The sequence below is a fragment of the Schistocerca americana genome, unplaced genomic scaffold (assembly GCF_021461395.2).
Source record: "Schistocerca americana isolate TAMUIC-IGC-003095 unplaced genomic scaffold, iqSchAmer2.1 HiC_scaffold_23, whole genome shotgun sequence".
NCBI classification, from domain to species: Eukaryota; Metazoa; Arthropoda; class Insecta; order Orthoptera; family Acrididae; genus Schistocerca; species Schistocerca americana.
Window position 1 is genome coordinate 3,107,304 of NW_025725939.1, and position 144,179 is coordinate 3,251,482.

The following is a 144,179-nucleotide window of genomic DNA, read 5'->3' on the forward strand; positions in this document are numbered from 1 at the left end:
TTTCGGTAATTTTCACATCTGTCAACACCTCTGTTCTTTGGGATTGGAATTATTATATGATTCTTGACGTCTGATGGAATTTCGCCTGTCTCATGTGTTGTGTTGGCAGAAGAGCCAACACCGTGTTACTAGAGGAGGCCGAAATGCACGCGTTTCAGCTTACGCAGGCTGGCGTAAGGAGGGAAGGACTATACTGACGTGAGGTCTGGAACATGACAAGGAATTAGAATTCAGAAAGCGGGCGGAATTAGTTTGATACTTAACTTTAATCCATTAATGATGAACGTCGCTCTTGACGGTACGTGATTCACGATATCAATATCAATAGTAACTGAATATGGCGCCTTGCTGGGTCGTAGCAAATGACGTAACTGAAGGCTATGCTAAACTGTCGTCTCTGCAATTGAGAGCGTGTGTAGGCAGTGAACCATAGCTAGCAAAGTCGGCTGTACAACTGGCTCGAGTGCTAGGGAGTCTCTCTAGACTAGACCTGCCGTGTGGCGGCGCTCGGTCTGCAATCACTGATAGAGGCGACACGCGGGTCCGACGTATACTAACGGACCGCGGCCGATTTGAAGGCTACCACCTAGCAAGTGTGGTGTCTGGCGGTGACACCACATCATACATCTTGCTCACCAGATGGTAGAGTTTTGTCAGGACTGGCTCTCCCAAGGCTGTCAGTAGTTATAATGGAATGTTGTCTACACCCAGGGCCGTGTTTCGACATAGGTCTTTCAGTGCTCTGTCAAACTCTTCACGCAGTATCATATCTCCCATTTCATCTTCATCTACATGCTCTTACATTTCCATAATATTGTCCTCAAGAACATAGCCCCTGTATCGACCCTCTATATACTCTTTCCACCTTTCTGCTTTCCCTTCTTTGCTTAGAACTGGGTTTCCATCGGAGCTCTTGATATTCATGCAAGTTTTTCTCTTTTCTCCAAAGGTCTTTTTAATTTTCCTGTAGGTAATATCTATCTTACCCCTCGTGAGATAAGCTACTACATCCTTACATTTGTGCTCTATCCATCCCTGCTTAGCCATTTTGCGTTTCTTGTCAATCTCATTCTTGAGACGTTTGTATTCCTTTTTGCCTGTTTCACTTAGTTCATTTTTGTTTATTCTTCTTTCATCAATTAAATTCAGTGTCTCTTCTCTTACCCAAGGATTTCTACTAGCCCTCGTCTTTTTACCTACTTAATCGTCTGCTTCCTTCACTACCTCATCCCTCAGTGCTACCCATTCATCTTCTACTGTATTTTTTTCCCCCATTCCTGTCAATTGTTCTCTTATGCTCTCCCTGAAGCTCTGTACAACCTCTGGTTTAGTCAGTTTATCTAGGTCCCATATCCATAAATTCCCACGTTTTTGCAGATTATTCAGTTTTAATCTAAAGTTCATAACCAATAGATTGTGGTCAGAGTTCACATCTGCCCTGGAAATGTCTTAATTTAAAATCTGGTTCCCAAATCTCTGTCTTACCATTATAAAATTTGAAACCTTCTAGTATCTTCAGGGTTCTTCCATGTATTCAACCTTCTTTCATGACTCTTGAACCAAGTCTTAGCTAAGACTAAGTTATGCTCTGTGCAAAATTCTACCAGGCGGCTTCCTCTTGGATTTCTTAGCCCCAATCCATATTCACCTACTACGTTTCCTTCTCTTCCTTTTCCTACTACCGAATTCCAGTCACCCATGACTATTAAATTTTCGTCTCCCTTCACTACCTGAATAATTTATCTCATCATACATTTAATCAATTTCTTCAACATCTGCAGAGCTAGTTGGCATTTTACTTGTACTAGTGTAGTAGGCGTGGATTCGTGTCTATCTTGACCACAATAATGCGTTCACTATGCTGTTTGTAGTAGCTTACCCGCATTCCTATTTTTTTTATTCATTATTAAACCTGCTCCTGCATTACCCCTATTTGATTTTGTATTTATAACCCTGTATTCACCTGACCAAAAGTCTTCCTCCTGCCACCGAACTTCACTAATTCCCACTCTATCTAACTTTAACCTATCCATTTCCCTTTTTGAATTTTCTAGTGTACCTGCTCGATTAAGGGATGTGACATTCCACGCTCCGATCCGTAGAACGCCAGTTTTCTTTCTCCTGATAACGACGTCCTCTTGAGTAGTCCTCGCCCGGATATCCGAATGGGGGACTATTTTACCTCCGGAATATTTTACCGAAGAGGACGCCATCATCACTTAATCAAACGGTAAAGCTGCATGCCCTCGGGAAAAATTACGGCTGTAGTTTCCCCTTGCTTTCAGCCGTTCGCAATACCAGCACAGCAAGGCCGATTTGGTTAGTGTTACAAGGCCAGGTCAGTCAATCATCCAGACTGTTTGTTGCTCCTGCAACTACTGAAAAGGCTGCTGTCCCTCTTCAGGAACCACACGTTTGTCTGGCCTCTCAACATATACCCCTCCGTTGTGGTTGCACCTACGGTACGGCTATCTGTATCACTGAGGCACGCAAGCCTCCCCAGCAACGGCAAGGTCCATGGTTCATGGGGGGGGGGATAAGCACCACAATAAATTAAAAAAATTAGATCTAACTTAAGTAGCAAAAATAGCAGAAAACGATGGTTACGATCCCACTTCAGTCCATAAGGTTTATGTTGACAACTTTTACGTACATGTAAATAAAATAAAAGACGAAATTACGCTAACACGAAATCGTGATAACAAAAAATCTCTGTTCGCTGTCATAACACAGTGGCAAAAAGTTTCTGATGAAAGCTGAGTTGCTAAACTCGTATATGGGAGAAATGTTATATGAATTTCCAATGTACCAGAAGATTTACGTTTTCTTGGCTTATCTTGACGACTGCTGACACTACTCCTTCAAGTGGCAGCCATCGCTTCGATCTCTAAGGTATTTAGTGCGCCGTCTGTAGCTTTCCGCATTATGATCAAATATTTGGTCTTAACTTTCTTTCATTACTGTTTGATTTACTTTTATTTATTTAGCTACTTCACCCAGAATGTTTAAATGTTTCATGTTCTGTCTCTAATGTAACATAGACTCCTTAAAGACACTCAAAACAATAAACTTTGCAATGTGTTCGATACGTGATTTTTATGAAGAAATAATAATGCTTGTAGTATTTAACAGACGTATTACAGCAAGGTCTGTCTTCTTAATTTTTTTAAATGGACATACGACGAAACAACCAAAATTTACCTACACAACATACTCAACAATTTATGAGTGATTCGAGAATTTTAGATTAATTCTCTGTGTAATGCAAGCAGCTGGCCTACTATAATTGTGGAACTTTTTCTTCACAGGTAACGAAGGTATATCGGAGTGCTAGACGATGTTTAAATGGCGAACAGAAGAGACATCTTACGATCTGCAACACCATACCACACCATCTGCAGGTTTTTCGGGCTGACACCATTCACAGTGGAGACAGAGAGGTGTGAACTACGCAGGACCACTGCTGGTACGCTTTACGCATCTGTTGTTCTCGTCATGAGCCTGGGAATAACAGGGCTTACGGTAAATTCGTTGCAAGCTGTGAACGCGAGAAAAAAGGATTCCATCACTTTTGTGTGGTTGGTAACCTACATGATGACACACTGCGCCTGCACGGTGACGGCGAACGCCGAAGACCTGTTTAGAAACCCCCACAAGTACGAGAGGATCTTCACTCTGTTGTCGTATTGGGACAGTGGCATCCTGGAATTGCTCCATTCCTCCAGGGCGGCGGTGAGGATCTCCTGCAAAGTGGTGTACACAGGGTTTCTCGCTCTACATGTAGCTGCTCTGACGTTGGAATATCTGTGGTACGGAATGAAATGAACATATATGTTATCATTGTTCTGCAGTGGTATAATACCTACAGCTGTTTCCAGGTACGTTGGGTTCGTTCTTCTTGTGCGGAGTGACTTGCGCCAGCTCAACCAGTGTCTGAGATCTACAGCCCAAGTGAGATGCCAGCGGCGACCACTTGCAGACCGCTACCGCAAGCTGAGGAGAGTCTACTCCGCACTGTGCCACCTGTCCCAGGCGGTTCTTTCAGCGCTCCAGGTACTGCTAGCTTTATCCGTGATGACAGTGCTGTGTGGTATATCCTGGAACGCAGTTGCCGAAGTCTTAACACAGCAGCAGAAACATCCAGGGTGATGCAGATTTTGCTTATATCGTGGCAGTCGTCACAGGTGTTAATGGTGGCAGTGGCTTCGCACGCGCTGTCCAGGGAGGCGGCGCAAACAGCTCCTGTCGTGTGCCGGCTGCTCATGGGTTCGACTCTCCGTAGCGCAGAAACGGTGGAGCTGCGCCACTTTAACCACCTGGTCCGCAGCCAGACTCCCACTCCTGAACTTTACGGCTTCGTTCCCTTGGATATGCGGATGTTGGTGGCGTCCTTGTCTTTCATCATAACTTGTACCGTGGTTCTGTCAACTTTCTGGGAAGTGTTCTGAAGAATAGAGAAGAGTACAGTAGTTCTGGTGAACATGGACTGTTACGCACTAAAATTCTATAGCGGTTTTGGTATGATTATGAGCTTGTACAGTACACTGCTATTACATTAATTTTCACCTGAACCGCAAATATCTATTAAAAGTCTGTAGTATTGTAAATGGTATTACCTTCTTCTTGAAAATTTTTTCTTCCTTAGTAGTGCACGACGAAGCCAAGGGGTACAGTGATAGACGGATTCAAACCTGTTGTGCAGTTTATCCAGTTATAATGTGGCTAGCTTCACTTAAAACCAGCATGTAACCTCCAATCTGTGGAAAACATGGTAAACAAATTAAAAGTGCTGCACTTTCTTCAATACGTAAAATTTTCACGCAGTTGGTAATTATCAATGACAAAGACTAAAATGATTTACTTAGAAATGGTATAAATTGCACGAATTTATAAATCTTGAAGCACATAATAAATTATTGCATTTAAGAGAAAGTTAAAAGTTTAGCCAGCCATTGTGGCCGATCGGTTCTAGGCGCTTCTGTCCGGAACGGCACTGCTGCTATGGTCGCAGGTTCGAATCCTGCCTCGGGCATGGATATGTGTGACGTCCTTAGGTTAGTTAGGTTTAAGTAGTTTTAAGTCTAGGGGACTGATGACCTCAGATGTTAAGTCCCATAGTGCTCAGAGCCATTTGAACCATTTAATAAAAGTTCAGGAACAACAACTGGCATGTTTTAGTGGTTACAGAGTGCCTCAAGAGATTCTAGGGAAGCTGTGTTCCTCAGGACAAGACCGAAGGTTGACAAAGATGTTCAAATTCGACACAGAGCTACAGCAACAAACAACAGTATGCGGCAACAGAAGAAGGTCACGAACACTACCTTACGTAGGCGAATGTAAACGGTGTTACGTGATTGTCTTCAGTCGGACATCAAATAAGGGTTATTGCAGGTAGAAAAACCTACCGCTACCAAAGTTATACTAGTGTGAATCTCGGACGTAAAGTTGAGTGATGCCAGCTTTGTTGCATAGAGAAAAGGGACTATCGCAGTCTTAAACATCACGACACTCTGAAATAATCATCATAAAACATAATCAAGCATTTGTGAACTGGGATCCATACCGAAACCTTAATAACAATTATTATTTCCCTTGACGCGATCCACTATTTATCACCCCACCCGAAAGAATCATTTCACTTTTGTAACATGTGGACGTACAAGTTTTCTCGTAGATGGCCAACCTTTTTAAACAACTCTCACACCACGTCCAGTGATGGTAGTAGATCTACACTCACACAGACACAAGGCGGAGCAAGAGTCGGAAACAGCACACAAAATGAAAGACGAAATATGCACGGCCTCGACGTGAGTGACACTGAGCCTGCTGCACTCACCACATTCGCAGTCAGTATAAGCCGCTAAGCGTTAAGGTGGTAACCTCACTACTCATCACATTCACTCTCATCGTCACAGCGTACTCGCTTGGCTGAAATATCGACCAAACGAGGCATCTTTCACACCATACACTCATCTCACACAGACCAAGAGACAATCATTGCAAATAAAAACTGACTTTTAAAAATACTATGACGGAACCATCTCTTCATGTGGGCAACTGCGGAACCATAGAATTATAACAGAAACTTTGGAAAATATAAATATCCACAACATATCAGATAGTGCCTACACGTATCTTCCATAAGGCCTGGTTTCTATTAAAGAAGGTCACCCATTCAAGTAAAAATCAAACTGAATAACAAGTAAGGGTTAAACGAAACCGGCATAAATCCCCCCACATAAAATTCACAGCACATACTGGACCTCACTACATAGAAAATATCCACTGATAATCACGCGTCACGCTTTGAGATTCGCAACATACGCAAGTTCTTACCTGTATCTTCTCGTTATGTCATACATTATTGAGATAAATCCATTATATTACATCAAAATATTCATGAAAATCATATGATGAAACTAGACATTCAGCAAATCAGACCTGATACTGAAAGAAGAAGCTACACAATGGATGTAGAAAATTACCTCATTAAGGAATCAACCACATATAAAATGAACATTAATATTAATAGAATATTCTGCCAGTTTTTGGAGGAAATTATACATATTAATAACTTCAATACAAAGTATTAGTGTTCCACAATAATATTTACTAGTTTTTTATGAACTGGCTTTCAGCCTCTCAGGCCATCGTTAGATAACGTGATGCTAAACAGCTAATCCACACAACTTCAGCAAGAATCTATAAGTGTACATAGAATGCTGTACAAAGATGTGTGACTTTTATGGCTATATCGATACGAAACAAGTATGATGTAGCACCTAAAGGCCGGCCGGAGTGGCCGAGCGTTTCTAGGCGCTACAGTCTGGAACCGCGCGACCACTGCGGTCGCAGGTTCGAATCCTGCTTCGGGCATGGATGTGTGTCATGTCCTTAGGTTAGTTACGTTTAAGTAGGTCTAAGTTCTAGGGGACTGATGACCTAAGATGTAAGTCCCATAGTGCTCAGAGCCATTTCAACTATTTTTGAAGCACCTAAAGAGGCTCTGAATAAATAAATCTTATATTACCGTATATTCAAATATTAAAAGTATGTAAGCGTATAAAACAGAAATGTTCTACAAATGAGTAATGGCATGGACTCATACGTCATATGGACAAACTGGTGGATGTGATGAACAGACTAAATAAAGGGAGGGGAAGAAAAAGGCTATGGAATGTGGGTGTACAACAGTTACAGAAAGCTTATTAGCCAATGATGAGGGGCATAATAGCTGGCTACAATTTTAATAAGGATGAGTAATGGAACTGTGTTTGGTCATTAAGGACAAGGTCAGGTTTCTTTGAGTGTGGTTTATTAACGACCAGAGTTCCAAGTAATGTTAGTTTTCTCCCCTTAGTTCTTTTATGGAGAATATCACACTTCATGTCATATGGATGACATTCAGTCAGAGCATGTTTAGCGAAGGTGAACTCTTTCTTTCTCAGTCTCCAACTCCCTTCATGCTCAGTTAGTCTAGGAGTTATAGCCCTAACTGATTGATCTACATATAATTTGCCACACAGAGTGCAGGAAATTCTATAAACTCCACTCTGTTCTAAAAGGTGATAAATTTCTCCCATTTGTACGTAATAATTGAGACAGCACAACTTTCAAGGGCAATCTCTAATACTCTCAATCGTCCCATACTAGACATAGTAGTAACATACAGTAAGTGGTTCTCTGACAGCCTATCATGCGACACATATTTCCCAGTGGTAGTGAACGGGCTAAAAGACGAACCATTTCCTCTCGCTGACTACGCACATACTAGCTGCACGGTAGATATCACTTTCATCGCAGACGTTTCCAAATAAAGAGCCAATAAGCTACGTGGATGTCCTTTCGTCCTGCGGGGACATGGCAAAGATATAGCAGACTGACTCAACAAGTCCATGAAAACAAACAATTGACGGTGGAGCTAGAACGTAAGAGATGTATTCCAGTTTAGGACGTGCTAACAAGGGCAATACAGATGGTCCCCTAGGACATGCAGTCTATGGAAAAAAGACCCTCTTAGATCTGTTCCTTCATGCAACGAGCTGACATCACTGGCACAGAGATAGTCTGTAACAACTTAGACTGTATGCTGCCAAAATTGACGTGCATTGAAGGAAACAAATGACACAGCCTATCGCAAATAAGAGGAAGAGAAAGAGGAACAGAAATTTAACTTTATTCCCTGTGCTGGGGCTACCTAAGCCAAAACTGGGAGAAACTCCGAAAAAAAATTTGGTCATTTTTCGACCACTACGAAAAACGAAAACTATGTTTATCTCAGTAAAGGACAACATACACTTGCGAATACCAGGTTTATATGACATTCCTTGAGCGTGTCAGCGTCAAAGAAAGGGAAAAACGCAGCACAGCATCTAGCAGCGATGGATGGAATACATTAGATGCGTATGCCTGGGGCATAAAGACAGATCAGCACTGGCTAAACTTAGCCTCAACGAGAAGCATACGTTCCAATTTGAGAAAGAAACACGATCCTCTCGTCAACAGGGACGGGGGCTATTAGCTGAGTTCGGCATGCGACCCTTTACTATCAGACTATCGTCAAGAACTCACCCGGCAGTTGACGCTTCGCGAGTCTGGGCAAGACTGAATGCACCGAGGGTGGAATGGCGGTCAGCGCCCCCACCACACGCCACACCTGGGGAGCGTCGGCCACCTCTCGGCTGTATACAGGGTGTAACGACTGTAAGCGCAGATATCACTACGTTGACTGCGGAGGGTGTATTGAACGACATTACATCAAGTCATTTGCAGGCTCATAATTATAGCTTACAGAAGTCATATGTTTGTATTTTGGTTAGCCTATCCAAGTATGTGTGGAAAGAAAAAGCCGTTAATGCTTATTTTCCCGTGGGAAGCAGGTCAGGTGCTGAAGTGTGGACACGTGGACGCAAAACGATCAGTCTATACCGAAAGGTGTAGTTGACTTAGTGGTGTTGTTAGGACCAGGCAGAAAACATTAAATCATAAAGTTTGTGACGTATATGTGACAAGACTGTAGGATGAAGAGAGTGTACCTATTAAGACACCAACGCACTTATACCCGTTACACCCTGTGTATGGGACACCCACGCAATCTCGACGTTCTCGCACTAGCGAGGCACATCTGAAGGATCAAAATACAAGAAAAAATACAAGTAAGTATTATTATTCTTAGCCAGATCTTCGACATAGGTAATATTATTCTGTAATACAAAGAGCTTTGATAAATATAGAAGAGAATAACATTCGTTTTGTACTTGCCAAAAGAAAGCAACAAAAAATATGACTTTAAAATACGTCTGTTTCAACGAGATATTAAATTACTCACTACAGCAGTGGCGTTTAATGTTGCAGAATTCTAAATTTAGGAATCTGTGTTTCAGAGGTGTGGGTTAGTACTGTAGTATATGAGAATGTATCGTGTTTTCCGGATTCTGTATCGGAGTAATTGCGTGTTACAGTAACAGTCCATAGTAACAAAACTAATTTATTTCCATTACAAGTAATTTGTCTTATTCCCCTTGATTATTTTAGATTCCAAATACTTTTCGTTTTTTATAGAAGAAACGCCCCTCTGCCCCTTAACCCCACCCCGAAAAATCCTTATTAGTTAAATAATCGCTCTCCCATGTATAATGCGCCTTCAACATTACTTTACAAACGACTCAATATTTGAAATATTGTACTAAACATTTAGTGTAAGAATAGTCGAATACTTCTTAACAAATAATCATCAAGTAAATAATAATAAAAAACTGTCGTAACAATCGTCGCTCAAGTTCTGTGATCTAGTAAGAGGTTCTCACTGCATGTATTCAAAGTGATGACTCCTTAACCGTTAGTTCTGTGACCGACTTTGTTTCTCTCATGAGATGTACATGAGTCTACGTTGAGCTCGATAATCGTTAGATAATAAATTCGTAGAGTACGAAGCACTATAAAATATAACATTGATATCAAACGGTTTGAGAAAATAGGAAATATTGAAGTAAACAAAGAAACAAATTACTGAGCAGAAAAAAAGAGTGGCTTTAAGCTTTCTGTATTGATTCGACGGTTCCTGCAGTGGCTATTGAAATGACAGCCACTTTAAGAAAAATTACTTTCATAAAAAACTACTTCCTTCCTGCAATATGTCAACTACAGACTACTTCATTTTCATAGTTTAATCAATGTGTTTCTCGTTCTTTACCAACGTACAATTGAGAGACAGCCCAAATGTTCTGCGTCGTTTCTCACAGACCCGGCATACATATCTGTCACCTCACCCATGTTATATCAGGGAGCAAAAGCGCCGAGGAAGGCGTAGTAAGAACTCTAAGCCGTAACTGCGAAGACAAATGGACTACATGTGTTGGTAACCAGGTTGGTGCTTTCATACAGAATTATATTCAATGACAAATAACTGCCACCCATATTGTTTGTAATTTCGCACGGAAGAAACAAATCTACATCAATGGTCGTTAAAGCAGCAGGAATTTGACTTTGAAGGCAACAAGCAGTAAACGGCAAATTACCTGAAGTGCTCTACATGCTTTTACATGCGGATGGTTTGCATATCAGCGCAAACACACGACATGGATAGAAATAAAGCCACCTGCATATTGAATATAACTGAAGAACAAGTATGGGGTCCCTCATTCACAGACCGTATTTCAACGTTATTTGTTTTGAGATGACTGAGATGTGCCTCGAACGAGAAGTACAAATACCAGTACCTGCCGAATGTCGACAGCATCAGAATCTTAGTGTATCAACACTGCATCTTATTATTCCAGGATAATTCTGTTTGGTTTAATCGGATCTCTCGACCGTCATGAGACTATGGAACTGATGGGACCAGCAGGTTCATACCCGACGTCATGCGGGGTATCCTCGACAGTAAGAGGGCGCTGCAGTTTCAGGGAGCAGATAAAGTGATAGAGTGGGAAAATCCAGGTGCACTTGGTCACTGGAGTGGGAAGGAACTAATTTGTAGTATGTAAGAACTAGGAGATATGTAATATTCCAGTTCTGCTGGAAGAGAATCATTTTGAGCTTTCACTTTTGATGTGATGAGTGTGTTACATTAAAGTTTAAAATATGGGTAGGTCTCTGGCACTATTTTATTCGTTGGGAGATAGTGATTATTAAAACTGAACCATTAAAAAACGGGTTTTGTGTTGGATTACGAAAAGTACGAGGCACGAGGGCTGTTGGTACTGGAGTTGACTCAAATAAACTGAACAACAGAGAATTCCTTTATTTATACATTGCTGGGATAGTAACAAAAGCAAACGTCCATCAGTAGCACTACTAGCATTAGAGAAGACAAAATATACTTCGAGGCAGATTTACGTAAATGCGGCGAGGGACGCCCTGCCTTCGATTCCGAATGCACAAAGTGTGTGGTCTTGATTCCCAATCTCTATTTGGTCGGTCTCGTAAGGGTTTGAATGTAACGAATGGGTGGGAAGCAGCAAGAGGCAGCGGCTGTGTAGAACGAAAACACAATTCCTCAGCGGTATGGGCATTTCGAGATGACACGAATGTAAGGAATACTTGGTCGTCAGTGACCGTGTGGCCTAATGGATAAGGCGTCGGACTTCGGATCCGAAGATTGCAGGTTCGAATTCTGTCACGGTCGTGTTTTTGCAATTCTGCAAAAGAAACACACCGTTTTAGTGTAGCTATTGAGCAGTCACACAACTTACATAGCAGACGTCAGCCAGTGACCTATTTTATCTTAACTGATAATATACCAGTTGCAATCAGAAAATATATTTGGTTATTGTTTAAGTTTGAATGGAAGAGTGCATTACATACAAAGATAATGACTAACTTTGCTAAATGACAGACTATATAATTTCACTCCGAAATAGTGTTATCTATTTTAACACGTTATCTAAAGATAGAAATATGTTTCAACATGAAACATTTAGAATGACATTGGTGATATTTACAATGAATTGTTTTGATTCAACCTGTTCGTTCAAAATAATGTCTTGATGCTTTATCATATACAAGAAACTTTCTATTTCTTGTAAAATATTTAACACATGTCCTTTTTCATTGGTGTGTGGAACTTGTTGTTTTAACGGTGAGCCAATCAAGATAATATCATGGCAGTGAGATTCAGATGTGGTATGAACATTGTTTTGAAAATTCCTTCTGTCTACTCTAATGTATATTTTATTTTGGCTTCCATATGTCAATTTATAAACACAAGGTCGAGTGAATTTACAGCACTGATCTAGAGAATGAGATATTTGTGATTTCATTATGTTGCGTATAATGATGTTTATTTTTCTCATACTGTTTTTTTTTAGGTGTAAGTGTAATTTGATCTGTTAGTTTTCCTCAACGTAGCAAATATTTTTGTTGTTTGACAAAATATAGGTACTATGAATGTCAAATTAGTAAAAGAAGCAAATGGTATATGGCAGGAATCATGTTCAGGACAAACTGTATGAAGAGAACGCTCAGGTCATCCCATCTCCACCATGCAGAGTCAACGTTCTTCATCCCAAACAAAAAACGTCAGAAAATGATCAGATCTGACGCAACGACACCGGTCGAATCTCAACAGTCACCAACCGACCCCAACAACCTCAGGAGCCTCAGGAATCTCAGTGCGTCCAACAACCAGCTACTCATTGCTAAACAAATGATTCTCCTCATGAAACGGAATCTCTTGAGATACATAACGACGAAAGTTTTTAAAAGGCACGCTCCAGGCGTAACTCGAAATGAAACGCCAGCATGTCCACAGAATCCGGTGAGAACCCAGTAATGATTGATCTGAATGTTCTAACTAGAATTGTTATCATTGAAAATCTGGACCCCAAGGAAATCGTTAAGTCTTTTCATACCTGGACTGAAAGAATTCAACCTTGTACAATTTGTGATTTACATGAAATAAAGAAGAAACCGTGTCGAACTCACCACTCAGCAAACCGACTTTGAAACCAAACTTAGAAATATAAAAATAATTATAAATAATTGACAAGACTTTGAAAGACAAAGTTAACAACATACTACAACATTTTGCAGGAGACAAAAGCATTATATCACATGAACAAGCTGGTTTCAGAAACACAATCCCGCTGGTCCACGATTAAGGCTAATTAGGAATGCAGCGGAAGCCTGCAATTTCACAGGTGCAACTGCTACCCTCTTTCTGGACATAGGACGCGCTTTTGATAAGGTACAGACATCTTCACAAAGTGCTAAAGCACCACTTCCCATCTGCAGTAGTACAATTATTAGTTAAACTCATTTGAAACTGAAAAGTACAACTACGAGACGAGGATCAAAAATCATCCTATTCCACACCCAGACCCGGAGTACCTCAGGCTGCCGTCATATCCACTTTGTTATGTACGATATACACAGCAGATATTCCAAGACCCCGGTGGTGGAATGAAGACATGGTTCTATATGCAGATGACAACACTTACTGGTGTCATGCGCCCAACTCGAATGCAATCAATGAACAAGTCAACAGCTACATCAGCAAATTTGAAACGTAGCCCAGTAAATGGAGAATCTGATTGATCTAATCCACCAAAAAGTAAACCTTTCCTTTTCAGACATGGCAATCTTACTAATCGCCGACTACAGGATAACCCAAAACTCTACATTCGACTTTGTGGACAAGAAATTGTTCCACAACTAAACGTCAAATACCTTGTCTACATCTGTCTAGATGAAATCTTAAGTAGCCAGAAAGACAGGACTGAAAAGATTAAACAAGCTGAAAGCCGATATAATTTTGACGTCTCACGAAATATCAAACAAATGGACTGGAGCTACCAGTTTCTCTTCTTACATTCTAATGAAACGAAAAAATAACCTCTGTCTGCTAACCAGAGGATGCTTCAATTAGCTGAAGATCTACGATATACCTTCCAAACCAACTCCCTTCACGAAACACTTAAAACCAAGAACACACTGCTGTAGATCGACGGTATAGCTTCAAAACAAACTTCCTTACGAAACACTTAAAACCAAGAACATACTACACAGAATAAAAGAAGAAATCACCAGATTCGGGATCAACAGACTACGTAACAACAGACTCACAAAATCACTCTTGTAGCCCTATCATACAACGTTTAATTTTCCGAAATTCAAAAGTTCATTTTCCCCTATATTTTTCTCGAAGCAGTATCCAATTCACTCCAACCGAATCCTCTGGAAAACGAAGAACTCAATGAAACTGTCCACAAACCAAGAGCATCTACAAGTATTTGGGATAATGTAGCAGCCTGATATACAGGAGAACAACTTACTGAGCAAAATTACTTCAAACAACTCCTATATCAGAAGATAATATTCTCTGCACCGGCAAGATTTTAAAGTTTCGCGTCTTCCACAGAATTAGACAGAAACGTTTCTACACCAACGAATTACAAAATCACACTATAGCACTATCAAGACCACTGAGACAATATGTGCGTACGTAAGACGAACAACGAGCAACAAATTCCTACCGGGGTTTTTTATCGACAGAGGGGTTTTTCTCTCAGGCGTAAGGCATATGCAGGAACATGGCACGAAAGAAACTTAATTAACAACATCTTACTCTCAGCTATCCATCTAGATCCAGTTAAAAGTTCTACAAAATTAAATAAGGATCCAGTTGTCGTAAATAATTGGCGTCACAACAACACAGAATACAAATACCGGTTGGAAAGGCCTGTAACCCAACATCTCCTTTAAGATGGAATGAAAGATTTTTCAAGAATGCTTTGTAGATGCTTGTCACTTAGGAAGTCCCGTCCAGATTGTCTGACTAATATTTTAGTTGGTTGGTTATATGCATATGTTTCAGTGCGTTCGAGTCGTACTATGCAAACACAAATTCTGGCTGCTCCCATTCAAAGTGCCGACTCTCGGTCAGTCAGTTAACGACAAATAGCCAGTACAGAACAAGGGGTACTGTCGTGATCTTCTGTATGTCCACAATGCCGTGAATCAGTTTCTGCTTCCTTACGCAGTTCTGTTCCTCTGGCCGGCCGGGGGGCCGAGCGGTTCTAGGCGCTACAGTCTGGATCCGCGCGACCGCTACCGTCGCAGGTTCGAATCCTGCCTCGGGCATGGGTGTGTGTGATGTCCTTAGGTTAGTTAGGTTTAAGTAGCTCTAAGTTCTAGGGGACTGATGACCCCAGAAGTTAAGTCCCATAGTGCTCAGAGCCATTTTTTTTCTGTTCCTCTTGTGAACTTTTCCTGAACCAAACCACTCGCATTTTATTTAATAATCCATTATTAATATCGCGAAACTCAAGCGGACTGGAACATTACATCTACTAAAATTATTTGCAGAAATACGGCCTATGTTGCGAACTACACGCACAACTAAATTGTGAAGGTAAGAAAATGTATATGACAAAATGTAATTTTTTGTTGTAACCCTGAATTCCCGTTCATGACATTAATGGCTAATGCTTTTTATTCGGAACTGGGAAGATAAGTCCGTGTTGATTCTATTTTACCTTGGAGTGGGTATTAAAGTGGCTCTCGCTTGGAAACAAATGAATACCTACTACCAACACGTCTGTTCCAGGCCAATCCAGTCTCCATGCACTCATTTTCTCTTCCTTGTTCTTTCCGAATGCAGACATAGCTGTAGTCATCCAAGTATTTTTTCACAGTCGAAAGATACGTAACTCTCTGTTCCCTGTGTTTATGCAGAACAAGGGATACTGTCGTGATCTTCTGTATGTCCACAATGCCGTGAATCAGTTTCTGCTTCCTTACGCAGTTCTGTTCCTCTGGCCGGCCGGGGGGGGGGGGGGGGGGGGGGGAGGTTAGTGTCTTTCAGACAAAGTAATGTTTGATAATAATGGCACCCGTGTGCCTTGAAATTTAATACATTAGGAAATGTTTGTAAATTGCTGCCTATTAAAAGTGAAACAACACGAACATGAAGATGGCACGCAAGAAACAAGCAAATGGCGTGAATACTACTTGTACCACATTCTGTATAAAAGAAAAGGTTAGACAGAGGGGTTTCTTATTCATAAATGGTATGTGAATGTTGATTACTGTAATTTGCATAAGAACGTGGACTGTCTGCCAACACATTCTGGCATTCGACTGCAGCAGTATCATGACATATCGGGTCTGCAGTTCCACAATGTTGCTGCACGTGTTGTTTGGCATGCCACGATTTCCACGTAAATATGAAATTGATGAGATCATAGTGACTTTGCCGAACACCACGATAGGCCTCAAGGATCGCACGCGACTAGAGTGCGAGAGGACTGGCTCGACCCTACAGCATCGTACAGTAACATCACATTTCTTGAGTCGGGAAATGGGCTTGCTTCCAGCAAGGCAAGAATGTATACGCGATGTGCAACGACGAGTTGAGCACCACGGAATGTCAGCAACAGAGGGAGGTATACCAGCAGAGGAACGGCAACAATGGACACTAGAGTGACACCACAGCATCTTTTGAGACGAGTCTCTGTTCTACGTATTCTGTTCCGAGAGACGTATCCGTGTGCGCAAGCCTCTGAAGTCAGCGCGAGACTGTCATATGGGCACAGCACATGGCGTATAGGTGTGGGATGTCACTGGGTACGCTACACGATCAGTTCTGGTTCGCATAGTCGATAAGATGAACAACAGTTACTGCATTTCTTATCAGGTCGGTGGCCCCGTGACGTTACATCTAAACAAGAAACTATAAAGCTGCAGGCTGCCAATCCTATAATGATGTACCTTGATACTGTTGATATCCAACTCTTGCCCAACTCAGCTTATGGTGGGATGTGTCACCTAGAGAAACTATCTGGTAATAAGTTATAGAGTTACTGGAATTCCTTAATCACTAATTAACCACATCCACGACAAAGTTTACGCACAATGGAATGATGTGCCCATATCAATGATCCAGTTCCGTTTCGGCTACGTAGACTGCAGGTTCAGAGCCACTGTTGCCATCAGAGGTGGAAGCTCTGTGTTATGAATGTCACTCTTTTGTTGTGTCACGGTTTCTTTGTACTTAGTGTGGCCGGATTGATGTCAGTAGCCAACATTACTTGACAGAAGAAGGTACATGGTAGCAGGACAGAGGAGGGCGTCTGGGCGTTCTTTGGCAAGAAGCTCTGAATGGACCGGTCTGACACAGCAAAAATTACCATTCATTCCTTGCCATATACAAAGTTACCATACTTCTAGGAGTACCGTCTCCATCAGGGCCGAACACTGGTGACACAGTAGAAGTGAAGGAGTCAGAATGTAGCAAGGCCGACCAGAGTTACCACACGTTCTGGACCAACACCTGGCTATTATTTTTCCTATGTAACAAGATATGCTGCCTCAGCAAACCGTTCGTGGGTGAAACTCACATTAATGCTGCCCGTTTTAGACAGGCAGCATTAGCCACTGCCAGCAGAGTTCGAGAAATGCTCCATGCCACTCGCTGACCTGATGTAATTCATCTAGCTGCCACTACTAGAGGTGACCTGCATTGGCTGCTACTGGCAGGACCTAGGCCCGATGCTGCAGAGTGTCGACCTGGTACCTTTAGTCAGGGGACCGCTCACTGGCTGACAGTGGGTTAGGGTTCGCACCTCGGCTTGACCAGTCGAGGAGTCATTGCATCCCTACTGCATGCACACTCGGCTGCTGTCTTTTGCTGGCTCACTAGTTCTGCACACGACTGTCGCTCCCGCTCACACTGCCTACCTCAGCACACTCACAGCATCGTGCCTATATCTCCTCGCCTCCACAGCAGCCTGACGCTGGCCCAGGGGCCTGACTTGACACTTCTCCACCTGCCAAAGCGCTGACGCCATTGACACCTCTCCTTGGCCTATCACCGCTTCAAACTGGCTGGTCTGTGAAGGCTGCTAGCTGAGTTTAACACTTTACTAATATCCAGGACCGACGTCTGACACTCGCTGCTCAGGGCCGCAAATCAACTGCTATAACTAATGGGATGGATAAATTAATCTTTCTTTCACACTTCGCTGAACTACTAACTGGCATCTCTTTGGTTAAAATTCTTCTACGCAGCTACATAACACTCACAATCACCATAATCAGCAGCGGGACACCTGAATACAAGCGCAGTCCTGACACCACTCTGCACCTTGTACATCTTCAATGAAAAAATTAAATAAAGTATTCCTCTGCCAAGCGTTACATAGTGCTGCACTAAAAATACAACTAAATTATTGACTATGCTTTTTTTGCTCTGTTTTAATGTCCAGCAGTGTACTCTTTGTATTTGAAATATAGTAGGTTTGAGGAAACAAAGAGAGGTGGGTACAGTGGTATAAGGAACAGGACAGCCAATATGAATCAGCACAACGCTAGATTCTATCGAGAGCACTTCAATGTTTATCACAAAAGGAGAATGAGTTTGTCGAAATGTTTCTAGATATGATATGGTGGATCAGTGTTAATACCTATCAGTGGATAGGTAATGTTGAGGCAAATAGAATCATTCTACAGCAAGAAGAACACCGAGCATGAGACGCTTTCTTATGGTGACCATCAAACCATCAACTGATGTGCCATGGAAGGTGACTGAAGAATTTCCGAAGAACCTGACTGATCCTATTTGTGGGATCCTGCCCAATCGTGTAATGTAGGGTGCCTAGGAATCTCCTTTCTCGGATAGCTAAACAACATTTCAGACAAATCCTATTAATAGAGTTTATTTCAATATGTTAAATTGACAACACTTGCGTTTCCACAAAGATGAGCAACAAGCAAATGGCGACATGCAAACAATTAATGTCTCTCGATATATAGAATTTCCATGCAAGCAGATCATCCAAGCTCATAAGTTACTGCTATAGAGTTTATACCACAGCTCTAGTGCGGCTCTTCTAGTGCGATCGAAGCTAGCTGGAGGAGCACTTACATTGTCTTCGTACAGATGCCGCTCCTACAGTGGTGTCGTTCTAGTCAGCGTACTATTGGCTGAGGTCGTCTCACAGCCTTCTCTACTGTGAGTTTCCATGCCTACGTGCCGACGCTTGATGTTACGCCGGAAAATTCCCCCCTCCCCCCCCCTCAAGGAGACGGACCGTCGTCGGGCAGAGAGCGTGGCAACGGCGGGGGAGGCCGGGGGGTGGAAGTTGCGCTGGACCGGAGGCTGTGGCTGCAGGTGGCGTCGAACTTCCGGTTCGCCTCGCACCGCTCCGTCCGGCCTGCGCCCTGGAAACGTCCCCCGGAAAGCAACCAGAAGGGTACGCATCCACCTCCACCGGCCAATAAACTGATGTGGAAGGTGTCGACTGCTGCTGTGTGGGCGGATTCAGCTCCAGTGGTAGGACTAGAGAAGGCGGAGGCTCCGTCTCCATGGGACCGTCCCGCGGTGTCGTGATGACACTCTCTGGCGGCCGATGTGGCCGCGCTGTCCTCGGGATCCATGAATCTGGGTCAAGAGGCACAGAAAGATCACCGTGCACATGGCAGTGTCGAAGTTGATTTTGATGGCGGTGCTACATGCCGTCTGAACCTAAAATAAGGTACATGCATGCGCCAAGCTGACGGACGATCTCGCCTCGCGCCCATCATCTGCTGCCGCTAAACACCCTGAAAAAGACAGTAACATGCGACGCGAAGCGATACTTGCGGCCTTCCTTCGTCGCCGGATGCTGAGGAGGGTGGAGCAGGTGGAGCAGTGTCCGATGGCGCCGGCTGTGAAGCAATTCCGCCGGCAATGAAGGCTTTCACGACCGGATGGTACTGTTGTTGATAATTCTTCCGGGTTATATGGCCGTGGTCCATGGACTTCTTCTATTCCTAACGTTTCGTCTAATACTACGTTGGACATTTTCAGAGGTATGGCTGGTCCTGCTGAGTCCTGCCGGAGTCCAGCAGGACCAGCCATACCTCTGAAGATGTCCAACGTAGTATTGGACGAAACGTTAGGAATAGAAGAATTCCATGGACCACGCCCATATAACCCGGAAGAATTATCAACAAAAATTCCGCCGGCGATGGTGCATTCGTGGGTGCGAACGATAGGAGGCGAGAAACAGCTCCAATGCTTCATCCCTGGTGTGTGCGGAGCGAAGTTTGGCCATTTACTGTTTGAACGTTGCATTTCGCCGCTTAACTGTGCATGGAACGGTGCGATAGTTACATGCTGTATGCCATTGCGTGCACAGGAAGTTTCAGACTCGTTTGACGTGAACTGAGGTCCGTCGTCTGACACTATTACTTCAGGTAAACCTTCGAGGCAAAATTAGAGGACAGCACCTACGTGACGTTGTCGAGTTCATTGGCACAGCAAAAGTCAATGTGCTATACGAGTCAACCACAATCAACCAACGAGCGTTCCAAAAAGGTCCTGCAAAGTCTATGTGCACCCATTGCCATGGTGATGTTTGTGGCGGAGCGGACTGGTTTTCCGCACATGCGTCACTCTGTGACGTCATCTGTTCTGTTTGGGCGTCCATACCCTGCCACGTAGAGTGTCGACGCGCTGAATGTTTCGTCCGAACAATCCCCATTGGTGAAGTAAGTGGAACACTCCTTTCTGCAAAGCTTTAGGGATCAACACACTTGGGTGTCCACTGTCATTTTGAACAAGAATCACCCATTTCAGTATAGCGAGGCTACGCCGACATGCAATGTATCGGCGCACGACAGAGTTCTTTATGCTACACATGAAACGACGCCAATATGTGCGAATGAATTTTAGCAAAATGTACAAATCTGAATCAGGTTCCACAGCCTGTGTCATTTTCCTATAGTTCAGCCGAAAAGATTGAAACCTGAGCATCGATGTGGCAACGAGATGCAGCAGAAGCGTCAAAATCTGTATCAGGGCCAATCTGAAGACGTGAATGGGCGTCCGCACTACCATGTTGAGCAGTCGGACGGTACACAACCTTGTACTGGTACTGAGACAACATCAAAGCCCGTCTGTGCAAGTTTTGGGTAGTTTGGAAAGGAACCGGTTTCGTGGGATGAAACAAGGACTGAAATAGCTTGTGATCCGTTATTAAGTAGAATTTTGTGCCATACAAATAGTGGTGGAATTTGGTGACACCATACACAAGGGCCAAATCATCCTTTTCAATTTCTGAATAGTTACACTGATCTCTGGACAACACATTTGATGCGAAAGGAATAGGCCTCTCTTTATCACCAATTCTGTGGAAGCGTTAACTTGCAATACATATGGATTGTCAGGATCAAAATGAACTAAGTATCGATCCCTGAACAATGCATCTTTAAGTTTTTGAAAAGCTACTTGGTACTCAACTATCCAAACAAAGGGGAGATTCTTCCGATGCAAACGAAGAAATGGAGCTGTAATTTGTGCAGCATTAGGTATGAACCAAATGTAATAGTTCATTTTCCCTAAACCTGACTGCAATTCTGTAACATTGCGAGGAACAGGCAAATCTCGTATAGCTAACAAATGCGACTAAAGAGCATATACAACTTGACGGTTTATGGCATGACAAAGATATTTCAATTCGGGTTTAAGAAAATCACACTTGTCCAGTCTACACTTCAGTCTTGCATCCGATAACATACGAAACAAAGCAGTCAAATTTGCAAATGTTCTTTAGGTGTACGACCTGCTATGACAATATCGTCAAAATAGTTTGAACAGTTTGGACCTTGTGCAGTCAGCTGTTCAAAATACCGTTGGAAAATGGTGGGTGAGGAAGCACTGCCAAGAGGCAAACGCAAATATTTACACAAGCCCAACTGAGTATTCACTACACACACTTTTTGAGACTCTTCATTGAGCAGTATTTGAAGACACGTGTCACGCAAATTCTCTTCTCGGATTAACGATGAGGGCTCTTCAGCCACTCGGTCTAGAGGTGGCTTTTATGCACTTTCCCTAAGCCTCCAGTGTAAATACTGGGCTGTAGCCTCCACCCCGTGCCAGATACCTGCTGCACAAACATTCAGAAGGAAGCTTTAGCACTCAGACATGAGCTGTACACCAGGCGCCGACAGATGAGGTACACAGACTCTGTGCCACGGGGAGTGGTCGGCTCAGGAACGGTATCTGGTCGCCAACAGTCACCAACATTGCTTCGGCACATATAACAATTTCGATCCCGCAGGGGAACTACGAGACACGTAATATTTCAGTTCTGTGGGAAGAGAATGAGTTGGAGCCTTCACTTCTGAGGGGACGACTGTGCTGTATGAGAGTTAATACGATGGCTTGCTCTCTGGAATTAGTTTATACCCTGTGAGATGCAGATTATTAAAAGTAAACTGCAAAAAGACTCTTAAGTATTGGGAAACGAAAGATAGAAGGAATATGCAGATACAACGAGCGCAGCAGACCAGAGCTGTCTAGGATTGGTGATAGACTGAGGCTGACTGTCGTAAATTTCCCTGTAGATAATATTCTTATTTACTTATTTCCATATTAGAACCGGGATACATACTCATCTCCAGTGGTATCAGCACAACAGAAGACTTTTTCCTCAGGTGCATAGTGTCCCATATCTGTTATTTTTCCATCTAACCCACAAGTTACGTAATTTTTTCTTTGCACATGCCAAAAACTTTTGTCAATAATTTACATATTATTACCTTAGCGTATGTCACTGGTACTCAGCACATACAGGGTGATTCATTATTATGTGAATACTATTTGAGAAAAAGGACTTGCTCCGAGATTTCGTTATACAGAGTCTCAACCTGATCAACACAGCTAATGCACTCAATGTTCAGAAATACAGTTTATTGATAATTGTCTGCTACTAATCCAATAGCTACAAATCTTCTGGTAAACGAGCAGGTGACCATCTACCTGAAAATCGTTCTGCAAGCCTGCGGCACACTTTTTTCGCCGGCAACACAACTTACAGTAAGCTTGCAATCATTCTTCTCTGTTCAAGTGTGAGTCTATCAGACATCGGTTCCAACAAACTGGAGTAAAAAAGGAAAAAAAAAATTAAAATTCTTCACATAATTTTGACTCACCCTGTAGATATGGTAGATGACTGTCAAATGTGATGTACTTTAAATCCAAAGGCGATTAACTTGACTGATCACAGGCTATACCTAATCATTTGTACATTACATTATCTTTGTTGACAGAATATCCTACAAAGGAATGTATTTCAACAGTAAACATTTGTAAGAGAATTCGTGAAATTTTCGATGCATTTTTTTTGTTTTTTAGCTCCGTCTCTGTGTTAAAAGCAATGCAGAATGTTTCGTCACATATGTAAAACTTCATTTATCATCTAAAATATTTACTTGCCTACGGTTTTCAGCAGTCGCTGGGACCGCCAGGCATCGTGTTACGTCACTAACCGAGTTTTTGTAGTTTTAGGTGTGAACTAAGTTTAGACAGTTTCATGTCAATGACGTTCGCAAATTCCATGGATATTGTTTTGAAATATTCCTGTTAGTCGTATGATTGTTATTTCATGGCAACCGCATTTTAACTTATACATTCCTGAATGTGTGAATTTACAGGGTTGTTCCACAAAATGACAAGTTTGTCTTCTGTTGCGTGTTCTGATAATTATTCTCAGCTTGGACTTTTGACATGAACGTTTCATATTACCTGACACTTTCCTCAATATGTAAACCAACGATACCATTTATGAGAAAATAAACACTAACAAAGCAATAGTAACTGACAAGGAAATACAGTAGCAGTCATGTTGAAGAAAGTATGTAGAAAAAGAATCTTAGAGTTTCATTTGCATAAAAAATTACATATCTCTTAATAGTTTTCAACAGTTACTTGACAGAAGAGAAGAATACATATTGCTCCATAATGAACCTATCCGCATATACATTGCAGTCACTACCAAAAAGTCATATACGTAGCAGCCCTATTAATCTAGTAATAAACTGTAAAAGAGATTTGCAATCTGACTAAAACAACAAGGTAATGTATATACTTACTCAAGACTGTATAAGCAGAAATCAGTATACAGTGAATAGTTTGAGCGAAATGATATCACAAATTATAGACATCGATATTCTACACCAATTAAAACATTTTGTTGAATGTAATCAACATGATCACCAACGTAGCAGTTGATGACACCATTGAAAATGTCAAATATAATGCACTCATCGTCAGATGAACGCAATATTTGTAGACGAATTTCATTATTTCACTAAAATTATAGCTCTCCCATAAATATTCCACGTCCAATAACCAACTACATGTGCTAGAATACGGTTTAGTAATAGGAAACTACCTTGTTGGTACACTAGCTAGTATTTTACTACACCATACTGAGAACTAATTTCCTCATACCATCTCACATGGATTAATAATATTTATTTCTTGTACAGGTATGTAGATAACACCCTAACATTGCAAGACCGATCAGACAAATAAATAGATATATTCTACTGAAACGAACAAATTATACAAAAATATAAGCAATATGGAAAGGATAGATTGCTGCTCACTACATGAGGAGGCATTGGGTCACAGAGAGGTTCGATCAGACTGTTACAAAACTGAGCCTTAAAGCAAAATTCCTCTTCAGAAATAAGTAACACACACGCATTCATACGAGCACAACTCACACAGACATTACCACTGTCCCTAGGCGCCTGAGTACGACATAGCATGAGTCAGGTCCTACTGTCAGTGGCCATGTCTGTGTGGACTATGCTTGACTGAATATGTGTGTGTTTTCTACTTCTGAAGATGGACTTCGTCTTGAAACTCAGGATTTAGTCTGTCTTTTCATTGTGCCTGTCTGCAGCTCAATTCCTCGTCTGTGTGATGAGCAGCAATCTGTTCTTCCCATATTGTCATTCCATTATCTGATTTCACTCAAAAATGTATGTACAATCGAGCATGAGCACCGAAATAAAATAAACTTTTTAGAGCTAACTTAAATACCAAAAACAGAAGAAAACTATGGCTACTATTCCACTTTACACGACAAAACTTTTATTAAAAAGCTACACCGAAATGGAAGGAAAATAAAATAAAAGGCAGCATCACACTAACGAGGAAACATGATAACAAAGAAAATCAGTTTACTGTCATACCATATTGGCAAAAAAACTTCCGATAAAGTTTGGAATACTAAACTCATGTATAGGGGGCAAGGAACACGAATTTCTGTTCAGCCAGATGATGTAGGCTTGCTTCGCTTACCCTGATGACTGTCGACATTACTCCTTCAAGTGGCAACCGCCACTTCCCTCGTCAGCTGATTTAGTGCGCCGTCTGTAATGGTTCCGATTACGATCCAATATATTCTCTTAACTCTCCATCTTTACTGTCTTATTTACTTTCATTTATTTTGTTACTTTACCCAAAATTTTGAAATCTTTCAGACTGTCTGAGATGTAAGCAAGACTTCTTAAAGATATTCGTAACAGTAAACTTTGCTATGAGCTTGATAGGTGGTTTTTGCGTAACAATAACTATACTTGTAGTATTTAATAAATATATTACGGCAGGGTCAGTCTTACTGACTTTGTTGAATATAGGTCTACACAAGAACTTATACGTGAGTGATTCGAGTTCTCAGTATTCACTATTTGCGGTCTGCAAGATGCAGCAACTGAACTGGATGGTCAAGTTTTGTTTTGCTATAATGATCGTACCTTTGTATCGATTTCAGATGCCGGAAAATCGTGACTATGAAGGAGTTTTTTAATCATGACTATGTTTACTCCATTGATCTCCTATTGATTTGTGGAACCTTGACTCATTTACGTTCGAAGTGCTATCTCAGATTGAGTGTGCTTTGTTGATCAGTCGTATGTCGTTAATTTTAATTAAATCTCTCTGTAATGCAAGCAGGTTGCTTACCATAACTAGAGAACTTTTCTCTTTCATCACAGGTAACTTAGGCATCCTGGAGTGGTAGCCGATGCTGAAATGGCGAATAGAGGAGACCTCTCAAGCTCTGCGGCGCGATATCACGCCGTCTGCAGGGTTTTCAGGCTGACGCCGTTCACTGTCGACATTGAGAAGTGTGAGCTACGGAGAACACGTTCTGGTACTCTATACGCAGCTTTTGTTCTCGTCATGAACCTAGTAATAACTGCGCATGTGGAGGACTGGTTGCAAGCTACGAACGCAAGAAAAAAGGACTCCATTACCTTCACGTGGTTGTTAGGCTATGTGACGACATACGACTCCACCACGGCCATATCGATCGCCGCAGACCTGTTTCGAAACACCTACAAGTACCAAAAGATGCTCACTCTGTTGTTTTATCGGGACAGTGGCATCCTGTGGTCGCGCCAATTCTCCACTGCGGCAGTGAGGATCTCCTGCAAAGTGGTGTATGCAGGCTCTCTCGCGCAACGTGTGGCCGCTGTGACGTTGAAATGTCTGACGAACGAAGTGAAATGGACATACATGTTACCACTGCTCTCATGTTGTATTGCACTTACCGCTGTTGCCAGGTATGCGGGCCTCGTTCTCCTTGTGAGGAGTGAGTTACGCCAGCTGAACCAGTGTCTGAGAGCTACAGCCCGAGTCAGATGACAGCGGCGACCACTTGCGGACCGCTACCGGAAGCTGAGGAGCGTCTACTCCGCACTGTGCCACCTGTCCCAGGAGGTCGTTTCGGTCCAGCAGATATTCTCAGTTTTATTCATGGTGACAGCGCTGTGCAGTATATCTTGGAATACAGTTGCCGCTGTTTTATTACAGCACCAGAAACAGCTCGTGGAGAGACTTATTTAGCATATACTGTGGCAGTCGTCACTGGTGTTAATGGTGACAGTGGCCTCGCACGCGCTTTCCAGGGAGGCGGCGCAGACAGCTCCTGTCCTGTACCGGCTACTCCTGGGTTCGTCTCTCCGCACCTCAGAAACGGTAGAGCTGCGCCACTTCTGACGACTGGCTCGCAGCCAGAGTCCAACTCATTAACTTTGCGGCGTCGTTCCCTTGGACACGCGGATGCTATTGGCCTCGTCGTCTTTCGTTAAAACTTGCACCGTAATTTTGTTGATTTTCTGGGAATTTCTCTGAAAAAAAAATGAACAGTGAATTAAATATTATGACAGCAGTATTGGTGATTATGGGTTGTCCTGCACTAACATTCTACAAGTGTTGCTATGATTGCGAACTTGTAGAATACATGGCTATTACATTAATTTTTACCAGAGTCTCAGGTAGTTATTAAAAGTCTTAGTGATGTAAAGAATGGGACTTCATTTCTTCAAAATTTTACCTTGCATAGTATTGTACAATACAGCCAAGGCGTACAAAGGTGGACGTATTCCAGTCTCTTGTGCGGTGTATCCAGTTACAGTTCGGTCAGCTTCTCTCAAAACCAACATGTAACCCCCCATCGCTGGAAACCGAAGGGCACAAATCAAAGCTACTCTTCTTTCTTCACTAAGTTAAACTTTCACGCAAATGGTAACTGTTAATAGCAAGACTGAAATGATTTACTTAAACGAAGATACAAATTGTAGGAAATTTATAATTCTTAAGGCACACAATAAGTTATTGCATTTAAGTGACAGAGTAAAGATTAGAAACCGAAACTCGAATGTTTTTAGAGAGACGACAGAGAAGCTGTGTTCGTCAGAAGAAGACGGAAGGTTGACGAAGAGGTTCAAATGTTACATGGACGTACAGGAACCAACAGCATGCGTCAACAGAAGTAGGCCACGGCCCCTAGCTGACGTAGTAAGCGATGTTTCGTCACTGTCTTCAGTTGGACGTCAAACATGAGTGACTGCAGTTCAAAGAAGCTATTCACAAAAATTATACTAGAGTTAATCTCGGACATGAAAATGACTGCTAGTTGCTTTGCTGCGTAGAGGAAAGGGACCAACACAGTCTTAAACACCAAGTCAGTTGGAGAAACCATCATTAAACACAGCGAAACATCAATGAAACGGTATCCATATCGAGACCTCCATGCTTCCCATGACACAGTCCACCATGTCTCACTCAACCCAAATGAATCAATTCACGTTGTGTCATGTAGAGATACACACTTTCTCGTAGATGGCCAACCTATTCAAACAACTGTCATACTATATCCTGTACTTGTAATCGATCTACACACATCAAATACGTTTTGCATCACCTCGGGTCCGAGAGTTCGCGAACCTGTACAGAAAATTGGAATAGAAATCAAAATAAACATCATTTCCGCCTTTTTTATTGATCATGAGAACCACACATTGCATGTTGTACAACCAGACAGCGTCACTTTCAGAGGTGGTGGCCCAGACTGCTGTACACGCCGGTACCTCGAATATCCAGTAGCACGTCCTCTTGCATTGATGCTTGCCTGTATTTGTCGTGGGATACTATCCACAAGTTCATCAAGGCACTGTTGGTCCACATTGTCCCACTGCTCAACGGCGATTCTGAGTAGAGCTCTCAGAAAGGTTGGTGGGTCACCTCGTCCATAAACAGCCCTTTTCAATCTATTCCAGGCATTTTCCATAGGGTTAATGTCTGGAGAACATGCTGGCCACTCTAGTCGAGGGAAGCCATTCACAAGATGTGCACGATCTGGGCGCGAATTTTCGTCTATGAAGAAGAATGGCTCGCCAATATGCTGCCGATATGGCTGCTCTATCCGTCGGAGGATGGCATTCGCGTATCGTACAGCCTCTCGGCGCCTTCCATTACTGCCAGCGGCGTACATCGGCCCCACATAATGCCACCCCAAAACAGCAGGGAATAGTCTGCCCCCAGTAGTTGAGTGGTCAGCGCGACAGAATGTCAATTCTAAGGGTGCGGGTTCAATTCCCGGCTGGGTCGGAGATTTTCTCCACACAGGAACTGGGTGTTGTGTTGTCTTAATCATTATCATTTCATCCCCATCGACGCACAAATCGCCGAAGTGGCGTTACATCGATATACTTGCACCCGGCGAACGGTCTATCCGACGGGAGACCCTAGTTACATGACATTTAATTTTAGCAGGGAGTCCCCACCTAGCTGCACTCGTTGGACAATGTGTCTAAGGCGTTCAGCCTGACTAGGTTGCCTCCAAACACGTCTCCGAGGATTGTAGGGTTGAAAGCATATGCGACACTCATTGGTGAAGAGAACGTGATGCCAATCCTGAGCGGTCCATTCGGCGTGTTGTTGGGCCCATCTGCACCGCGCTGCATGATGTCGTGGTTGCGAAGATGAACCTCGCCATGGACGTCGGAAGTGAAGTTGCGCATCATGCAGCACAGTTTGAGTCGTAACACGACATCCTGTGGCTGCACGAAAACCAATATTCAACTTGGTGGCGTTGCTGTCAGGGTTCTTCCGAGCCATAATCCGTAGGTAGCGGTCATCCACTGCAGTAGTAGCCCTTGGGCGGCCTGAGCGAGGCATGTCATCGACAGATACTGTCTCTCTGAATCTCCTCCATATCCGAACAACATCACTTTGGTTCACTGCGAGACGCCTGGACACTTCCCTTGTTGAGAGTCTTTCCTGGCGCAAAGTAAAAATGCGGACGTGGTCGGACTGCAATATTTACTGTGTAGGCATGATTGAACTACAGACCACACGATCCATGTACCTCTTTCCTGGTGGAATGACTGGAACTGATCGGCTGTCAGACCCTCTCCGTCTAATAGGCGCTGCTCATGCATGGTTGTTTACACCTTTGGCCGAGTTTAATGGCAGTCAAAGGGACTGTGTCTGTGATAAAATATCCACAGTCAACTTCTATCTTCAAGAGTCCTGGGAACGAGGGTGATGCAAAACTCTTTTTTGCGTGTAGAATCATTAACGACAGCTCCCCGGCAGCAACCTAGAACACATGATAATTAAATAAAACTTGTTGATCAGAATCGTCGCCACTTATTGCGGCTGTGCCCTCCCGTGATGTTTCGTGATTCCTGGCTGCGTGAGGGGAGGGTGGAATGATAGGTGGGTGGACGGTTTCCTCTCACTACAACAAAAAATGCACACGTGGTGCTTAATTTGAATGATGTCCAATCTGAAGTTCTTTGGTTAACAGCAATCAAAATACTATGTCTAACGATTATCATAGCTAGCGAAGGTGCGAGACGACGACTATTGATGTGTAAGACTAGAGCACAGTGTGGCATATTGAGGCGCAATGCCAGCTGAGTCTCGATGCGACATAGCAAGGCAGTATACCTAGATGAGAGAATGGGAGAGCTGTTTTTTTTCTGAATTGGGTTTCGATCTCCCCCCCCCCCCCCCCCCTCCATGGAGTGGGCTGGTAGCAGCTTAGTACGTCGCTCTTCAGCCTACAAAATATTTAAAAATGTGATAAGAATATAATAAACAATAAAAGCAGGCGATAGAAACGGTGACCTTTTAAATTTTGAAATGGCGGAAATTCAACACTAAACACTCACGTAAACACTACACTAAAAAATTATCACGGAGATGAGACACCACAACCTATGGCCGATGGAGGGATGGGGGTGGGGGGTGGACCCGGACAGATGAGGGGAGAAAAGGGGGGCTGACGAGGGAGACAGGCCGGTCGTCGACGGCTGCCTATATGCACGCGGCCCAGGGGGCGCCATCGGCGCGTTCCCTGGGGCCGTGTCCTGATCTCCTCTCCTCATCGGGACGCCTAGTTCAGAGCCTGCTGTCCAGTGTTTCCCAGTGCCGACCGGTGTGCTGGCGAAGGCGTACTCCAGCAAATTGTGGGCCTCTGAATACGGAATTCCCTGAAGATTACCGAAGTTGAATATCCCATGCGTGAATCACCAGTTACTATCCCACGTTCAAAGGGAAGCATTTTCACATGAATCATCTGAGTACAAACGACAGATCCGTCAATGCACTGCCCTTTTACACCTTGTGCACGCCACACTAACACCGTCTCTGTACGTACATATCGCTAACCCGTGACCTTTATCACCTCAGTATTAATGAAGCTGAGTTGAGAATATTTTTAAATGACTCTGATACGATTTTCTTTCTTGAACATAGGTGCTATTTTCGTACTCAAGTAACTGAGCCGCCCGTAACCACATGTTTATGTGAAACATAGTTTTGGGCAGATATCCCTGAAAACTAGTTCTGTGAAGAGCAGTACTTAGTTGTACGCGCTGGTGAACGTTCGAAAAGTCTGTTACTAAGCAGATAAATTTAATAATACCTCCAGGCTTAGGGGATGAATTTATCTGATATCAAAACTTGTACAATGTTCGATAGCGATTTTTTGTAACTAAGAATAACGAAAATGGAAAACTGACGATCATTAACTGTAACGCTGATTTTCCTAAGAGTTCTAGTGATTATATGGCTGTAGGCCAACATATATCATTCGAGATATACCTGTGTAAGGAATTTTTGGTGCAGCTAACAACTTACGTGCTATAACTACAATTATAGGATATTTTCTAAAGAAAACTGAATTATTTGTTAATTAATTTATTTACATACTTATTTTACGAGGCAATAGTAAGGAATTCAGCCCTTTCTAACATCTAAACCGTCTTAGGGGAGTTAACGCTGAACTTGGCCTAGTTCATGAATTGCACCTCATAACACTAATGTTATCAATACTGCTACTACCAATACTAAAGAAAGTGAATGTGTACTGTTACAGTAATGCCGGTGCTATCAAAATTGTGTTAAATAATTATCACGTAATGTTTCATTCCTTTCGAATCGAAACAATGATAAACAAACAGTAGTACAAGTCAACTAGTTATGATGCAGTAATATCGGAGGATCAAGATGACTGCTCCGGGGAAGAGAAAGAAATAGTATTGAAAAGTTAGCAGATGAGTTTAAGGGAATAATTAAAGAAATGGGTAGTTTGGAGGGAATCTGGGACAGTCTTGACTATGAGCCAGAAATACTGATTCCCCGGTGGACGGAAGAAAGACAGCGGGGATATACCGAGAAGGAAGCTATGCCGACGGTAACATGTTAAGCTTCAATCTGCTGTTGAATGGAAGGTGGTTTTGGGTAAGATACGGGTTAATGGGTGGTTTGTGAATTTGACTACACTATAAAAAAAGGGCAGACGAAAGGACTCGCAAACTTACATACCAATATCTCTAACATCGGCTTTCTGCAGAATCTGTGAACGTATTCCCGGTTTGAATACAATAAATTTTCTTGATGCCTACACGCTTATGTCCACGGGTCAGCATGGTTTTCGAAAGCATCGCTCATGCGAAACTCAGCTTGCTCTTTTCTCACGTGCAATACTGCGAATTACGGATAAGGGAAACAGGCAGATTCCATATGGAATAGATCCCCAGATATGCGAGTGGCTCGAAGACTAATAGAACCCAGTATGTTGTCCTCAACGGCGAATTTTCATAAGAGACAAGAGCATCGTCAGGAGTGCCCCAGGGAAGTGAGACAGAACCATTGTTAATTATTATATTCGTAAATGATCTGTGAAGAGGGTGAGCAGCAATCTGCAGTTGTTTGGTGATATTGCTGTGTTGTACTGGAAGGTGTCGAAGTTGACTGACTGTAAGAAGATACAAGATCACTCAGACGAAATTTCTAGTTGGTGTGATGAATGACATCTAGAGCTGCATGTAAGTTAATACGGATGAGTAGGAAAAAGAAACCTGTAATTTTCGGATACAGCATTATTAGTGACCTGCTTGAGACATTGACGTTTAAATATCTATATATATAGCTTCGGTTCATTGGGAGAATTTTGGGAAATTGTGATTCATCCTTAAAGGCGACCGCATGTAGGACACTAGTACGAGCTACTCTTGAATTCTGCTTATTTGGTTTGGATACGTAGGTCGGATTAAAAACGAGGACATCGAAGCAATTCAGAGACACGCTGCTAGATTTGTCACTGCTAGGTCCGAACAATACGCAAGTATTACGGAGATGCTTCCTGGAGGGAAAGCGACTTTCTTCTCATGGAGGAACTTTAAAGCGTGTTATATAAAGTATGATAAATGACGATCTGTGACATATCTGCCGAAAGAGTAGAATGCTGGTGCACGCAAAGGTATTTCGGAGCACCCCGTTCATCATATGTTGTTCAACATGGAGCTCCGCAGTGGATCACGCCTACATTTTCGCATGTTGATCCAACGACATTGTCAGTTATGATTGCAATGAGCAAAGGGCTATTGAGATTCTACAGCCGATTAATATAAACGCCTCGACCCATACGGTGAATCACATTTTTGCCACACTGAGTCACTGGTTGTCTCCACACGTGCCGTCATCGAAGTGAACCGCGGCTCGAGACGTGCAGCACAGCACGGACACAGGTTGGTGGGAGCAGTATTTTGCTGTGGAAGACATTCCCCTCTGCATCCCTTAACGCTTGATGTCTTTCCCGCCGGCGATGTCATCTTCCTGCAGTATAACTGCTCGTGTCTCGGAACAAGATCCTTACTACAATGGTTTGAGGAGCGAACTCACGTAAACGTCTAGACGACCAAAATTGCCTGATGTAAATCCCATGGTACCCATCTGAGTCGATATCTGGCCCCATCATCCTGTATGTAAAGCAGCGGCTCGTTATTTGTGCGAGTTACATGATCTGTCCGTAGACATAGAATGCCACATACATCCACAAACCTACCAACAAACTGCCGGATCCCTTATACGCAGAATGAGTGATGTATTTCGTTCCAGAGACGAACAGACAGGCTATTGAGCACGTGGTCGTAACTTTCGGTTCATCTGAGCACAGCCGCCTCGTTTTGTCTGCGTGTGGAACAGAAATGGAGATGAGTAGTACTGGTACAGGGTACGAGGGTACTCTCCACTACGCACCGCACGGTGGCTTGCGCTAAATGTATGTAGATGTAGATGTACGTTTCTTTGTCCCACTTAAGGTTACCTGCTGATGTGTTTCACACAAACAAATAAGTATTCCAGTTGTAACCTGTGAGTAGACGTAAGCTGCAACGCAGTCTCGCATTTCTTACTGAGTTCCGTACCAACGAAACAGAAACGATAAATCTTTGTTTGTTCTGAGAACACAGCAGTTGTCAACATTAATAAAGTGAAAACAGGTTTAAATTATTTTTATTCGTTTTACTGATAGCTGCTGTATTTTCAGCACATTCAACCACATTAAAATGATCGAAAGTCGAAATTACAATCGTGGAAATTGTAATAAATAGTACAATTGATAGCGAATCTGCTGAAATTAAGCAAAAGGAGCGATAAATTATTTCGTAATTATTAAAATAATCTTATCCTTAGGACTGCACACAATAACCTGAACAAGTACATGAGAGTTGTCTGAATTGTACCACATTTGATATTTTATTCGCTATAGACTGAAAATTGCGTTATAAAATTATTTAAACATTGTCATCCTCAACTGTAGGATGTTGTTCTCGTTGTCTGATTTAAGGAACTCAAACTCTTGGAAAGCTAAACACACTGCACTTAATTTTATAAACATCTACAGGCAGAAGAAATTGAGAATCTGGTATCTTAATTTGTAATTCCCTTGTAAACTATATCTCTGTACTTAAAGATACGTATTAGTCAAAGTTTAAGGTAATGTTCGAAGTTTTAGTTCTTAAAACACTATTTGTATGCATCGGGATACAACTTCTTCCCTGCGTTCCTTGCCCCTTTACACTTGGCAGGAGCCCACATTTTCTTATTTCATGCGTCTGGTCACTTCTTCCATTTGGTCTTCATCAAAAACTCACTACACCATTTCTGTGTTTTAGGAATGAGTCGCTGTAATGGTCTCCCGCAATCTCCGATACACTTCCATTTCACAGGTCGAACTGTAGTTCTAATTTTCTTCATCTTTGATTTGATGGACAGCTTCAGCATTGTTTTTGTCTGTCGTTGCTCCTTTTGGATCGAAACTATGGGACAAGCAGACTCGTTCTGCGAAGTCTAACGCAAGTTTTATTACGTCCGAGAAGCTTAAATGGACCATAATCTCTTAGAATTTAAGAGTATATCATGCCAATTCGTTTTCAGCTTTGTTGGGAAACATTTTAACATGCCCGTTGGCGTTTTCCTTCACATTTTCAGCGTGTCTCAAACTGTTTAGCTTAGGGACATTTTATATTTGTTCATATACATTTAATCTATGATTGCCACTTAGATATACTGTTACAACTATGTCCAATTCATCTGCGTTTCACTTGTCATAACGCCTTTATGTTACCATATTATAATACAACATTATTGTTCGATTAATAACTTCGCATAAAAACACGTGATAAAATGCACCACATCATATTTAAGAATTATGTTCCACTAATAATGCTAAACAAGTTTTTCAACTCGAGTATAGGAAGAAGTTTCTTAAATTGTAACTGAAACTTATAGCGGGACATTATAGGCAACGTCGCCTTTTCCTTGTCAGTTCCCTACAAATCAACCACAACGAATACAGAGCCACGAACGTCTGCAAATTAAAGTTGTTTCATGTACATCAATGAAAAATAAAACATTATGTGACCATTTGCCTTGCAATGGTAATGCTCTTCGCCACGTGTGCAAAAGAAAAAGGTTACGGTAGAACAAAACTACAACAAAATGAAAGCTGTCTTCAGATGACCTGTTCCTCAATAAGCAACGGATAACATGGCTCCAAGAAGCACGTATTTCACGCTGAGGTCACAAAATGCCAAACACGGTAATACATATACGTCAGAAACAGACTCTGTACTGATATTTTTATCGATATGTGCCTAAACAGGAACCAAAATCGCGAAGAGACGTGGCCTAAATTAAATACCAAATCTATTGCACTAGAGGGACGCACGTAGCATCAGCTGGTACCGCAGCAAGATGTTCGTTAGATCAGTGGGACGGAATAAGTACCACACCAGCGAGAAAGCAAAAGATATACATACGCTTCAGTTGACTTACGAAGTTGCTATAAGAAACAAAATACTGGGATACGTAAAAAAATGAGAGAGTGGTAACGGGTAGGGCCACAGATCAGCAAGACTAAACATAAAAGGCAATGAATTGCAATATGACATCATAGTTTCGTAAAATAATATAGTCCTAAATATATACCAAGCAATTAGATATTAATCGATAAGCGACAAATAGCACTCTCTGCTCGCTAAAAAACTAGAAGATAACAAACAACAATGTTAAAAAAAATCCCAAAATCCGATTAGGCTACAATCTCATTTAATAGCTTTTAGTTGCAACAGGTTCCTCGCCAGTGGTAAACCGCTTGAAATAAATTGGCTTCCTGCTTTGGTTGTTTTTATATCTATTTTATTTTTACTTTCTATACCTCGATGTTTCCTCTTTGTAGGCACTTTCAGTATAATGTTAAACTCGTTAAACACATATGTGTCGGGATACAGTCATATAATTTCATGAGTATTCCGTGACTGGTCGGGTTTGACAGCTGTAGCAATGATAACCGATTAGGTACGAACAGCAGCACACAGGAAAGCTTTTTACCAGCGTTAGATGGCTTTCAACGCTGGGCAGCGTTACAAACGACTTTTTTGACAGAAGATGTCGCTCCACACAGTTCAGTGCTCCCTGGCGCTGGTAAATGCCTCGGCAGCGTGCTGATGTTAGTACAGCGCCAGGTACGCTTACAGATCTCAAGCACAGCCAACCATGTGCTGTTCAATAAATTATGTAACTCTAACCAAAAATTCTTTCCATAAATTTTGCAACATTTCAGGTCTCGTCACATTCGAAAATCGTCCGCGGGTCACCACATTCTCCCGTCTCTCGGATAACATAGGAATCCCACGGCGGAAGAACTGGGCATCTTTTGAGGAGATCCATGAATCGATCTGATTTTGCATTTACTCATATGACCGGAAGCACTGGTCAGCCAGGTCTTGTGTAAATGTCCAAGAAAGGTGGTAGTCAGAAGGAGCAATGTCTGCAGATTACGGCAAGTGGGTTATTACTTCCCATTTCAACGTTTCCAGGCACGTTCTGACGGGTTTTGCGACAGTAGGTCGAGCGCTGTCATGATGCAAAATCACCTTTTCATGCCTTTCTCTGTACTGTGGCCGTTTGCCTTCCAGTGTTCCGCTCAAAAATATCAATTGCTTTCGACAAGTACCTCTTGTGACTGTTTCCACTCGGTGTCAGTCGCTTTGAAATGCTTCCCACTTCCACCACTATGCCGGTCTCCGACGTCAAAATCACGGTTATTGAAGCGCTGTAAGCATTCTCTACAAGTACTTTCACTAAAAGGTCCATCACCATACATCTTACTTACTTGCTTACTAATTGGTGGTACAGCCCATGTAGGGCCTTGGCCTCCTGGACAATCTACGCCCAATCTTCTCTGCTGGGTGCCTCGGCTCTCCATCTTCTGACTCCCACTCTTCTCAAGTCCTCCTCCACGTTATCTAGCCATGTGATTCTTGGGCTGCCCCTTAGATGGCGTCCCCCTGGTTTTCCTTTGAAAACTTCCTTGGCTGTTTCTTGGCTGTCCTGATCTTCACCAGTCTTTGTGTACTTCCCGACTAACTTAGTCTATTATTCTTTATTTGTGTCACAATACCTGCTTTGTTATACACCTCTCTGATCTCCTCATTATTTCCGATTCACCAAAGCTCCCCTATCATCCATTTGTCCGTAGATTTTGCTTAGTATCTTCCTTTCCTATCTCTGCAACAACTCCCCATCGTTTTGCCTTATCGTCCAAGTCTCCGAAACATACATCACCACAGGTGTCACTGCTGTAGGATACACAGTCAGCTTCAGATTCCTACTAAGGCTTCTTGCTTTTAATACCTTAATCCATGCAGTGTAACTCCTGTTACCAGCCGCAATTCATGTATGTATTTCTTCTCCCATAAGATTATTCTCAGTTACCAGGGGCCCAAGATATTTTAAGCTCTCACAGTGCTCATATTCCCCCCCCCCCATTCAAAGTCATGCTTATTTGTCCTTCACCATACCTTTTCCTAGATGTTAACATACACTTGGTCTTTGACTAATTAATTGTCAGCCACATCTCCGCTCCATATCTTTCTAATTTTTTAACTTTTTCTCTCAGGTCCCGTTTCCTCCTGGATAACAAATCATTATACACTCAAACACCAAAACAAGACTGGTATAGGCATACGTATTCAATTACAGAGATATGTAAACAGGCAGAATACGGCGCTGCGGTCGGAAACACCTGTATAAGACAATATGTGTTTGGCGTAGTTGTTAGTTCGGTTGCTGCTGCTACAATGGCAGAGTATCAAGTTTTAAGTGAGTGAGAACGTGTTGCTATACTCGGTGCAAGAGCGATAGGACGCAGCATCTCCGAGGTAGCGATGAAGTGGGGATTATTCTGTACGACAATTTCAAGAGCATACCGTGTGTATCAGGAATCCCGTAAAACATCAAATCTCCGACATCGCTGCGGCAGGGAAAAGGTCCTACAAGAACGGGACCAACGATGACTGAAGAGAATCGTCCAGTGTGACAAAAGTGCAACCCTTTCACAAATTGCTGCAGATTTCATTGCTAGGCCATCAACAAGATTCAGCGTACGAACCATTCAACGAAACATCATCCATTATGGACTTTCGGAGCTAAAGGCCCAATCTGTTCCCTTGATGACTGCACGACACAAAGTTTACCACTCGCCTTCATCACCGAAATTGGACTGTTGATGACTGGAAACACTTTGCCTGATCGCATGAGTCTCGTTTCAAATTGTATCGAGCGAATGGACGTGTACGGGTATGGAGGTGACCTCATGAATCCATGGACTCTGCATGTCAGCAGCGGTCTGCTCAAGCTGTTGGTGGCTCTGTAATGGTGTGGAGAGTGTGCAGCTCTGTATTCGTGCCTGATACGTGTAGATACGACTCTCACAGGTGACATAGTGCGTAAGCATCCTGTCTGAACACCTGCATCGATTCATGTCCATTGTGCCTTCCGACGGTCTTGGGCAATTTCAGCACGACAATGCGTCACCCCAAACGTTCAGAATTGCTACAGAGTGCTTGGCTCTAGGAGCGCTCTTCTGAGTTTAAGCACTTCCGCTGGTCACCAGAATCTCCAGATATGATCATTATTGAGCATATCTGGGATGCCTTGTAACGTGCTGTTCAGAAGAGATCTCCGCCTCCTCGTACTATTACGGATTTATGTGTAGCCCTGCAGGATTCATGGTGTCTGTTCCATCCGGCACTACTTCAGGCATTAGTCAAGTCCATGACACGTCGTGTTGTGGCACTTGTTTGTGCTGAAGGGGGCCCTTCACGATTTTAGGCAGGTGTACCAATTTCTTTAGCTCTTCAGTGTATCTGCATATGGACGATCGTTGTGTCAGTCTATTAAACAGTGGTCCCCCAGGGTTGCCGCTTTGTGTCTTTCGTATTACCCTGTCCAAGGCGACATTGAACAGAATAATGGAGAGCACATTACCATGTCGCAGTCCTCGGTTAACTTCAAATGCCGTTGATAATGCTCCCTCAATCTTTGCTTTAGATACTATTCTTCTCAAGTCGTTTGAACTAGTCTTCCCAGTTTATTGGGTACGCCTGCCTCTTGCATTGCATTCGAGAGTTCATCCCTTTTGATTTTATCATTGTTTGAGATAAATGAACAGCTGGTAGACATCGCGGTTATACACATAAAATCTTTCAAGGATCTGCCTGATAGTAAAAATCTTATCTGTAGTTGATCTATTAGTTCTGAAACCTCACTGGTAGTATCTTAGATTTATACATATCCTGTTAGAGGGCCAACCATGTTTTTTCCTATTACATTATATACTATATCGAGCATTGAAATTCCTCTATAACTCGCACGGTCGGCTTTGTCGTGTTTCTTCTGCATAGAGCAGAGTATTAATCTATTCCATTGTTCAGCAATATTTTCTTTCCACTATAATTTCATACATAACCCTTATTAGATTTTCTCAGCCATATGTTCTCATTTCTGTTGTAGTATTGTCTTCTCCCGGAGATTTATTGTTTTTAAGAGTCTTGATACTACCGTTAACTTCTTCAGTGATGCTCCGTCTGCTGATACCCGGTACTCTTCTCCTTTGTTTACTTCTTGCTGCAGCTCCTCTACGATACTAGCATGAACCTCACCTTCGTTTTCCGTTTCTGTATTCAGTACACTAAAATATTCCACCCATCTGTCTAAAACTGATCTTTTCCTCTAATCAGAATTCCTCCTGTTACAGGTAATTGCTCAGAGTTCGGATCGTTTCTTTATATCTTTCACCCACATATATATTTTCCTTGTTTCCTGAGCAGTCTTTCTCTCTTCCAACTCATCAGTCCACCGTTTTTCAAATTCTCTCTTTTTCCTCCTATGTTCCTTATGTACTTCTCTTTTCCTGGTATTCTTTTACAGTGTTTCTTGTTCTCCTCTCCAGCATTCATTATATTGGGTCATTCCTTTCTTCTGTCTTCTGTCTTCATCCTACAATCTTCATTAAACCAGACCTGGGATCTCGATTTCTTCTTTCTAGCCTGAATAGTTTCAGCAGTCTCACTGACCGTTTCAATCTTTCTTCAGTATCCTCTCCTACGCAATCTTTGGCTTCGTTAAGTCTGTCTGCCAAAATAGTTTTACACTATTGTTCTGTATTTTCATCATTTCTTAACTAGTCTTCATCAAACCGTGGCACAGTCACGCTGCAAAATCACATTTTCATGACTGTCAATGTATTGTGGTCATTTGTCTTCCAGGATTGGGCTCAAATGCATCAATTGCTTTCGAGAACAATCTCCTGTGGTTGTTTCCGTCGGTTCCAATAGCTACGAAAACCTTTTCTCTTCCATCGCCGCTCCGGTATTCGATGTCAGAATCACCGTTTCTGAATTACAGAGACCATTCTCTAATAGGTAACTCACCATAGATCTTACGCAGCATTTGATGGTCCTCTGCCGCAGATTTCTTCATGTTAACGCAGAAAATTATTACTTATAACAGACGACTAGAGCTGCGCACGGAAGTTGACATATTCCGTCGAGATTATCTTTATGATGCCATCACAAACAGACAAATATTCTGATGGCGCTATGCTCACAGATGCAGTTTATTTTGTGACACTTGCTAGCTGCCAGCTGCACCACCATTTTCCGCTGCTACCATCTGTTGTAAGTGGCGAAAGCAAAGTTGTAGACCTAATAAATTAGTTTATGAACGACGAAGAGGACCATAAGCTATAAAGCTAGACTAGCCTAATCTTTGTCATGGCGTTTAATCGGCCTGTTTCACATATATCATTATTCGAGGGAGCATTGGTTATTTCACTTTATACATGATCGATACAATAAACTCCAAAAGACAAAAATTTCCCAGTGTAGGCAGGAGGAGCTAATCCAACAGACTTTCAGTCAAGTTAGTTTTATAACGATACACAATGTTGACGCAAATGTAATTAATGGTAAACTGTTTAGAACCGTCACGATAAAAAGCGGGTCAACCAACCACCAATATTGGCCATGTGTCACAGAAACGAATCTTCATTCTTTACTGTACCCAAACCATTATTTTGTAATTTTTTGCTTTTTTATACTTTTATACGCCCAAGTGAGCTTTTATTTTCTGCTACTTCACTGCTAAGAAAGTACGTATCGGCCTTCCGTAATCCATACGTTTCAGCGTGAAAAGGACGGTACACAGACTATTTAAGGTATATCACATAATACGTATGTTCTTTACCTCCATTAGTAGGCGCCCGGTGTACACCAGGTTGCAAAAGTACGGCGATGTATAGCAGCGAAACTTCTTCTAAATGCGGCAAGAGCAGCTGGGTTGACCAGTTCAAAAGAAAATTGCCTAGCGACGGACCAGTGCTGCGTTCACAGAGCGTAACAATAAGAGTAGCTAGCGTAGAAGTCTGTAGCGGGGGACGCAGACAAATAGTTGTAGGGAGATGTGTATGATCGAGACACTAATTCAAGAATTATTGATTACAGTAAACGGGGTACTAAGTGCGTAGAGAGAGTTGTAGCGTGTAATATTAGTAATTTTCGCCTCACAAACATTAATATACGCTCAATAGTAAACGCCTGATGGCCTAAAGTTATCGAAAAATTGTAAAGTAAAAGAAATGAATCATCGCATAGCAGCGACAGAATCTATTATTCTTTATCTTTGCCCTTCTTGCGCGGTGCCAGTAAATCTCTATGTACATGTATCGATTAATGGTATAAAAAAAGAATTCTGTTGTTTCAAGACAAATGAGGCTTTTCGCGCCTCACCTTTTACTGTTTGTATTCCATGAGAGGCGGACGCGGACTTGCTGCGTTCCACAACTGTATATTATATTTGATGTGAAAATATTGAGTGAATATGCTAATTGTTATTTTTTCCAATCACAAAAGATGTAGTTTCTTGTAACTGATATCGAACAGACAGAATCAAGAGGACATTTTGACTGTTATGTATAAAGTATTTAACCACAATGGTCATCTATTGTAATTTAATATGAAAAGGTACGTAGCATTAAAAAAACGTGTGTTAAAGATAAGTGTGCTTATTTTCGTAAATTAACCTTGATGATTCCATCTCCTGATTTAACTGAATGATAATTATTTTTGTGTTACTTCATCAGAAATTACGATCACGCTGATGGGCCGAACGCAGCATGAGGCAGAAGGAACTTTATCGTTTTCCTATTATTTCTGAACCAACTCTTTTTAATTGTGTAGTGTTGCATTTCTTTTAAAGTCTATAAATCTTCTGGTCCCTTAGTGTTGATCCGGGTATGACTACATCGCGACTATAAAAATGCACAGAAATGATAATGTTTCTTCCGAGCGATCTCAAATATATATATATATATATATCAATATGCTGCTCTTATTCAGGTATTTAATGGTCAACGTATGTTATTATAATAGCGTAATAAATCCCTGATTCTGTTGCCAAGTGGCCCACCAAAATATTCATTTTTTCGACATTAAAAAAAAAAAGTAACAATTCTTTTTATTTATGTGCCCCAAGAGCAACGCTACACTTGGCGCCCGAACAGGGACTTGATCAAAAAATCATTTCATGTATGTGTTTAAAAAATTTTCTTTGCTTCTTCTAATAACTGTTTCATTTTTTCATGTGGACGCAATTCAACCGAGAAAGAGAAGTGGGAAAACCTTTTAATTAATTCAGAAGAACGATTGATGAAATTACCAAAAAACGCGAGTATCCAGCTGTATCATTATCAAGACAGCCATAGTAAGTCAAATTTTTATACGCAGTAGCCAAGCTTTCGTAGTGACGTAGCATCTTTCGAGTTGATCAGAACATAAACCTGTCTTTCCTTGCCTTGAAACAGCTTTATTTCAATTTGTCCATAGTCCATTCTTACGTAGTTAAATTCAGTGAAAGTGTAACATTGTTGTCAGTGCATAAAAAAATTACGATATGGCGGATAACTACGCTCAAAACCGGTAAAACGTGTGATATTTCATTTGTTTGTAATTAGTAGGAACCATCTTGTCTTCTTGGCGTAAATGAACGTCAGTTGTTACCCAGAGTTAAAATTTTATCTTAGGTCCCAGTAAGCCATAGCACTACGTCACAGACAAACGACTGACGGCAGTGACAAACAATATCTGTAGCATTTTGACGTTTGACAAATAATTCATGAACATGGCTGACGGTAAACAGCGGACACAAACAAAACCAGACGACAGCGGTGATGCGAATGGACCTCACTATCCATTACGATCACGCGCGATAGGTACACGAGCGGAGGCAGAAGCAGCCTCGACCGAAGTTTTAGAAGCTGGTCCTAGTGTGCAAACTATTCCCGCTTTTGAAAAAAATGACTTGGCTGCAATGATCGAAGCAATAATGGAACGCAAGTTCGAAAGTCAAAGACAGAGAGAGGCGCAAAGACAGGAACGTGAAAAGCAGGAAAAATTAGAAGAAAAGGCCCGCGAAGAAAAAGAGAAGGCCGAAAGACGGCATAATAAAAATCAGGTCCTTACAAATCTGTGCAACTCAGTAAAAGAAGACATAAATTCAGTAAAAACAGAAATAAATTCGGTAAAAACAGACATAAATTCAGTAAAAACAGATCTGCAAACGGAGATAAATGACCTAAATACACGGTTAAATTCGGTAAAGGCCGAACTAAAGGCAGACATAACAGCTGATTTAAATACCCTGTTGGGTAATGTCCAAAGCCAAATCAGCAGTCAGATCACGATCATGAGGCTAGAAATTGACACACAAGTAGAGTCAAAAATAGAGGATATTTCAAAACGGTTAGATGAAAAAATCGAAGCAGCCAAGGGAGAGATAAATTCAAAAGTGATAGAATATCAAAAACAAGCTGCGACCTTAAAAGAAGATTATACTGCAATCTCTGATGAGGTCAAAGGAGTTAAAACCGCAGTAGACACGATCGAGAATGTTGTTGATGATCTTTCGAAACAGATTGAGACTCTTAATGTAGAGGACCAAATAAAGAATACTGTTAAGGCACATGCTGAAGCATTGTCTGATCACTACCAAGAGTGGATTAAAAACAAAGACGGATTCATAGAAAACAAGGTCAAGAACGAACTCAGGGAAACTGTCAAAAACATGACCTTTGAAATATTGGCAGCCCCTGGAAAAACAGGAGACACGGTGATGTCAGAATTAGGCCAGATAAGACGAACGTTAGCTCAAGATTTACCTGAATGGCGTCAACAGATAGTTGATGAAGTTCGTACACTAAAATGTCAAGTTGAAAATTCCCCACCTCCCGTGTCAGGAAACTGGAATAATTCACCACGAAGTAATGAACAACAGCAGGTACATTACCGTTCACCATTTGATAACGCTCAAACTCATAGTTCTATAGAAGCACAAGTTAACCAGACTACCAGCCCATCCACTTTTGTCAGTTTGATGCAGGAGGAAAGCGTGATCAAACATCGTATTTTTCCGACCTTTCACCCACAGAAAAGAGAAATTCATCCTATAGTGTTCCTCCGAAATTTTTCAGGAATTTTCCCGAGTAGCTGGAGTGACCGCCAGCGAATTCAATTCGTTAGTGGATTTATCGTAGGCGATGCTGCCTTATGGGGAACCGAAATGGTCGACTCTTGTAAAAGTTACAAAGAGTTTGAACAGATGTTTTTAGCTAAATTCTGGAGTTCTGGTGTGCAGCAGCGCCTGAGAAAAGATTTTTACAACGCCGAAGTGTTTAACAGTAAGCGCGGTAGTTTGAGAAGATATTTTGAAAAGTATTTAGCGAAAATCAAGTTCTGGGATTCGCCGATCACCGCCCAAGACGTTATTATGATTCTAAAAACTAAGCTACCGATTGCGATCAGAGAAAAGTTAGTAAACGTGTCTGAGGACGATACGGACACTTTCCTATCTGTGTTAGACTCGTTAGATCTGATTTACGAGGACGCTAGAGTTGATGTTGGCAACGCCCACTTCAGTGCAGGCGGCCAGCACAATACAGAATACGCAGGCAACAATGGTGGCCGAGCGAAAGCGCGTCACAGCGACAGCCAGTACCAACCCCACAACGGTTTCAAAAATAAACGCACTACGTACTCCAACAGCAAATACAAAAATAAGTACAATAACGGCCAGAGATACAATCCAATATATAATTCGTCACCACCTCAGTACGAAAATACACATTATAGCACACAGCCCCAGCAATATGGAAACACGCAACCGATCAACGGTAATTATCAAAACGATCAGTCTTACGATTCAAATCGTCAGTGGAAAAGAAATAAATGGCATAATCAAGGTGGAGACCAATGTACACCTTTCAGTAACGGTTACAATCAACACAAGCCACAGCAAAATACCTTTCAGCCACAAAATATACACTTCACGCAACAAGCGAACGGACCTTCGGGAACTCTGAAGCCTAAACGCCCGCATAATACGCAAATTTATTATGCGCAAGCGAATACGCCAGGACAACAAGATCCGTTTCCAACAGAGTTCGTACCACAAAACCAACACCAGTTCCAGACGGAAGAAACATTAAGAAATATAAATCAGCAGGAAAGTAAGCGTCGAGCGGAAAATTAAAAGCAGCACCTTTGAGCCTCCTAGAGGATGCTGCAGGTTTGAATGGGGGCACCCTGTCCCTTAGTCCACACGAAATTAAAGCAATTAGGTATGACAAAGAGACAAACTTACGGGATGATCTAGTAGCAGACACTGAGACGAAAGACAATGATGACGTATGGGACGAACAAGTTCAAGCTTCCATAAGGGTATCAATTGCCAACATACCAGTAACAGCTATTGTAGATACAGGAGCTAATATAAATGTCTTATCTTTATGTTTATTTAAGCAAATATCCTCTGTATGCAAAGTTTTATCACTTCCAATTCAAGGTTGCACCATATCGGGAGCAATTGGTCCACTAACACAACGTGTAAATCTTCAGACTCAGCTTCAAATCCAGATAGAGTCTATTTCAGTAACGTGCATTTTTCTTATTGTTAAAAACCTATCAGTGCCATGTATCCTGAGTATGGAATTCTTGAGGCAGACGAAAGCTAAAATTGACATCGAGTGTGGAATCTGTACTCTAGTAGCGAGCCAGCAACAAGTAACTGTAAATTTGTTAAGAAGTAAGGTGAAGACAAACTTTGGGGTGCTTCAAACAGCAGTACGGCCATGGACTAAAAGACAACAGTACAGTCAGACAGAAGACATGACAGATCTTGAAAGTGTTAATGACGATGAGTATAAAGACCTAATTCCCGGTCAGAATGAATTATACGGTAAAGCTAGTGAGTCCATTGAATTATCCAAACAGCAGAAGAATGAGCTTTACAATTTGTTAACAGATTACGTTCAAGTATTTTCTAAGAAACCTGGACTAATAAAAGGCTTTGAATATCGAATGGATGTCCTGCCCCATTCAACCTACTGTAGAACAAGCTATTCCATTCCATATGCGAGACGCGAAGCTGTCAAGTGTGAGATCAAGAAAATGTTACGCTGGAATGTGATAGAAGTATCTCATTCACCTTATTCGAGTCCTTTATTGTCTGTGCTAAAATCAGATGGTAACGTAAGGCTAGTCCTAGATGCAACATTAATCAATAAAATTATAGTACCCATAAGAACGAGACCAGAGGCTCTTGAAGAGCATCTGCAGAAGTTTCTTGGAGTTAGTTATTAGTCAGGACTCACTTTAAACCATCACTGTTGTTAAAGAAGAATCGTAAGTGGCAACACATTTGTGAAGGTCCCTTTGTGATAATGAGGAAACCACACATTGGTAGCTATTTGTTATCTGACCCTGCCACGAATAAAATCAAAGGATTGTTCCACCATCAAGATTTAAGAAAATTTTATAACGCCAGGAATTAAGTTAATTTAAGCTGTAAGAAAATTCTAAGGTATTGGAGATCAGGATTAACCAATGAGTAACAAGAACGGAACTGAACTGACTACGGACGTTAGCCGGTGCTAAAAGGAAACCTTATGTATCAAAACAACGCGTCTGGAAAATAAAATACAGAATAAGTTGTAGACAAGTATTTACATGAATAATCTTTATGTAAACAGGAGGACATGTCCTAGAGGCGATTTTCAATTTTAGTTATAAGTTAGTATGTAAGGAAAATGATGTACTCGAGAGGTATTAATTAGCCCCGAGGTACTAAAATGAGGAAAGAGGAAGGAGCGAATAATGCACTTCTCTCGCTAAATAGTAATTTGAGAATGAGCAGGAAGGAGCGAATAATGCACTTCTCTCACTAAATAGTAATATGAAAATGATGATTATATGTGCTTAGTATTAGTAAGTGAAATTTAATCGAGGACAAATTAATGACCTGTTTTAAAAGGAAATACTTAAACGTCCAGACAAAATAGGAAAGTTGTAAGAAAAGATTCGATTCCATGAGGTTATTCCCTATTTTCAAAGGTGACGTAAATAAGGCACCACCTGTTAGCGTCAAACAGTCGGTAGATTTAACTTGTAAATTCCAGCACAGTGCTGTGCCAGCGATAAAATAACATCTCTTTGAAGTGAACAGATACCTAGGATTAAGCATGAACAGATTGATGACGCAGTGCAATTGTTCTAAAAAGGCCTGACGTTAACCTTAAGTAAAAGCGTGATGGAATAAAAAGGAAGTTTGTTGTATAACGCAAAGTAAGATGAGTCCAGACTATAAACAAGCTGAGTCAAAGAAGATATGAGTAACATGGTTTATTATGCCAACTTCACGGTACTATTGAGCATTAGCGATACTGCAAATTCACAAGCTAGCAGCACATATAATAAGGATCTCGCCCAAGCTTCACAGGTAGCGACAGCAGCAAAAAAAAAAAAAAAAAAACAACACTCTAGTGAGAGGCTTATATATATATACAAATGATAATTAATACCCAAATGCGTAATGCATAAACTTGACTTAGTCTAAGAAATGAGCAAAGAGTAGTAAGCAAGCTGCAGCAAGATACATATTAGATATACATGCTTGAAGTGATAGATTTTATTTTAAGTGTGCACTGCAATATTTATTGTTTTCTCTGTGATTATGTGATTATTGAATCCCTTTCCTAAGTGCAAATCCTTTAAGATCCTTGATCCTATCCACTCCTCAGGATCAACTTGTAAAGATGCACGTGTGCTTAGGAAGTGAGGCACTACATATAAAAATGAGTAGGTTCGCGACGCGCATATTGCTTTTGTAATGCGCAAGGTAAATTAAATTTTCGACCTGGTTGAGGAGTAATTTAGATTCTGTCGACGATCCGCGAGTAGACCCGCTTTTCCCACCTTTCTTTTTTCGACTGTTTGTATTTCTACACGAAACTCAGAGGCGGAATTGCTATTTTCAAATCTGTCCTCGAACTTTCTTTAAGTACAAGCACATACGAGAAAAACTTTTGACATAAATGAAGCTCCCCTCACAAGTCACTAAATAAGACGAGCACTAAAAAAAATGTATTGGTCCTACAAAATGAATAAGCAAGCGTGATAAAGATTACTATGAATGAAATTAATTTGTAAAGGAGATTGGAATGGAGTTGGTCAAAGAAAAAGTACTTAAATAAAAAAAAAAGACTAATTAAGAAACAATTGTTTTGATTCAAAGTGGTCAATTAGATTATTTCTCGATTTAAATGAACTCTTGTAAATATTAGTATGTAAATCAACTTGTAAACACCGTGTGATGTTATGACGCGAGAATTTCTGTTAATACACCGTTCACGCAGACGCTCACCACAGTGCAAGTGAAGTTTTAAAGTTCGACGATTGTCAGTGGCAGTATTCTACTGCACCATATGTGTGAACAATTTCGTTGATGTGTGCAGTGTGTAATAATCAGTGTCATTCCACACATGCAGTTGCAGCGGTAGCTACCACTTACCTGTGAATCCGTAACTGGATAGTGGACAGGAAGTGATGTGAGGCAGTTTCGGTGGCAGAAGCTCCCTCCAGCAATCTAAAAAGCACAAAGCCACGATCCGCCGAACAAAAGCGACGCACGGCACCTCAAGCGCGAAATCAACGCTCTGCAAGAAAGCTCCGGTCACGTGCGCGCGCACAGACTGAATTTCAAGATTGCTCGCAACAGTGGAGGCGGACAGCCACCACGTGACGAAATAATGTAAACGTTCAACCGACAACACAGTTGCTGTGCGCTACATTCTGTAGCAAAAACATTCACACCCAGTACTGAAAACATTTTGTATGTATCATAAACCTTCCGAGAGACTCTAAAATAGAGAAGTTAACGTAATTATTATAATGACTGATTGTACACAGAGACAAGTCACAAGGTCACCTCTGAACACTGTTGAAATGTAAACTTTGACGAGAGGTCACGATACGAATGAAAATAAGCACGCGAAAATACGTCAAAGGATCCGATCCTTCCTATATCCCATCCCACATGTATATAAAATTAGTTTTGTAAGCTATTCTAATATAAGACATTTTATCTGTTTCATATGTGAAATAATTCGGAGAGCCACACTCGAGCCCTGAAAGTGAAAGATATGGACTTCCTTTTCGAAGCCATCACCAGTGGCCGCTCTACAATCCAAGTCTATCATAAATAGTGTATGTGCGACGAAAATAAATGTATAATTAAATGCGACGACGGACAAGGCAATCAATCGACAAGACGATGACAATATAATGAATACTGTCAAAACTGAAAGTTGTGTACCAGTTGTGATAGTCAAATTACTTTTGCAACGATGAAAAATGAAGTGTGACTCTATTTCCTTATAAATCTTGTAAATATGTGTACTTATAGCCTTAATTTTAAGAATCATCAAGATAGACTGAATCCATACAAACACTGATAGACATACAGAACAAATTCACAATGATCCACCGTCAGTAATTACAAATTGAAACGTTAATTCTTTTATTATGGAATGAATATAAAATGAAACTTTTAATAACCTGTATGTTACACTCGAAAAATTACAAATATTCCAATGTGCATGAGGATGAAAGTAATACCTTCGGTATTCCTTCCCTCCTCATGGGAGGCAGTGTAATATTAGTAATTTTCGCCTCACAAACATTAATATACGCTCAATAGTAAACGCCTGATGGCCTAAAGTTATCGAAAAATTGTAAAGTAAAAGAAATGAATCATCGCATAGCAGCGACAGAATCTATTATTCTTTATCTTTGCCCTTCTTGCGCGGTGCCAGTAAATCTCTATGTACATGTATCGATTAATGGTATAAAAAAAGAATTCTGTTGTTTCAAGACAAATGAGGCTTTTCGCGCCTCACCTTTTACTGTTTGTATTCCATGAGAGGCGGACGCGGACTTGCTGCGTTCCACAACTGTATATTATATTTGATGTGAAAATATTGAGTGAATATGCTAATTGTTATTTTTTCCAATCACAAAAGATGTAGTTTCTTGTAACTGATATCGAACAGACAGAATCAAGAGGACATTTTGACTGTTATGTATAAAGTATTTAACCACAATGGTCATCTATTGTAATTTAATATGAAAAGGTACGTAGCATTAAAAAAACGTGTGTTAAAGATAAGTGTGCTTATTTTCGTAAATTAACCTTGATGATTCCATCTCCTGATTTAACTGAATGATAATTATTTTTGTGTTACTTCATCAGAAATTACGATCACGCTGATGGGCCGAACGCAGCATGAGGCAGAAGGAACTTTATCGTTTTCCTATTATTTCTGAACCAACTCTTTTTAATTGTGTAGTGTTGCATTTCTTTTAAAGTCTATAAATCTTCTGGTCCCTTAGTGTTGATCCGGGTATGACTACATCGCGACTATAAAAATGCACAGAAATGATAATGTTTCTTCCGAGCGATCTCAAATATATATATATATATATATCAATATGCTGCTCTTATTCAGGTATTTAATGGTCAACGTATGTTATTATAATAGCGTAATAAATCCCTGATTCTGTTGCCAAGTGGCCCACCAAAATATTCATTTTTTCGACATTAAAAAAAAAAGTAACAATTCTTTTTATTTATGTGCCCCAAGAGCAACGCTACAAGCGGCTGTGAGCGCATTCGGGAGAAATCTGTAACTGTTAACAAATACAGTGCGTAGTAGAAAAGCGGGCCGATTTGGATATAGCGAAACAGGTAGAGAAATATACTGTAAGAAATTTTCAATCACAACAATGAAACCCTTGCGTATTGCCATTTCACGCACCGTTCATGTTTGGGAAATGATGTTTTATAGATGGACCCCATTGTTACGTTGACCCTTGCAATCTTCGCTGTAAATCGTTTATTAGACATACAAGCAACTATATAGGAATGATTCAGATAGCAGCGTGAATGCTGTCTTTCATTTCGGCAATTGTGTGCAGAAGTCTATCTTACGCCCTTTGTTTAAGGGACTCACAAAAGAAATAGTCACAGATAGATAAATCGGGAGGCCTTGAAAGCCACAAAATGTACATTGTCCTTGAAATGATGTGGTTCCCAAACCCTCTGTTCACTGATGTCACTGAAATTTGAGCACAATAAGACGTAGTACCTTCTTGTCGAAACCAATACTTATTGGCAGGAAACCGCTCAAGTTCAGGAACGAGGAATACGTCAACGATGGTAGCAAACCGCTGAGATGTGGCTGTGGTCGCGAGTTCATGTTTGTCCTGACAAAAGAAAGGATCGATTACGTCCATTGAGGAGGCAGTGCACCAAACTGTGGCTTTCTGGCCGTGTAAGGGGCCTTGTGGAGCTGTTGAGCATTATCCTCGCGACAGTAACGTCCTCCATCCGTTCCTGTGAGTGACAACTTCTGGGCCTTCCTGGCGGTTTCAACTGAAGTGCACATCCCATAGCTTCATAGTTTTTCACCCACAACATGATTTCATGTGCCGACGGTAAGGCATCACTCCGTCTAACGCCGAATTGACGGCGGTATTCCCGCCTAGCAGCAGCGACACACAGCCACCGTCCTCGTGAGAGGCCTTCACAGCCACAGCACGTCCTGACCAGCTCCACTGCTCCATCTCGGCAAATAGTGGACCTGCCTGAAACGCGTGACTGGTATTAAGTGTCGACAATAATAACATTCCACTTTTAGAGATTAATTAAAATAGTTCATTTTCCTGCCTCATCCTGTAGTTTACTTGACTGTGGGTAAATGGAGAGTTAGGACCAATACTGTAGCTACATGAAAAGTCTACTAAATGAAAATACTGGCATTTTGTATACCTAATTCGATAAAGTGGGACCCAAAGATATAAGTAATTTACATGGATGTATTTGTTTTGTATTACTTCGTTGGAGTCCATTGTAATCGCTACTGAGTGAATGTTAATTTGTGATTTTGTATTATAAACCGTTCTTCGTAAAAAAAGAGAATAATTCGAAATATTTTTGAATGTGTATAACGCAGTGAAACAATGTTCACGCATTACACCTTCAGTTGCAGACAGTGGCACCACGTACAGGAAAAGAAAGTATGAACCTGAAGCGATGCTAGTGGTCCGGAATTAACGTATACTGACCTCGGAGAAGAATAATCTGGCAACAAAATTGTGATCAAGAGTACAGGTCCAAATAATCAACCACAGTAAACACGACAACGCTAACGGTATGCGTCGTGTAGTTATTACTCCACCACTCGTGCACTGATTTTTTGAAAGGACTCGGTATACATTCATTATTCCATCAGAAAATGTGGGAAATAACGAAAGCAAGAAAGTGAGTGCGAGAATTGTGTGCTCAGACCGATCGAGGTGGCGAAGTGGTTATTACACTGGACTCGCATTCGGGAGGACGACAGTTCAAACCCGTGTCCGGCCACCCTGATTTAAGATTTCCGTGATTTCTCTAAACCGCTTCGGGAAAATGGTGGATAATTCCTTTGAAAGATCACAGCGGACTTACTTCCCCATCCTCCGCTAATCCGATGGGACCGATGACCACGCTCTTTGGTCCCCTCATCCAAACCAACCGACCATCCTGTGCCCAGCTTAAACAGGTAGTGCGCAACCTCCTTATACACTACTGGCCATTAAAATTGCTACGCCACGAAGATGACGTGGTACAAACGCGAAATTTAACCGACAGTAAGAATATGCTGTGATATGCAAATGATTAGATTTTCACAGAATTCACACAGGGTTGGCACCGGTGGCGACACCTACAACGTGCTGACATAAGGAAAGTTTCCAACCGATTTCTCATACACAAACAGCAGTTGACCGGCGTTGTGTGGTGAAACGTTGTTGTGATGCCTCGTGTAAGGAGGATAAATGCGTACAATCACGTTTCCGATTTTGATAAAGGTCGGATTGTAGCCTATCACGATTGCCGTTTATCATTTCGCGACATTGCTGCTCGCGTTGGTCGACATCCAATGACTGTTAGCAGAATATGGAATCAGTGGGTTCAGGAGGGTAATACAGAATGCCGTTCAAAAATGGTTGAAATGGCTCTGAGCACTATGGGACTTAACATCTGCGGTCTCGCGGTTCCAGACTGTAGCGCCTAGAGCTGCACGGCCACTCCGGCCGGCATTCTAAATAGTAACTGTGGTGTAGCAATGGTGGGAGAGTACTGTAGAACGTTAGCACGTAGTGTGCTTTGATCTGAAAAATTGCGTGTCAGAGGAGCAATCCATAGTAAGTAAACTACTTTATTTTCATTACAAGTAATTTTACTTTACAAAGGAGTTAGTGCTTGACTTACCGCGCTAAACATTTAATGTAACAATACTCATATCCTTCTTAATGAGTATAACGTGTTAGCATTTTATACTACTTACATATGTCAATAATTGTATTAAACGTTGGTAATTGATATTTATTACCACTGGAAGCCTTTGAATAGACAAACTGCAACTGTGGCCAGGAGACCTTTCGCTGTTCTGTAATTAGGATGGATACAAAAATGAATACATTTTACACTGTATCTTAATACATTACATGTTAAATGAGAATTTTTACATGTAATGCATGTTGTATTTTAGAGCTAAAATAACTGAGTAAAAATAGCCAGCAAATAAATAACAACGAAATAAGTGTCGTAACAATCGTCGCTGTGACCCAGTCAGAGGTTCTCATCGCATGCACTGAAACCTCCCAACCTGTTTCCTTGCCAATTGTGTTTCTCTCGTGACATGAGTATCAGCATGTGTGGTGCTACGTAATCATTACATAATTAATTCTGATAGCATGAAACACGGTAAAATATTACATTGACAGCAAAGGATTAAGAAAATACGAAATACTGAAGTACACAAACAAAGACGTTTTGGAGCAGAGGAAACGACTGGCTTTTACCCTTCTGTATTGATTCGACAGTACTTGCAATGTCCATTAAAATAACAGCCACCTTAAAAAATATTACTTCTCTCCTACACCATGTCGATTTCAGACCAGTTCATATGTTTCTCACTTTCTTGCTCATCACGAGCGTACGGTTGAGAGATAGCCTACACTTTCTTCGGCGTTTCTCGCAGACGCAACATAAATACCTGTCCCCCCCCCCCCCCCCCCCCCCCGTCATTTCAGGGATCGCAACTGTCGAGGAAGGCGCAATAACAATTCTTAGACGTAATTTCCAAGGCAAAGAAACTACTTGCTATTGGGAAAGAGGTTAGTGCTTAAGTCTATAATATTCAATGATGAATAACTGCCACTCGCCTAATTTGTAACTTAACACTGAATAAACAAAAGTACACAACTGCCATTAAAAATTTCAGGATCTTGTCCAGCAAGAGGGCACGCAACAAACGGCAAATTGGCTGAATTGTACTACATGCTTTTAGATGCATATGCTTAGCATATCAGCGCAAATTCAAAATTGTTGATAAACAGATCATGTAGTTTTAGAATATTGTCGCGAGTTAAGGGTTTTCGAACTTTCAATAATTCTTGCAAGTGGGACAATCACAGTGTAGTATACGGTATTTTCATGAATTTGTATGCATTTTGAAGTTGTAATAATTCTCTCAAGTTGGACAGATTTAACATAGAATATTTCCACGAGTTAGCGAGTGTTCGGAGTTGCAAGTATTTGCATGTTGAACGATCTTAGCGTGAGCTGAACATAGAATAATTGCACGAAGTTTATCTACTGTGGAACCTTTTAAGTTTGAACACAGGCGACAGGTCTTAGAAGAATCTTTGGTAGTTTTCTGGGAATACATGCTAGGTAATGTGGTGCACAATTTCAGCCAATAAATTCGAGAAGCTTTAGCCCTATTGTGATAATTCAACCTCAAAGAGGAAGCAATAAACGTACTTGCGTTATACGATACCCAAAGTAAGTTGAGAATTTTATTTGGATTTTGGCTCATATATTTAAATACTGTCTGCAATCTATGAAAATGATACTAAGAAGATTAAAAGACCATTGCAGCAAATGTTTTGGTTGTGGCCTAGATGAGAAACCAAGTCTAAAAAATCAGAAAACAACACAGCTGGACGTTAGAAGTGGGACTTTCTGTACTTGAAACACAATTATGACACGGTGAGTTCTGACTTTTTAACGAGATTAGACCAAATATTATTCGCCACATAATAACGGTATTGTGTCTTACTTGTTTCTGTTACAGCTTTACTGAGGAACAGTTATTATTAACAATGTTAGCAGCCAGTCACATTAAGGAACATCATTATTTTACACGACATTCTATCTTCTTTTTTGAAAATTTTTTCTACTCCACACGTTTTGTACTGACGTAACTTTTTCCCAGTGCCAGTTTCCTGGTGTTATTACACCAGTTCAGTTGATGTTGTGTTGCATATTTATGTGCTGCTAGCTTCAGTCAATGTCAGAATTTGAGGTTTTATGTCCACCTTTTTAGCGGTAATTTTATCGCACTATTTACTACCAAAATTGAATTTTTGTGCTTGTGAATACCAGAATCTGAACTGGAGCAACTGGTTATCAGTAAACAGTAGTTCTAGAGTTTTATTGACAGTGATGGACGTCGAAAGGTCCAAACGCTTGATGACAGAAACATCGAGGTGGAAATATAGTACGAATTTAACTAACTTTTATCGTACAAAGCAAGCAATCATGCAGACAGAGACCGGATTTTATCTCACGAGTATACAAAGATAAGGACGGACTTAATGAGAAACGTTCTTCATTTGATAATAAGAGAATTTTGCGGCAAAAAAAGTACCTATTATCGATGGACCTGGATTTATCAGTTTTCCCGTTTTATGTCCTTGGTGGATAATTCATGGAATTGTACCTGATTCTAAAGTAGCACTGTTATAATGCTTTTCCTAGCCCCAAAATTTGTTAGACGTAGAAATTGATTGAGATCGGAATCGATAAACCTACCGACCTTAAAGGGTTTTACATCAATTTACACTTACGATTCTTTGATTTTTATGTTGCTTAAACATCTTTCGGCGTACGTGCATTACTCAAAAGTAAGAATAGTTTAGTATTGCGTTCAGATTCTTCTCATCCATTTTTCATCCAGTTATTACAGTTATTTGCGTAGTGAAGGAAGTTGCTGATTTTGGGGACTGCTGACCGCTACAGGTAAGGAATCATGATCAGGACAGAATCAGGAATAAAGTTAGAAGAAAAAAATTTCCGATATTTGTGAGGCAAGGAACTAATTTTTGGCGTGTAAGAACTTGGATTCTATGGGAAGAGAATAATTTGGGGCCTTCAGTGGTATCATAACTACTGTGCTACATTTAAATTTAACAAATGGGTAGGTCTCTTGGACTATTGTATGTAAATACAATTAGATGGTGATTGTAGAAACTGAACTGCCAAAAAGATATTTTGCTTTCGGTTACGAAACGTATGGGGCATCCGGGCTGGTGACTGACTGGGGCTCGCTGGAATAAACAGTCGGGTATATCTTTATTTACTCTTTGGTGGGATACTAAGGAGCGCAGCTCTCCATCATTTGCGTTATTGGCATTACAAAAGACAAAATATTTTTCCAAATAGGTTGAAGTTGAGTGATAAGTGTTTCTTGTTAGTTAACACACGACTGTATTCTCCTCCAGGTTACATAAACTGACTTCTTAGTATATATCAAAGACATTTTTAAGTAAGTTGTATAATTATCTTCTTATATGCCAGTGGCAATCAGTGTATAAATTTGGTTATTGTGTAGTTTTCAGTGGCAATGAGTTTTATATCCAAAGATAATGATTACTTTGACTGTAAAACAGATTACAGAATTTCACCTGTAGATAATTTCACCAATGTTAAAACATTATCTGAAGAAAGTAATCTATTTCAAAATTAAACATTTAGATTAACATTGACGAAATCTTCAATGGTTCTTTTTGTAGTTCCATCTGTTCGTTCAAAATAATGTCTCGATGTTTCGTAACACACATGCAAATTCCAGCTTCTTGTAAAATGTTTATCATATATCCTTTTTCCCTGGTGGGTGGAACGGGCAGCCATTATGTAATGTCACCAAACTTGTTGTTCTAACTGTGAGAAAATGAAGATAATTTCATGCCAGTGAAATTCAGATGTGGTTTAAATATTGTTTTGAAAATTCCTTCTGCCTAGTCCAATGTATATTTTCTTTCCCCTGACACATTTCAACATATTAATACCTATTTAACAAAAGAAAAATGCAATCCAACTCCACATAAACTGCAGACCCAACAAAAATTCATAAAGAAAACAGTCCTATCAACCCAATAGTAAAGAACGTGATTAAACTTGCATTCTTACCATGAAAGAGATCAATTACATTTTTACTTAGAACTATGTATTGAGAAATCAGTGTCCAGTACAGCGTTCGAGTCTTGTGATACAACACATTACAGGTATCACATTAAGACAGGCCAACAGTTATTTTCTTAGAGGTAACAAACTTGTACACCAGTGGACGAGTTGACAAATGTAATTAAGTTATTAAACATAATTTGCAAACACATCATACATTAGCACTGGCTCATTATTGTATATGCAATTAATTACATGTACAAGGATAGAGCAAAGGTTATTGAATTCGTATTCAGCAAGGGCAACAGAATAAATAAACTTTCTAAACCTCTAAACTACAAAACGTTGACTTGAGTACACACACCAGACAACCACAGACTGCATAATTAACAAATAATGTCCGTTGACATATTTAAAAACCTGTATGGAGAAAAAAATACTTACTTAACGAAGGAAACAGAATACCTGAACTAAAAACAGAAGAAATAGCAAACTTCATGTGGTTACAATGACATCTTAGTCAAAATATTTACGCTCATACGCTATACATTAATAAAAAGGAACTATAAGAGAGCTTTACATAAACCAGAATACTTCATTTTAGAAATGTCTATGCACTGTCATAACATACTGGAAAAAAATTGATGTCAGATTACAACTGTACTGCATAAAAACCAACCTTACAATATTTTTCGCAATACATAACACAGTACGACCATGAATTTGTCATTTCCTCAGACAGTCTTGTAAATTTAGCCTTTAAGATTTTTAAAAGTTGATGTGTGGACACATGCCACGGATAGACATGAAGTCCCAAGAAAGTGTTCACAGACCGCCGGCCGGTGTGGGCAGAGCGGTTGTTGACGCTTCAGTCCGGAAGCGCGTGACCGTTACGGTCGCAGGTTCGAATCTTGCCTTGGGCATTGATGTGTGTGACGTCCTTAGGTTGGTCAGGCTCAAGTAGTTCTAACTTCAGGGGGACTGATGACCTCTGGTGTCAAGTCCCATAATGCTCAGAGCCATTTGAACCATTTATTTATTTATTTATTTTTGTTTGTTCACAGATCATCTAAAATCTCAAAATCATGAAATTGTCTTTATCTCCCTTACACCTAAAACAACAGAAATGCACAAGCAATAGCACAACGCCTTTCAATATGGCTGCCAACTGAGGAAATATGTCTAGTAAATATTTTAGGAGAAACAGAAAAATTCACTTTATTTCGAATAACCGTATCGACCTAAACTATAGTAACAAACATTAATAAGAGAAGCACTGTTTTAATTCGATACTGATTATAAAGAGATATGTAGTGACTGCTTGTAAAATGAGGCTAAGACAACATGTGCATCAGGGACAATCTTGTAAGTGATGGATCTCAATATATTAATGGCACATACTGTTAAGAGAAAGTATTAAGGTATACAAGGCTTAAGGGAAACACAGAGATATCAGTGCAAAAAATCCATAGGCAGTTAGTATGCTTACAACTCTGAAGAGGCCACATACTACTAGGCCCACTAATATTCGTGTATATCATACAATTTCGTGACTAAGTTACTAGTCTAGTACCACTGTATGCAGTGTATGCAGAAGTTTGTATGTTAATGCAAACGGTTAAGACGGGTATGTACTCTGCATGTTGCTGCTATCACTGCGCCACAATTTGCGGAATTCGTGAATATTTTGCACAGCTGTGGCTAGAATGTAGAAGTAAAGAGGCCTACAGATATTTGGCTAGTGCGAACGGGCAAGGTCCTTATTAAGCAATCAGTTCTGCTAGGCAGGTTGGCGACACCACTCGCAGGTGAGGAAGCATGGCCCGGCAGGCATTATAAGCAACTGATGTGGTGACAAGGTGTAGAGTAATCAGACACAACACAGGGCTGTTGTGTGCCATGAAAAACCTATACCCTGTAGTCACAACAGTGTGTAACTGTATGTGGGTAGGAGGGGAGGGGGGAGGGGGCACTTGGCACTGCATGGGTGCTGTGAGCAGGTGGCCACCAGTCCCCAGTCTCTATGTGACGTCGTCGGCGGGCTGCAAGCTGCCGTCTGCAAGGATGGAGCTGGGTCACGGCCTCGCAGCCTCACGGTCCCTAGGCTATCCCCAACCACCAACAGTCACCCTGAGCAGGCGACTGGACGTGCTGTGCCTCTTCCACAACTAAGGCTGCTGGCTGTTACCCTTTCGCACCCTGCACGGTGGCCATAAGCAGCACTTAAGAGAGTACACCGGAGGGCAGGCATAGTGGTTCGTGTCAGCCGACACGCGCTACCGCCCACACCGCCTCGGCGAGGACAGGAGCCTTTACGTCAAGGGGGCGGAACGTCAGGTGCCGTAACGCGCTGAAAGACTTATGAACGTCAAGTCGCCGTCGTCTGAATCAACATAGGCACTATGTATTCTTCGGCGGAATAAAGGTCAGTGCCAAACTTATCTATGCATGTTTGCACGGGCTGGTCCGATTCACCCTTCCCTACCAAAACATATGTCTCAGTCATCCTGGTACATTCAACCCTCTGAGACCAAGGGATCGTAAGAATTTGTTGTCAGATTGGTCGTTTTGCTTAGCAACGTAACAAGTAATGTCAGAAAGTGTTTCTCGATGTAAAACACTATGGTTTGGGGAGAGCGAGGTTTAGTGAGTGGTAAGTGAGGCAGTGGCACTTCATGTAGGTTCGGTGGTATCAGTTCAGCACAATGTCGTTCAGTGGGTCTAGTTTCTTTTTTTGCGTTGCATTGGGCGGTAGCACTTGGTGTCAGAATTAATGTTGTCAGCTACAGTATGAGATGTTTAGAGTTACTTTTGTGAACCCACAGGAACCCATTTACTTACCTTCGTTTAGGGGTAATGGTGAACATGATAATGTAGTGCCGTTTAGGTGTTTATTCTGTAATTTGTCTGGGCTCGAACTGCCGTGTACCAGTGCTGTAGCACCTGGTTGTTCTGTGTGTGGGTGAATTCATCATCTGGCTAGTATCTCTGCTGAGCGTAGATGGGTGATGATTAGCCGGAAGAATTAATTTGCGTTTCAATTTTTCGTGTAATGTGCTTAAATGGGAGTTCCTGCGTGTTTTATTTTATTTTACTTTTTTTTTTTTTTTTTTTTTTTTGGAACAGTTTAATTAAGGTAGACTAGAGTACTCCAAACGGTAGAAATACATGAAAGCAGCTGGTACTTTAACTCAGCGAGTGCACGTGTTAAGAGAAGAACTGGAGCATGAGAGGCAAAGAAAATACGAAATTAATCGTGAGTTAGAAGCTGGGAAAGCGAGTCAGATTCAGCCGCAATTGCACGAAAAAAGATACAAATGCAGAGTGCTTCCTGTCCAAAACGACCCGGCAGTGGTCACCTTAATTAAATCCTTCTCTGACAAGACCACAGAGGACGTGACAATTTTTATTAAAGAGATCAGGTGTGCTGCCGCAGAGCACGGGAGTTCAGATGAATCTGCGTTTGGCAGGGACGCCAAAGCACACGTTGTACACCACGAGCCCTTGAGCAAAGCACAGCCGTTTCAGAAGTGGCCGTTGGACTGTGCCAGTGGAACGAAAAGCAAACTAGTGGACGGTTTTAACAGGGAGACTAAGGACTTTATCAATGTAGAGCAACGAGTCGGTGGATGCGTTCTCTAATAGAGTCCATAAACTGAGTGCAAAGATATATGCGCGGTGCCACAGTGTGAAAGCTAATACGGTGTCATTGCATGAGGCAGAAATAGTGCAGTTGACGTTTTTTTGCGTGATATACCCGCAGAGATGTCACGGAGGTATTAAGGAGTTATGTATGCTGTCAGGAGGGGCTTATAGGGAAGCAATGTAGACAACCATAGTGTTCCCTGGCGGAGTGGGTCATCAGGCATCTGACTGTAGAGGTGGAAAGTATGGTGAGAACTGGCAAGGGAAGCATCTGTTTAACACGTACGAGAGTGGTTCAGCCATTGGAAGGCAATCAATATAGACCGTAACATGGCACAAGTTGGTTCACAGATGAAATGCTGCTTAATACGTTTGGTGAGTGGCTAGAACAGATTGTTGATAGACACAAGAGCGCTTGTGTCCGTTATCAATCCGCACCTTATTGGGAAGAGGAGATATTGGCGATAAAATTGTGAACTCATTGGGTACAGCAGTACTGAAGTTTGGGAAACCAAGTCCAAGGAACGCATGGAGATATTGCTGTGCATAGGTGAAGGTTATTCAGTGATTCTTGCGCTACACTTTCTTGACAAAGATTGATCTTTGGCAACACACTGTACAATTCAGTGCAACTTTGTTTCAGTTGGGAGAAACAATGGCAACTAAGGCAATGGCGGACGGTTCACTTATCATGGGGCGACGCCAAATGAACTGTGTACGTTTTCAGTATAGATTGAATAGCAGGACAAAATACCAGCAGGTATTGGGGAAATAGTGCGGCTTTCAGACGATACTGATTCGTAGAGAGACACATAATGTGATTGAGCCTCTGTTAAGCATTAAAGGGTTAGATGCATCACATTGTTTAGCCCGCTGGAGTTATGCACTTGTGAGTGACATTCACGGGTAATGGATGGTTCTGGTTAGTGTGGATAGCATTGGTATAAGGGAGGTAATTCTATCAAATTGTGCAGAAACAGCGTAGCTACTCAGTGACTAAAAATGAGATGCTGGTGGTCATATTAGATATTATGTATTTTCGATTCTACCTGTATGGTAGGAAGTTTAAGGTCACGACAGACTACGCCTTATTTAAATGGTTGCTTGGTTTCAAAGATGCGTCTAGCATATTAATTTTGTGGACAATTAAGCTCGGTGAATTCATGTCCAATGTAATTAATAAGCCAGCGAGATCACATGCAGACATAGATGCATTAAGTGGTTGATTAGCGTTGTTGAGGACGTTAGGGAGGGGCATGGAAAGTTGGAAGGGGGCACAGGCAAAAGATAAGGAATGCCACATATCTCAGTCACGGCCACACTTTTTACAACCACGTTGGCCTATTGTCTAGGAAGACGATGTGTAGACCGCCTGTGGTGGTTTCGGCTGCTTTTAAGAAGGACGTTTCGCAGCAAGCTTATGAGCATTTGTTATCAGGTATTGGAGAGCTACGTGCGACGGATAGATGTTAAGAACTGTGTGCCACGCGTGCAAATGGCCGACATTTGGCATCGCGAAGTGCCATTTCAGAGACTACCAGATGCGTCCAGAGCGTTTTCTATGTTGGGGACGCATGTCCTCAGGGCCATTTAATACAACACCTGCAGGGAATAGGTATTTTATCACGATCGTCGATCATTTATCTCGAGTTTTGGCAATCGTATCGATGCCAGACTAACTGGCGAGTACCGTGGCACAGGCGTTATTAAACAGGGGGGTACTGACGTTTGGAGTACCCCATACCATAGTTAAAGATCAGAGTACCATATCTGCCTCAGATTTAAAGAAACGACTATGCCAAGTGCTACGAATTCGGCAGTTACAGACGAGTCTCTTTGTATGCAGACCAACGGGAGAACCGAATGCGTGCACCACGGACGATGACTGGAACATCTACGTTCCCTACGTCCTGTGCGCCTACAATTCGAAGGTCCATACCGAAATGGACTTGTCGCCATTGGAGGTGACGTACAGTAGGAGCGTCCCATCTCGCTTTGACGTTGAAAGACATGGACTTCAATCTCATTTACTATGCACGCCATATATACGAGGTCTATCCACAAAGTACATTACGTTTTCGTTTGTGTCCGTTAGGGGCGGGGCTATCGTCGCCATCTTGGTGTCATGGCATTCCGCCGCTCAGTCGGCATCCTGGCATGCTAGTGGAAGGTTCGTGCTGTACTCCGTTGAGTTACCGTGACAGTTTGAAATTTCAGCGTTATTTGAAAATGCCGCGAAGTGTGAAGTGCGTGTTGTAATAAGGTTTCTGACTGCAAAAAACTGTACACTGATAGAAACCTATCGGCAGCTTTGTGAAGTGTATGGGGACAACATAATCACTGAAGGTGGAGTGCATCAATGGGTCCTAAAATTTAAAAATGGCCGAACTAAAGTTCACAACGAAGAGCGAAGTGGAAGACCCAGCATAGTGACTGCCGAACGTGTCGAAAAAGTCGATGCCGCGGTCCGTGAAAACCGTAATTTCACAATAACGGAACTCTCTATGAGTTTTCCACAAATTTCACGAAGTTTGTTGCACGAAATCATCACCGAAAAGCTTGGTTACCACAAGTTTTGTGCAAGATGGATACCAAAAATCTTGACAGAGATTCACAAAAATCAGCGAATGGCTGCAGCGTTAACGTTTTTGGATGCTTACGCGAAAGATGCCGACTCATTACTCGATCGCATCCTTACTGGTGACGAAACAAGGGTTAAGCATGTGGACTGCGAGACAAAATTGCAGTCAATGCAGTGGGGGCACACAAATTCCCCCCAAAAACCCAAGAAATGCATGCAGACAATGTCGGCAAGGAAGGCGATGGCGACTGTCTTTTGGGACAGAAAAGGTGTGATTTTTGTGGATATACTGGAAAGAGGCACTACAATAAACTCTCAAAGGTATTGCCAAACTCCGCACAACCTCAGAAGAGCAATACAAAACAAGCGCAGGGGAAAGTTGGGCTCAAAGATCTCGCTGATTCACGACAACGCCCGGGCCCACACGGCAAATGCCTCTCGTGAAGTTCTCGAATCTTTTAAGTGGGAGTTGTTCCCTCATCCGCCGTACAGTCCCGACCTGGCACCGAGCGACTTCCACTTATTCCCAGAAATGAAGAAGTGGTTGGCTATGCAGCGTTTTGATGACGACGCACAGCTTTAAGAAGAGGTAACCACGTGGTTGAAGGCGCAGGCGGCCGAATTTTACGACGAAGGAATTTCCAAGCTCGTCCATCGCTACGATAAGTGCCTTAATTTAAATGGCAACTATGTAGAAAAGTAGTATTTAAGTGTGGCTTTCATCTGTATATAATAAAAAAAATTTCCAATACTTTATTTTTAATTCCAAAACGTAATGTACTTTGTGGATAGACCTCGTATTTTACTTATTTTTTTGTAGCGAAAGTACATTCAATCACTCTCTTCTAATACTAGGTGAAAGCCTATATGGCTAGATGAGTTTTATGTTAAAACATTATGCGATCAAAAGTATTCGGATACCCCATAAAAATATACGTTTTTCATATTAGGTTCATTGTGCTGCCACCTACTGCCAAGTGCTCCACATCAGCAACCCCAATAGTCATCAGACATCGTGAGAGAGCAGAATGGGGCGCTCCGCAGAACTCACGGACGTCGGACGCGGTCAGGTGGTTGGGTGTCACTTGTGTCATAAATCTGTACGCGAGATCCCCACACTCCTAAATATCCGTAGGTCCACTGTTTCTGATCTGAAAAGTGGAAACGTGAAGGGATACGTACAGCACAAAAGCGTACCGGCCGACCTCATCCGTTGTCCGACAGAGACTGCCGACAGTTGAAGACGGTCATAATGTGTAATAGGCAGATATCTATGCAGACCATCACTCACGAATTCCAAACTGCATCAGGATTCACTGCAAGTAGTACGACAGTTAGGTGGGAGGTGGGAAAACTTGGATTTCATGGTCGAGCGGCTGCTCATAAGCCACACCTCACGCCGGTAATTTCCAAACACCGGCCCGCTTAGTGTAAGGAGTGTATACATTGGACGATTGAACAATGTAAAAACGTTGTGTGGAGTGACGAATCACGGTATACATTGTGGCGACCTGATGGTAGGGTGTGGGTACAACGAATGTCCGGTGAACGTTATCTGCCAGCGTGTGTAGTGTCAACATTAAAATTCGGAGGCGGTGGCGTTATTATGTGGTCGCTTTTTTCATGGAAGGAGCATGCACACTTTCTTGTTTTGCGTGGCACTATCACAGCACAGGCCTCAATGATGTTTTAAGCACCTTCTTGCTTCACACTGTTGAAGAGCAATTCGGGGATGGCGATTACATCTTTCAACACGATCGAGCACCTGTTCATAACGCAAGGCCTGTAGCGGAGTGGTCACACAACAATAACATCCCTGCAATGGACTGCCTGCACAGAGTCCTGACCTGAATCCTACAGGACACCTCTGGGATGTTTTGTAACGCCGACTTCGGGCCAGGCCTCACCGACAGATATCGATACCTTTCCTCAATGCAACCCTCCGTGAAGAATGGTCTGCCATTCCCCAAGAAAACTTCCAGCACCTAGCTGATCGTATGCCTGCGAGAGTGGAAGCTGTCTTAAAGGCTAAGGGCTAGCCACCACCAAATCGAGTTCCAGAATTACTGATGGAGGGCGCCACAAACTCGTAAGTCATTTTCAGCTATGTGTCCGGATACTTTCGATCACATAGTGTATCACTCTGATTAGTGAGAGAGGACGGGTGCAGGGTATTTTCCTTTATTTGTGCAGTCAGTTCAGCAGCTTCACTGTAGCCACGATGGCGCCACATCTTCCTCTCGATCGTTGTTCTATGGGGAGCACGTGGGACCAGTTTGAATGCTAGGTGATGACCAATGTTGTTCTTCTTCTTAGTCTCTCAAGCTGTCGTATCAACTCTGAAATTTCTCTTCTCACTCACTGGGCCCCCTGACTGGCCAGTGTAGGAGGGCGCCAGTGCTCGCTACCTGACACCCCCAGTGCCCCTCTGGAGACAAGGAGTCGTCGGTAAGTGCTGGTCTGCTGCTGCTCATGGCTGGAGGTCCGAGGGCGAGGTCCTGTATCGGTAACCATGAGTGTTCTTTGTGAACTCCATCTTCATTGGTTACAATATCACGAGCGAGTTAGAAAATTTCTCATTGAAGCACACTCGTAATTATTTTTTCCAATGTTATGTCCCCAAATCTAAGGATTTCTTTATCATTCTGTGTTTTGTACCCAACCTGCGCCGTTAACCATACGAAATTGGTTCTTGTTCGTATTAGGGCTTTTCTTCTCCGTTTGCCGGCCGCGGTGGTCTCGCGGTTCTAGCGCTGCAGTCCGGAACCGCGGGACTGCTACGGTCGCAGGTTCGAATCCTGCCTCGGGCATGGATGTGTGTGATGTCCTTAGGTTAGTTAGGTTTAAGTAGTTCTAAGTTCTAGGGGACTGATGACCTAAGCTGTTAAGTCCCATAGTGCTCAGAGCCATTTGAGCCATCTTCTCCGTTTGTTTGTGATATGGGCGTTGAATTAAGATTCGTTTAATTGTAACCTTTGTGAAACGGGCTTGGTTTACGTGCTAGATTGTGGCCATGTGGCGAGCGGCTGGCCTTTCGTTCTGTTGATTCCGTTTCAAAGGTTCACACTCTGACCCTCTTCGCTCAGGCGAAAGTTATCATAGACACTGATGAGACTTACTTGATTCACGACGGGAGGCCACTTTGGCGACTTCTTATTCTAATACTCAGCACTTGTTCTGTTTAGTTTACAGTAGCAGCGATCGTATGGAGGTAACTTCATTCTGTCGTTAAAAAGTAACGTAACGTGTAGTCACAATAGCCAGATTCCTCGCTTCCTTGCCCGCCATCCCTTACTTTCCTCGTCATGCTGGACCATCTCCCACACTTCAACTTTCCGCCTCCCCCCCTTTCATAGGGTCATGTTCTAAACCCACCAGAGAGAGTAAGAATAACTAGTTTCACTTTTTGTACTTGTAAAAGATCCTTTTTCTCATCTTTTGTTAATGAAGATGGAATACTAGTGTCAATTTACGTTTATTTCATTCACTTGAAATCTACCCCCTCACCTGGGAATAGTTTGCAAGTCCCCTGTAAAATAATCATGATTAGCAAGATAATTAATTAATAAATGCATTATGTCGGCGGTCTGAGTAAGGTCGGAAGGATTTTGCATTTTTTCATGTTACGGCTGGGTTGGTTTATGCAGATCCGATACTGGCATTGCTATTGCGTTACCGCTAATAGCCTAATCTGGATCTTCCCCCTTACAGCAAGAGAGGTCATGAATAAAATTACCCTCGACGTGGTAAAAGTACGATGACTTATTCTGAATACGTGGTAGTGAGTATAAGGGTTATCCAGTTGGGAACATTTTTATAGACGCATAAGGCGAAAATGCTAAATCGAAAAAATCCTTCCGTATTTAGTTAGTTTATTACAAGATTTGTCATTATTTCGCATATCATAGAGATTAGGCACTACTTTTAACGTCTTGTCTCCTAAATTAAGGCTGGATAAGGGAAGTTTGTAGGAATGTACAGAAGGCAAACACGAAGGTGCTAGAGCGACAGGAAAAGGTGAACAGAGGCATAGACAAGCTGTCTTAGTATTGCGCGAGACAATGGATAATAATTACAAATCCCTATATACCAGACAGTAACAAAGAAAATTTTAACTAAGTACGAAGGATCTTACTAGGTTGTAGAAACGATTTCACTGGTCAACGTGAAGATACAGTTTCCACAAAAACGTGTCTTATATAAGTGTGTCGCATAACGCCATTTAAAGGAATGTTGAAGGGCTTTCTGCACTTATCGACAACCAACCAGGAGAAGAAAGCTACAATAGGTAATAAGCAGGGACCTGGAATTGGTGACACATATATGGTGCATGATGTGCCATATAGGTCAAGGTCACGTATGTAAGCTATATGACTGATTTGTTGGGGGTGTTTAGGGTGAGTGTATAGGAGAGTGTCCACCGATCAGCCAGGACATTATGACCAGTGACCTATTGTACTTATAAACCCATCCAGGTGACAGCAGCGTCACCTGTCGAGAATTGGCTGCTAGTCAGACACGCATGGTGCACATAGTATCAGTGAGTTTGCTGTCCATGTGTAGGATAGGGGAATGCGCGTGATCTACCGAGTTTGACTGAGGGCAGATTGTGCTGGCCCGGAGGTTAGGCATAAGCATTTTGGAAACTAAACGACTTGGCAGGTGTTGGAGGAGAGCTGTGATGAATGTCTACAGCAGGTGGTGGGACCAAGGGGAGACCACGTGCAGACGTTGTTGGGTTGGCCGGCCGCCCCTCGTACAGATGTTGGACATCATAGGCTGGGCAGAAAGGTAGAACAAGACAGGTGGCGAACTCTGGCGGAACTGACATAGGTCTTTAATGCTGGGTAGATTGCAAGCATGTCTGAACACGCAGTACATTGAACACTCCCAGCCGCGCGGGATTAGACGCGCGGTCTAGGGCGCTGCAGTCATAAACTGTGCGGCTGGTCCCAGTGGAGGTTTGAGTCCTCCCTCGGGCTTGTGTGCGTGTGTTTGTCCTTAGGATACTTTAGGTTAAGTAGTGTGTAAGCTTAGGGACTGATGACCTCAGCAGGTAAGTCCCATAAGATTTCACACACATTTCAACATTTTTTGAACATCCCTAACAATGGGCCTCTGCAGTTTATGACCCATGCTTGTGCCAACTACGACCGAAATGGCAATGCGACCATTAGCACTGGACGTTGGAGCAGTGGCAGAGATACCTGATGAATAGCGATAACTTCATCATGACGTTGGAAGGGTGAGAATCCTTCGTCTTCCAGTAGAACAGCTCCTTGACACCTGTACTGCAGGAGGAGACAAGCTCGCAGCGGCTCCATTATGCTCTGGGGAACATTCACATCGGCATCCACGGGTCCAGTAGAGCTCGTAAAAGACACCATGATGCCCATAAAGTATCGTACACTGGTTGCAGGCCACGTACACCACTTCATTGCGATCGCGTTTCCTGATGGCAGAGGCATTTTTCAACAATACAATGTGCCAAGTCACAGGGCCAGAAGTCTGATGGAGTGGTTGGAGGAGCACAGTGGCGCGTCCCAGTAGATGTGCTAGACCTAGGGACGAATAGTTACAGCTACTGCAGGCCTCGGTCCTATCCCAAGGACACTCAGCCCTCGTGTACCAAAGCTAAGGCACGTAGTTTAACTCTAGAAGTACAGAACGCGAGCAGGTTTTGCAGGCTACTGAGTCATCCCATCTCCACCATGCAGAATCAACGCTGTACACGCCAAACAAGAAATCTGACAAAAAACAACAGATGTGACACAGGCACACAGGCCAATCTCAAGAGTCACCAACTTACCCTCAACAATCTTAGCAACCTCAACATTCTCAGTCCGACCAACAGCCAGGTACTCACTGTCTAACAAACCATTCAGAAGTTTGATATGAACATTCAATCTGGAATTGTTATCATTAAAAATCTGTCCCCAAAGGAACTACTAAGTCTTTTCACACCTTCTCTAAAACAATTCAACCTAGCATAATTTGTGACTGACACGAATTTTAGAAGGAACCACGTCAGACTCAGCACTTACCAACTGACTTTGAAATCAAACTCAAGAAAACAACTGGCACCAGACTGGTAGAAACTATCAAGTCAGTGAACTCACGCAGTAAACCGCAACCTGACTGGAAACCACGTAGACCCTTCCGAAGTGGCGTCACCACTAGTGTCGATCACGACGTCACCAGTCAGGAAGTCGAAGAGGAACTAAAGATGCGGGGACACCCATTCAAAAAAAGCAGCCCGCATCTACTCACGTCTCACCAAACGACCCAGCAAAAAATTACGTGTCATCTACGAATACAACGAAACCATAGAGAAACTGCTTTCATAGCATCTCAGGATGCACTGCGTACTACATAAGTTTCAACCATCCAATCCACTACCTCCGCAACTCAAACAATTCAAAAAATGCAACAATTTTCAGCACAGATTCGAAAACTGTCGCAACGAATCCAAATGTGGGAAATGCAGTGTATCTCAGCTGATTTCCAGCGCAAATTTGATTCTAATAACCTGACTGCAGCAATTGCAATGATACTCACTTCCCTAACGATTTAAATTGCTCAAAATGGTAGGAGCAATCCATCTCCACTGGCAGAACAGATGAGTTCAAGTGAACTGATGAACCACCGTACCTCGTGCTGAATGCTTACAAGCTGAAAACTTTCTGCGTGCATTCACCACTGCACTACTCAAAATTCTTCCGGAACGTATATCCCTCATTACTGAAACGATAAAAACGATTTCCAGAAAGTTTCTGCGAAAACACATACTTCAAAAAAAGTTTTGCATCATCCCTGTTCCTAGTAGTCCTGACGTTAGACGTTGACTGTGGATATTGTATCACAGACAAAGTCCCTTTGACTGTTCAGAGATGTCACTAAACCAACCCAAAGATGTAAACAAGTACGCATGTTCAGCGCCTATTAGTCCAGTCATTCCGCCAGGAAGGAGGTACACGGCTCATGTTGTCTGTAGTTCAGCCATGCCTAGACGGTCAATACCGCGGTGAGATCGCTTCCGCATTGTTACTTTGTGCCAGGAAGGGCTCTCAACAAGGGAAGTGTCCAGGCGTCTCGGAATGAGACAAACTGATGTTGTTCGGACATTGAGGAGATACAGAGGGACAGGAACTGTCGATGGCATGCCTCGCTCATGCCGCCCAAGGGCTGCAACTGCAGTGGATGACCGTTACCTACGGATTATCGCTCGGAGGAACCCCTGACAGCAACGCCACCATGTTGAATAATGGTTTTCGTGCAGCCACAGGACATCGTGTTACGACTCAAACTGTCTGCAATAGACTGCATGATGGTCAGCTTCACTCCCAACGTCCACGGGGAGGACCGTCTTTGCAATCAGGACACCATGCAGTGTGGTACAAATGGGCCCAACAATATGTCGAATGGATTGCTCAGGATTGGCATCACGTTCCCTTCACTGATGAGTGCAGCAGAAAATTGTCGGAGACGTGTTTGGAGGCACACTCTCCACCGAGTACAGCAAGGTGGAAGTTACCTCCTGCTTTAGGGTGGCATTATGTGATGCCGACGTACGCCGCTGGTGGTCATGGAAGGCCCCGTAACGGCTGTACGATACGTGAATGCCATCCTCCGACCGACAGTGCAACCATATCGCCAGGATATTGACGAGGGATTTGTCTTCATGCACGACAATTCGCAACCCCATCGTGCCCATCTTGTGAATGACTTCCTTCAGGATAGAACATGACTGGAATAGATTGAAAAGGGCTGTTTATGAACGACGTGACTCACCAAACACTCTGGGGGGTCTACGCCGAATCGCGGTTGAGGTGTGAGACAATCTGGACCAACAGTGCCTTGATGAACTTGTGTATAGTATACCACGACGAATACAGGCATGCATCAGTTCAAGAGCTGGTGCTACTCCGTATTAGAGGTACCTGTGTGTACAGCAATCTGGATCACCATCTCTGAAGGTCTCGCTGTATAGTGGTACAACATGCAATGTGTGGCTTTAATGAGCAATAAAAAGGGCGGAAATGATGTTTATATTGACCTCTATTCCAGTTTTCTGTGCAGGTTCCGGAACTCTCGGAATCGAAGTGACGGAAAACGTTTTTTGATGTGTGTATATGAAAATTATGCAGGTGTGGAGCAACTCTGCAACGCGTCAGACTCATCTGGCGAAGTCTAAGATATTGTTACACTCTACAAATTTGGTAACCTTTTCACATTCACTTTCAGAAAAGACAGTGATACTATATGCTTTGTCCACGCCAATGCTTTCTGTGCTAAAGATGAGCTCCTAGAAAAGTTGATTCAGAATAAAACATTACATTTATTGGAATTAATGAAACCAAATGCATAATCAAAGACGTAAGTCTTCTAGATTACGTATATCACGGGTTACACAACCCCGAAACAGGTAGAGGAAGATGTTCACAAGGAAGAGTCACCTTCTTTCACACAAAACAACTGGCTGCTATAAGACTTGATTTACCGGAAAAACTGAACACACAACAAGCTATTGTCGTAAAAAGTAGGAAAACATAGGAAACCAATCTTCTTCGCAACTGTATACGTAACTTCCACTAGGGATCTACCAATATATGATTAAATTTCTATACTTGGCCCAGAAATCATCACAGGAGAGCTTAATGCCAGATCCACTGTTGTTGGCGAAGGAATCAACAACAAAAAAGGCGATGTACCCATTGCACCTCTAAACAACAGTGTAATCCACTTTGATAATAATTCAACTACTTTCGTCAATTACGGTGAAACCTCCATAGTAGATCATATTATTTGCACAAGGCACATGGCTAGTCACTGCAATGACATTGAAATAGGTCATAGAATTACCAGCTACCACCTCCTCATCATAAAAAAAACATCTATTACCGACGTCAAAAATGGAAACCACAACTGGAAAACTTTCATCGACTCTAGAAACCTTAAGACAGAAATTTTTAAGCAAGAAATCGAACACGACAGCAATTAAGACCTTGTCACATATAACCAGATAATCGTTGAAACAGAGCAATCTGCTTTTATTAATAATGCACCAAATTAAACCATCATAGAACGTCAGGAGAGGCTGAGAGGTGGCATGCCACTCTCACACTTTAACAACACTGTCAGTCAGATTAACGTTCATAATTTAGGTCATGATTTCGGTGTTCCCCAGTACTGCATTTTCTATGTGTGGTTTATGACTGTTGTACACGGGGAAATTGTGGGCACAATGTTCTTATGATTGCATGTGTAGCCTGTAGAGAACATGTACCCAAGCGGCCATAGAGGAGGTGACGGAGAACAGGGGAGAGATGAGTTGGGGACCAAAATGCTGAGTGCAGTCACCTGCCTTTGTGAGTGACTCTGGGAAGCAGCGCCACTGAGTCGTACCTGCAGAGAGATTTCTGGCCCAAGCCCTCTCCTCCTACTACTCAGGGTCAGACAGAAGGGCGCCGGTTCATAAAACATTTTTCTTCGGCCAGTTACAGACGAGTCTGTTTGCATGTAGACCTACGTTAGAACCGAATGCGTGCACAAGACAGTTGGAAACATGTTAATTTATTACGTTCATTCCAGGGACGATGACTGGTACATCTGTCTTCCCTACGTCCTGTACGCCTATAATTCGAAGGTCCATACGGCAATGGACTTGTCATTTGAGGTGACGTACAGTAGGAGCGTCCCATCTCCCCTTGACGTTGAAAGACATGTACTTCATTCTCATTCAATGTGCACGCCTTATAAATTTTACTTATTTACTTTTTTTTGTAACGAAAGTACTTCCCATGACTTTTTTAATAGTAGGTGAATGCCTATATGTGTAGATGAGATTTTATGATAATACTCTATGCGATCAAAAGTATCCGGACACCCCATATATATATATATATATATATATATATATATATATATTAGGTGCATTGTGTTGCCACCTACTGCCAGGTTCTCCATATGAGCAACTTCAGTAGTCGTTAGACATCGTGGGAGAGCAGAATGGGGCCCTCCGTCGAACTCACGGACTTCGAACGTGGTCAGGTGATTGGGTGTCACGTGTGTCACACGTCTGTACGTGAGATTTCCTCACTTGTAAACATCCCTAGGTCCACCTGTGACGGCGACCGGGTGGCAGAAAGTGGGTGGAGGATGCCATGTAAAAAAGACTGCTGTAAACTGAGTTATTGAGAAAACGGTGTGAAGGCCTGTGCATTCTCATGTTAGACCTGCGACGATACGGACAGCACAGCTAGTGTACCTGTCTAGAGGAGGAAAGGCTGTAGCCCCCCCCTGAGGCCAGGAGCTCACCATGTTCATTTAGCCAGTGCCAGAAACATATTTCATGGGCACGGCTATTTGGGAAGCTTAACACCATTCTTTCAGAAATTGGAAGAGGTTAGCGTGGTAAGATTCAAATGGTTCAAATGGCTCTGAGCACTATGGGACTTAACATCTGAGGTCATCAGTCCCCTAGTACTTAGAACTACTTAAACCTAACTAACCTAAGGACATCACACACATCCATGCCCGAGGCAGGATTCGAACGTGCGACCGTAGCAGTCGCGTGGTTCTGGACTACAGCGCCTGGAACCGCATGGCCACCACGGCCGGCAGCGTGGAAAGATTAGACCTCCCCGTAAATGAGGGATATGCTTTTTCGCCAAAACATGGCCATGATTACCCTGATAACGACACCTCCGTAGTCTAAAATCGTATTTTTTCGGACAAGAGATATTTGGAGTCGCTGATTGGCTCCTCTCGGCATGTGCAAAATGGAGGATTGCTCAGCAAGGGCGAGAACATCCTAGCTGTGTGTGGATTGATTACCTGGCCAATAGAGCAGTCAAGAGGTGAGATTCCCTGAATGGAGGATAGTTCCATTGGTTTCTGCACTGTGGGGGCGGTTTGGTTTTTCCTAATTCGGCTCCCGTAGCGGGGCTTCGCAGAAATTGGTCTTCCCCGAGTGGAGAACTTTCGGTCTTTGCCTAGAGGGTGAGACCTGTTGTCTGTATCTTGTAGTGGCCTAAGAGCTAGTGGCAGTTTCCAGCTGTACTGGCAGTGGAACTGCATATCACATCCCACATATCGGGCGTCATGAGGGTGAACGTATTCGTCCTGAGTCAGCCATATGACGTTTTATAATTCCAGCACACACCGTTGTGCCTGTGAGTCAGATCGATTTGGCCAGAACAGTGAACGGCTGCACCTCACCCTGAAATCTGTCGGGATTCAGTGATCTGATAGGGAAGTTTCCCGCGTTCTGATATTCAGAACGCCAGACCGCTCAGTTCGCAAATTTTCGTGGACACGTCAGAACACTACAGTTGCCGTGCGCACCGCTCCTCGCCCACAGCGCGCCGTTTCCAACTGCCGCCTGAATCAAAGTCAAAGGGCGAAACACTGCTGCGCCGGCGTGAATTTGTTAAATGGTGTTCACAGCTTGCTGTTATCAGGTGAACCACAGTTTATGGTATACTTGGTCGTAGTTTATTCCATCTGAATAAAGTTGGGCCTCACAGTGGATTCATGTCAACAAAGTCATTTTGCATTGTAAAAGAATTGATTCAAGGGAGACTTTGTATAGCTTCCGTCTCGATGAATGCTTTGCCAAACAAATACTATTCCCTTTTCTGATTTGTGTTTGTGATTTATGTATAAGCTTTATCAGCTAGTTGTACTTACAAAAGGATTAATAAAACTTGTCATTATTTTGCAAACTTAAATACGCCACTGTTCTCATTCATACTTCCTCCACGCTTCACTGTTTTTAGTTCATTGTGGTCGTACATGGGTACACAAGCAATTTAAGGCTAAGTCTTCTTAAATTAATTAATTTGATGATTAGTTTGAATTGTGAAAGTGTCCAGGAGGCTTAGGCTACAAAACTGCTATAAGAAAATGCACTAATTTCATATACAAAATTATGGATGTCACTCACGATTTGAAGGTTATCGAGAAGACAATACATTTCTTTGCGTAAAGGTAATAAGAATTAGCATCACTCATGAGTATATTTATGATTAAAGCAACCGATGACATGCACAGGCTTCCTACACGTATTCTTAACCTAATCAAAGAAAAAAGAAAATTATGTAGTTAAATTGCACCCTCAGTCCGCCGGCGCACACATGGCAAAATGACCACTTTAGGCGGACAAAAATCGATTTTCACACCTACAGATTAGGTCTAAACGTCCTTAAATTCTTCACTTCATGTAACTGGTTCATCGCAATCCCGTAAAATATCCTTAGTTATGTTGATAATAAAGGCGTGTGAGGGTCTGACAGGCAAGTTGCATTCTAAACTCGAAAGTATTATAACGTGAATTTTTTTGATCATTTCGTGCGAAAATCTCAATATTTATCAGGGAGGTGGAAGCCACAGGTGTGTTCATTAAATAGACAACGTTACAATTCATTTTTTCCCCTTATTAATAGTAAATGACGATTTTATAAAAAATATTTTCCTTAGACTTTCAAAACAGTTCCGCTTAGTACCGCTTTCTGTCCTAAATATTTACACTTGTGCATTTGTTGACTATTAGTATTGTAAATTCTAGGAACTCAAACCAACGCATTGTGACACCAGACTCTTTTCTTTACACATAGTCGAAGTGGATCAAGTCACTCTGAATTAAATATGAGGAAAATGGATGTAGATTTAGTGTTAAAAAAGGAGAACTTTTACAAACAATCACAGTCTAAGTGTGTAGAACGATTAACGACTCACATATTGCATAAATTTAGTGAATATACACAGTCAAAAGACAGTGTATGTAAAATTAAGTCAATTTTAAAAGTGTTTGACTCAAAATTGCTACAAAAGTGGAAAAAATCCAATTGGAATATGGAGAGATTTACCAAATCCAATTTAGAATGGTTAAAAAACGACTTGGTCTTGCCACATCTAAGCACTAGAACCACAAACGATGATTTCCACGTGAAAAAACCCAGAGGAAGACATGCAAAATCTTTTGAAGAGAGCTCTCAGCGATCACAATGAAGAATAGTGCAACCAATTACTGCTGAGTCAACCCCAGAGCTTTTGTGTACTGCTGCTCAATGCAGCCTTAATAAGAGTGGAAAAAGAACAGCTGCACAAGTAGTAAACTTAGCCCTCGTCACAAGCCCTCACAGATACAAACGCATGAAACACATTCACGAAAAGCCATCATATTTGGTTGTGAAACCTTACTCACCCGAAGAAGCCTTAGTCCTCATTATTGACTCTGACATGGGAAAAGTAGATTATATTTATTGATAGAAAGGGGCGAAATCTCGAGGCGCGAACGTCTATCCACCTTATGTCATGTCGTTGTTGTTGTGGTCTTCAGTCCTGAGACTGGTTTGATGCAGCTCTCCATGCTACTCTATCCTGTGAAAGCTTCTTCATCTCCCAGTACCCACTGCAACATACATCCTTCTGAATCTGCTTAGTGTATTCATCTCTTGGTCTCCCTTTACGATTTTTACCCTCCACGCTGCCCTACAATGCTAAATTTGTGATCCCTTGATGCCTCAAAACATGTCCTACCAACCGATCCCTTCCTCTACTCAAGTTGTGCCACAAAGTTCTCTTCTCCCCAATCCTATTCAATACCTCCTCATTAGTTACATGATCTACCCACCTTATCTTCAGCATTCTTCTGTAGCACCACATTTCGAAAGCTTCTATTCTCTTCTTGCCCAAACTGGTTATCGTCCATGTTTCACTTCCATACATGGCTACACTCCATACACATACTTTCAGAAACGACTTCCTGACACTTAAATCCATACTCGATGTTAACAAATTTCTCTTCTTCAGAAACGATTTCCTTGCCGTTGCCAGTCAACATATTATATCCTCTCTACTTCGACCATCATCAGTTATTTTACTCCCTAAATAGCAAAACTCCTTTACTACCTTAAGTGTCTCATTTCCTAATCTAATCCCCTCAGCATCACCCAATTTAATTTGACTGCATTCCATTATCCTCGTTTTGCTTTTGTTGATGTTCATCTTATATCCTCCTTTCAAGACACTGTCCATTCCGTTCAACTGCTCTTCCAAGTCCTTTGCTGTCTCTGACAGAATTACAATGTCATCGGCGAACCTCAAAGTTTTTACTTCTTCTTCATGAATTTTAATACCTACTCCGAATTTTTCTTTTGTTTCCTTTACTGCTTGCTCAATATACAGATTGAATAACATCGGGGAGAGGCTACAAGCCTGTCTCACTCCCTTCCCAACCACTGCTTCCCTTTCATGCCCCTCGACTCTTATAACTGCCATCTGGTTTCTGTACAAATTGTAAATAGCCTTTCGCTCCCTGTATTTTACCCCTGCCACCTTCAGAATTTGAAAGAGAGTATTCCAGTTAACGTTGTCAAAAGCTTTCTCTAAGTCTACAAATGCTAGAAACGTAGGTTTGCCTTTTCTTAATCTTTCTTCTAAGATAAGTCGTAAGGTTAGTATTGCCTCACGTGTTCCAACATTTCTACGGAATCCAAATTGATCTTCCCCGAGGTCCACTTCTACCAGTTTTTCCATTCGTCTGTAAAGAATTCGCGTTAGTATTTTGCAGCTGTGACTTATTAAACTGATAGTTCGGTAATTTTCACATCTGTCAACACCAGCTTTCTTTGGGATTGGAATTATTGTATTCTTCTTGAAATCTGTGGGTATTTCGCCTGTCTCATACATCTTGCTCACCAGATGGTAGAGTTTTGTCGTGACTGGTTCTCCCAAGGCCATCAGTAGCTCTAATGGAATGTTGTCTACTCCCTGGGCCTTGTTTCGACTTAGGTCTTTCAGTGCTCTGTCAAGCTCTTCACGCAGTACCTCATCTCCCATTTCATCTTCATCTTCATCCTCTTCCATTTCCATAATACCTCGCCCTTGTATAAACCCTCTATATACTCCTTCCACCTTTCTGCCTTCCCTTCTTTGCTTAGAACTGGGTTGCCATCTAAGCTCTTGATATTCATACATGTCGTTCTCTTCTCTCCAAAGGTCTCTTTAATTTTCCTGTAGGCAGTATCTATCTTACCCCTAGTGAGACAAGCCTCTACATCCTTACATTTGTCCTCTAGCCATCCCTGCTTAGCCATTTTGCACTTCCTGTAGATCTCATTTTTGAGACGTTTGTATTCCTTTTTGCCAGCTTCATTTACTGAATTTTTATATTTTCTCCTTTCATCAATTACATTTAATATTTCTTCTGTACCCAAGGATTTCTATTAGCCCTCGTCTTTTTACCTACTTGATCGTCTGCTGCCTTCACTACTTCATCCCTCAGAGCTACCCATTCTTCTTCTACTGTATTTCTTTCCCCATTCCTGTCAATTGTTCCCTTATGCTCTTCCTGAAACACTCTACAACCTCTGGTTTTTTCAGTTTATCCAGGTCCCATCTCCTTAAATTCCCACCTTTTTGCAGTTTCTTCAGTTTCAATCTGCAGTTCATAACCAATAGAATGTGGTCAGAATCCACATCTGTCCCTCGAAATGTCTTACAATTTAAAACCTGCCTTATGTCATAGCAGAAACAAAATAAGAATGTTACCCGAGTAACATAACAATCACGGAGACGGAAGTGCAAATAGCAGTTCAAGATATTTTGGACCACACAATCAAAAGACTTGCTCTTGTAGAGCAGGATGTACTTTTGTTACACCACGATCACACTTCAAACTCAGCGATTGAAGTTATCTACAAGTGGGACCTTTATGGTAGTGGTGGACATTCCATTTACGAACAATGTGTTGCCAACAACTCACTGTACGGGGATACCAACATAATTCTATGTGCAATAGTTCCACTGCAAATGTCAGAGTTCACAACGAATGGTAAACAGATTTCCTGGGAAAACCCTAGTCGTCCTTCGTCGAGATGTAATGGCATCATTCGCCTGCAGATTGAAAAGGTGGCAAAGGAAGCAGCAAAACTCCGTTACGAAGCAATTGAGGAACAAATATCAAGTTTGCAGCTTACTGAGGAGACCCTTGGGGATAAGTCTTACACATTTAAACATCGTGCTGTATGTACAATGATGGACGGAAAAACGTGTGATGTGCTCAGAGACACATCGTCAGCACAAGCGTGAAATGTGTGCAAGGCAACACCCAAAGAACTCAACAACCTCTTGTAAGAACAATATTCTACGACTATTTCATTTAAGTTTGGGATATCAGCTTTACACTCATACCTTAGATGTTACGAGTACTTGTTACATATATCATATAAATTGGAACTGAAGCAGTGGCAAGCAAGAGATAAAGAAGCCAAAGAAAATATAAAAAGAAGAAAAGAAGAAATAACCACTAAATTCTATTGTGAAATGGGATTAGTGGTAGACCAGCCCTGGCAAGGAGGAGGTAACTCCAATGACGGGAACACTACAAGAAAATTTCTGCAGAGCCCACGAAATCTGCGATTATAACAGGTCTAGAGCCCGAAATTATACAAAGATTTGCAAACATCCTAAGCGTTTTGTGTCGCGGATTTAATGTTAATTACAGTAATTTTAAAAATTATTGCCTCGAAACAGCAAAAATCTGTATAGAAATTTACAAGTGGTACAAAATGAGTGCATCTGTGCACAAGCTGCTAATACATCGTGCAGACATAGTAAAGGAACATCAGAAGATGTCTTGGAATCTAGTCAGAAAGAATATAAAGGTTTAAGACTTTTCCATGCAAGGAAAACGTCAAGAATACGTACCAATGCGGATATTGACAACTGGATGCTGATAGCTTCAGAGCCTATCATTGCGTCCAAGAGGAGGAGGCACATTAATAAAAGAAAACCCTTTCCTAAGGAGGTACTGTTAAAGTTAGAAGAACCTGTTGTGAAAATTCTTGAAGATAATGGTGACGAAGAAACAATGGATGATGATGAGTGATACTAACTGTCTTACTGTCTGTAAACTTTAAGTAAAATATACTAATTTGATTTTTATTCTACTTTTTCATTTTTAGCTACCTATAAATGACCTTTAAGGTTGCTAGGTACTTCCAGAATCTTGTCAAGTCTGAATACACATCAACCCTAAGCCTTTCTAAGTATAAATGCACATATTGTTTAACATATTTGAATTTTGGCCGCCTAAAGTGGTCATTTTGCCTTGTGTGCGGCGTTTGACTTGCGCTGCAGGAGCCGTCGTCACCTCTGGGACGTACCGTAACTGTGGTGATTCGCGAGCAGTAGGGGGTGATGTCACCCCTACATCGCTTAAAGCAGGAGATTGACTGACAGTAGACTGCGAAGATACTATGTCAGCTAACGCTAAAGGAACACGTTTTTGATAAGACTACGTCAGAACAGTAGCACGGCGCGAACAATCAGATCTGAGATGACCGCTTTCGTTACAGAGGAAACGTGTTCCTTCTTGCCCTGCATACATAACATGGATGCAGTAATCACAAACGGTTAAGTGGCAAGGAATATTTTTCTTCAAAGCACATCTCCACAGTCCGGATACCAATATAACACTGGAAACGATGTTATACTGACCAGCGTTCCCATCGGATATGCCGTATTACTACAAACGGATGCAATGCTGTTTTAAGAAATAATTCGTCCACTTCAGGAGGCAGGTTATAAATTCTAACCTGAGTATATTCGAGTGCCAAATTTTCAAGGAGGACTTGGCTGACGGAGCCATCGCGATGTGTAAACGACACTTTAGAACTAACTCTAGAGAGAAGCGTTCTACTTGAAAGCGATCATAAAACTTCACAAGGAATGTATACAAATCAGAATCAAAGTAAGCAGCATCTACCTGATCAGGTGTAACAGGGATAACATCAGCCAACCAATCGTGAATTTGTAGGGAGCCAGGTTGAACAAGGCGCGTACACTTGTCAAAACTGGAACGAACAGTAGCTCGACCAGGAACAAATTTAGGAGACTCGACAGACACCATGGCTCGGGCAGAAAACACCGCCACCAAGAGGAAAACGACAACAAGCTCCGCTACGCAACTACGATGTGACTCCGGCCGATACACAAACAAGACTGAGTAGCTTCGACACAAGCGGCGCTGCGGCACAGGCGGAAGTTAACTACGACCTGCTCGCTCGACGCGCAATGCGACACTGTCTTCTCACCCTAGACCACGAGCTGCGGACATTTTTAATCACTGTTTGCTGCGTCATGAGCGGATCGTCAGTGATTCTCTTTATTTAAATGTGTTGCATAATTACTTCCTCGCGCTATTTTATTTTCTCTCGTTGATGGGTGGCTGTACTGGTTCTTAGCACGTGGTCTGATTTAATGTAGCTCTCAACGGCAGTCTGTGTCTTAAAAATGATTAGTGATAATCAATGGTGCAACCAGTTTGAACTATAGTTCCGTACACACAGTTGATCAGGCACTGAATGAAATTGTCGGTTAAAGTGCGACACCCACCTGCAAAGATTCCGATACACAACTGGTAACACCACTGTTGATATATTTTGTTTAATACGGCACTTTAGAATGACATTAACAATGTCATTAATTTCCTTCATGCGACCTGCAGAAATATAGGCGAAATATCACGATAATTGCGTTTTATACTTAATATCCAGTTACGAGTTGTTCAGTTACACATAGTGCATAGACACCATAAAGAATAACTTTTCAGCAGAAAGATATTTTGTTGCTATTGATTGACATGGCACAGTTAACCTTGGTACAGAAGTTCTGCAGTTTTCATACTCAAATAAAATGCTTTTGGCGAGTATCAATGACACTCACCAGTGATCTATGAACTTCCTATTACAGCATCAGCTTAGGAATATCGCTGTCTTTTCGTGTACTTGTGAAAATTGTCTATACGTGTCGAGAGTTAGCGTGGCGCGCCCGTACGAGTTCAGTGGAGCTGTGTTAAGAGTTTGGGCACAGGTTGTAGGGTCTGGAGGTGAGGGACGCTGACCTCGATGGTCTGTTGTGCAGTTATCTTCGGTGAGATCTAGTGGTGCATTTTGCGCGAAAAGCATTGCAGCAGATATTTTGGCTGGCCTCCATAACTAGTTTCCTGATTCTAGTAGCCCTCTTCGAGAACGTTTGTGTACCATTTAATATGCGTCTGAGACTCAGACATTCTCTGAGTGGTTTTCCACTAGGTGACCACGTGGATGAGAGTATCCATTCGATTTTTTTCGTCACAATTTTTATTTATTCATATGGAAAAGAGAGCAACCTCTCACTTGCAGACGAAATCCTTTGTCATGATGTTCGGTGAAAAGCTTTTACACATGTATACCCCGCAGTCCACCTTGGGGGGCTTGGTGGACACTGTTTTGTGTGCCGCTGTCACATCCCACCTTTCCTGGTCCAGCAACGAATGATTCGAGCTTAGCTCGATTGCCGGTAAGTCTCCGATTGGACGCGAGTCGCTCTAATTTTATGTTCACGGCTCTTTCGCGGGGTACACGTAGGAGAAAGCAATACATTTGTTGACTGTTGCAGGAACGTACGCTCTCTTTAACAGCAAGCCACAGCGCGCTGGAGAATGGTTTTCTTGCATTGTCTGGCACTGGAGTTCGTTGATCAGCTCCTGACGCTTATATTAGGTACAGTTGGGACTCACATGTATTTCCAATCTGTTGCCCTTTTGACATTATCCCTTGTGATTGTGTACAACAACTAACATAAATAAATCGTGGGAGTAGATTTTCTTATTTTTTTCCACTGCTGATTTATGTGAGTGGCTGAATAATTTACTCATTTTCGTGGTAACATGACTTACGTCCAACTATGCGTTTTCGTTGCCGGTTGTCGAGTCCCTCCAGTTCTCACATCTTTATGAGCTGGTTAAATAATTTCGCCAACACGGGTGATATTTCAGGATTTATGGCAACAACTCATAACTATCCACTAACCTTTAAAAGACTGATTTAATGTTTTTGTGCGCTGCTCGTTATATTACATCCTTTCTCAGTAGTAAAGCGATGTGTATATTTCTTGTTATTTTGAGCTTCCTTATGATAACTTTGGAGATTTACAACCACGTGAAGCGTAATTTACTTGTGTGATTATCCTGTGAACTCAGTCGATGCCTGTGGAAACAGTTAACAATGCATCAATGCTCCCACTTTTCTTTCAGCTGGTAGACAAAGTAATAGAGAAATTATTGTTATTATTATTATTATTATTACAGTCAGATGCAGAACATAATTTTCTCATTTCTGAATGCTTATGTTCATCACTTGTGGGTTTGAAGACATATTGAAACGGATATTATTCTCGTACTCAGACATATGTATTTTCAGATATATTTGTTTTGTAAACAACCCCGCCTTTTCTTGCTGCACTGTAAGGCGGTTATAAGAGGGTAAGTCAATTATCATCCGCTAAGTAATTATATAATTTTATTGTCATCAAATAGGAAACGTACAAGAACATCATTTTTCGACATAGTCTCCTTTCTTTACAACGCACTTGGTCCATCGTTGTACAAGCTTCCTGATGCCCTCATAAAAGAAGATTCTCGATTGAGCTGCGAGCCAGAAATGCACCGCTTCTTTCACTGCTTCGTCCGAGGCAAATTGATGGTCCCTTAATACCTGCTGGAGTGCACCAAACAAGTGGTAGTCAGAAGGGGCAGGATCGGCACTATGTGGAGGATGATCCAGTACTTCAAATTTGACTTTCTGGAGCGTTTCAGCAGTGTGGGTAGCAGTATGCGGACGCGCATTGGCGTGCAACAACACAACACCTTTTGACAGCAATTCTCGGCGGTTGCTTCGAATTGCAGGGTTTAGCCTGGCAGTAAACATCTCACTGTAACGTACACTGTTTATTGTTGTGTCCCTTTCCACATAATGTTCCAGTACTGAACCTTGGGCGTGCCAAAAAACCATGAGCATTAGTGTTCCTGCGGACGGTTGGGTCTTGAACTTATTCTTGCACTGCGAATTTGGATCTTTCCATCCCACACTCCGCCGTTTACTCTCCTGCTCGTAATGATGGATCCATGTTTCGCCACCAGTAATGTCCTGACTAAGCACTTGTCCCCTTCTTTACCATAGCGATCCAAATGTTTTTTTGCAGATGTCCAAGCACGTTTGTTTATGCAACTGTGTGAATTGTTTTGAGACCCATCTTGCACAAACTTTGTGAAACCCAAGTCCGTTGTGATTAATTTCGTTGGTAGAATCGTGACTAATCTGCAGACGATGTGCCATTCGTCAATAGTTAATCGTCTGTCCAAGAGAATCATTTCATTTGAACGCTCCATGGTTTCTTAATTTGTTGCGGTAAACGGTCGTCCAGCTCCTTCATTGTACGTAGCACTTGTGTGGCCATTTCGGAATTTTTCAATCCATTCTTAGGCACTCCGTCGTGGCAAAACACTGTTCCTGAACTGTACCGAAGATCTTCGATGAATTTCGGCTCCTGATATGCCTTCCGACCACAAAAAACGGTTTACTGAACGTTGCTCTTCTTTGGTGCAAATAGACAGCAGAGCAGCCATGATTAACAGCACGGGAGCGATAACGAAGCTAACCTAGCACCTTGAAAATTGAAAAGATACAACAAAAAATAAACAAAGCATGCCTCATCAACGTAAAACGACAGTACTACCAAAATAAACAAAAATGTAACTATGTTGTGGATAAAAATTGAGTTACCCTCGTATTTACAAAACAAATGTATGTGTCCTTTTTGTGGAAGGTGACCATTTAAACGAACTTGTTGTTATTATCATGTATAATTACTGGTCTAATACTGTAACACAAGTATGTGTTTTGCACCGATTGTTCCAGAAGTATTTACCTTTTTACACCAAAGCATAATTTAGTAACTTTCCAGAGATGAACCTTCAAGTTCACGTGTTTAGTGACCTGTCTGTTTATCAGACTAAATTAGTAAGATTAACATATTGCTTTCTCTTGGTAACAAGCATGAGTATTAATTCAGCTGGTAAGACAGTCAATATTTGTAGGTGCCTGTCACTGAGCAACTCCTGTCAGGATTGTCTAACTAGTAATTCAGGTAGTAGATTTATTTATATACGTTTAAAAGGACCACCAGTATTAATAGAGCTTTTAAATTCAATTATTATTTTATGTAGACGCTTGCCACTTAACAACTCTTGTCAAGATTGTCTAACTAATAAATCAGTTACTAGGTTCATATGAATACATCTCTGATCGTTCCAGTCCTATTATGCAATAACCAATTCTGGCTGCTCGCTTCCGTACTCTCATAATGCCGTAAGCAGTTTTGTTTCTGTTGTGATCTTTTTCTGAACTCAGCCCCTCGCAGTTTATTAAATAATTGATCATTAGTATCGAATACTCAAGGAGGGTTGAACAATACATTTACTAAAATGATTTGCAGAAATATGGCCAGTGGGTCGTCTTACACAAACAAATACATTGTGAAGTTAAGAGAATCTACATGACACATTTTTGATATAATTCTCAATTCGCTTTCATTACATTGATGGCTAACTTTCTTTATTCGGGACTGGGAAAGGTCTATATTGACTGTAGGTATTAAAGTGGATGTCGCTTGTAAACAAATGACCGCCTACCATCGCCACGTCTGTTTCAGACCAATCCATTCTCCATGCTTTAATTTCCTCTTTCTTATTCTTAACGAATATGCAGTTCAGATATAGTTCTAGTCGTCCAAGTATTGTTTCACAGTCTAACCGTGCGTAACTCTATATTGCCAGTGTTTACGCGTTATTTCAGCGAGTACAGGTGCCTAGGATTGCGGAATAAGCTTGTCGCAACCGAACCCGTACACACAGGGTCTGCGTCTTCTGGGTAAAAAGGTTTGTGTCTTTCAGACAAACTAATGTGTCACAATAACAGCACCCACGTGCCTTTAAATTTAATACATAAAGAATGTTTGTAGATAGCAGGACATTAAAACTAGCACAACATGAACACGAAGGTGACATGCAACAAATGATCAATTGCAACGAAGAGTACTTGTACCACGTGACTGGTTATGCAAGTGATTATTACTGCAGCACAACCCCACAGAGTAGGTAGAACTAACGCCATCTACATTCTGTATACAAGGAAAGGTTACGCAGCAGGTTTATTATTCGTAATTCGGTTTTGGAATTAGACTGCAGCAGAATCGTGACCAATCGGGTCTGCAGTTTATCATTCCACAATCTTGTTTGGCCATTGATTGGCATTCCACGATTGCCACGTAAATATGAAATTGATAGGTTCAGGAGGCCTATACTCAGTACCACACAAGGTCTCAGTGGCCCCACACGACTAGAGTCCAAGTGGACTTGCTCGGGCCTACAGCATCGTACAGTAACGTCACTTATCTTGAATCAGGAAATGGGCTTGTTAGCAGCAAGGCAAGTATGTATACGCGACCACATCTGAAGTATCATGGGATTGCAGCATAGTAAACAGCACAGAGAGCTACGCCAGCAGAGGTATGACAACAATGGACACAAGAATTGTGCCACGGCAGCTTTTCAGGCGTGTCTCTCTCCTACATACTGTGTCACGAGAGCCGTATCCGCGTGTGGAGGGCTCCGAAGTGAACATAATATCGTCATATGCACACAGCCTTTGGCGTATTGGTGGAGGATGTGACTGGGCATACTGCTCAATCATTACTGGTTTGCATAGTGAAAAAGAGCAATAGTTGTGTAACTGCTCAAGCCAGTGGCACCATGATATCGTATCTAAAAAATACACTACAAAGTCGCAGGCTGCTAAACCTGCCATGACCTTCCTTGATGCTCTTGATGTTCAACACTTCTCCAGTTCAGCACGTCCTGCGGATGTATCATCCAGTGAAATTATCTGGTAAGAAGTTATCGGCAGACTGGCATGCCGTTATCACTGACCACTATGGTAATGGAGTCCATGACAGAGTAGAAGCACAATAACATACCCATACCTGTGATGCACTTCCATTACGACTCAAAACCCTGCGAGTCTTGAGCCATTGTTGCCGTCAGAGGTGGAAACTCGGTGTTCTAAAAGTCACACTTGTGTTGTGTGACCATTTCTCAACATTTCTTGTAGCAAAGTTGATGTCAGTACCCATCATTACTTGTCACAAGATGGTTCAGGGTGGCAGGAGAGAGGAGGCCGCCTAGGCGTCCTTTGGCAAGAAGCTCTGGGTGGTCTGGGCTGACACAGCAAAAATCACCACCCACGCCTTACCCCACATATACGGCTCACCGCCTCCATCAGAGTCGGACACTGCTGAGACAGCAGAGGAAAGAAGCCAGGCTTTAGTACTGTCAACTGAGGTTACTACACCTCCTGGTCCAACACCTGACTATTCTGTATCCTAAGTGACAAAATATGCTGTCTCAAATAACATTCGTGGGTAAAACTCTCATTAATGCTGCCCATTTTAGCCAGGCAGTATAAGCCACTGCCAGAAGATTTCGAGAAATGTTCCATGTCACTCACCGTCCTGATATGGTTCATCTAGCTGCCACTTCTAGATGTGGCTCCACTAGCTGTTACTGGCAGGTCCGAGGTCTGATGTTGCAGAGAGTCGAACTGGTGCCTTCAACCAGGGGTCCACTCACTGGTTGAATGCTGCTGACTCAACAACACCCAGCTGGTAGTCCAGTCTACGCACCTTGGCATGACCAGCTGATGAGTCAATGCATCCTTACTATATGCACACTTGGCTGCTGTCTCGTGCAAGCACACTAGTTCTGCAGGCTACAGTTGTGCCGCCCCCACAAGGGCTACCTCAGTGCACTGACAGGATTGTGCCTGCACCTCCTCCCTCCATGGCAGTCTGAAACTAGGCTGGCAGCCAAACTTTGCACTTCTCCACCTGCCCAAGTACTGACTCCATGGCACCTCACCTCGGCCTACCACTGCTGTAAACTGGCTGGTCTGTGAAGGCTGCTTGCTGAGTTCAGCACTCTGGGCTGACGTCTGACACCCGCTGCTAACGATAACAACTGCTATAACTAATAGAGTAAATAAATTAATCTTCTTTCACACTTCCCTGGTGTATTAACTGGCGTCCACTTGGCTCCTACACTTCTGCTGCCTAAACAATTCTCACCATCACCGCAATCAGTAGTGGGGTCCTAAGTACAAGCGCCATCTTGTTACCACTCTGAAACTTGTATGTCTTCAATTAACAAATTTAATGAAGTGTTTCTCTGCCATACTGTATACATACTGCTGCACTATAAACAGAAGTAAATTATTTTCTATGCTTTGGGTTACCTGGTTTTTAATGTTCTGCAGTATATTTTTCATACTTCAAATATGGTCACGATACAATGAGTTTCTAACATCTAATAGGACTCGACCTTACTTCCTTCACCAGCTCACTACATTATTGTAGTTATTATAAATCTCTTAGCCGGCTTTAAAATGGAAACAATTATTATCAGTGGACATTCAACTGGGTTCAAATCTTCCAACCAGGTAAACAACGCTCATAACCACTACAACTGGTAGTGTGATACCTGATTTAAGCGCCATCCTCGTGCACCACTGCAACTGGTGGAGTGTGACCTGCCATTGTGTAAGAAATGTGTGAAAGTGGAACACTGGAGTGTGACTGTTGAAGTAAGGGGTATAATGGTAAGAGATGAAGTGCAAATAATCAACTGATGACGATGGCAACCTCAAAACCACCAAACGGTATTCCTAGTAATATTTGATACTACAAGAGGCAATGTAGAAGTGATGTGTTTCGATTGGCATGTTACACAGGAAGTCCGTATGTTTGTGGCGAGTCTAGAGACAGTTAGAACTTCCGCATTAGAGATTACGTGGTGTGGCGATTTGCAGTCACAAAGATCAGCAATGTTAAGTTTCTAGGTAGAAGTGGAAAGAATCAGAGGATTGAGGGGGGGGGGGGGGGGTTGCATAGGTAAAGGGTATTGTGCAATCTTAGAGTTGCTTTTAAGTATCATGTTAAAGTAGATGTATGGAAATACTTGATGGAAATTGGGGACCGAATAGAGAAAGCTGTTGTCAGTGATGTATTGTTTCAAGGTTCATCTATGATGAACGACAAACGAATTAACTTCCACGCAATGTCATTAAAGCTCAGTTTTTGTGGTCAAATACTGGAAGGTACCAGTAAACTACTTTGGGTCAATGTAGGAACAGAATTACCTGCAAAGTTATAGTTATTGTGTGTGGTAGAAACACTGTGGAAGAACCATGAGTTGAATACATAACAAGATTTATAACTGTAAGAATGTGTATGTGAAATAGAGAGTGAACAAGTAGTGTCGACCAATGTGGATAATTTTGATATCGAAGACTTAAGGCTCTTTAAGGATTATTGATTGCCATTTTGGATGTTCTAGACAAGGATGACCTAGACAGGATACGTTGAGACTCCATCCATGCGCAAGCCACTGATACAACTGCATTACACACATGTCACATATTTTGAAGGAACGGAAGAAGTAGTCATCCAGTAATTATTGGCAGAATTCGAAGAACTTTTTAATCCTGGGGATCTATTACCAGCAATTCTGGTGAAGCATAGGATTCCAGTCGGAAACCAGTCGCCTTTGTACCATGAGCCGTACAGGTTATCCCCTCCCCCCCCCATCCACACATAGAAATGGAAGTGTTATTAATCAGCTGTCACTCAGAGTTGCATAAGTCTGTAGGGTACATCACTAGCAAATGTGGCTAAGATGTCTTCAGATAGAAAATGAAATATCGCTTTTCCTGTGATAACAGGTACCTTCAATGCGCGTATGGTTACTGACGAATATCCAGTACCCACTAATACGGAAACCCTGGAGAACTCGGCATAATATAAATAATGCTCCACATGGATTTAATCAGTTAGTACAGATGGACCAACCAAAAACTGCTTTTACAGTTCCTTGGGATCATTCCCAGTATTGGAGAAAACTGGCGAATCATGTTTCGAAGATTTTTGCATGAAGTTTTGAGCAGATTAAAACCATTGCAGTGTCTAGCGTACCTTGATGATATTGTATTTGCTGAGCATATTAAACAACATGTTGAAGACAGTTATAAAAGGTTAAATTCACCATGCCTCATCCTAAGCATAGAAATGTGCCATTTTATATTGAAACAAATGAATTACTTGGAACATGTAATTATCGAGTATGGAGAACATACCTGAGCTTAGTGCGAGCTGTGTGAAGTTTTCCAAGCACTGCAAATGACTAAGGTGGTAGAGTCCTTTTCAAGATTAGCAAATTAATATAAGTTCGCATTGAGTTTTGCTATTATGCCACGACCACCCCATTAATTTGCTGAATAAGAGTTTCGAGTTCGAATTGACAGCAGGAGGTCAAACCACATTTGAAAAATTAAAAGGGTTGCTACCAATTACTCACGTAACGGTCCCCATAGAGGTCTCTGATACATTTTAACAGTGAATACAATTGTTAAAGTCTTCTTTGCTCAACAAAAGTGTATTGTCAGTCGAGCATACGAGAAGCAGAGGCTAAAACGCTAAGAAGATGAACTGTCATTTCTCAGACTCTTATATTTATTAGTACATAAAAGACCCACAACCGAATGGGCCCTTTTGACCAAGAGCAGTGGAGTCCAGGGATACTATTGGCTGATCTCCCCTGCCATCCTCTCCCCACGACTCATGTCCCGTCCCTTGCCCAGGAGTGACCTTGAATTTGATAAACACAACTGTGTCAGATGTAATCTGACAATGCTGATGTCAGCGGTATTAGGGCTCGTATCCGCCCACTGCTACACTACTGACATACCTGTCTCTGTCATCGAAACTCAGTTGAAGTCGATACTCTGCCGATTTTGAACCAATGTTGGTGTTAGAGGTTACAGCTGTCTCTTTTAGATGTCTCAATTTGCATAACCCTGAATCACCTAGAGCTATATTCACATATTCTTCTAGTACACTGCACACGCACAGTAAGTTTGCTTGAACTACTTGCTATTCTTCCGTCACTGTATTTTTAACGTCCATTGACGTTCTTTTTGCACGTGAAACGCAGTCGTGACACAACGAGTTCGTAACATCTAACGGGATTCAAGTTTCCTTTCTTGGCCACCACATTATCTTGTTTAGCTTGTTTGTTTTTTTCTAGGCGTCTACTGAGAAACAGTTATTATTAAAACTCTCATCGACTATTAACTTAGAGAACATCCATTCGCTGACATGATATTCTATCTTCTATCTTTCTCTACTCTGCGGCTTGTTTGTTGTCATAACTATCTCTGAGTACCACTTTCCCCACTTGTTACTGTACCAATGTATTTGATACTACAAATTATACTAAAGTACTGTTGACTTGATTTAATGTGATTAGTGGAGGTTTTCATGGAGCTTCTTCATGGGAAACGTATCATACGAATAACGTTCAGGTTTTAATTTTGTGGTCGTGGTTGCCATGATCTGAATATAAGCAGCTTACTGTCAGCAGACACAGCGACACAGATACGCTGACGTACACCGACAGGGGTAAACACCATAAGACCGAAATGTCTCGTAACATAAGCAATGAGGTGAGATTGCTAGAACGAATTTAACTGACTTTCATAGCATGCAGCAGGGCACTATTTTCAGAATTTATATGGGTACATATAGGGATGAACATAATGTGAAACGTTCTTCACCTGAGTATAAAAGATTTTTAGGTCAAAAAGGTACTTGCCCTCGGCGAACATACATATTCAGTTAACGAATAAATTCTATTCTTTCAAGGGAACACATGAGATTCTACCAAATACCCGTCTCTGACCTTCACAGACTGTTTTCTAGTCACAACATTCCTTGGGTTTCGGACTCAAGATTTTTCGATAGTCACGTAGCCTGAACATACTTTTTTCTTCCACATACTCCTCAAAGCTTTTTTGCTCAATAATGTTCACGTCTGCGGAGCTTGTGGCCAGCGGAAGTGTTTGAACTCAGAAGAGTGTCCCCGCAACCACTCTACAGCAATTCTAGGCGTGTGGGGTGTCTCATTGCTATGCTGGAATTGCCCAGGTCCGTCGGAATGCAGAGGATATGAACGGTGGCAGATGATTAGACAGGATGCTTACGTACGGGTCACCTGTTAGAGTCGTATCTAGGCGAATCAGGGGTCCCATGTCAGCCCAACTGCACATGCCTCCACCAGACTGCATAGTCCTCTGATAACATGCAGGGTCCATGGATTCATGAGGTTCCCTCATACCTGTAAACAACCACTCACTGGATAAAATATGAAACGAGACTCGTCCGACCAGGCAATGTTTCCAGCCATCAACAATGGAATGTCGGTGTTGGACCCAGGCGAAGCGTGAAGCTTTGTGTCGTGCAGTCATCAAGGTTAGACGCGTGGGCCTTGGGCTCCGAAAGCCAATATCGATGTTGTTTCATTGAATTGTTTGCACGCTGACACTTGCTGATGGTTCAGCATTGAAATTTGCAGCAATTTGCGGAATGATTGCTCTTCTGTCACGTTGAACGATTCTCTTCAGTCGTTGATGGTCACGTTCTTGCAGGATCTTTCTCTGGCAGCAGAGATGTCGGAGATTTGATGTTTTATCGGATTCCTGATATTCACGGTACACGCGTGAAATGGAATCCCCACTTCAGCACTACTTCGGAGATGCTCCGTCCCATCGCTCGTGCGCCGACTATAATACAATGTCCAAACTCACATAAATCTTGATAACCTGCCACTGTAGAAGTAGTAACCGATCTAACAACTGCGTCAGATACTAGTTGTCCTCATTAGGCATTGCCAACCGCAGCGTAGTATTCTGCCTGTTTACATATCTCTGTATCTGAATACTCATGTCTATACCAGTTTCTCTGGCGCTTCATTGTTATGAATGCATGTGTGTTACCGAGAAAAACAGAGTAAGCAGACAGACCTTGCTGCTCCAATACAAAATCTGTTTCTCGATGTCGCGATTTCTCAAGTGCTTGCTTCGAAGAGTTGACTGCGACTGAGACGACACCAGTATGCCAGTGTAGATAATTTTTTATTGGTGCATATGGAGCCTGAAGATGGCGTGATGAACTGCCGAAACTTGTAGCGAAAACAAAATAAAATAGTTTCTAAATCTGCACAGCTGTTCGGCGAAATTCTTTGTTAAACATTTTACTAGCTGCTGTCCCACTTCCACAATGGATCAACACATACCTTTGCGATTGACGTCTGCCTAGTAAGTCATATGTGCTATGACTTCACAAGGAAACTGAAGAACCAGTATCTAACTGCAAACGCACGTCATTTTCACACGCACAAGCAATTTCCTGTCCCCGCGCTGTACACAACCAAGTGCCCTGTCTGCGAGTCACACGCACTGCTAGTCTGTCTCCAAGGTGCCCCAGTGTGCGGCCCAGACAACACACTGTGAGCAGGCGGGCAAGTTCGTGATCGCAACTGCATCTATCGCTATGCAGTGTAGTTATTGTGGTGTCACCGCCAGACACCACACTTGCTAGGTGGTAGCCTTTAAATCGGCCGCGGTCCGTTAGTATACGACGGACCCGCGTGTCGCCACTGTCAGTGATTGCAGACCGAGCGCCGCCACACGGCAGGTCTAGAGAGACGTCCTAGCACTCGCCCCAGTTGTACAGCCGACTTTGCTAGCAATGGTTCACTGACAAATTACGTTCTCATTTGCCGAGACGATAGTTAGCATAGCCTTCAGCAACGTCATTTGCTACGACCTAGCAAGGCGCCATTATCATTTGCTATTTATCTTGTGATGCATGTACCGTCAGACCGATGTTCACCAATTATGGATTAAAGTTAAGTATTCCAGAAGCTTCATACTATTTTTGCTACTATAAAGACCTTGTCATTTTCAATACCTCACGCCATCCTGCGTGGGCTTAAATGCGAGCCTTTCGGCTACCTCATAGTGGCTTGGCTGTCTCGCCAAGTCACAACAGTTTGGCGACGAGGATGGGATTTTGCGTTCGTATCTATACAGACTGATTTACTTGTGTAATGGCTTCGCCACAATCTCCAGATGTACTGTCCGAATTTTATCGCTTGCAGAATCAGCAGACGCAGGCCTTATTGGATGCCCTTGGACAGCTCGTCCAGGGTCAACGTGCAATGCAGCCGCCGCTCCACCGCTACCGCAGCCAAAACACGCAGTTGCACCACCTTTTCGTCCTTTTGATGCCGCACCGGAAAGCTGGACGGAGTGGTCACACCAATTTGGATTCCATCTGGCCGCCTACAGAATTCAAGGTAATGAGCAGCAGCCTTTTCTCCTTTCCGCCGTAGGCGTCCAGACGTACCATGTGATAGTGAAATTATTTCCCCGACGTGACATAGCAACTCTGTCCTACGAAGAAATTTTGTCTGCATTAGATGCATATTTCAAAGAATCAGTCAATGTCGTTGACAAAAGGTATACCATCTTTCATACGAAACGTACGGCTGGTCAAACTAATTGGGAGTGGGTTGCAACCTTGCAAGGCCTTACTAAGGATTGTGCTTTCGAGTGTCGATGTGGACTCCCTTATCCAGATACTATGGTACGTGATGCAATTGCACAGAACGTTTCTGATGTTCATATAAGGGAACAGATTTTGAAACTAGTCAATCCCTCCATTCAACAAGTGCTGGACATGTTGGATCGGCAAGACAAACTTGACTTTGCTCAGGAATCATTTGAAACTTCGCCACCCGTGTTTCACATTAACCGGCCGCCAGGCGCGTTGCACGGGACAGTAAACAGCCCTCGCGCCCGTCCGTGCAGCTGCCACCAAGCTCTCTGCCACGTGTGCTGCGCAAGCAAGCAAATGCAGTGATGAAATCATGCCCGCGGTGTGCTACTAGACATTCGCGTGAGAATTGCCCGTCACGCCAGGCTATTTGCTTTTTTTGTAATAAAAAAGGCAATGTTCAAAGTGCTTCCGATCGGAAGCACAAAACCATTCCCGGCCCTTTGCTTCGCGCCGGAATCGGCATCGAACCAAGGATATTCTGGTCCGTGAACCTTCGCCCATGGAAATTCATGTAGTTCATTCCACTCCGCCCAGTGCCACTCTCTCTAACAGTGACTGTGTTCGTCCCTCAAATAATGTGCGTCGCCAACGCCGGAAATCCCGTCAAGTCGCAAGTGATTCTGTACCCGTGTCAGTTCTCGTTGCACGAGACAGTCGCTCTTGTCGTCAGCAGGACAATAAACTTTTTGTAGACTTGGACATTAATGGGAACGTGATACCATTCCAGCTCAATACCGGCGCTGCAGTTTCTTTGATCAATCAAGACACGTACAAACAGCTGGGCACACCTCCGTTGCGTGCCGCAAATGTTAGGCTCAGTAGTTATTCAGGACAAGCAATCCCTGTGTTAGGACAGTGCAGCCTTCTTGCAACATACAAAGGACAAACAAAGCTTGTGTCATTGTACGTCCTTCGTTCTTCTTCTGCAGTGAACTTGTTTGGTTTCAATTTGTTTCAGTTGTTTAACTTGTCTATAGTAAATCAGGTCCTATCAGTGAACCAGACTGTGCCTTCAGACAGTGTTTCTCGTCTATGTGAAGGGTTTGCAGACATTTTTGCACCGGGCCTTGGTTGCGCTAAGACCTATAAAACACATTTGGAACTGAAAGTAAACGCGCAACCGAAATTTTTCAGAGCGCGCAATGTTCCCCACGCATTGCGTGATGAGGTCGCAAGAACATTACACGATTTGGAGTCATAAGGTGTGATTGAACGTGTGCAGGCTTCTCTCTGGGCATCACCCTTAGTCATTTTGCCAAAACCTTCCGGAAAATTGAGACTTTGTGTGGACTTAAAGGCAACAGTGAATCCACAACTAGTGACTGCAACTTATCCTTTACCCCGCCCCGAAGATCTTTTTGACAAACTGTGCCCAGTTAAATGTTTTTCAAAGTTGGACCTAGCAGATGCGTACTTGCAAATACCGGTAGACGAAGAATCCCAGCGCGTTTTGGTGGTTAACACGCATCTTGGTTTCTACCGATTCAAACGACTGCCTTTCGGGTGTGTATCTGCCCCAGCATTGTTTCAGTAATATCTACAAACTGTTTGTGCGTCGGCCTCTACTGCAGCAAACTACCTGCACGATATTGTGATCTCCGGAAAGACGGAAGAAGAACATTTAGCCAATCTCAGAACATTATATCAGGTCTTGCGACAAAATGGTCTTCGCTTGCGGAAGGATAAATGTGTGTTTTTTGCTCGTGACTTACCCTATCTGGGACACGTACTCAATGCCCAAGGCATACATCCCAGTCCAGAGCACCTCCGTGCCATACAAGACTTTCCTTCGCCGCAGAATTTGAAGCAGCTACAGAGTGTGCTGGGAAAAATAAATTATTATCATCGCTATGTGCGCCACGCCTCTTCCATTTCAGCTCCGCTTCATCGCTTACGCCGTAAAGGTGTTCCGTTCGTCTGGACGACGGAATGCGAACGCGCCTTTCGCCAGTTGAAATCGGCGTTGCTTTCCAATACATGCCTTACGCCATTCGATCCCCAGAAGCCCCTTTTGTTGATGGTGGATGCATCGGATTTCGGGATCGGTGCTGTGCTTGCGCACAAAGATGGATCGCACGATCGTCCTATTGCCTTTGCGTCCAAATTGCTCTCGTCTGCACAAAGAAATTATTCACAGATCGAGAAAGAAGCTTTGGCTCTCGTATTTGGTGTTACAAAGTTTCATGATTTCCTGTATGGTCGTCACTTTACCATCATCACAGACCACAAACCTTTGACATCGCTTTTTCATCCGAACAAGCCTGTACCTCCACGTACAGCGCAGAAATTCATTTGCTGGTCTATTTTCCTCTCGCAGTACCGCTACGATATCTTGTATCGGTCCACTGCTAAGCACGGAAACGCCGATGCGTTGTCCCGTTTGCCTGTTGCTGCGGATAGAGCATTCGATTCCTCCGAACTTGCTTGCATGTTTATTGATTCGGAAACCGATGACGTGGTCGAATCGTTTCCGATTGATTTTCGTCGTGTAGCTGCAGCCACAGCTGCAGACCCTGTCCTTGCTACCGTTCTGCGTTTTGTTGCTACGCAATGGCCCTTGTCAAAGTCACGGATCGGGGATCCGTTGGTTCGCCGATTTTTTGCTCACAAGGAGAGACTTTTTGTACGACGTGGTGTTTTGCTGTTGCGTTCTGATAATGATCAGTCCAGGGTCGTGGTCCCACGTTCGTTACAGTCCTCTGTCTTACGGCTTCTCCACCAAGGACATTGGGGTATAGTGCGAACGAAACAACTTGTTCGTCAGCACTGTACTTGGTTCGGAATCGATGCTGCGATTCGAATATGTGCTCTTCTTGCATGGCGTGTGCCGAACAACAATCCGCACCACCGCGGAAATTCTTTGCATGGCCGAAAGCCACTACCCCTTGGCAACGCTTACACATCGATTTAGCTGGTCCATTCTGGAATTCTCGATGGTTAGTTGTGGTAGATTCATTCAGTAATTTTCCTTTTGTTGTCCGGATGTCTTCCACGACGTCATCTGCCACCATCCAAGCGTTATCCGCTATCTTTTGCATTGAAGGTCATCCACAGACTATTGTTTCCGACAATGGCCCACAATTCATGTCCGCAGAATTTCAGTCATTCTGCAAGGCCAATGGTATTCAACATCTGCCGTCCGCGCCGTTTTCGCCGCAGTCAAACGGTGCCGCTGAACGATTGGTCCGGACTTTCAAGTCACAGATGTTGAAGTTCAAAGAGTCGCATTCTCGGGAGGACGCGTTGTTGCTCTTTTTGTCATCGTATCGCTCTCAGCCCCGAGATGGTCGCTCGCCGGCTGAGTTGCTCCACGGTCGTCCTCATCGCACCTTGAGGTCTTTGCTACATCCGCCGCATCAGGTTCCTGTGCAGCGGCAGACACCTGCTTTTGCTCTGGGCGACGTTGTCTACTATCGCAACTATCGAGGTTCACGGCGTTGGCTCGAAGGGCGCATTCTTCGCTGCCTCGGCCGCGCTATGTATCTGGTTTTGGGGGCCTCTGGTGAGGTGCGTCGGCATCTCAATCAGCTGCGCCTCTGTCGTCGCACGGGTTCTGCCGCTCCCCGTCTGCTTTCAGCGACGGTGCCGTCCGGTCAGCGCCCTGGGGACCCATCTACTGGCTCGCCTCAGCCCCAGGTGTTACCGACGCTGCCTTCAATTTTGCCCCAGGCGACGCGCCGCCGCCTGTTCTCTCGCCGGCGACGCCCGCAGTGGACGCGTTGCTGCAACCGCCGGGCGCCTCCCTGGGTCACGCGCCGCCGATCGCTTCCCGTGACCAGCTGTCCTCCGACATGGAACTCTTGCCCGCTCCGGACCACATGGCGTCTTCGCTCGTCGGGTGCCCCGACCTGATGGAGGTCGACCCTTCGGCCCCTCCTGTCTCTTTACGGGCGCATACACCGCATGTTGGCGTGCACCCTGGACTACGTTTCAGGCGTTTCCTAGCTCCCCTCGGACCGAATGGCAGGGTGCGGGTGGCACAGCCTCGCCTGTTGTTAGGCTCCCCACCTCGTCACATACGTCAACATGGGGTCCTCCCCACGGCGGGCGGAAGCCTTATAACACAACCGTACGCCGATATGCGGGGGAGGAATGTGGTGTCACCGCCAGACACCACACTTGCTAGGTGGTAGCCTTTAAATCGGCCGCGGTCAGTTAGTATACGTCGGACCCGCGTGTCGCCACTGTCAGTGATTGCAGACCGAGCGCCGCCACATGGCAGATCTAGAGAGACGTCCTAGCACTCGCCCGAGTTGTACAGCCGACTTTGCTAGCGATGGTTCACTGACAAATTACGTTCTCATTTGCCGAGACGATAGTTAGCATAGCCTTCAGCTACGTCATTTGCTACGACCTAGCAAGGCGCCATTATCATTTGCTATTTATCTTGTGATGCATGTACCGTCGGACCGATGTTCACCAATTATGGATTAAAGTTAAGTATTCCAGAAGCTACGTACTATTTTTGCTACTATAAAGACCTTGTCATTTTCAATACCTCACGCCATCCTGCGTGAGCTTAAACGCGTGCCTTTCGGCTTCCTCTCATAGTGGCTTGGCTGTCTCGCCGAGTCAAAACAGATATAAAACTGGCCCAATTACTTAATAAACATTTTTAGTTCTTCTGAAGAAGCGAATACATTCTCCCGCCCATAATCTAAAGCATACGTTGGATCCAGACAAATAAAAACATGGACTGTTTATGACTGAACTTCTTTGGGGGACGTCTCTCAAATGGAATGTCCCCCTACGCAACGTAGAGACCTTTAGACAAAAATCGATGCTCTTCTGTTCATTACAAAATATTGCCTATCACTCTAGACTGAAGCATGTTATAGCAAATTGTCGTAGCATAACGAAATTGTAACATACAAAAATTAGTGTCACATGTGTCTATACTTTGCCTTTATGACGGCTTTTATTCAGCTGGGAACACTTTCAATGAAACGCCTTAATGTCTGTGGGGAAATGGGAGCTCAGTCTTCTGTAACAACGAAAACCAGTAATTTTGGCTGCTTAGCTTTGGAGCGAATTCAGCGTTCTAACTCATTCCACATCTGTTGCATTAGGTTCATGTTAGTCTCGAGGCGGCCCAGTCCATTTCAGGAATATTATTGTTCAGAAATCGTTATTTCATAGTAGTTCCTTTTTAATAAGATGCGTTATTGTGTTGATAAAACAATCATTTCCTCCGAACTATTCCTCACCTGCATAATATCTTGATATCCTTACGTATTTAGTGTCTTCTTAAGTGCAATAACGGGACCAAGCCCTAACTACGAAGAACAACCCCACGCCATAAACCATAATCACCTTCGTACTTCTCTGATGACGGCTGGAGTAAACCACTGCAGATCCCTCGTTTCCAGTCGTCCACTGCTCAGTGGTGTCGCCCTTTGTATCGCTTCAAGTGCTGCTTAGCCCTGATAACAGAAATTTGTCGACCATCCCACTCCAATAGTTCTAGTGTCGTCTGCGGCTTGCTACGATCTGAAACGTAAAGTACGTGGGCAACGAATCATTTCATTAATCATCAAAAACTATGTTGTGCAGAAAAAGTAAGGCTTACCTAGTTGCTAAAAGGCAACTGACACGCGCTCAACGTCCAAAAAACACATAATAAAGGTAGCTTACACTATGTCTAACGTGAATTAGATGCTGGGCAATACAGCATACAAAATGGATACTATTATGGCAGTAATGAGGAAAATTCCACTGCCCAAAATGATATACTTCATGCAACAACTATGTGTTGCAAAAATAAGGATTGATGCTGTGTATAATCAATAGTATGAGACAACTGACCTGTTTTACACTCTCACTCGCTCAGAATCGTAACACGTGACTCAGATAGCTCACACTGCTATGATGGCCATCGTGGACAAAAGTACTTTTCTGCAATACACTCTTTGTCATGAGAGAGTCATTGTCTCACCGGGATTTCCTGTGGTTTGCAATTAAAAATTGAAGCTTCACAACAATTTTTTTCAAAAATGCGTATTAACAGACCATGATACACAACAAATTTAGAAGAATCCCTTTCATACTTTTTTCATGGAATCTGCCATCCGATGCATAAGAAATTTCTCGTAGTGAATCCACTCTACATTTTTTTATGAGTAGACCAACATCCACCTCTCGTGATAACATAAATAAATATTAATTAAAAAACTTGTTTTAACCAGGTACGCTTTTATTTAACGTAGAGCATCTTTCTTGCTTCTAGAGAGGAAGCCTGGACGTTTCTCTAGTCGGAGGTAAGTCCTAAAAGAAACCTATCTCAACAGATCCTAGCTTGGCTCTTTCTATAGTTATCAACATGTCTCTCAATTCGATTGAACGAAAGATAAGACTTAAAACTCAGATGTTGAAACTGGTATTGCTTCTAAAATGACAACCTAAAGCTGCTGACACTGTACTGGAAAAAACTTTTACACTTATTTCTGAACCGCTAGAGGGATTGGGAGTACTAATCGGATAGGAGAATAAGACATACTTAGACAAATGAGAAGAATTTTTTGTTCTTATGAAAAATGAGATTATGGTGAGGAAGGTGAAGTAGAGGCGTGAGCAAAAATTGTATTGGATGCATGGGATGGGCTGGCAACATTATTTTTTTTAGCAAACTAGCATCAAATCTAACCTACAGCAAGAGTGTGGATAATTGGCGAGTCACCAGTAGATGCCTATGGGAATGGTTTAATCATTCACAATACAGGCTACTCGAAAGCGAGAGGATTATATAATTTATTGTTTAAAAATTAGATCTATCAAAACGAGCTACTCAGCACTAGAGGCTTTGATGCACAGATTTTATGTTTAATTAATTTTTTAATAAAACATGCATTTTCTATGTCTGGTGGGGTTGCTAATAAAGGAAAACATGAATTAAAATTTTTTATTGTATTGATTTTGGTTTTAGATGGTGGTATATATAATATACCACCATGCCACTTAGGGCCGTACCTAAAGTTTTTGAGATATCTTGGTTTGTGCTTGTAACTCACCTTTAAATTCTACTCTAAGCAGTAATAATTAGTATAATTAATGTAAAATAATTTTATTTCTGGCAATTGGTCATTTACAATACAAAATCAAATTACAAACCTTACAAATAAAATATGTTTCTTATTCCTTTTTGTGAAAATCTTGAAAGCACCTTTTTGTTTTGCTAAGGCACAAAGGCACTTTGCATTCAGCGCACATCCAGAAAGTGCGCACTTGCTTCTTTTTTGTACTGCATTTCGCACAACGTCTGGCGGTAGTACGCTCTGGCTGGTGGGATGAATTGTCGAGACGCTGGCGTGAGGAAACATATGGCTTGTTTTTCTTTACGTGGACTTGACTCTCATGAAGTCTAGATGGCCTCAATGGTGTTTTCTGGGTTACTAAGCTTTGCAGGATACTCATCCTGAAGACTTTGGCAGTCATTTTTTCTCTATCGCCTAGTTCCTTCCAAATTATATAGCTGTTGACGATACTGACATCAAGCAGGTGAAAGAATATTCGGTGCCACCACTTTTTACTTCTCCGGCTTATTTCATATGATTTTTTCAGTTGGTCGAACTTGTCGACATTGTTCATGTGTGCATTGTAATCCATCACTGCTTGAGGACAAGGTAGCTCTATGCGTGAACCATCTCTTTCACGGCGAGTCACTGTAGTAACTTCAGGACTGTGAAAATTTGAAAGGAGATGAACAGCTCTCTTATCTTTCCACTTCAAGTAGAGGATGCCACAGTTGCTGACCCTCCAGTCAAATTCACCTCTGCTTAATTCTTTGTCTGTTTTTAATTTGGGTAAATGTTTCCTTGTTGGTTGAACTGTCCCACAGGCATATATGTTTCTCTGCTGTAAACCAGCCAACAAGTTATAGCTATGGAAATAGTTGTCGAAATAAAGATAATGGCCTTTATTTACGAGTTCAGAGGACAAACTCAGCACTACATGCTCCCCAAGGCCTGTTTGCACTGTGTCACCTACTTTTCCGGTGTAAATATCAAATTTCAAGTTGTAAGAGGTCTTGTCACACAGCATCCACACTTTGTAACCACGCTTTATGGGTTTATCTCTCATGTATTGTTTCATACTGTTGCGGCCTTTGAATTTGATCATTGACTCATCAATTGCTAGGTGTTTGCTGGGTTGGTAACACTTGGAAAAAGATTCAGATAGTATCTTGATCACTGGTCGCAGCTTGTACAGTTTGTCATAACCTGGGTGTCCTTTTTCTGGATGCAATGTGTTATCATTCAGATGAATGTTCCTCAGTAACCATCCAAACCGATTTACTGCCATCAGAGATGCAATATAACGATCATGAAGTTCTGGGGCACTAGACCAGTAGTCTCTGTATGCTGGCATACGCTTTATACCCATCAAAATGTTGATTCCCAGGAAAGTTCGTATTTCATTGTCAGTTGTTGGAGTGAAAGACTTGCCAGATTGCGTCGCATATAAATTTGTTTGGAAAACGATTAGCTGAACTAGCTCTTTTGGAAATATTTTTTCGAATATATCGATAGGTTCTGGATCATCAATGTCCCTAATAAAAGCACTTGGTCCTGATTCACTGTCGAACTGCATTCCTGAGGTAGCATTGAATTGTTGTCCCCAAGTTGGCGCTGTGTCAGCAGCGCGTTTTGGCGGAGTGGACTCACTTTCTTCCTCGCTCTCTGAAACTTCGCCTTCAGACGACACAATAGCCTCCGCAACAATGCTTGCTTCATAATCAGATTCGTCATCTGTGGTGTCAACAGTGGAATCCTCGTCTGATGGAATTTCACACAATAATCGTTCGATTTCTTCATCTCGTAAGCCTCTTCTTGACATTTTCATTTTCAAACAACAGCCTGAATCCAAGTAAAGAATACGTAAGCAAAACAAAATGGAGAAAGAGCTAAAATAAGTCACAACACAATTAAAAACTAAACTTTGTAGCGGAGGATTTCGAATTTTATACTAGGAAACGAAATGCAATAGAATACTGCTACATGCACGGTGGTACAAATAATATACCACCAAAATAAATTGTATATAAATAACGGAAGATTGTGCATATGAATGTATACATGGGTTCATACCGTAGCTGTGACGTCCAAGATATGGAAAAAACACAGGCGCAACAAGAAATTCGTTATAAACCACTATTCACACGCAAAAACCATGCACAACTCAGCACGCAGCTTTCACAGTTGTAATCTATGCAATTCTTGGCGGGAACTGATTCCTTATAGGCAGTGAGTGCCATCTGTCTGATAAGTAGAGAACTAGGTGAGCATATTAGAGTGGTGGTCGTGCAGTTAAACCACTGTGCAAAGAGCCAAGAAAATTTTCAAAAGGTGGTATACTATGTATACCACCGTGCTCCAAAGAGTTAACATCTTTAGCAACGCCCATAAGCTGAGTTGTCCCTTTCGCAAAGCATTACGTTCAAATTGTAGCTATAAATACTCTCAGATCGTGAAGCCTGCATTAAATAAAGTAGGTGTATCAAGAGTGAGATATACATATCGGTAAGAGAGGGGACGAAAATGCGCTTGAAGTTAGCGGTTGAAAGAGTCTCCGACAAATTTGTAGAACATATCAGTTTTGTTCACTGGAATAATTTGAATGACTTGCAATTAGTATCCTTACTAGCTTCTAAAACAGTAGGCATTAATTCATGCGATAATCAAATAATATCTACCGAAGAATAACTTAACAAAACATTGATTATTGCTTAAAGGTTTTAATGTATGAGAAGATTAGTATCGGAAACAGTCCCCCCAAGTACTGAAGAAGAATTAAAAAATAAAAAACGTTGGAGTCAGTGCTACTGAGTGTGTGGAGCGACGCAAATGAGCGAGTTCACTTCAGATGACACCCTGCAACATAACAGGTACGTGTAACCTTATCTCTTGCAAAATGCCGTCATGATTATTACGTGCAGGATTTTTTTACTCTATAAGACAAGTAAATTTTGGTGTGTCTCACACGAAAAATTTTTTAATGGGGAATATCTCTTACGCTTCTGTAGAGGCTTGCGGTTGTGAGAAGCAGCTGAGTGCAATAAGCCTTTCCAATTTTCAGCACTGGTTTTTTTCTTACTCTTCGAAAAAAAGACACATATAACTCAGCTTACTTAGGTTAATCTCTTTCCTCATACTTGCTGTTTATGGGAGACAGGTATTTCCAGTAATGTTACTGTGTGATTATGATCCAGTAGACAAGATAAAGAATATCTGATGATTCAGGGAAGGATGCTATAAAAGTTGGGAAAAGCTCTATAGAAAGCTTGGTGTGGGAGCTGAGCCATCATTGATATCATCACCACCACCAGAACCACCACCACAACAACAACCGTCATCGCAGCTGTCATGAGGGTTTTACACCCTAATCATACCTGTCATCATAGCTCTTGCTGCTGTGGAACCAAAAAATATAATCGTGAAACACGCACACACATATGCAATTTAATAACTCATGCATGTCTTATTTTTATTTAGTATGTATTTTACTATTAACAATATTACTGATCACTGGTGTTTGTTTCCTCATTTAATATTACAGAATATACGGTCCTCCTGATCTAGCATCATCATCATCGTCATTATCATCATCGTCCTCAGCTAGTGATCAAGTAAAACAGAACTTTATGCTACTATAAATAATGATGGAGGCATGGAAACCAGCGATGGACCTCTAGAATGTGTTTGTGAGCATTCGCCTTCCAAAAATCGAGTACTAACTGCCGTAATACTCAGTCATGATCCGAAACAGTTTCTTGTCGGATGTCCCCAGATTTTCACTGTCAGAGTTCAAGAGCCGAATCGATAACTGAAGATGAACGTCACATTACTCTGTAAACTCCTGCTGCCCAAGACAGATGACATTACGGAAATGTAATCTGAACACGAAGAGCACACCTCTATTGGTTTTTGATGACATTAGTGAATGGTACTCATCCAGTGTCTCAGTGTGACTTTTGAAAAAAAGGAGACTTTCAACGTTCGTCATTCAGCCTGGGAACGGAAGAAAGTTATTCTACTGGACGTTAACATCAGTGAAAATAAGGGTTTTACGCAGGAGTACACACTAAACTGCCGAAGGTAATAGCAAATAATCATACATCCAGTCAAATGATAATTCATGATTTAAGATGCCCATTCTAGCAGGATTATAACCTATAAGACAAGATGCACATCGTGTCTCTAAACGTATCCTATATGCAGATAAATTAAACTTGGCCAACTAACTATTCCTTATGGAGTTGAAACATGTTCGAACAATAGACTAAAGAGGTGCTTATAACTGTCTATCGCATCCAGCACTCAAATTATGATAGGATAATTGTAGTAGACAAACGAAAAAACACAGAGATCGGGGTACATATTACAAAACACCGTCGCGCGGAACTTGTTGTCTGTTAATGTTGCTGAATACTGATAACATAGATACATGTCATTTGAGTTACATAAACAACCTGTAGACCTGTGCAAAGACTAGCACTAATTCCTGTCATCATTATATAGTAATATTCTAACGCTGCCTGTGGTGTTTTTATTCCGAGGAAAAGTCATATCCATAAGTAGCTGAGAAAAAATGTATGTGTGACGAATGTACAATTTTAGGTTTTAACTTGAGTTTGCAACCTCCTTTCAAAGAATTTATTGTATTGCTCAGTGATCGATTTAAAGAAAGTGTCATTTGAGAGAATGGTTTCCAACCGTTTGCTTCCGAACCACACGCCTGGGTTCCACTGAAGTGACTTGGCGGAGCTGTTATTTTTATGCAAGTGAATCATGTGAGACGATTTCTGATATGATTATGGCCGCCCGACTACAATTAACAGATTTTGGATACGGAATGGTAGTTGGAGTTTGACGCATGGGAAATTGTTAGGAAATTCATTATTCCGAGACCCACAGTGTCAAAAGTGTGCCGAGAATACCAGATTTGAAGGATTGACCCTCACCATCGGCAGTGCAGTTGCTGACGGCGTCCACTTAACGACCGAGGCAGCTGCGTTTGCGTATTGTTGTCGGTGGTAACAGACAAGCGACAGTGCGTCAAATAACCGTAGAAACCAATGTGGGCTGCACGGCGAAGCTATGTGTTAGAATAGGGCAGTGACATTTGGTGTTAATGGGCTGTGGCAGCAGACATCCGACGCGAGTTCCTTTTCAAACACGACGACGTCATCCACAGCGCTCCTCCTGGGCTCGTGAAAATATCGGTTGGACCCCAGACGACGGTAAAAATGTGGCCTGGTCAGATGAGTCCCGATTTCAGCGGTAAGAGATGTTGATATTGTTCGAGTGTGCGCAGACATCACGAAGCAATGTACAGCAAGTCGTCAACAAGACACTGTGCAAGCCGGTGTTGGCTGCATAATGGCGTCGTAGTCGATACTTACATGAAGTGGACTGTGTGCGTCCTCTGGTCCAATTGAACCGATCATTGCCTGCAAATGGTTAAGTTCGGCTACTCAGAGACCATTTGCTGTTATTCGTAGCCTTCATGTTCCCAAACAACAATGGTACTTTTATGGATGACAGTGCGACATGTTACGGAGAAACAAGTGTTCGTGACTTGTTTCAAGAACAATCTGCACAATTGGAGCGAATGACTGGGCCACCCACATCGCCTCATGTGAATCCCATGGCACATTTTGCGATATAATCTAGAGATCAGTTCGGGAGAAACTTCTGCATCGGCAACACCTTGGCAATAATGGACGACTACAGAGGCTGCTTGCCTATATTCTTTTGCAGGGGACTACCAATGACTAGCTGAATAGATTACACATCGTGCTGCTGCTCTACGCTGGGAAAAAAGGAGGTCCTACGCCATATTAGGAGGTTTCCCATGACTTTCGGCACCTCATTGTGCACTGTAAGTAGCGAGACTGCCATTGCTCCAGAACCAGAGGGGCAGACAAGAGGGCCAAACACTGAGACTGTGAGCTCGGAAACAGTCGTATTTAGGCAGGATATAGCGTCATCGCAGCCAACGATGCAGTCGTTTGTCCTCTGTATCTAAAGGTGTCAGTGGACTTCTCACGGTCGTGCTGACTCAGTTATTGTCAGTTCCCCATGGCTTCGGAATTTCCATCAGTGCCACCACGCCGTGGAGCAGCTGAACTCAGAGGTTGTGGTCCTGTAGTGCAAGACTCGCAGAATGAGCCATTAGGTGGAGTCTGCACTTCTTGATTACAGCTCGGCTCAGTGTGGAAAAGTTTTCCTCTGCAACTTTGCACTCCTTCCTTGCCCCAGATTTTCTTGTAACTCACAGCATGAGCCAGATCTGGTTCCTTGGTACCAACGCCAAGTAATAACATCAAAAAGTTATAGACGCACCGAGGAACTTAATTTGACGTGCACCAATATTCACTCCATTGACTTTTCCCATACAACATTAGGGAATGTGTCTGTCTCTGAGCTCGGCTGTGTCTCAGTCTGGGCTGGGTTGCTCCCTCTGTCTGGCAGTGACAGGTGAAAAGCTGAACTGACACAAAGTAACCGATGAAAAAAAAAGTTTAAGAGCTCTAGTATTTATATTTCTTTGCAATAAAAGAAATTGTGATGTGACATATAGTGACGAGACAGATGTGCACAAACCATGTGAGAAATCAGATTTAATGTGGACATTAAATGACAAGAGCATACAGAGGATAATTTCATGCAAAATTTATTGCAGCTGCTGGGATAACTAACCGGAGCTGATTATTGATCGCATGTGTACTGAAGGAGGGTCATTGGGCTTAATGTTAGAAATACTGAGGTATGTGTGAGCAAGAAGATTAGTGAGGGGGGGGGACATAAATTATTACTATAAATCGCAGCATTTCACACTTTAAATACAGTCATTTATGTATGTATTTAATGCTTATCTTTGACCTTGGAGTCAATTTAGTATGAAGCCAGATTTGTGTATGAGCAGGTAAATAAAGCTTAACTTTGAGATTGTTAGCCCTTTAATGTTATTTCTGTGTATGTAAATAATGCAATATGACACCATTTTTATGATGGGAATAATGAATATCTCTGACTCTCAAGTATGTTATGAAAACCTTTGACTATCAAGTGGAAGTCACGAAATTTTTATTATATAAAAAGGAAGTGTGCTTTGGAAATAATGTAATTTGACACCATTTTTAAAAAATCATGTAAATACTACACTCTGATTATTTCTCAGTAATTTATTAAAATAAGAAACCATTTTGATGCGGTTGTGTGTGAGACAAGAAATTATTACTTTGCAAAAGGGACAATGGACATGTATAAGGTATTTATAGATTTGATGTTTACGTATAAATTATACTTAACTTTGTCCTTGAAATAATTTTTTAATATTATACTTGTATTATGTTTGAATACACGATCATCTTTGAGTTCTCATAGAAGTGATTGAACTAGACAACATTTATGTGCATCATAACCATTCGTAGACAACAGTAATTATACTTCCATGTTTCCATACCGTTTAGCGTTTACCCTTAATCATTTATTGTTTATCGTTTAGGATTTCCCATATCGCGTTTACTGTTAAGCACTCAGCGTTCACCATTTAGCATTTAGCGTTTACCGTTAACCGTTTAGAGTTTACTGTTTACCATTAGGCCTGCGGTACACCTTCACCTAAAATGGGATGCTAGTTCCTGCAAATGGTTTGCGCTTTGGGACTGTTAACTGTGTGGTGATACATACAATACCGGCCGTGTTCAATTAGAGAAACATTACTGCTGGAATCGAGGAAAGCACAAGCTAGTTCTGCAGCAAGGAGACGCTCTCTGTCAACGGCGTGTACCTTACGTCAGCCATTCGGAGGCGAGTTGCCACTGAAGTACCTCAAAACGTCTCAGCTGCGTCACTTCCTCGGCTGCGACTGCTCACAATGCTCAGAGAAATCACCGAACTTATCACAGTCAAAAAACGTACTCCAGGACTAGTCCTGCATTCAGTTGTGGCAGTAGAAACGGCTGTAGTACGTAGCCTTCCCACCTCCTCCCCCGAAAAGCAACCCACTTTTCGTCATTAAATCGCATATTCCCAATCTCCGTAACCATTTTATCTAAACTATCAAACGTGTGTGACCCGGTTTCCGGCGTATTCCTTCCGAAACATTAAGTACTGCCTTTTCTTCAAAATTTCTAAGCAGAGCGCCATCATTACCGTATGGGCACTCTCAATAGAATCCCCTAAAGATCCGCTCATCGCTCGTACCCCTAAAAAATGCCGCTCATTGAATTTCTTTAGTCTATGGGTTCCAAATTATCAAAGACAACTTTCCTCCAGACACCCCTAGTGAGCCAACACACTGCAGAACTTCAGCAAATAGTCCACTTAATTAGCAGACTGATAGTAGCTAAATAACGTGGAACGCAGCACTATATTTAATTGGCATCACATTGGCCTTGCAGTTAACCACAGTATTCTAGCATTTGGTCGTATCTAGACGTATCTAGACGTATCAGGGGTCCCATACCACTCCAAACGCACGTGCCCCACACCATTACAGAGCCTCCACCAGCTTGAGAAGTCCCCTGCTGACATGCAGGGTACATGAATTTATGAGGTTGTCTCCAAGCCCATACAAGTCCATCCTCTCGATACAATTTGAAACGAGACTCTCAGCCATCAATAGTCCAATGTCGGTATTGACGGGCCCAGGCGAGGCCTAAAGCAGTTATCAAGAGTACACGGTTCGATATTCAGCTCCGAAAGCCCATATCGGCGATGTTTCATGGCAGGCTGACACTTGTAGATGCCTCAACATTGAAATCTGCAGCATTTTGCGAAAGGGTAGCACTTCTGTCACGTTTGCGAAAAGGCAGAAGCATAGGTGTGGACATGAGAACGTGGATGGATACATCTGGAACTTACCATCTGCGTTGAGTTTAGCTATTTTTTTGCGTTTATTAAAATTGCTTACAGTCTTATGAGTGGAGTGACGGATTGTAATGAATTGTCGGTAAGGAGTGAGTTCCGTGCGTAATAATGGTTAATGTAAGGATTCATTTTAATTTACTTTGCTTGAGGAAGCTGACCAATGACAGCGGTCCTTCTGAGGTGTGTGGCAGGGTGATAGTAGTCCCTGTGCTCAAGTTGCTGTGAGGGTGGAGGAGGTGCCCGTCGCGGCCGCACTGCATCTCTTCGCTTGGAGCGAAATGGAGGCGCCACGAGATCAGCACCTGGAGGGAGGAGTTCTGTCTGCAGGGGAGAGCTTGTGGTGGTGATCAGCCGTCAATGCACGCTGAGATTAGTTACCAAGACTTGGGAACTGAGAAATGACGTGAGGAGGCTGGAGGAAGTGTTTCATGTCTTCAACGAGGAGCCAAGACCAGGGGTGTGCTCGGAAAAGTTTCAGGGAAATGCGAAAAGCTACAGAAACCTTATGAACGATTACGGGAACACATGCAGCAGCCAGTCAAAGTTATACAGCATTCGAGATGTCGATGAAATAAAGGTTGGCTATTTGCTTGTTGGAGAATTTTGAAGAGTGTTTTCGATATGGAAAACACCACTGACCTCTAAGAGTTCAACGGGAGTGTAGAGGCAGTGAAGAAATTGGCAGCGGGTAGCACGTCATTGGTCGAGTGGCACACCACGCAGATAACACGCTAGGAACGTGACTTCTTCAGCAATGTTACGGAAGGTGCAGAGCGAAGTGATGGAATATCCAAAGATATCAGGGGCGGCCATAACTAGCGATAGGGGAATCATACAAGCGCTGGTGGATGTATTGGCTGTGAGAGTGAAATGGCTGTTGTAATCACTAGTGGACTGCATTTGGGACACGTGGGTGGTGATGATGAGCTTGTAGGAAGCTCTTCAACAGATGTCACATGGGCAGCTGAGTCCATTTGTGTTATCATCAGAGCAATAGTTTTGGAGCTACGAAAGGTGCGAGGGTTACTTCCGCCAGACTTGGGGCTGATTACAGATCTCAGGGACAAGGCGACTGGAACTGAAAGGTGCGTTGTTGATTAATGGGGACGCATATGACATAACAGGGAAAATATTCCATCTACCAGCTATGCTCATGGGGACAACCAAGCTAAATGTAAGAAAGGCGTAGTTGTAGCGGCTAGAGTAACCGCTAGAGGATCTTCCGATGCGAATTTCAGCCTCCTTCAGTAACACACTGATTTCAGAACGTATCCATTCCCGAAACGACTCACAGCTATGTAAGAAGGACGGATTTTAGAAGAGCTGTTGATGTAGCATGTGCAGGAGAATGGGGCAGAGGAACGACCAAACTGCGACCATGCGCATAAGATACCTGGTACTGTTGTGATTATGACGCTACTGTTTGTAGACTTCATCTTCCTATCTGTAAACCCACCCATAAGTGTGATCCACTGGTAGTATACATTCTCGTAGAATGGATCCCTGGGTCTCGAAGGTGAGTGCATGGGAAATATTGTACCGTGTGTGTTCATGAGGAATGTGTTAGGATAGAAGGCCCTGAGCACGCTGTGTGCTAAGGTGAAAGAATTGCCAAGGGCACAAGAAAAGCAGGATAATAAAAGTAGAATGTGATATGCGTTCCAAGAGATCCAGTGGCCTGTTAAGTCAAGAAGTAAATAAATAGTCTAAGAAGAAATATGATGAGTTATGATAACATGTTAAATGCAGTCTCTAAACCGTATCGTATAAGCCACCAGATACTCTTGTGATGGGATTTTTTTCTGTAAAATGTGATATGGTATTCGCTCGATGTCGTAATCTTAGATGTAAATCTCTTCCAAATGCGGGCCCAGAAGCTATGTCTGACTATTGCAGTGGGAAGTGTAGTGCCATTACTATTTTGAGGGCAAATCTGTGGGAGTCTGGTGGCAAAGCTTTGCTGCAAATGATTGCTGCTGGCATGTGCGTGGTTTCGGCGTTTTATTTACAGTGACAGGGCTGTTTATCTGTTTATCCAACTTGAGACGGACCAGGCTTGGCGCTGAAAAATCTGCCAGCACAACCGTAACATAAGGTTCCTGCATATTGGCAAGGAATTTCCTCCACTGTCAGGCTTCAGTGGTGTCCAGAAAGCGAATGAAAACGGCGCATTGTGTATGACAGGCGCACTGCTGGCCTGTAGCACTAGCTGTCGTTTTGAAGCCAGCAGTGCCAGCAGAACACGCAGGCTTCACCCTCTGAGGGGACGATGTGGAGCCGTCAGCAGCAGCCACAAGTTGGGGCCTCTCTCTCTCTCTCTCTCTGTCTCTCTCTCTCTCTCTCTCTCTCTCTCTCTCTATATATATATATATATATATATATATATATATATATATATATATATATACCTTGCTGCCACGGCGGGGTGGGGCTATCCCAGGCTCATTTCGTCTTTGGGATTGGTGCCCGCCCAGGGCTCAACAATGGCAGCCGCTTTCGGCACTGTCTTAAGGGGAGTGGCCGCGGCACCCACCATCATCCACGAGGACATAGCCGCCTGTTGAGGAAATGGCTATTGCTGGGAGTATGCCATCTGTCAGCGAGCGCAGCGGAGGCAGTGTGACTACGTCATAACTCACATAACGGTGCAGTAGGCACAGGCGTCATCAGTCCTGGGTACACGTCTCACAGCCAGCCAGCTGCCTCCACGCCGGCCACGCAACGCCCACCAGGATCTGAGTGAAGTAAATCGTTTTTTTTATTTTTTCATAGCTGTGTTTCTCTGAGTTGCCGTTCGGTTCCCGGCTGGGACGAGGATTTTCTCCGCTCATGGACTAGGTGTTGTGTTGTCTCCATCATCATTTCATCCCCATTCGGCGCGTAGTTCGCTCAATGTGGCGTCGAATATAATAAGACCTGCACCAAGGATGCCGGACCTGCCCCGTAAGGGGCCTCCCGGCCAATGACCCCAGACGCTCATTTCCATTTTTTCTGAGTTGCCACCCACCTGCAACCTCGCCACAACCCTGCACCACACACCTTCTCCCACTGAAGCCACCACATTCCTCCCGGGGTTTACTTCAGTATCTATAAGCATGGGATATTACCTTGCTCGTACACTTGCTAATACTTTACAACACAATGCTCAGAACTATTTCTTTTTATAACCATTACGAATGGGTTAGTGAAATTCGTTATTTCACGGATATGTGGATGACATACTAATTTTACTTGGTGTACATATATATATATATATATATATATATATATATATATATATATATATATATATTGTTTTCTCTTTACATTTTACATTCTGCCCAAATTTCCCTTATTCGTATGCTGTGTTTCTGCTTCTGTTCTTCGGGCCATTTTAGGTCTTGTGTTCTCTTCGGCTTCTCTTTTTTCCTGCTCGCCCAGTGTTCCTTCATCCCTTGACTGTGTTCCTGTCGTCTCTGTTCAGTCCATTGTGTTCGTTTGTTGTGTACTGTCTCTTGTAATTTGTTTTTTTCTGATCAAGTTCCTAAGGAGTGTTTTGTTTTGTATTGTTTCCTGTGTGATGTTGAGTTTCTCCATCCCATTTCCTACTTCATTCATCCATTTGTTGTTTTTCCTTGTGCTAACCCAGTTAAAGATCCGTCTCGTTATCCTATGCGATGCTATTCTGCTGAGGTGTCCGTAAAACTGTAGTCTTCGTTTCACTCTTCTCTCTTCATTAGATACGTCATTTCTTCCTGTAATGTGTATTGTTTCTCCTAGGTCTTGAAGTTTTCTGTTCTGTGTATTGTCTCATATTTTGTGTGTCGTGATGAGTGTTTTTGGGTGCTCATTAACTAACTTTTCTGGTATGATACCTGTAGTCCGGCCTTGGCTTCGATTTCGTGTAGTTCCTCTATGGCTCATATTGTCTCTGTTTCTCGTACCGTTGCGATGGCTAAATCGTCTGCGAACGCCAGGCACTTGACTCTTACTTTTCCTAACAGGACTCCTTTCTGTGTCCTTTCCCATTATTCCACTATTTTGTCCAGTACTATGTTGAACAGCAATGGCGAGAGGCCTGAGTCCTTTTCTGACTTCGAATTGTTCTGAGAGCTCTCAACAGAACTTCACTTTAGATGTCGCGTTTGTTAGTGTTTGCTGAATTGTGGTTAGTGTCTTCTTATCTACTCTGTATTCTTTCAGTATTTTAAAGAGGGTTTCTCTGTCTATTGAGTCGTACGCCTTCTTGAAGTCGACGGAGGTGATGATTATGTTCCGTTTGTGTTGCAGTATCACCTCAAGGTTCCATATCTGTTCAGCGCACGACATGTCTTTACGAAACCCAGCCTGGTATTCGCCAATCAGGAGGTCTGTTTGCTTCTCCAGTCTATTTGGCAGTGCTTTCGAAAGTTCTGTAAATGTCACAAAATATTTGGGAAAATTTTGGGATAAAATAAAAAACGCACGTCATACAATCAACTTGCCAATAAGTGTCAAAGCAAAACAGAATGCTACCACGTATTTCTCACAAACTAGAACAATCCCACAAATTTACCCATTCCATTGTTTCTAAGTTAAAATGCGGTAGCCTAGAGAAAATATGTACAGGACAGAGAGGAAGAAATTTCGAAGCAGTATTCACAGAAGTTCTGAATCACACAGACATCAAACTGTCTTCATTTTGCTCACACCTAAACCTCAGAAAATGACACAATATGATGTCTGTCAGTCCTCACATCCGCCGAAAAAGGTAGTTTGCTAAATTTTTTAGAATAAGTATAGAGTTTCAAAATTATGAGGAATCACCCTGACATATTTAGAACGAAAAGACCGACTTAAAACGTAGAGACATTTATTGAAAATTCCAGCAGCGTTGTTGTAAATGTTGAATAAAAAGAAATAAAGTGGTGTTTTGGAATGGAGAGAGGAAAATTCCTTTCTTTCTTCTTCTCCTTTATTGAGGAATGAAAGAATGGTCACCAGTAATGTTTTTTATTTACCGCGTAACATAAAATATCAATACAGAACTACAATATTTAAATGAATAAATTATAATTAAAAACAATAAAAAATTTATATTTGTGGTATGACAACGAAAAAGACTGAGTGGGAAGATAAATTTGCGGCTGTAATGTGCATGACGAGTTAGCTATCTCGTTGTTGGTCTTTGTGAGAGGCCCATAGGTGTTTTTGTATTACTCAGCTGATGTTCACATTTAAATATAAAGCAACGCTTGTTATCGTGCGAAATTCATCAAATTTAGCGGCAAGTAGCTCAGCAGTATTGCAATGCAGTGTATCAGTTGTCACGCAAAATACAGATCGCTAGAATAGTAAGTCAGACGTATTGTATCATGAAAGGGTATTAGGCCACATAATAGCAGAACAAAAGGTAACCACATTTATCCTGATTTGGCTACTTGGTTCATATGCGCAAACGAGAACATAGAATGTTCTGGATTCGACATAAGAACATCTACGACAGTGACCAAAGGTTGCCTCTCTCTCACACTCCGCAGCATGTGCATCTATCCATGTCCGCCCCCCCCCCTTCTTCCTTCATGTTTGCAGTGTCGTTATTAATTTTAGTTTAACTAAATATGCTGTATGGTTAATGCTATTACTTTTTATGAACTCAGTGTGTGAAAATAAAGTGATGGAAAGGGTTCAATACAAATAACTGAATCAGGTGCGTTATTCAACTTGGGATTAACATACGTAGCTCAACTGAAAATTCTATGACGTTCATTACGGCAGAGTTACGTGGAGAGATAATGATTCTCAAACCTACCCCAATTCTGTAAATGAGTGTTTTCACTTATTTGATGTCGATGTAATACGTCGTTTCAATTTAGGTAAACCACGTCCGTAATTTCAAGCATGCACACACTAGAAAATACAGTGTAATTGTAATAGAAAAGCGGCAAAGTTGATAGTAAATTGCGAGAGGGAGTACTTTAGTCTCTGAACACGTGTGTAGCCGAAATGGGGCAAGAGTTTCCGTTTCTCCCGATGATTTAGGTTTGTTTAGTTTATCTAGAAGACTGTCGAAATTACTCCTGCAACAGGCAACCGCCATTTCGTTCTCCAAGAGATTTAGCGCGCCATCTGTGTTGCTCCCGACCGTGAGTGTGTATGACTTCTCATGTCTTCTTATTTGCTATGCTACTTACCTTCATTTACTCTACTCATAATGTTTAGAGCTCTCAGGCTCTCTCTCTCTCATCTATCAAGGCTTCCACTGTGATACTCATTGTACTGAACGTTGGGAAGTGTTAAGTCAATGTCTTTTACGAAAGAATAATAATAATTCTCGCAGTTGATCACTGTATAATGGTAACGTCAGTGCTACTAATTGCGTGGAATGAGTATAGCTACTTACACACAACATTACATACTCTCATACGCAATAATTTGTGTCTCATTAGACTTACCTCAGTTTTCTGCATTTGCGTTGTGAAGAGATCCAGCGGCATATACGGATAGTCGAGTTTCTGATTTGATTTAAATGGTCATATTTTCATACCGGCGTTCGTTGTTCTATAGTTATGATTACAGCTGCGTTATTAATCATGATCCATTACGCTCATAGTGGTTTGTGGCAACATGTGCTAAGAAAAACACATGCGTCAAGTAAATGCTACCTCATGGCTGTGTTAACACTGTTAATCAGTTACATATCGAGTATTCTATAATTGAAGATCTGTTTTCTTCCATCACAGGTACTGGAGATTCCTGCAGTGCTAGCCGATGCTGAAATGGAGAGTAGGAGAGACCTCTTAAGATCAATAGCACCATACCACGCCTTCTGCAAGGTTTTCGGGCTGACGCCGTTCACAGTGGACACTGAGAGGTGTGAGCTACGGAGGACACGTGCTGGTACACTGTACGCAGCGGTTGTTCTCCTTATGACCCTGGTATCATCAACACTTGTATGGTACTGGGTGCAAACTTTGCACGTCAGAAGAAAGGATTTCTTAAACTTTGTGTGGCTGGTTGCCTATGCTGCGGCCCTCTACGTCACCATGATTACGGCGGTCGCTACAGACCTAATTCGAAACACCCGCAGGTATCAGAAGATCTTCACACTGTTGTCATATCGGGACGGCGGCGTCTTGGATTCTCATCGTTTCTCCAATGGGGCAGCAAAGACCTCCTATGTGGCAGCTTACGCCATGTCACTAGCTCTGCTCGTTGCTCTTGTTACATTGGATTGTTCGAGGAACGGCATGAGCTGGGAACTTATCCCCATACTCTTCGCAAATAGTATTGTACCAACTGCTATTTCCAAGTACGTGGCATTTGTTCTTCTGGTGAGGGGTGACATACGACAACTCAACCAGTGTCTGGGAGCTTCGGAGCAAATGATCAGCCAGCGCCGACCACTTGCAGATCGGTACCGGAAACTGAGGAGAGTCTACTCGGCACTGTGCCACATGTCGCAGGAGGTTCTGTCGGCGCACGAGCCATTCTTAATTTCTTGCATGGCGACAGCACTGTGCAGCATTTCCTGGAACATTGTTGCAATAATTTTATTAGAGCGGGATAGATGGACACACGTGATATGTATTTTGTTTTTTTCGTGGCAGTCGTCACAGGTGTTAATGGTAACGTCGGCCTCGCACGCGCTGTCCAGGGAATCTGCGCAGACAGCTCCTGTCCTGTGCCGGCTACTGCTGGGTTCGAATCTCAGCAGCACAGAAGCGGTGGAGCTGCGTCGCTTCTGGCGCCTGGCACGCAGCCAAAGTCCCGCTCATCAGCTGTACGGCGTCACTCCGTTGGATCTGCGGATGTTGGTGACGTCCTTGTCCTTCATCACAACCTGTATTGTCATACTGTCGACTTTCTGGGCAGTATTCTGAAGAATCACTGGTTCTAAGAATTAATAAGAGCAGTATTGCTAAAACAGTGATGCTATGACTACGGTTTTATAGAATATATCATATGTTATATTAACTTGTACTTGAAGTGTAGGGCACTATTTAATTTATTTATGTTACACGTCTAGTTCCGTTCGACAATTTTGAAAAACAGATCTCTGTGGTCATGGAATACCTCAGTTCATGATATTTCAGTAGAAAAGGAGTATCAGAGAAAAGAAAATATTTGTGAATCCCAAAAATACGACAGAGTATGAGTTTATATAAACGTAATCAATAATGTAACACAGGAATTAGTTTATTTTGCAAGGAATTTCTCTGCTGAATAAAAGGTGTGACGCATGAGGAAACTCTTCAGCTTGGATTTGAAAACGCGTGGATTACTTCTAAGATTTTTGGATTTTTGTCGTGCTGCGCAATACTGCACCCCATTCTGTAGAAGAGTGAAGGCGGTACAATCCAAATGCAGATTGGCTTTCTGCCTGGTATTAACTGAGTGAAAACTGCCAACTCTTGGGACAAGGCTGCCATTTTTAAACAGAAACGAGATTAAAAGTCATGCTGGGTGGACCATTTTAATCTATAAATGTGAATAATGCGGGATAGAGATGAGATACAGCAAATTGTTTTAGGTGTAAATTACACGCACAAAATGATACATTATTCAAGATCATGGCTAGCTCAGTGACGGTAAATAAGCAAATATGTTTTTTGTTCTAGTAGAGATTATTCACATAAAATAGAGAAGGGCACAGCAAAATATAACGTTCGATACCAACTGGAAGGAGCATCCCGACCAATGAGAGGAGGGGACTCATTAAACGACTTGTAAATCAATGATCTACGTTTTATTTATGTTTATTCTGTTTTGCAAATGCCCCAATAAAACCTAGACACTGTGATACCTTTATTTTTACCAATAAATTTATTAATTAAATCTTAAAGACCAAATCTATGTTTGCTCTTTCCAATTGCAACAACACAAACAGCAGTTTCGGTGAAACAAAACTCAACCTTCGATAACTGCCTTTAAAATTATTGTTATGGTAATGATACCAACTCAACCTTCGATAACTGCCTTTAAAATTATTGTTATGGTAATGATACCTGACCCCTTGCACCCCTTCCAGTCCGTATCTAACAACGTAATTTACTGTATCCCTCCTCTATTCCGAGTTAATCGCTACTAGAATTATAAAAGTATTTGCTTATTTCATCTTAACTGAACCTTACCTTGACCATGAATAACGTATCATTTTATATGTGAAATTTTTCGCTATTTTCAAATCCTGAAGCAAAAATTAGTGTTACACTGCTGAAAAACTCACGTTAACCTCCAAACCACCAAGAAAATCGCTTTCAGGTCACGGTAATTAGTAGCAATACATGAACCTCTTTGCCACCTACGACTTCTATCTAAAACATTTTGCCGTATCTCATCTCTGTCCCGATTTATTCCTTGAGAGGCCAATACCAGAACATCCAGACTAACGAACAGAGGTAGTCAATAGGTTCTCGAACATATGCCACTTATTGCCAGAACCGCCCGTTTCTGAGTCAAAAATGCCCTTTGCGAATGAGAAGAGCTACTCAAAAACTTAATATTATACATCATAAGCAAATGGAAATAAGCAAAGTAGCCAATTTTCGGTCGATCTGTCACTTACTTCAGATACTAGCAGCATTAAGTCTTTTAAGAAGATCTTGAACATCGGCTTTCCACGATAGTTTAGTATCTACCTAAACGTCTAGTAATCTGTACTGTTCAGTCTCACTAATCTTGTGGCCATTCTGTGTAATTAGAACGTTAGGTTTTGTTGAACTCTATGTTAGAAACTGTTAAAACTGAGTTTTAATACTATAACGATTCTGCTGTGATGAGGTCATTATTTTTCAAAGTAATATCCTTACTTAACATTGCACACAGTAGCTACAGGGTAGGAAGGAGACGTATTCAAGTCTTTTGCGTAAAATAGCCAGAAATGGTGGTATGAGTTTCATTGAAAACCAATACCTAACATTCATCTTCGCTAACTGAAGAACTACAGCAGCTCATGAGTCTCAGAGACGGTGGGCCTCTGGTGTACAAAATGCTCCCCAAATCTAAAAGCCATAGTGCTTACAAGCGGAATAGAGTCAGTCATGGTGCGAGAAATGCAAAATTCACGCATCCACGTACATTAACCGACAGCAGAAGTAGGTGACCTCTCCCATCGAAAAGCGTGCGCGTTTTTGGTATAGAAAAAGTGAATGCTACTGCTGACCACCATGTCCCAACCGAACAACTGAACCGATTCTTCACATTACCCTCAAACACAACTGATCCACAAACAAAATAGAGTCTCATTGTTATCTTCATGTCGGGTAAGCTACTGTAGCCACGAAAAATTCTTTTTAAAGCATGTTACTTTCAATACCGTCAAATAGGCCATCGTGCATATCAGATCAGCTATTACTGGACACGATGGTATCACGACACAATCGATGAAGCACGTAAGTGACCCACTAGTGGCCACTACAACAGATGTCTTCAAGCACTCCTCAACAACTGTTGTTCTCCCAGATATCAGATCAGCATCTAGTGGACACAATGGCATCACGGCACAAATGATGAAGCTAATAACTAACACAACACATGTCTTCAGCCACTCCTCAGCAACAAGTGTTCTCCCAGATGCCTCGAAACAAGGACTAGTTAAGCCCCTAACAGTGCGACTCTTATGTTCTTCTTATAGTCCAGCAAACTTTTGACACTGTCGACTTTGACGTTTTGCTTGTGAAACTTAGCATCCTCTCTCGTCAAGCACAGTGCAACGGTTTCCCTCACACCTGACATCTCGACAGCAATGCGTCATATGTGGCACCATACATTGACAATGGAGGCAGGTTGTATCACGTGTGCCCCAGAGTTCGGTATTAGGCAGTATACTCTTTTTACTGTGATGTGTCATTGGTTTTGTCTTCCTGCAAACACCACGTGTACGCTGATGACATCCAGCTGCATCTAAGTGCAAAACGAATAGACCTGAAAAACAGCTATCGGGAATCTCAATATCCATCTCTGCGCATTATCAAAATGGTCGCAGGATATAGGATTAAACTCAACCCAAACAAAACACAAGCCGTACTAGTAGATCATTCTAGGCTCATTACCCCGAAATATCGGGAATCGCTACCATCTTTAACCCTGTATGGGAACGTATGAGCTTCTCTCCTTCGGCAAAGAGTCTGATAGTAACTTCCATGTGCCCTGCACAAATACTTCCATTTACTGATTACACTGATATTATACTGCAAGGGAATTCTCAGGAAATCTTATGCTCTTGGAAGTGGTTATGAACGCCTCTGTTCGTTATACGTCGATGTTCGAGTCTCTGATCAGATTTCACCATGGTATGTGTAAATACACAGCTGGATGCAGACAAGCGCAGAGATTTCCATACCATTTGTTTTCTCTGCTGTTATATGAACGAACACTGTCCCTTATAACTCTCCTAAGCTTTAACACTGTTTTTTTGAAAAAAGTAACAGTAACACGCGTTCCCGTTAGAGCAAAATCCTTTTGGTCTCACTCCACCGTTCGGGCATTTTCTTGTGTCATTCTTAGTAGCAGTGACGCAACTGCGGAATAACGTCTCACGTCATATTAGAGAACTGAACAATATCTCCAGTTTAAGAAGACAGTTAATGACATATCTAAAAGCAATACTGATTATTACTATTGTCGCTGTACACAAACGTTACCTTGCACATACTTCATTCGAACCAGATCTCTCTCATTTCCAAGTATTCCTCGATGGTCCAGTCTCCTTAAATTTCCTTTCCTAAGAACTCGCTATCTCATAGCACGTATATTTTGTACACCTATAGTTTGTTAAATATCTTCCACTGTTATTATTGTGATGTTATACGTGCAGACTGAAGCGACGAGTGAAAATTCGTACTAAGGCCAGGATTCGTACAGAGACCTCTTACTCACCAGGCAGATCCGCTAACTGCTACGCCACCCTAGAATACTGGCACTGCACGACTGCATGGACTATCCTAGCAGGCCTCCAAAATTCCGTACAGGCCTCAGCCCACTTCAGATTCAGCCTACATATATACGCCAGAGATGTTTGAGGCTTGAAATGGTATCTGGAACCATACACTTTCATTTGATTAAAGAACTTATGCCTCGGTTTAGTTCAATGCTGAGGTGGTATTCCAGTACAGTCGGACAGCCTCTGCAGTGCTGTTGTTAGTGTCTAGGGGCAATAGCGTGAGGTCTGAGGGTGGATTTTGGACAGAGGAGGGAAGTGCCCTAGGGTAGCCCGCGCAGAATTACGAAGCCACTGTGCCAGGGTGGCGCAGTGGTTGGCGCGTCTGCCTGGCGAGCGGGAGACTTGGGCTGGAACTTTCGCTTGTCGCTTTAGTCTGCATGAATACATCATAGATGCCTGAGACTTGGGAAAGTCTCTGAAGTCATATAGCTCTATCTGACCATCATTATTATTGTTATTATTACTAGGAATATTAGTAGCAGTAACAGTAGTAACGTGCTGCCAGTATTCACTTTACTAGTTCATTATCAGTACTATTTCCTCAGAATGCCACAACAGACATTCATATTATCTTAATATTATTTGTCTTATTAAAACTGTTATTTACTAGGTGACAGAGATGTAGAGAAGGCACTGAGTGTTTGAAACCCTGGTGTGATGTAACAGAGGGATTCACGGTCGTTATCAGATCAACCTAAAAAATTAATAAATAGAAAATAAAAGTAAAATAAATGAATAAATATCACTCGAAATATAACAGAGGGTTTGACAGTCGTCATCAGATCAAGCTTAACAGATGAATAAATTGAAAATAAAATAAAAAAGCAAAATAGTAAATATCACTCTAAAACATATGAGGCAAAATAAAACTGCTGCTAGGTTAACAGTAACAAAAAACAGAAGGTATTTTGCTGGTAGCAGAGTGGCGGAAGAGAGGCTGTAGAAGGCTGTTGTCAGACTGAGGCTGAAGTTCCCCAGTGAAGATGGATTGTTCAGTGGACCTACGGGAATGGCCAGGGGATGCCGGTCCACCGGAGCAAAGAAAGAAGGCCGCACGAAACATCTGACGTGGCTACGTGCAGGTACTTTTCCACCAGGCTATATCCTATTGGACGTTATCTCAAGTAACCAGTTTCTCCATCGCGAAACGCCTAGGGCTACAATAATTTGATGGACGTTTGTCTTGCTGGAGTCCACAGTCCTCTAAATAGTTAACAAAAATAAATTTCACAGAATCTGTGCTTCTGCACTTCAGAAACAAGACGGTGCAGGAATTTTAAAACACAGTACCAAGAATTCATCAGGAGTTGGAAAAATCAAACTAAATATTCCACTTGAGGAACACTTAAAACACCATACCCTTTATCCAACCAACTTAGAACGCGATATGAAAATAAGTATAGCAAATGTCCACAACAAACACAAGAACAGCATAATATTCAGAAAGCCTTAGGAGAGAAGAAAAACGTTTAAGGGACTAGACACACATCGGCACAAACAGCCTGCTAAACTTACTAGAAGAAATGAAATAGTAAATATAAAAATCCTAAAATGGTAGCCACCGAGGTGGCGGAGTGGTCAGGTTTACCGTAATTTCTCTAAATCGCTTGAAGCAATGCCGGGATGGTTCCTCTGAAAGGGCACGGCCGGCTTTCTTCCCCATCCTTCCTTCATCCGATGGGACCTATCACTTCCCTGTTTGGTCCCATTCCCCCTAACCAACCAACCAACCCGAAATGTACACAACCATGTTAAAACAGTACATACTACCATGTTAAAAAACGCATGCATTGCGACACAGGGATGGTTCACTGATAACACAAAGAGGTATTCAACAGTTCGTAATAACATTCAACAGGGGGAAACAGCATTCGAAACATCAAGTAAACAGATGTTCGTTTCCTAGCTTGCGAAAACGAAATATCGTATGGCAGAAAACAGAAGAACAGGTGTAAAAGAGGAGAGAGAGTGAATGTTGACTAGCATGTACGGAATTTGTAACCAGAAATTTATACTTCACTATATCATAGATAAGAAGAAAGTGCTGGAACTGTTTATAACCTCAATGCACAATGTCCAGAATGTAAATCAAAACAGCTTAAACGTAAATCCACATACATTCCAGGCCACTGAAGATGCCTTGCAGATAATAAAGGTGAAATGCATATGGAAAAAAAAAAAAACATATAGAATGTGACGTATGCACATCAGTGACAAGGGGACATTCTCAAGTATCAATAAACGAGCCTAATAAAACTTGGTGTGTGTAGAGGAGGCAAAATAATGCAGTATGTATTGCTTTTGTTTCTGTGTAGCGTCACTTTCGAGCGCTAAAACACATCCCGAAAAGTGATGTGGAATATTTATATAGAAATATTTCTCCTATAAAAGTTCACATACAATTAGTGTTCATGAAACTGATTTTTGTAATAACCGTACTTTTCGCAAAATATACCAACACCACTAATGTATTTTGAGAAATGAAAGCTTTTCTTACAGTTTTCAATTAAAGAAGCTTTCAAGCGACATATGTCCCTATATAATAAAGCTTGGATCCGAAATACCATTTGTGCAAACCTATACACAACATGCTGACAGAGTAGTTTCTATGTTCCTCATTAACATAGCGAAACATTCTCTATTAGTGATTTTATTTATTTTAATTGTAATTGTTTCATGTATTAAACTGATATTTTACATTTTACATTCTTTCCTTTGTTTCTTAGTTTACTCTTTTATGTATGTGTATTTTGTTATTTGAAAATAATAAGTAATTCATTATTATGTTACAAATCATTTCATTAATGATATTTTATAAATAAAGGCTTAAAATATAACGTTTTCCTACACCATGCACATAAAATGAACGGAATTTCTTCATATAATTTACGTGACAGAGAACAGGAGAAAGTTGGTGATTGAAATGTCGTGAGAAGGTGCTGGCTCAGCGAAAGATATCTTCCTTTTAATGACCACCACCAGAATTCGTGTATCATATCCGTGACACTCCCTTCAATATTCGGCGATAATACGAAACGAGCTGCCCTTCTTTGAACTTTTTCGATATCTTCCTTCAATCCTACACTACTTGCCATTAAAACTGCTACACCACAAAGAGACGTGCTACAGACGCGAAATTGGACCGACAGAAAGAAGATGCTGTGATATGCAAATTATTAGCTTTTCAGAGCATTCACACAATGTTGGAGCCGGTGGCAACACCTACAACGTGCTGACATGAGGAAAGTTCGCAACCGATTTCTCATACACAAACAGCAGTTGCCCAGCGTTGCCTGGTGAAACGTTGTTGTGATGCCTCGTGTAAGGAGGAGAAATCCGTACCATCACGTTTACGACTTTGATAAAGGTCGGATTGTAGCCTATCGCGATTGCGGTTTATTGTATCGCGACATTGCTGCTCGCGTTGGTCGAGATCCAATGACTGTTAGCAGAATATGGAATCGGTGGGTTCAGGAGCGTAATACGGAACGCCGTGCTGGATCCCAACGGCCTCGTATCACTAGCAGTCGAGATGACAGGCATTTTATCCGCATGGCTGTAACGGATCGTGCAGCCACGTCTCTATCCCTGAGTCAACAGATGGGGACGTTTGCAAGACAACAACCATCTGCACGAACAGTTCGACGACGTTTGCAGCAGCATGGACTATCAATTCGGAGACCATGACTGCGGTTGCCCTTGACGCTCCATCACAGACAGGAGCGCCTGCGATGGTGTACTCAACGACGAACCTGGGTGCACGAATGGCAGAACGTAATTTTTTCGGATGAATCCAACCATTTGCACGAACAGTTCGACGACGTTTGCAGCAGCATGAACTATCAGCTCGGAGACCATGGCTGCTGTTACCCTTGACGCTGCATCACAGACAGGAGCGCCTGCGATGGTGTACTCAACGACGAATCTGGGTGCACGAATGGCAAAACGTCATTTTTTCAGTTCTGTTTACAGCATCATGATGGTCGCATCCGTGTTTGGCGACATCGCGTTGAACGCACATTGGAAGCGTGTATGGCCGGCCGTAGTGGCCGTGCGGTTAAAGGCGCTGCAGTCTGGAACCGCAAGACCCCTACGGTCGCAGGTTCGAATCCTGCCTCGGGCATGGATGTTTGTGATGTCCTTAGGTTAGTTAGGTTTAACTAGTTCTAAGTTCTAGGGGACTAATGCCCTCAGCAGTTGAGTCCCATAGTGCTCAGAGCCATTTGAACCATTTGAAGCGTGTATTCGTCATCGCGATGCTTGCGTATCACCCGGCGTGATGGTATGGGGTGCCATTGGTTACACGTCTCGGTCACTTCTTGCTCGCATTGTCGGCACTTTGAACAGTGGACGTTACATTTCACATTTGTTACGACCCGTGACTCTACCCTTCAGTCGATCCCTGCGAAACCCTACATTTCAGCAGGATAATGCACGACCGCATGTTACAGGTCCTGTACGGGCCTTTCTGGATACAGAAAATGTTCGACTGCTGCCCTGGCCAGCACATTCTCCAGATCTCTCAGCAATTGAAAACGTCTCGTCAATGGTGGCCGAGCAACTGGCTCATCACAATACGGCAGTCACTACTCTTGATGAACTGTGGTATCGTGTTGAAGCTGCATGGGCAGTACCTGTACACTCCATCCAATCTCTGTTTGACTCAATGCCCAGGCGTATCAAGGCCGTTATTACGGCCACAGGTGGTTGCTCTGGGTACTGATTTCTCAGGATCTGTGCACCCAAATTGCGTGAAAATGCAATCCCATTTCTAGTCACTTCTAGTATAATATATTTGTCCAATGAATGCCCGTTTATCATCTGCATTTCTTCTTGGTGTAGCAATTTTAATGGCCAGTAGTGTATTTGATGTGGATACTACACCACGCAGCAGTGCTCCAGAAGAGGCGGACAACTGTAGCATAAGTAGTCACTTTAGATTGAGTTGGTTGTTTGGGGGAAGAGACCAAAGAGCGTGGTTCAAAAAATGTTCAAATATGTGTGAAATCTTATGGGACTTAACTGCTAAGGTCATCAGTCCCTAAGCTTACACACTACTTAACGTAAATTATCCTAAGGGCAAACACACACACCCATGCCCGAGGGAGGACTCGAACCTCCGCCGGGACCAGCCGCACAGTCCATGACTGCAGCGCCCTAGGCCTCTCGGCTAACCCGGCGCGGCCAAACAGCGTGGTCATTGGTCTCATCGGATTAGGGAAGGATGGGTTGGGAGATCGGCCGTGCCCATTCAAAGGAAGCATCGCGGAATTTTCCTGGAGCGATTTGGGGAAATGACGGAAAACCTAAATCAGGATGGCCGGACGCGGGATTGAACAGTCGTCCTCCCGAATGCGAGTCCAGTGTGCTAACCATTGCGCCACCTGCTTACATTACCTGTTGTATCTTAAGTGTTTTACTAATTAATCGCAGTCCTTGGTCTGTTTTTTCCACAACATAACCTGCATGATCGTTCCCTTTTATGTTATTCATAGTTGTAGCTCCAAACTATTTATTTGAGTTTACAGCCTTAAGATATGTGTGATTTATCGTTTAACTGGAACTTAGCCGACTATTTTTAAAGCTCATGTGCATGACATCACAATTTTCATGAACTCGAGTCAATTGTCACTTGTTTCAGCATATAAATATCGTGTGTAAATCGTTTTGCTATTCCTTTTGATCATTTCATGGCATTATATGACGGCAAACGATAGCATCATCAGCAAAAAATGTTTGAAGACTGCTCAGATTGTCTCCTAATTCCCTTACGTAGTCCAGAAACAAAAAAGGGCCAATAACACTTCCTTGGGGAACGCCAGATATTACTTCTCTATTACTCGATGAAGTTCCAGCAGATATTAGGAGGTGTGACTTTCGTGAGAGGAAATCGAGAATCTTGTCAGACAATTTGGAATCAATGTGATTGCCCCTCTCGATAACACTCATTACTTCATGTGAATAAGAACCAAGCTGCGTTTCAGAACAACTCTTATTGCATGTTGGCTGTGTGTCAATAAATCGTTTTCTCCAAAGTGATTCATTATGATCGAGCATACCTTACAGACTACATGCAGTCGCCATCTTCGCCTTCAGACTCGCTTGTTAAGTTCGTCACTGTCTTGTCGCGTACTCACCGTTATCAAGGTGTGTGGAATACGAAGTGCAGTGTAGCACGATCGGGCTCCTGACACCTGGCAAACTGAGCCTGCAGGTTCCGACTGGACTTGTAAGACTGGTTCAGGGTACGTTATGCCGCAGCCCTGCTGCTGGGAGCCCGCTGACCGCTGCTGTCACATCGCACCTCCCTGCCCGCCCGGAGCGTGCCTCGCTTCTCACTGGGACCTATTACATTGCATCTGTACACACCTCTAGGTGAGTGCATTAATGTAAGTGTGCGAGGTAAACTAAAAGCTAAACTCCATCCAAACAGGCCTTGATGGTCCAACGGTACCGACCGGCTGCCGTTTCATTCTCAGCTCATAGGCATCACTAGATGCGGATATGGAGTGGCATGTGGTCAACGCACCGCTTTCGTGTCCGTTGTCAGTTTTCATGACTGGAGGCGCTACTTCCCAATGAAGCAGCTCATCAATTGGCCTCACAAGGGCTGACCGCACACTGCTCGCTAGCAGCGTCTGGCAGACCAGTGCAGACAAGTGCTAGCTAAGCCCGACGTCACTTAGCTTCCGTGATCTGACAGCAACACGTGTCACCACTGTGGCAAGGCTGTTGGATTCAGGGTGGGAAGCAATAACTACAACGGGATGCAAAAAGACAATGCCACCAAATTTCTTGCTCGGTTCTGATTATCGCTTCAGATATTACACGCTTTTCATGTTACTCAGTCCAGTTCGACCTTAACTGACGAAGGCTCTAAGCCTTTGCCGCTACAGTGATCCGAATTCTACTGTGTAACATGGTGCCGTGTAATGTAACTGTCTCGGTGTGTGAGAATCAGTGCCCGTAATCGAGTTTGCATGATGATTGCCTGAAATGCAGATCGGCCCTGGATGCACGATCACATAGCCAAATCAGTTAAGGCACTTTCGTAAACTGGGAAATACGGGCTCAAGTCCAGGTCTGGCACAACATTTCTTTTTGAGCGTGAGACTGATTGGCTCCTTAGCAGTATTGTGACAGGTGCCGAAAGCTACATTCACCATTTTGACTCCGAAAACAAGAGAGTATTAATCGAGTTCCACTACAAAAGATCACCAGCCATGCTGCCAGGAGGGAAAGTCACACACATAGTACTGTAAGATGTTCAAGTTCCGGTGCGTTTGGTATTCACTTCCAATAGCACCACCACTAGCTCTGGAACGGACTGCGAGACCCATAGGAAACTGAAAGCACGAATTCGAAGAGGTCGTCCATACATGGAGCATCTTCTCCTTCAACGTGACTACGCTAGAACACACATGAGCCCTGCGGCATCTGCAGCAATCCGACGCGATGCCTTCGCTGTCACTGATCATCATCTATGCTGCCCCACCTCGATCCGCCCCCCCCCTCCCCCCTGATTTTCGTCTGTTTCGAAAACATTTACTTCCAAACACTGTTGATGACTTCACTTTGATAGTGGTGAAGCGGTACAAGCAGTGGCGATATTGTCGCTCTGTCAACAACGTTAAACACTGCGACGGAATCAATGAATTCCGCTCTCCTCACGAGAAATGTGTTCGTCGCCAGTTGAGTAATAAATATTTTCACGTGAAGAATAAAAATGATCAATGTTAATAAACTTTATTTAAAGGGTTTTGATATCGCACATAAAAAATTCCTAGGCATCATTTTTCACAATACCCTCTTGTATTCCATGCATCGTATAACTGCGTAGTACTGGTTTGTTCGCATAAAAAATGCAGCTATTGACAACGAGGGAGGAGAAGAAGTAAGGATGTATCCTTTTCATGCAGACCATCCAACTTGCAGATACTTTCGCACGTTCTCACAACAGCTCAAAAATCATGCAGAGCACTTTTCTCTAGCAGTTACTAATATTGTAAATAATTTTTCATTTTATGGTAAATATCAGTGTACGGGAAGAGTCTAAGATATGAAGATTCGAACAAAAATTATTATAATAATTTCTTGTAATGAGCATTCCGTAGGTCTACTCACTCTGAGGTAGCATGTCCTCTGGCATTGCCCACAACTGCTTCATATACTACATCTGACCCTTCTAGATTCTCGTGCTGATATTCCGATATAAACTCAAAAGAATAAATTCCGTGAAACAGGGGAAATAACTTCCCAAACTTATTAAACCTAATATCATCCATCATGAAGCCCATGTCATGTTCTTTATGCCTTGGCTCCAGATACCTTTCCGTCAAAAGCCGGCTGAAGTACACTGCCAGAAAAGAAGTACACCCTTCTAGAGGTTTCCAGTTCACTTTCGATTTATTATTGCAACAGTGCATATTAAGTACAAAAAATGATTACACTTACAGATCAGTAGCAGGAAGCATAAGTCGTTCTAAGGTACCAGGCATCGACCGTTGGTGTGACACCCGTATTACTTCGTAGTGCAGCGCCCACAGGCGGCAGCGTTGCGCTGACCCTGGCATGCAGTCGATCGTGCAGGTGGCGTGTACTGTCCTGGGATACGCCGTGCCTCGCCTGGTCGACCTGTTCACGCAGCTCTGCGAGAGTTGTCGGTTGACGAGTCGCACGAGTCACTTCTCGCCACGTCACACCGCACAGGTACTCGACTGCTGACGGGTCTGCTGATGGTGCTGGCCAGGGAAGTTGCTGCGCGGCATTCACAGAACGTCGACTTCCACGGGCACTGTGTTAGCGAGCATTTTCCTTTTGCAACAACACATCGCCCTCCCATTGCAAGAACGTCGAAAGAACGTGTTAACAACACTCTACATAAGCATCTCCTCCAGAAGAACAAAAGGTGAATGAAAGTTGTAGCTTATCGCACCCCAGACCATGGGGCCTCGAATTAGGCCAGTGCGTCTTCGACGAATGCACTCTACGAAACAGAGGTCAACAGGTCAGTGTCGTAAGCACGAACGACCATCGCTTGCATGCAGGCAGAATCTGCTTTCATCGCTGAAGAGCAGCTGCGTCATTCCACCTTCCAGGTGATCCTCTGACGTCACCAGTCGGGTCTTGCACGTCGATGTTGTGGTGTTGGAAGGGGATGATAAATAATAAAAAAGGATAACGAATTTTTGGCCGTATATGTACAAAATTTATTGTCAAAATCGATTTTTCATTAGTAAATTAAATTTTCGATTGATAGGAATATCCTATGTCCTTAAAAAAGTCCCTCAGTATGGCTTGGTGTTAATTGTACTGAACTTGCCTCTAGACGAGTGCCCCCTTCCTACTTCGAGTCATACAGCCTTCCGCCAACACGTGCTACTCGACGTAGCAGTTCAGTGGAAATTTCGAGCTAAACTCCTACTCCTGCCTAGTTTTTCAGAAAAGCCAATAGCTGTTGGTTTCTCCAAATCCAAGCTGTGGCCGCTGGACTGCGGCTGGGCTGGACCTGCTTCGCAGCACCGGGCTTCACTTTCCACTCCTCCTTCGGTAGAGTCTCAACGGCCCGAGCCCCTACAGACGTGTACTGCTGAGAGACGGCTTTCAGCCGTCGGGCCCGCACCCCCTGCTGTGCCACTGACTCCGGAATGTGGCCGCTCCAGCGACGCAGGCCCTCAGGCAGCCCGGAAACGCTGATCTATCCGTGACACGCAGCACGGAATGGCCAGCTAGTTCACAACGTCCGTCCTTGTTCTTTGTCGTTTCTCAGCAAAAACATTGTGGCGTACTCTGCTTGCCAATTATACCTTGAGCAGGTAAACAGGCGATTAGTAACGTCATCCTCATTGCCTGCTTATGTTAAGGTTCTATATGTGGTGTCACCGACAGGCACCACACTTGCTAGGTGGTAGCCTTTAAATCGGCCGCGGTCTGTTAGTATACGTCGGACCCGCGTGTCGCCACTATCAGTGATTGCAGACCGAGCGTCGCCACACGGCAGGTCTAGAGAGACTTCCTACCACTCGCCCCAGTTGTACAACCGACTTTGCTAGCGATGGTTCACTGACAAGATACGCTCTCATTTGCCGAGACGATAGTTAGCATAGCCTTCAGCCACGTCATTTGCTACGACCTAGCAAGGCGCCTTTATCAGTTGCTATTGATCTTGTGATTCATGTACCGTCAGACCGACGTTCACCATTAATGGATTAAAGTTAAGTATTCCACCAGCTACGTCCGTTTTTCTAAAGTTTAATTTCCCTGTCCTGTTCCAGACCTCATGCCAGCCTGCGTGAGCTAAAACGCGTGCCTTTCGGCTTCCTCTTGTAACCCGGTGTTGGCTCTCCCGCCAACCCACAACACTATATAACTTGTACTGGGTCTCTTACAGCTAGTAAAATACAAGTGCTGTACCTCTTTCACAGCTGCCACGACGATCTTGACGGGTGTCTGCGTTATGTGGACATCCAGAACCTTATCTGCACGTATGAGAATATTCGTGTGACCACTGATACTGGCACGGTTACGCAACTGACGCAGCACACTCATCCTGTGTGGAAATTCTCCGAAAGCACCATCCCACCACCCGGAAGGCCACAATCTGTCCCCTTTCAGACTCGCCCATTTGGCTGCAGGAAGCACGTGCAGCTGCCTGCGTGATCCCTACCTAAGCACCAAACTGAGCCTCCTTGCTCCTATCAGAGGGTAGACACAGATGGCTCTGTGGTAGCTGTGTCACTGCACTGTATGTCGGCGGACGACGTTTAAACCACTGTCAGTACATCTGCTGTCCGTCAGGTGGTGCATGTCGTCACTAGATGACATCTTCTTACATACCGAGTCAACTGTCCAAATAATTTCAGCTTGGCGTCAGTAAGGGTACGACCATCACAAAAAATTTCATTCCTCCTTTTTTGATTGCTCTCTACTTTCGAAAATATTGCTTTATTGTTTTAAAGAGGCTAGGTAAAAGCTTAGGGCCTCTATTTGTCATTATAAATGTTTATTCGTGCTGTTTTTAATTTCTGAATGTGGGTCAAAGGGATGCTTCTGGTTATGAGGGTGACATTAAGCGCCAAAGTAGCATGTGACGAGTTCTTCGTATGTCATACTTTTAGGAATACTCAAAGAAGTCATGAAACAATTTCATAAATTGCGTATGATTAATAAAAGCACCAAAGCAGAAGTAAAAACACTGTCATGATGAAATAATGAATTCATTAAATGTGTGCTTGTCTTACTTTTAGTTTTCATTGCAGGCCTTCCATACAACACTTTTCCGATTTCCCTTCCGCTACTAGGAGGATCGAGCAGCCCCACGCGTGAGCGCCTCAGCTGCAGCGCGAGTTTCTCGCAGCGCCGCCTCCGAGCAGCTGCCGCGGACACCAGCTGATCATTACGTGCGTGCCGACTGCCTCTGCCACAGGCAGTCACTTGCTCATCTGTCACTGCGGGAACTCGCCCTCGCTCCACGTACGGCCCCCGCCCTCCGCCACTACGACAAGTCGCCAGCTGCTCCCCCTCCCCCCCTCCCCACCACTCCACGCCACTCTTCTATGGAGAGACAACCGCCGCTAAGGTATAATACACGAATCAAAAAGGAGAAAAAACAAAATTGTTGTTACTATCGAGATCTTTTGCACAAGAGTAAACTTTGCTGGATGTAGCACTTCCACTATCAGTGAAAAATACACCAAAGAATCCATAACAGACTACACGAGAATCAGTTTAGGTATCGACGGCGAAATAAACTTACGTAGAAAAAGGAGACTGCACTTTGCCGAAGACCACAGGCATCGGTCGCTAATGCGCTGTTCTGCGACGAAAGCAGAGTGAACTTCCGTGGTATCGATGTTCGTACCAGGGTATGGAGAACTCGTGAGGAACGTAATAAGGAAGCTGCAGTGTCTCCAACAGTCAATTATGGACGGTACTCTATAAAGCTGTGGTAAGGAATTACCGCGTACACTGGAACAGAATTGGTTATGGTCCTCAGGAGGCATAACACACGTGTAATAGGGGAGAAGTATATCAACGAAATGCTTGATCCCTTGTACAACCTTCGGCACAAGATGTTGGGTAAAGATTTCTTCTAATGCACGACAACGCTCGTGACCATGTTGCAGCTCCAGCGCAAAATTTTCTTCGGCGACACAAGATCGGTGTTCTAGAGTGGCCAGCATGTAGTCCCGAGGTAAACCCCATAGGACACGTATGGGATTTACTGAAGAAAGAGTCAGGACGCGTGCAAATCCTCCTGAACCGCTGCAGCGGTTGCGGGGAGCCTTACTAGTGGAGTGGCAAGGAACACCACAGGATTTCATTCGAAAGCTGATTCGAGGTATGCCGAGACGCTGTGCTGCCATTATTGAGCAGCAGAGGTCAACACGGGCTACAAGTGTGCATCGAGGCAAACAAACCTGTTTTTAACAATATTTTGAGAAGTTAATGCTGCCACTCACCGTATAGCGGAGATGCTGAGTCGCAGATAGGCACAAAAAAAGACTCTCACAAATAAAGCTTTCAGCCATTAAGATCTTCCTCAACACTAGACACACATACGCACACACACACACACACACACACACACATGCAAAGGCAACTCCCAGACACAACTGCAGTCTCACGCATCTGAAACCACACTTTTTTATGTGCAGTAAGATCTACTTCACTTTTGTGCTTCTTCACAGTTTTCTATACAAAAAATGAAGCATTATCTTGTGATAAGACGCGGACTGTTGTGTAAACTAAGTTTTTTTTGTAAAATCTAATATATTGACGTGTCTGGGACACCTGCGCAATCTCGATACTTCACCAGAAGGTGATGAGAGTGACACTCATCGAAACGTCACGGAATTTCGACGCAGCCGCCAGGACTGGAACTAGAGAAGATTTTATCAGTACCAGTAACGTTCACCCACTAGCATGGCACATTTAAAAGGCGGAGAGGGATACATGACAAGTGAGTATTGTTATTCTTAGCCAAGTCTTTGACATCAGTAACCTTTTCCTGTAATATAAAAAGGGTTGATAGATACACACAAAAAGCCGGTCATGGATGGTTGGATGAAGAGGGTTGTACGGGCGCACGACGGCAAGGTCTTCAGCGCTCGCTCATTAACAGATTGAGACGGGTATCAACAAAAGACTCAGAACAGAAGGTGAAACACAGGTAACAAGGTTGGAAAAATATGGGCCTACCCACATCGAAACGTGGGACGGAGCATGCCGTCAACAGTAAAACATGGACAACACAAGACGAAAGTGGTAGAGGGATCTAAAACAATATATCAGATGGAAGTGGCCGGCTGACCGCAAGGAAAAAAGGGAGGAGCCAGCCACTTTGCAGTACAATAGAACCTCCAGCCTAAAAGTTTAGGCCAGAGTCCAGACACATGACAAAACTTTAGAAACCTAGACACACACGTCTTATCATTAGCTAAAACACATGGCAGATCCCCATCAACTTGTGCTTCTGCCCTTGCATCACGGTATAAAATGCAGTCTGTTAAAATGTTGCGGACAGAGATCTGCACACAACAAGCATCACAAAACGGGGGATCCTCCCGCCGTAATAGAAAGCTATGTGTGAGGACAGTGTCCGATCCGAGGACGCGTGAGTGTCACTTCTTCCCGCCTGAGCAACCGACAGGAGGAACGCCATGGCTGAGTTGTTGAGTTCACCAACCGCAATTTATTGGCCGTCACCGCCAGCCATTCTTCCTCCCACAACTCCATGCACTTCTTGTGGAGTGCAGAAATCACAGACTGCAAGGGAATAGTACACTGGACCAGATCCTGCTCTCTGCAGGCTTCCTTGGCAGCCCGATCTGCCTGTTCATTGCCCCATATTCCTACATGACCAGTCACTCAGCAGAAGGACACATCCTTACCCCGCCGCTGGAGCAAGTACAGTTGGTCATATATCAGCTGGACCATCTCCTCAGTTGGGTACAGATTCTGTAATGATTGTAAGGCACTAAGGGAATCGGAGCAATCGATTGCCCCGAACAGGATTCATCTGCTCCAGTGCCTTTAGGATCCCGTGGAGTTCCTCTGCGAAAACAGTATATTCATCAGGGAGGCGAATCCGGGTAACATGACCAGGGAACACTACAGAACAGCCAAGGAAATTCTCCTGTTTGTAGCCATCAGTGTAAACGACGGTGAAACCGTGATGCGCATCTAAAATGTTAAAAAACTGAGACTGGAATGTAAAATCTGGTGTACTACCTTTCTTAAAGTTAGTCAAATCTAAAATAAGTGTGTCTCCGGAGTAGCCAAGGGGGAAATTTGCTCCAACCACGACGGAAAACCTGAAGACCAGCCATATCCATTGCAGAGAGGCAATCCTGTCCGCGAATACCATAGGGCTGCGTCGCTCGTTGCCGGTTATGAAATAGCCGTGCCAGAGGAAGCTGAGCAACGGTATGATATGCTGGTGCGTCAGGTGTGGACAAAGTTTTATACGCCTGGCGCACCGTAAGTAGCCGTCGCCGCATATGAAGTGGCGGTTCACCAGCCTCTGCACACAGGCTTGGTATGGGACCAGTTCTGAATGCCCCAGTGTCCTACCGAAGCCCTTCATGGTCCACAACGTCCAACATGTTTAAGTGTGAAGGCCTCGCAGACCCATACACCGTGCACCTATAATCGAGCCGAGGTCGCACAAACGGTCTGTGAAACTGGAGCACCCAAGTCCTGTCGGCTCCCCATGTACTGTGGCTAAGACATTTTGAAATACTTAAAGCGTGACGTGACCGTCGTTTCAGGTCTTTAAGATGAGGTAACCTCGTAAGCTTCGAGTCAAAAACGAGAGCAAGAAATCTCACCGTGTCTTTAAAAGTAAGGACAGTGTCCCTCATCCTCAACTCAGGGATGGTTAAAATCGAACGAGAACGGTGAAAAAGAACACATACGGACTTCTCGGTGGAAAACTTAAAACCACTCTTCTGCGCCCAGTCATCCAAACGTCTAAGAGTAAGTTGCAACTGATGCGTTGTCGTTGGAAGGCTTGAAGAAAAACAAAACAAAGAGAAAACATCCACAAACAAGCACCACTGGACAGGACTTTGCACTATAGAGGTAGTGATATTAATAGCTATGACAAAAACAGTCACACTTAAAACTATACTCTGAGGGACATCGTTCTCCTGCTCAAAGCGGTCAGACAGGACATTACCAATTCGGAATCTAAAATATCGTCACGAGAGGAAACACTGAATAAAATAGAAAGAGATCCACGAAAACCCCATTCGTGAAGCTGCTCCAGAATGAGACACCTCCAAGTGGTATCGTAGGCCTTCTCGATGTCAAAAAATACAGTTGGTTACCAAAAAATTACAGGTCAGTGGATATGGAAACATATTAAGTAAGTGAGTATTGACGAAGAAACGTGACACAAAGAAGAAAATGTACAAGGATGTCAAAGCTTTTCCAGCAGTCAAGACAGAAAGACCTACATGGTTTACATGTTCGTCTTCAACAAGGTATGGCAATGTATAGCGGTTATTCGGTGTCATGCGTAAATCATAGGAACCCACCAATTTCATATTTGATGGAGTGGAGGTGGAGCCCCTCCACGCCCACACCGGCAGGGTGGCCAACTCGAAAGGTCTATCGCCATCTGTGCATAAGGGTTAGTGATCACTAAAGTGAGGTGTCGCAGGATGTGGGTACTGCGATGTTTGCGTACGTCTGGTTAAGGTTAACCATTTATAGGCGCTCATCTGGAGATAGATTGGGTCGAAAGTCGAACGAAGGGTAGTGGTTTGAAGGGCAGAGGCAAAAAAGTGTGATAGTTAGGTCGGGTAGTAAGAGCAGTAGCGGATGCCTTGCTGACTGCGACAGTTCATGCTAGGGTAGATTTTTCGAAATATCGTGCACGAAGATATCGTGTCAGTGCCGTGGTCGTTATAATTAAAGGAGACCGGTGCGGCAGCGCAGTGCGTTGCCTCGAGCCCTCTCCTGCGCCGCTTCGTCAGTGACCTGGCACAGCATTACCAGGCTGGTGCTGAACAGCTGCAGCTCGCTGTCGGCCGGCGCCCCCTGCTGCTGCGTGGCGAAGTTCTGCCGCAGCCGCTCCTCCGGCAGCTCTGCTTGCTCGGCGGACTGCGTCGCGGTATCACCGGAGAGCTGCAGGCCGTTCTCTCGCGCATGCGCGACGTAGGCTGCCCTTTTGGCTTCTCGGTCCCTAGCAGGGGCTGCCCCACGGCGGTCGGCGTCGCCGCCGCTACCGTTGGGGCGGCGTTCGTCTTCACGGCATCCTTCCCCTGCGGCGCTGCTGGGGCGGCCGGCGGGGGAGGCACCAGAACGCCCTTCTGCGAGGCTGCAGGAGCGTTCGCACGGGTTCGAACTTCTGCTGCACGGAGGCCTCGGGCGAGAACTGCACGCAGCTGCGTCAAGGCCCCTTCCTTCTCTGCAACCAAAGCGGCTGTGAGGACTGCTGTGGCCGTCTCCACGGCGGTGCTGATGTCGACGCCGCTGCTCTTCACAGGGGCGCGGGCTGCATTCGAACGTCAGCCTCCGGCAGGTCGTCCCCGATTTTGGCCGGAGGAGCTGCCCTCGGCTGAGCACGGCTGGTCTGCACCCGCCGTCGTCGCCGACGTCGTCGTCTCTTCCGCTGCGTCGGTGCGGCCGCGGTCGTCTCGCCGTCTTCGGCGCGACTGCGGACTGTAAAAGCCGGGCAGCCGAGCCAGCTGGCGACTTGCGGGCCGCCACACCGGGCGCAAGTCGGCGAAGCTTCTCTACCGCGGTCGCAGGCGCGGCTGTCGTGCTCTCCAGAGCACTTGACGCACCGCGCCGCGTTGCGGCAGTACTTCGCGACATGGCCGCACTGGCGCTGGGGGTCCGTGGCGGTGGGGAGAGCCTCCGTCGTAACCGGTAAACCCAGCAGCTTCCGCAAGTCGGTCACCCTCGTTGTTGGCCGTTTGGACGGTCACGGCACAGGGCGGCGCTCTCTCCTTATTGGTCTGGTTGTGTAGCCTTGCGGTTGTGTTAGCGAAACCTGCTCGCAGCAGCCCTTCCCGAACCGTTGCTTCGTCACAGCAGCAAGGCAGCCCCCTTAGGACTGCCTCGGTCGTCTTCTTCCTTCCATCGGAAGGCGCCTTTTCACGCGTCGGCGGCGCGTCGATAGTGTGGGCGGCCACAGCACTTCTGATCGCCCTGTGGTCGGCCAGGTGTGCTGCCCGAACGCAGATCAGCGAGTCTGTGGCGACAGGCCCGTAAACCACCTCGTTCTTGGCGCAATTCGTCATTAAGTCGAACAGCGCCGTAAACCCGTCTTTGCACTTGACATACGAAGGGGGAACAGGCTGCGACTCATCTTCTCGGGTCTTCCTTGCTTGATCGGCAGACTGAGTGATACGCAAAACCGAAGGCCCCCTAGTGGCAGCAGGTTTCCTCTGCGCGTACGTCTTTCCCATGCTGTGGGGCGCAAGACAAGACAATTTGCTGGCGTTGTGAGAACTACACAAACGACAATTTGCTTTTCGCGGCGCCCACAGCACATAAGTGAATCTGGAGCTGTCCTCGGCCGAGAAACCGTAGCCCGCAGCGGCACCGATGCGCGCGCCTCACTGGCTCAGGCCGAACCGCCGCGCGAACCACTCCGCATCACTCCTGATCTTGTCACATGGTGCATTATCGTACTTAAAAATGTCACTGGCGTCGGGAAACACGATCGTCATGAGGAGGTGTGCGATACTCCTTGGCGCGTCATGGCGCCTTGCTAGAGCTGCACTGGATCCACGGATGCCCACGAGAACGTTCCACAGCGCGTAAAGGAGCCGCCGCCAACTTACCGCCGTCCTGCAGTGTAGGTGTCAAAGAGGTGGTCCCCTGGAAGACGATGGATTCGCGCCTTCTCATCGGCACGATGAAGATGGTATCGGGATTCATCAGACCGTGCAACGCTCTGCCACTGCACCAACGGTTCAAATGGTTCAAGTGGCTCTGAGCACTATGCGACTTAACTTCTGAGGTCATCATTCGCCTAGAACTTAGAACTAATTAAACCTAACTAACATAAGGACATCACACACATCCATGCCCGAGGCAGGATTCGAACCTGCGACCGTAGCGGTCGCTCGGCTCCAGACTGTTGCGCCTAGAACCGCACGGCCACTCCGGCCGGCACTGCACCAACGTCCAGTGCTGACGGTTACGTGCCAATTTCAGTCGTAGCTGCCGATGTCGTGGTGTTGAAATTGGCACATGCATGGGTCGTCAGCTGTGGAGGCCCACAGTTAGGAGTGTTCAGTTCTCTGTGTGTTCAGACACACTTGTACTCTGCCTGGCTTTAAAGTCTGATGTTACTTCCGCTGCAGTTCGCCGACTGTCCTGTCTTACAAGTCTGCACAGCCCACGACGTCCAACATCCGTAATGAGATGTGGCCGCACACCCCCACGACGTTTGGACGTGGTTTCATTTTAGTTCCGCCACTTGTTGAAGACACCCACCGCAGCACTTCCCGAACATCCGACAAGTCGTGGAGTTTCCGAAACGCTCCTGCTGAGCCTCAGGGCCGGCCATCACAATCTTCCCTCGATCAAACTCACACAGGCCGCGCGGCCTCCCCATTCCACACGCGGACAGCACGCCCACATATACTACGTGCGCCGTGCGTGTCTCTGACTACCACTCATTCCTAGCCAGTTGACGCTGGTGTCTTCTTGAGTCGTTTATATCGACAGTAGGCTGGTGATCACAATGTCCTGGCTCATCAGTGTATATCATTTATAAATGTATACGCTGTTGAGCGTGGCTACGAGACGATGCATTCGCCCGTACAATCTACTAACTTAAATATTTGTGTTTAATCCGGCATGGGGTTTTCTTATCAATGCTTCCGAATATTGCCTTTGTCGTATGATACCTTTTACAAGGAAAGAGAATCGACAATAAACGAACACCGGCAACAACAGCTCAGGAATACATGCTGACGTCGCAAGTCGAATATAAAGAGATGAAGAACGTGTATGCGGATATTGAACGGGTAAGTCAGCATGTAAAGAGAAATGAAAATCTAATAGTCATGGGGGACTAGAATGCGGTTGTAGGGTAAGGAGTAGAAGAAAGGGTTATAGGAGAATGTGGGCTTGGTAATAGGAATGAGGAAGAAAGCTTAAATTGAGTTCTGCGATAAATTACAGCTACCAACAGAGAATAATATGTTCAGGAAACACAAGAGGATGACGTATACTTGCAAAAGACCTGGAGATACAGGAAAATTTCAGTTATATTATATCATGGGCAGACAGAGATTCCGAAATCAGATAATTGATTGAATGACATATCCAGGATCAGATATACACTCGAATCACAATTTAGCAGCGATGAAGAAGTTTAATGAGCCTAGTCAGGAAGAATCAACGCTCAAAGAAGATGGATACAGAAGAACTAAGGAATAAAGAGACACGCTTGAAGTTCTCAGAGTATAGATACTGCTATAAGGAAACGTTCAGTAGGCAGTTCAGTTGAAGAGGAATGGCTGTCTCCAAAAACAGCCATTATAGAAGTTGGAAAGGAAACTGACGGTACAATGAAGATAACTGAGAAGAAACCGTGGCTGATAGTAGAAACACTTCGGCTGATCAGTTTATCGATGAAAGAAGGAAGTGCAAAAATATTCAGGGAAATTTAGGAATACAGAAACACAAATCTCTTAGGAACGGAATAAATAGGAAGTGCAGGAAAGCTAAGACGAAATGGCTGCACGAAAAATGTGAAGAAACCGAAAACGAAATGATTGTCGGAAGGACTGGCTCAGCATATAAGAAAGTCGGAACAGCCTTCGCTGAAACTAAAAGCAGGGACAGTAACATTAAGAGTGCAATCTATTCCTCCAAATGAATACATAACATTCTATGAAAAACCCACATTCACAAACCTAATCACAATATTCCTTAGGGGATGAAACTGATGGAATTCAGAAGTGGTAAATCTATCGAACAGGATCGGTTTCGCACTTAAGATTCGTCGATTTTCGCGCCGCCTAATTTTCTTCCACGTATTCCTGAAAACTTGCATAACGGTCTGGTGACAGTCGGGACTGCTGGGACCTGTGGGCCAGGAATCACGATGAGGAAACAGCTGGGAAGACTGTTGCTTGGAGAAAAATGTGCGATATTTATGCTGGTAATAATTGGTATCTGGCATTTAGTAACTAGAAGCTACAAACCTGCCCAAATATCCGACCGCGTTAATGCACCACTTCAGGGATTCGAGGAGGTGAACCTGCCTCAGATTGAATCCCCCTAGTGGATTAACGACAAGCGCTCGTTAGCCAGTCATCCTATAGGTGGTTTTTACGCGGTTTTCCACAGACATCTAGGTAAATACTGGGGTGTAACTTCTGTCCCACGTCAGATAGTACTACAAAAATGTTTGGAAGAAAGTTATCGCACTCAAACATGAACAGTACACTACAAGCAGACAGATCTGCTGCACAGACTCTGTCCCACGGGGAGCGATGGCGTTAGGGAGGGAATCCGGTCGCTAGCAGTCACTATCATTACTTTAAACCATATAACAATATCGATCACGTAGGAAACTGGTAAAAGCAAAAGTGAAGGAGAAGAACCAGGAGATACATAGTACTTCACTTCTGTGGGAAGGGAATGAGCTGGGGCCTTCACTTCTGATGGGACGAGTGTGCTACATGAAAGCCAATAAGATGGTTTGCTCTCTGGAATTACTTTATGCTTTGTGACGTGGAGATTGTTGAAAGGGAACTGGAAAAAAGTTGTTAAGCGTTGAAATACAAAAGGTAGGTGGAAAGTGCTGATATAACATATGCAACAGATCAGAGCGGGAAAGGATTGGTGGTAGAATAAGGCTGACTGACAAATTATCCTCTAGATTAAATTCTTATTTATTTCTATACGGAGTAGAATTGA

General features: G+C 43.0%; 1 protein-coding gene and 1 non-coding gene across 2 annotated transcripts; one reads left to right on the plus strand and one right to left on the minus strand.

Annotated features, from left to right (window-relative positions):
* Positions 1-3,587: 3,587 nt before the first annotated feature.
* LOC124575298 (piggyBac transposable element-derived protein 4-like) lies at positions 3,588-104,339 on the minus strand. The gene is made up of 2 exons (XM_047131161.1): positions 103,491-104,339; positions 3,588-3,743 (listed from the first exon to the last, which is right to left on the minus strand). The coding sequence occupies exons 1-2, from the start codon at positions 104,337-104,339 to the stop codon at positions 3,588-3,590; spliced, it is 1,005 nt and encodes a 334-aa protein (XP_046987117.1).
* Trnar-ucg lies at positions 11,554-11,626 on the plus strand. Its single transcript has one exon. It is a non-coding gene; the product is annotated as a tRNA-Arg (tRNA).
* Positions 104,340-144,179: the final 39,840 nt, after the last annotated feature.

Bases quoted from the DNA above. Each gene is read 5' to 3' on its own strand.
- LOC124575298 (XM_047131161.1), bottom strand. From the start codon at position 104,339: ATGTCAAGAAGAGGCTTACGAGATGAAGAAATCGAACGATTATTGTGT. The intron at 3,744-103,490 runs GTAGGTGACACA...ACCACTTTGCAG, and splicing joins TTGATATTTACACCGGAAAA to GAGATCCTCACCGCCGCCCT.